We start from the raw sequence: 143,083 nt of genomic DNA on the forward strand, positions 1-143,083 counted from the left end.
GAGGGCGAAGCTGGGCTAACGTGAGAGTAGCATTGACATATATAAGCTAACAAATGTCAAATAGTTGGCTGGTGGGAAGCAGCCGCAGAGCACAGGGAGATCAGCTTGGCGCTCTGTGATGACCTAGAGGGGTGGGATAGGGAGGGTGGGAGGGAGGCTCAAGAGGGAGGGGATGTGGGGACACGTGTATGCACATGGCTGATTCGCTTTGTTGTGCAACATCAATTAACACAGTATTGTGAAGCAATTATACTCCAATAAAGATTAAAATTTTTTTAAAAAAAGAAATAGCAGATACTAATGTTGCTTCAAAGAGTCAACAGGAAGAAGGAAGCCTGTCTCTGCAGGAAGCATTTCTGAGTCCTGTCTTAAGTGATGGGTTCTTACTCATTACTCAGTTCTCAGAATGTGACCTGGGGAAAAACTCCACTGAGGTGTCACTTTAAAAGACTAAACCATCAAATGCTGGCTCACTGGGCACTGAAAAGGATAAAGATTCAAACTCAAACCAACCAAACCCACACAGCGGCGCCAGCACGAACATGGCACACGGTAGAAAAAGATGGTCCTGCTCGTGCTCCCTGCGGGGTTTTCCCCACCTTCATGAAACAGCCCTCGTCCATCCCACCTCTGTCTCCTCGAGTTCACAGGACTGTAGTGATGAACCGCGAGCAAGCGGGACATCCTCGTGTGAAACCCGAGAGTGGGTGCGGCGTCCACAGCTCCTGCGCTCAGTCCTCCCACAGATTCTTCCTCTGTTGCAGTCTCTATCCCCACCTGCCCTTCTGGCCTCACGAGCCCTTTACGCACACCAGCTTCAGGGGAACTGACTGACAGCTTTATCACATCCCTGTGCCTCTGCTCAGGCGGGTCTCTCCTCAGTACTTCATGGCTTCAAGGCTCAGCCTTTACAGGGCTTTGTCTCCTTCACAAAGGCCTCCTGGATCCCTCTCCTCCTCTAAAGTCCCAAAGGACAGGATCCGAGCTGTATGTTTCAGGGAGTTACAGCTGAGTGCACACCTTATCTGTCCTATAGGGCGATGAGGGCAGAAAAGGCTTCACCACTCTGCTCCACTGGGTCTATAATGAGATAAGTGGTCATCCAGAAGAGAAGGGGGGATGGGGGGAGGGAGGGAAGGAGGAAGGGGGGAAGGTTGATTCCTGATCATCCTGCCTCTACCCATTAGCCTGCATATTTGAAGTGTCAAGAGTAGAGTGACTAAGCCTTTATTTTTGAATGTGTATTTCTAGAAGATTTCAACAGAGATAACTCTACTAGAGCATTATGTTACATTTGTCTCCTGAAGCAACTTGTTAGTCATCAAGACTCCAAGTCTGTGCTGAGCGCTACCCACTGACAAAGCGTAATCACATGAACAAACCCTGATCTCATTAACTAGTATCTCACAGGGTGTGGGTCTTGACATCAAAGCTCACCCAGAGTGCTTGCCCCAAAAGCCAATTCCCAAGCCCAAGCCGGACTAGAGCATCAGGACCCTTAGTGGGTAGAGCCCAGGAACCTGATGAGCTGAGCTCCACCTGTGCCTCTTCCCCAGCAACACCTGTAAACCTCCACTGCCCCCTAGCTGCCGCTGCCCTACACCCTGCCCGCCTGTAATGAAGCTTCTGTGGAAAAACATTAGACCTGAAGATTCCTCCTTAAACTAGCTGATGGCCTTGGGCAAGTTGTTTCCTCCTCCACAGAACAGCTAATGGTGCCCGGAGTGACTGATAGATGGCTGCAAAAGTACAAAGCCTGGGGTAGAACAGATGCTTTTTCTTAAATGACCCAGCCTAAACAGAGTAGGTCTGTGAAGCTGGATGGAAAAATAGGTTACCTATTTATTTTTACTACACTTTAACTGAAATTTACCATTTCCTTCAATTATGAATGTAGGCAACAAACCATAAGAGTATTAGCAGTACCTGTATCTTAACACCAGTAGAAATTACAGATATTTCCCCATTTTTCTTTCTTAATAAAGCAGTATGTATCTCCATTTCATAAAAATTTTTTTAATATTCTGATCACTGTTTCAATATAACTGGTTCTTTATAAACTTATATATTTAAAAACAAGCTGATGGAAAAATACGATAAAGCAGGCATAGTAAAATGTTAATGGAAGAAGCCAAGTGTTCAGTGTAAAATTCAATTTTTCTGTATGTTTGAAGATGTTCACAATAAAATGCTGGGAATTTATCTGAGAAGCCGTCCCTAGGCTTCAGCAAATCGCCAAACGGGTCTATGGCAAACAAACAAGTTAGGAACCCCTGACCTAGAGGTACTAGTGTCCTTAACTTGCTACTCTACCCGTGAGTTCTTCACCTAGGAGGCAAAGGACCCCAAGCCCCAGTGTAGAATCCAGGAGTTAGGCTGGTAGCCTCTCCCAGACTAGGAAATCTAAAAGGTCTGCAGGACCACAGTGGGCCAGTGGTGTTTTCTCCCACCCCAGCAGTCCAACGTCAATCTCAGACCTCACAGCTCTACAGAGAGGAAAAAAATTCCTGACCACATTCATCTTTGCTCAAAATTACACCTGCTCCAATACACAAGTGGCAAAATACTATAAACAACTTAAATGTTCATCAATAATGGTGTAGTTAAATAAATTACGGTACCTCCCAAAACAGATACACAGGACAACAAACCATCCATTAAAAAGAATAAAATAGATTTCCAGTTCATATAAAATGATCTCCAAAATAGATTAGTAAATGAAAAAAAGCAAAATACAGAAGAGTGTATACATTATATACTACGATTTGCAATTTTAAAGGATGTTTTTATATGCATAAACTCTCTCTTGAAGAATGCACAGAAAAAAGAAACTGGTAATCCTGGTTTTCTCAGAGGAAAAAAAAAATGGACAACTGGGGGCCTGGGGCATGAGGGAGACTGATTTTTGCACTGTTTGAATTCTGTTATCATGAGTATGAACCATTACCACGTGAAGAGAATAAATAAATTCACTGTTCCTGAAAAAAATAAAAAGAAAGAAAAACTTACCCCAGGGTAGGACACTAGTCAAACCCAGGAAACAAGGCCAAGAGCTCGAGAGCATCTGCCAGCGCTCTGGGCAGGGCTAGCCCAGCCCCCTTCCCAGACCCTGCAGAGAAGACGCCTCCCCAGAGAGCACACCTGCAGTCCCCCGACCACTCAGGACTGCAGCTGGTTACAGGTCCTAGGAGTTGACCAACCAGACCCAGAATCCAATCCTGGGGCAGAGGGAGGGGGAGCAGAGCTGCCAGCTGCCTCTCCTGGAGGCTGGCACCCTGGTCCTGTCTTCCCTGTGATACTTAGGAAGAGTTCCTCGTTTAGACAAACCACCAGCAATACTACTGCTTCCTAATGCCCAGCAGCGAATCTGCAAGACTCAGTTCCCCCACTTCTGGAGAGCACATTGCTCTCTAATTCTAAGTCAAATCACTCTTACTTGCAGGATACAAAATTAATGCACAGAAATCTCTTGCATTCCTATATACTAATGATGAAAAATCTGAAAGAGAAATTAAGGAAACACTCCCATTTACCACTGCAATAAAAAGAATAAATAACTAGGAATAAACCTACCAAGGGAGACAAAAGACCTGTATGCAGAAAACTATAAGACACTGGTGAAAGAAATTAAAGATGATACCAACAGATGGAGAGATATACCATGTTCTTGGATTGGAAGAATCAATATTGTGAAAATGACTATACTACCCAAAGCAATCTACAGATTCAATGCAATCCCTATCAAATTACCAATGGCATTTTTTATAGAACTAGAACAAAAAATCTTAAAATTTGGATGAAGACGCAAAATTCCCCCAATAGCCAAAGCAGTCTTGAGGGAAAGAAACAGAGCTGGAGGAATCAGACTCCCTGACTTCAGACGATACTATAAAGCTACAGTAATCAAGACAATATGGTACTGGCACAAAAACAGAAACATAGATCAATGGAACAAGATAGAAAGCCCAGAGATAAACCCACGCACCTATGGTCAACTAATCTATGACAAAGGAGGCAAGGATATACAATGGAGAAAAGACAGTCTCTTCAATAAGTGGTGCTGGGAAAACTGGACAACTACATGTAAAAGAATGAAATTAGAACACTCCCTAACACCATACACAAAAAATAAACTCAAAATGGATTAGAGACCTAAATGTAAGACTGGACACTATAAAACTCTTAGAGGAAAACATAGGCAGAACACTCTTTGACATAAATCACAGCAAGATCTTTTTTGACCCACCTCCTAGAGTAATGGAAATAAAAACAATAAGAAACAAATGGGACCTAATGAAACTTAAAAGCTTTTGTAAAGCAAAGGAAACTACAAACAAGACGAAAAGACAACTCTCAGATGGGAGAAAATATTTGCAAACGAATCAACGGACAAAGGATTAATCTCCAAAATATATAAACAGCTCATGCAGCCCAATATTAAAAAAACAAACAACCCAATCCAAAAATGGGCAGAAGACCTAAACAGCCATTTCTCCAAAGAAGACATACAGATGGCCTAGAGGCACATGAAAAGCTGCTCAACACCACTAATATCACTGATCATTAGAGAAATGCAAATCAAAACTACAATGAGGTATCACCTCACACCAGTTAGAATGGGCATCATCAGAAAATCTACAAACAACAAATGCTGGAGAAGGTGTGGAGAAAAGGGAACACTCCTGCATTGTTGGTGGGAATGTAAATTGATACAGCCACTATGGAGAACAGCATGGCGGTTCCTTAAAAAACTAAAAATAGAATTACCATATGACCCAGCAATCCCACTCCTGGGCATATACCCAGAGAAAACCATCATTCAAAAAGACACATGCACCCCAATGTTCACTGCAGCACTATTTACAATAGTCAGGTCATGGAAGCAACATAAATGCCCATCGACAGACGAATGGATAAAGAAGATGTGGTACATATACACAATGGAATATTATTCAGCCATAAAAAGGAACAAAATTGGGTCATTTGTTGAGACGTGGATGGATCTAGAGACTGTCATACCGAGTGAAGTAAGTCAGAAAGAGAAAAACAAATATCGTATATTAACGCATGTATGTAGAACCTATAAAAATGGTACAGATAAACCGGTTTGCAGGGCAGAAATTGAGACACAGATGTAGAGAACAAATGTATGGACACCAACGCGGGAAAGTGGCGGGGGCTGGGGGTGGTGGTGTGATGAAATGGGAGATTGGGATTGACATATATACACTGATGTGTATAAAATGGATGACTAACAAGAACCTGGTGTATAAAAAAATAAATAAAATTAAATTTAAAAAATTTGAAGAAAATGTTTATAGATTCATGTAAGTGAATATATCTATAATAGATTTAAATGAAAAAAGAAAACTGCAATGCATGGAAATATTATTTTAGGAAAAATTTATGTAGCTATGACAGTAAGCCTTCCGATTCAGGAACTTGGTGTGGCCTGCCATATGTGCAGATCTTACTTTGTGTCCTTCAGTAAGATTTCACATTTCTTTTATTTAGGTTCTTTAACATTTTGTTAAATTTAAATGTATTAAGTGTGTATTATAAGTGGTATACTTCCCCTGTCCATTTCTAACTGGCTACTACTCATATTAAAAATAAAAACAATAAGAAAAACATAAACAAAACCCAACTTATCAGTTTGTGTCTTACGTAACTTTATAACTCCTTATAAATTCTTACCACTTTATAAATTCTTTTTAATTCTAGTAATCTTTTACTAGATTCTCATGGGTTTTTGAGACCTCTACAATTACAGCCAAATTATGCTTTTCTAATATTACAAAATTATTTCATACCCTTATCTATTTCATCAGACCAGATCTCTACAAATAATGAATCACATTATTAAGAGTAAGTATCTCCTGTGCCTGATTTTAAGGGAACAGCCTCAGAAATTTGCCATTTAGTATATTTGCTAAAAATTTTTGGTAAATGTCTTTATCATTATGCAATAACTTCCTTCCCTTCCTAACCTACTTAGAAGTTTTATTAGGAAAAGTTGCTAAGTGTTATCAAATGCCTTTGTAGCATTTTTCATATAACCTGATTGTTTTTCTCCTTTAATTTGCTGTTGTAAACAATTCAAGTTTTGTTTCAATTCAGGCTTCATCTTTAATACCAGACAATGAGACTGCCCTAAGACCAGAAAGTGCCAGATGCCATCCAGGAGCGACTGGAAGGACACTACATAATGCCTCTCTTTGTCCTGATTGTTTTGGACACTGAATTCTGCTTTTTCAAATATGAAAATTGCCACCCTCCTTCATTTTTGTTTGCATTTTCCCAATATCTTTGTTTATTTATTTTTCAAATTGCTTGTTATCTTGTTTTACAAGTGTTTCTTCAAATAATACACATTTGGGCTTCCCTGGTGGCGCAGTGGTTGAGAGTCCGCCTGCCGATGCAGGGGACATGGGTTCGTGCCCCGGTCCGGGAAGATCCCACGTGCCGCGGAGCAGCTGGGCCCGTGGGCCATGGCCGCTGAGCCTGTGCGTCCGGAGCCTGTGCTCCGCAACGGGAGAGGCCACAACAGTGAGAGGCCCGCGTACCACAAAAAAACAAAACAAAACAAAACAAAAACAAACAATACGCATTTGAATCTGACTTTTCAGCCCATCTGACAGTCTCGCTGTCTCCTGAGTGCATTCACGCTTAGGGAAGTAATTAATGTACTTGGTTTTATTCCTTCCATCTTAAATACAATCTCACTTTCCTTCTTCTTACTTTTGCTGAATTAGCCATTTTCGTCCCTGTCATTTTTTCCTGTTCCTTTTTCCTCCCTGTCATTCCTCTGTTTGCCTTTCTTTCCTGTCAGTTTTGAAGTCCTACTGTGCTTTAAAGATCAGCTCATGCCTATATATTCCTGAGTCATCTTCAAATATATATATTCTATCAAAAGAAAATAATAATGTTATACAACATGTGGGGGCTTCCCTGGTGGCGCAGTGGTTAAGAATCCGCCTGCAAATGCAGGGGATATGGGTTCGAGCCCTGGTCCGGGAAGATCCCTCATGCCGGGGAGCAACCAAGCCCATGTGCCACAACTACTGAGCCTGCGCTCTAGAGCCTGCGAGCCACAACTACTGAAGCCCACACTCCTAGAGCCCGTGCTCGACAACAAGAGAAGCCACCGCAATGAGAGGCCCACACACCACAACGAAGAGTAGCCCCCACTCGCCGCAACTAGAGAAAGTCCGTGCATAGCAACGAAGACCCAACGCAGCCAAAAATAAATTAATTTAAACAAATGTTATACAACATGTATTTTTTTATACAACATGTATTTTTATACTATATGTATTTTTAACACACATGCACCAAGCATCTATAGCTGCTCACACCTCCCTCAACCCCAAACAGGATAGAAGCTTTAGTGCTAGGTTACTGTTAAGTTTTTCTTTAAAGGATGACTCTTCTATTTCAAAAGTCCCTACTTAGCGTTTATATTACAAAGTCCTAGTCACATCATTATTATCTATTTAACTTAAATAATATATATATTGCAAGATTCACTGCTCCCATTATTCCTCTCCTTTTTGTCTTTCCCTATCTTGGGATTTCTGTTCTGAACCAACTGTCATTTGATAGAGTATTTCCCCACGTGCTGTCCTCAGGTAAGTACATGGACAGAATACTTCTTAAATGCCTGCACTTCTGACAATGTTTATTTTGCCCTGACGAATGAATGATGGCTTTTCCTGGTTAGTGATTTTGGGGCCTTAGTCTTCTTCCCTCAGGATTCTACAAATGTTGCTCCAGGAATTTAACTGTTAGTGTTGCTGATAAAAAAAAAAAGTCTGAAGCTAATGGATTCTCTTTCCATTGCAAATAAATAATCTGTTCTTTGGGTCTCAAAACTTTAAGATTCGTCCTTATCCTTGGACTTCAGGAATTTCATCAACGTGTGTCTACACATATATTCTTACGTTAATCCTGCCTGGGACTCAGAAAGACGATTACTTCTCTACTTATTTCTTTTCTACCTCCAGACTCCTTTATTTCATGTTATAACTTCTGGATCTGTCTTTTGAATTTATCTCTAGATAATTCTATTCTACATTGTCGGGTATATCTTGAGCTTCCAGATGTGACTCAAGAAGTATCATAATCATAATCTTTACCTATTCAATTTTTTAATCAAAAATTAAATTTGTTGTATATGAAAGCTGTTAAGAGTAAATCCTAAGCGTTCTCATCACAAGAAAAATTTTTTTTTTCTATTTCTTTAATTTTATATCTATAGGAGATGATGCATGTTCACTAAATTTATTGTGGTAATCACTTCACGATGTATGTAAATAGTCATTACGTTGCACACTTTAAACTTACACAGTGCTGTATGCCAGTTATAGCTCAGTAAAACAGGAAGAAAAAAATTAAATTTGTTCTGATTGCAAAAAAAAAAAAAAAATCTCATTTCATGGGAAAATACATGGTCTTGCCGATATTAAAAAAAAAATAAAAAGGAAAGTAAAGCTACAATTATATACCCATTAAGCAAACAAAGTAAAAACAGAGATCCCAGGCTCGTTCACGCTGCTGATAACCACGTAATGTGGTTCAATCTTTCTGGAAAGCTATTTGGCATTGAAGGGCAATTACCAAATGTGTTTAAGTCCACTTCTGGAGAAAGCTTTACAAAGTGTAATGACCTACACAAATTTAAGTTATTGATTTCCCCAAACACACATTAACCCAAGGTGTTGCCTCTCCCTCTCCCCCCAAACCTGCATTCCGCAGCAGCATTTTGTCTCTGACACTGGCTCCTTGAAAATGGTCATAAATTATCACAAATGGTAGAAGTTATGATCCTGTTTATGTAAAACACACACAAAACAAAACCCAAAAACCCATGTACTTGTATATGTACATATGTGAATATTTACAAAAGCACCGAATATGGTCTGGAAGGATACATGCTAAGCCAGCTGACCTCAGCTTCTAAGGAGGGGCACGGGATGGGGCAAGGTTGCGACTAAAGCATATTTTCACTTTTCACTCTGATCTCACTCTGAGAGTGTTATCTATGTATTACTTACATACTTTTCAAAACGTCCTTCCACTAATCAAAATAAAGTCAACTGGAGTTGGGAACTGTCTATTTAGGTGCATCCAGCTACCTCCTGAACTCTTGATATTTGAACAACTGCCCTTCCTGAAGTGATTAAGATTCCCTTGATTCCATTTACTAGAGCTGTTCTTAAAGTAATGGTAAAATTCTGGCACTATTGCAAGGTTATAATTACGGCTAGGAGACCCCAAAATACCTAAAGCCTGATCTTAACCAAATACCCCTCCTTGTACGGATATTAGAGAAGATGTGCACAGACTAATACACTAGCACAGATAATTTCAGACTGCTGGGCTTGGCTGAACGGAATGCTCCTTTCTCAATGTCTAATTAGGCCTAAATAGTTTGACCAATTTAGATGCTCACATCTGCTTATTTCATCCCTCCAACAATCAAATTCAAAGTTCAGATGTTATCCTGAGAGAGGTTATTTGAATCCACGCTCACTAGCCTGTAGCCGGGGAGATGAAAACAAGAGAAACCACAGGGGCACTTTCCCCCATGCTAGTGTCCAGCTGGCCCCATCTTAGTCCTTTTCTGGCCGGGACACTGGCCCTGTGACATGACCCACTGTCCTTGGATCTCTGCAAGCTTTGGCATGTCCTGTTCCCAGGCAGAGGAGGGTGAACAGGAAATGGGAAAGGTCTGGCACTAGATGGGCATCTTTTAGAAGAAAGACAAGGCTCTGGCCCAAGCCAACAGCACATGAATTTATAGAGTGTGACCATGGCTCCATTTAAGTCTCTTCCTCCTCACAGACTGGTCCCTTACGAAGTCTCCTGACTACAATGACACTGGTCTAACCCAGTCAGGTCAGCCCAGCTCAGTCAGTCAATAGCTTACAGATGGTCAATGTAAGTCTTGGCTGTTACAAACGAAGTGGGATCTTATTTGCTATAAAAAAAAAAGTATAAAAGCAGGGGCTACAAGTCACCTATAATAATGAAAACCTGGACACAACTCCTGAGCCCAACAACAGGGAAACACCTAAGCAAACTTACTTCTTTCTTTTCCTTCAAAGGCACACCTCAGAGATATTGCAAGTTCGGTTCCAGACCACCACAATGAAGCAAATACCATGATAAAGTGAGTCATACAAATTTTTGGTTTCCCAGTCCATATAAAAGTTATGTTTACACTGTACTGTAGTCTATTAAGTGTGTCATAGCATTATGTCTAACACAACAATGTACATACCTTAATTTTAAAATAAAAAAAAATTACAAGAGTAACATCAAAGATCACAGATCACCACAACAAATGTAATAAAAGTTTGAAATATTTCAGAAATTACCCAAAACGTGACAGAGACATGAAGTGAGCAAATGCTGTTGGAAAAATGGTGCTGACAGACTTGTTCAACACAGGGCTGCCACAAACCATCAGTCTGTAAAAAATGCAGTACCTGCAAAACCCAATAAAGGAAAGTGCAATAAAACAACATGTGTCTGTAAATAAGATACATTAATAAAGGTAGCTGCACTGAAAAACAGAGAATGGTATAATAAAGGGACCAACGTATAAAGGAATTCCTGAAACAAATAAAGCGGACGGATTCTGATCAACAGAAAAGCTGATCGTCCCAGACAGAAAAGATGAAGGGCTCCATGAGAAGCGGACGGGACCCCAACCAAGCCCCAGTGACCACCCAGAGGCAGAGTGGCAGGGAGTGGGACCGAGGGCAGGCTGTGAGGCAGGCAGAGGGCATGCAAAACTCCCATGAAGGTCAGGCCCAGAGGTAACTGCTCGGAGCCCCACAAGTTCCAGCCAAAGACGTAAGGATGAGAAAAAGCATATCAGAAAGACTCCAAATTACCATTCTGTGCAGACAGGATTTTGAAATCAACAGAAAAGCTATTAAAAAAGAGTCCAGTAAGATGGCAGATAAGATAAATATTCAAAACAACCAATTAAACACAAACTCTATATAATCAGTCAGGGGGAAAAAAGGTATTTTTCAGAGTAGCAGTAAAAAATATAAAAATGTAAATACAAAATATAATACAGCTGGAAATTAAAATCTTTGTAAATTGAGACCTCTCTGAAGAAAATTAGAAATCTCGTTGCAGGGTGTTTTAAAAAATCTCAGCACGTGGAGAAATGCCATACTTCTTTCTTTTTTTTCTTTTTCTTTTTTTGATAGGAAAGAAGTGGATTTATTTAGAGAGAAACACACTCCACAGAGTGTGGGCCATCTCAGAAGGCGAGAGGCCAGAAATGCCATATTTCTAAGTAAGAAGATAATACTATAAAGATAATGATTCTCCCCAAGTTAATCTGTACATTTAAATTAAAACCCCAAAAGGTTTCTTTTGGGATTCTGAAAAACTGATACTATGAATTACCTGAAAAAACACAATCAATAATTTAAAAAAAAATAAGAATGAAAATGCCCTATAATCAAAATTTACTGCAAGGTTAAAAAGAAGGCTGACATCAAAAGCAGAATACCATCTCCACACTGATCAGATTAGCAAAAGTTAAAATTTGATGATGCCCAGTGGTGGCAAGGGCACAGAGTGGCACTTACATGTATTCTAAGTGGGACTGAAAACTGGTAAACTTTTTTGCAGGTCAAGTCACATCATACGTTGAAACTTTTTATGTTTTAAAAAATTTTTAATTTAATTTAATTTCATTTTGTTTCTAGAAGCTGCACCACGTGGCATGTGCGATCTTAGTTCCCTGACCAGGGATCGAACCTAAGCTCCCTGCACTGGAAGCGCAGAGTCTTAACGACTGGACCACCAGGGATGTCTCATATATCGAAACTTTAAAGGCACATAACCTTTGAGTCAGTAATTGTGCTGAGAACTTACCCATCACTATACTTGAAAAGCATGCCAGGATACCTGTTTAAAGATGTTCGTCGCGCCTTTTCTTTGTAATAAAAAAAGAAATGGAAATAACCTAAATATCTACCTGTGGGGACTTCACAAGTAAACTCCAACACATCCGCATGTAACACAGTATACTATGGAGCTGTTAAAAAGAACGGGGTAGATCTGCAGGTGCTGCTAGTGGAAGACTTTTCTAAGGTCTATCAGATGAAACAGCAAGGGGTGGAACACTGCAAACAATTCAATCTCACTGAAAACGTTTACACTGGTATATGCGTAGGAATATTTTGAAGGAATATGTGAAAAACCATTAACAGTGGTTGCTTTTGGAAAGAGACATTAGAGGTGGGAGAGGAGAGGGAGACTGCCTTTTCATTTTTTAGATCCCTTTCTGCTGTTTTGAACTTTTTATTTGCATAATGCTAAAAATTGTGGTTCCTTCCACTGTGGTACTGGCACAGGAACAAACAGATCAATGAAACAAAACTAGATTTCCACTTGTGTGTGTGTGTGTGTGTGTGTGTGTGTGTGTGTGTGTGTGTGTGTGTGTGTGTCTGTGTGTGTATACACACTAGTATATATATTCTAATATATATTTGAATAAATGATAAACTGTTATTCATCTGGAAATAATAATATAGTTAGACTTTAGGTCATCAAGAAAACAGAAACTGGGACTTCCCTGGTGGCGCAGTGGTTAAGAATCCGCCTGCCAATGCAGGGAACACGAGTTCGAACCCTGGTCTGGGAAGATCCCACACGCCGCGGAGCAACTAAATCCGTGCACCACAACTACTGAGCCTGAGCTCTAGAGCCCACGAGCCAGAACTACTGAGCCTGCGTGCCACAACTGCTGAGGCCTGTGCGCCTAGAGCCCGGGCTCTGCAATAAGAGAGGCCACTGCAATGAGAGGCCCATGCACCACAACTAGGATTAGCCCCTGCTCGCCACAACTAGACAAAGCCTGCACACAGCAACGAAGACCCAATGCAGCCAAAAAAAATAAAGAAAGAAAATAAAATAAAAAAGAAAATCAGTTATGCATCCGGGAAAAAAAAAACTCAGGTTAAATTCCCTAATTCACACCTTATACCTACATAAATTTTAGAAAAAAATCAAAATTTAGAAGAAATAACAATGAAAGCACCTGAATTAGATAAAGAAGACCAAGGGATCAGAGAGATTACTTTCTACATTATATACTTCTGCACCGTTTAATTACTTGCAATGACTTTTATTACCCATGAAAACAAAGACTGTTCCACTGCAGGTTTGGGAGTAGGGAGATATGGCCAAGTTTTAACAGCATGGAGCATACAAATGAAATAAAATCAGATACTAAGAGCAAAGCCAGCCTGTAACTAGGCCCTACTCTTGGTTCCCCCTCCTCCTGCGGATGAGCGAGCGCTCTCTCACGGAGGCACGATGGTCCCCTGAGCAATTCACTCAGGAGGAAGCCAGGCGAGGACCAGCACAGGATGTTAAGTGGACACTACAAAACAAAGTCCTGGTCTTCTCCTCTCCCACCTTGTTCCTGTTTTGGTGACCTCCGTTTTTCCACTTTTTACATTTGTTCTGGGGTGCTTTTCTGTGGCCTCATTTGAAATAATAGGCCACATCTTAGGGTCTGAAAATGCCAAACTAGGAGCTGCTTTCGTACCACTTTCCCCAAGATATACTTGGTGGAACACTATTTTGGAAGATGTTAACAGAAACAGCAGGAAAAAAGCACTCTTAGGCAAATAAGGCTGGGAAATGCTGCATAACTGCATAACCTCCTCTTGGGGGGCGGGGGGGGGGGCGGGAATCACAAAGTATATTATATTTGCATATTAAAGGCACTTCTGTAAAGAAAACAGTTTTATTTAATACCAAATGTCTCCCAAGTTTCACTTTTGCACAATGCACAGACACTTTGGGGACAACGTATGGTTAAAAAACAACACTCCACAAAACGGTGTGCTAGGTTCTGCTCTCGATCATCCTAAGGAAAAGCAACCCACAGGACACCCAGTCTCTGGACGTCTCCAGGACTGGCTGGTACTCTCTCCCAATGGATGAGGAAGCTGGTCTAATTTTCTTCTTCCAGCAGACTCTCTGATTTCAGCTGGTCCTTCCTTATTCTCTCCAAGTTCAGTTGTTGGTATTTTCTTTTAAAAAAGCCACACTAAAACAAAGGGAGGGAAGCCCGATTACAGGCCTAACCTAACCATCTGCTTTAGAAAACCATCTACCTGCTTGTTGCCATAATAGCCCCCATGCTCCTCTGCTTCCTCTGAATCTCTCCTGATAACCCAATCCTTCAAGACCCGTCTTAAATACTGCCTTTCCTGTGCTCAGTCCCCAGTCAGAAGAGATTTTCCACCTTCCTCTGAACCCCCAGAGCACTTTAACCTTTTTAACTTAACTAATTCTGCAAAGTACTACAGTTTCAGCTGTATTGGGTCATATATCTATGTAAAAGTACTCAGCCTACTGGGCTGAGGGTAGAAAGAGATCAAGTACAGCCTCCTACACATCAAGAAACTCACAACCTAGTGAGAAGAGAAATAACTGGAATATAGTGTGACAACTGCCCCCTGGAAGGGTTTCTATAGGGGAGCTCAAAGGAAAAGCATAAAGCTCAGCTCAGAGGACTCAGGAATCTCTGGGCTGAGTTTTAAGGGAAGAGCGAGAGCAAGTCAAAAAGAAGGAAAGGGCTTACGGGTGTAGACAGCCTAACTGCAAACACAGGGACACGAACCTATTTAGTTCAGTGCGTTGAGAAAAAAGCAAGACTTAAAGGTGGAGAAACCAGAGGCCAGAGTGGAAGGTCTTGAATAGCAGTGAAAGAGTCTGAACATCAAAACAGGGGGAGGAAAGGAAAGGACTTAAATAGGGGAACGACAAGCAGGTTCGTTTTAGGAAAATATCTCTGTACTCCAATTCTTCAGTTAGATCTTTATCTTTTTCAGACAGAAACTGTCTTACTCATTTGCCCCAACAGGCCTGTGGCTGAAGGAAGAGGGAAAGGTGGTCACGAGGCCAGGGAAACTGCTCTAGGTCAGGGGCTGGCTGTCCTAAGGAGGACTGTGCCCAACACCAGAACCTTTACGAACATGAGTGGAACCGACCTTGACTAGGATGACTATAATCATGATCAAAACCAGAAGGCCACCAACACTGCTTTTAATAATGAGAGACAGAGAATACGCCTCCTCATCTTTCAGGAAGATGACAGTGATCTGGAACAAAACAAAGAGATCATCCAATAAGTCAGGTAAGGCAAAATGAGAAAAAAATTTCACGTTATTTTAAGGAGCAAAATGTGAGAACTTGGCAACATACAGTGTATTGATCAAAACTGATGACAGGGAACTTCGCTGGTGGCACAGTAGTTAAGAATCCACCTGCCAATGCAGGGGACACAGGTTCAAGCCCTGGTCCAGGAAGATCCCACATGCCGCGGAGCAACTAAGCCCGTGCACCACAACTACTGAACCCACATGCCACAACTACTGAAGCCTGCACGCCTAGAGCCCGTGCTCTGCAACAAGAGAAGCCACTGCAATGAGAAGCCCACGCAATGCAACGAAGAGTAGCCCCCACACGCAGCAACGAAGACCCAACACAGCCAAAAGTAAAATAAATAAATAAATAAAAATACCAATGGAATTTTTAAAAAAAAGTGTACACACCAATGGTTTTTAGTATACATATATTAAAAAAAAAACTGATGACAGTAAAGCAAAAAGCTAAACATTTCCTGATGCAGCATCTACAATTATCTGATGAGATTTGTGGTTTCTGCTTCCACATGTAAGGAGCTTGAGAGTCACCACTCCATGCCAGCAAGTAAAAAGCTGAACAAACTGAAAAATCAACAATTTTTGGATCCCTGAGAGAGCGGAGGCCACAAGGCAAATTGCTGCCCCCAAGAGCGGAGGGAGAGACAGAGAGACTGACACAGAGAGCAGAGGCTCACCAGCACCAGGGAAGCAAAACCTGAACTGCAACTGATGGGCTGCTGGAAGCGCAGTGCTGACAACCCTGGGGCTTACAAACTCCAGGAAACCCAGTCGCGGGGCTGAGGTTTTCTCCAGGAGCTTGACCAGGTTCCCACAGTAAACACTGGAGAAAAAACCCTTCATGCTTCCAGCAGGGGGAGGGGAAGAGGAATCATTTTGAAATAAGCCAGAGAACCCTCATCTTAACAAGGCCTGTTCTCAGGGGAAACTAGTTAACTAGCCTAACCTGCTGGGTAATATCAGAGCCTAACTGTCCTGGGGGAAGGGAAGTACCCAACTCAAGCCCACTCTAGCCATCCTGTCCCACCTAATGGGGTTGAAAAAGACTGAGCAACAGGGGTGAAGTTCGCAGTCCAGAGGCACAGGCTCATGAAAAGACTGAGGCCTATCACAGAACAACAGCACACTGCCCCTCCCCAACACCGCACCACATTCATGAAGGTCCGTCTACAGCATTTCCTTCTACCTGGTACAGCGTGTCCAGCTACCAAGAGAAAATTACCAGGCATACCAAAAAGCAAAAAAACACAACCTGAAGAGACAGAGCAAAGCATCAGAGCCAGACACGGCCAGAATGCTGGAATTATCAGACCAGGAATGTAAAACAACCATGATGAATATGCTAAGGGCTCTAACGGTGAGAGCAGTCAGCACACATGAACAAAGAAAACGAGCAGACGGGCAATGTAAGTGGACAGATGCAAATCCTAAGAAAGAAGCAAAACGAAACGTCAGAGATGAAAACCCGCTGTAACAGGAAATGAATGCCTATGATGCGCTCATTAGTAGACCGGACATGGCTGAGGAAAGAATCTCTGAGCTACAGACAGCAACAGAATCCTCGAAAAGCAAAGAAAACAAAAACAAAACGAAAGAAGAAAAAAACAGAGCACAGTAAAATTATCTGATGACCAAAATATTTTATACAAACTATTTTGGTCTCTTATCTAGAAGAGTTATGTCTGCCAGGAGACTGTGACCTTCTGTTTGTGTGTGTGTGAGAGACGAGAGCAAGAGAGCGAGAGAGAGAGAGAGAGAGGTTCTATTAAGGAGCCCCTGACAGTTTAATAGAGCGTCCCAACAAATTAAGATCTCTAGGGTTTAAAGAACACTGAAAGACGGAAAATCAAGATTCTACATCCAGGTATGCCCCAAGCTCACATCTTCAAAATGATTTCTAAGTCCCTTCCAACTCTGTTCTGACAACTCTTTTTGATCTTGCCTAATGACTGATAGGACATTTTCTGATGAAATACATGACAAAGATAAGGGTCTGCTCTTCACCAGACTAATGTCAGTGACACAGTAATAAATGCAAAATGGCGTCCATGTGTACTATGGAAAAGCCCTGCCATTAGAAGCCACCCCAGCATTGCTGTCCAGAGGCTCTCTCCATCCCAGGGCTCAAGTGGAAAACCCAGGGGACGTGCTTCCCAAGTGAGACCCAGACATGGCCCTCCCAAGTTGTGCCCAGCACACAGATCACGGCCAGAAGGCCATCAAGACACCTCTGCCTGCCCAAAACACTGAATTCCCTTCATCCAAGTGTTCAAGCACCAAGGTCAGGGATGCTTCGGACAGAATTTCTGTATGGGATGGAAGGCTGGACAAATTTACCTTGGAGGCCTCTTCCAATTAAGTCATAAACACTTCCAAGGGTTGACCCTCCAGGCACTGTTTAACTCATATAAGCTGAACTTAAGTTCTGGGCCTTGGGAATAGCGACGGAGCAACGCAACAGAGAAGAAGAACAGGAAGAGAGCTGTTCTTTTCCTTCATGGAAGAGTAAAGTGGGGGCAGCGGGGAGTATGGGGAGAAGACTTGAGAACCTGAGGTTTCAGAAAGTAATGAAAGGAAGTCCCAAGATGACAGTAATGTAACATGTCAGGTTTGAGTAGAAGTACTCCTATTTCTCAAAGCCTCCTCCTTTTTTCCTCTTCCAAAACCACAGGTTCCTAAAGTGCCCTAAAGGTGTCCTAGTAGAGATGAAGGGAGAAGCAGGACACAGAATACCCCGGCTTGTAGAAAACACTCTTGGTGGCCCACCCAACAGCCATTCTCTCCTTTCCTAGTTTGTTCAGAAGTCATGACTGGTCTAAGCTGATCATGACGAAGTCATCCCACTTTGCCAGTGACTGACACAAGATCTAGTTCTCACTAATAAGTTACAAGGAGATTATCTGCTAGGAGTTTTTAGGAAAATTGTCCTTGAAAAGGGAAGGCTGAAATTCCCTGGCAATGCAATGGCTAGGACGCTGTACTTCCACTGCAGTGGACATGGGTTCAATCCCTGGTTGGGAAACTCAGATCCCACAGGCCACACGTAGTACAGCCAAAAAAAAAAAAAAAAAAAAAAAAGGAAAGAAAAGGGAAGACAAATGAGGAAAAACTCCTTTTGCTACTGACCTCTTGGCTTCCTATTTTGTATACTGCCATGTGAAACTATATTACTGGGAGAAGTGGAAAGTGGCAACTTTGTGGCAGCCACAAGGGAAGGCGTCCCCAGCACACGGAGGGTAGAGCACAAGATTCAAAGGGGCCAGCCCGTTGACACTGGTCTGCCTCCCTCACTGGATAAACAACAGAGGCCTTTATGGTACATTAGTGCTAGTGTCTTGCAGCTGAAATGTAAATACTTTGCTTGGGGTCCTGAATTTTAAAAAAGGAAAATCACTGTGGGAACTCTATGCTATAGAAATAAAAGCATCAGTAAGTAAAAGGGGGAAATTTATACATAAATTATTTAAGAATGTGCATGTAAGAAACTGTTAACAGTAATTCCCTTTGGGAAGAGAGAATCAGGGGTGTGGAAAGGGGGAAGTAAAGGAACCATTATTTTTTGTTTGGGACCTTTGTGTAAGGCTTGGATTTTCTTGCTTTTCTATTTAAAAAAAAAAAGTCTGAGCAATGGGATAATGGGGCACTTTCTTCCATATCATTTTCTGTATTAGAAATACTTAAAAATAAAAGGAAATGTTTTTCCTGACATGTTTGGAGAACTGCACCTTTCCCCTTCTCCAGGGAGGAAATCAGAGGACCTAATGTTTAGCGATCCAGTCTCACCCTCTTGACATTCCCTCCGATACTGAATCATGCCTAACTACAGAGCTCACAGATGGACAATCTCTGACACCGGCAGCACATCTAGGTGAGTGTCAACAAGAATGACAACTCAGGGTGGCACACACAGTATTCGGCCCACAGATCACAAAGGTCAGTCTGACTTGCAGTCATTCTTCTGCAAAACCAATCCAAGAGTTCTAGTACTTAGTCTAAGACTTATAAAAAAAAATATGCATTCCTGAGTATTGTAACTGTGCAACATTGTAACTAAACACTGATACCACACACTAAGAAGAGAGTTGTTATACACCCCCTCCCCCAAAATTTCTCATCTAAGAAATTTTTAAAAATATACATTTTCAAATCAAAGTATATATAGCTGTTGATTCCAGCCTAGTTATTTCAACTGATACTTCCTCTGCTTAGGTCTCTTATTCAGTTGCCTCATTTCAGAGACAGAAAAACTGAGGCAGATGCTGAGTAACTCAAGGTCACGGAGGCAGTTGCTGGCAGAGTCAAGATCAGAGGTGATAAGACTAAAACAGGAAGAGGGCAACAGCCAAGTGTCTGTACAGGGGCGCTGAGGCCAGGCACAGTTTTCCCAGGACATCACCCAGAGAACGAGAAGACAGCCAGGGGATTACCTTAGTTCTATGGTTCTCTGCATTGAGACCCTCATATAGAGATTTGTTGAAAGATATTTCACCAAGGATGTGCAGCTCAGTCACATCTCTTCGTAACTATAAGATGGGGAAGAAAAAAAACGAAACACATTTTAGACATGGACTTACTGTTCTTTTTTTTTTTAAGTTAACTTTTACAAAAAATTTTATTGGAGTATAGTTGATTTAAAACAGACAGCACTCATCATCTGCCCCTTTAAACGTGCTCCTTCTCCAGTATTTCCTCAGCAATCACAAAGTTACCCAGGCAAGACACCTGCAGTTATACCTCAGCTTCTTTTCCCTTATCCTCTACTGCATGCTACACCCTCACTGACCTACCCACACGCCCCAAGTCAGTTGTTGGTGATTCTTTTTTTAGCTTCTCTTGCACCTGCCCCTTTTTCTCCATCCTCACTGCTATTTCTTCAGCTCAGATCTCATCATTCTCACCTGGATCATCACAAGACGTTAAACTAGACTTTAGTCCCTACTTTTTTTTTTTTGCGGTATGCGGGCCTCTCACTGTTGTGGCCTCTCGCATTGCAGAGCACAGGCTCCGGACGCGCAGTGTCAGCGGCCATGGCTCACGGGCCCAGCCGCTCCGTGGCACGTGGGATCTTCCTGGACTGGGGCACGAACCCGTGTCCCCTGCATCGGCAGGCGAACTCTCAACCACTGTGCCACCAGGGAAGCTCTAGTCCCTACTTTTGAATGAGTCATAAGGTAAGGCCTAAGAGGTAACATGTGAGTTAAATATAAGAAGAAACCACATACATGAAGATCTATGAGAAAAGCAATGTCATGCAGAAGGAACAGCAAGTACAAAGATCCTATGGCCAGAACAATATTGGCAAACTGGAGTATAAAAAGCAGGGAAGGGCTTTCCTGGTGGCACAGTGGTTGAGAGTCCGCCTGCTGATGCAGGGGACACGGGTTCGTGCCCCGGTCTGGGAAGATCCCACATGCTGCTCTGGCAGCTGAGCCTGCGTGTCCGGAGCCTGTGCTCCGCAACGGGAGAGGCCACAACAGTGAGAGGCCCGCATACCGCAAAAAAAAAAAAAAAAGTAGGGAAGAGGCGAGTACTAGGAGATTAAGTTGAAGAAGCAAGCAGAGACCAGATCATAGGGTGCCTTGCACACCACTGAGAGAGACAAATTTTAATCTAAGTGTATTCAAACTTTTATTAAAAGCTGATAAGTGGCACAGTGTTTTCTTTTAAAACATAGCTGTTATATGAAGAACGTTTGTAGAGGGTATGGCAAAAGCAGAGGCAAGAAGAGCAGAGAGAAGGATACTGCAATAAACCCAGTAAGAGGGGTGGCCTGAACTACAACAGTACCAGTGGAGATGGAGAGAAGTGAGCGGATTTAGAATATACTGGTGGGGGTAGAATCACAGAGCTTGCTGCTGGTACAGACACGGGGATGTAAGAAAAGGAGTCGCAAGTAATTCCTAGAATTCCTAGTAACTAACCCGAATAAGTTACCCTAGTTAGTAACCCTGAGTAAGTGGGTAAGCAACAGGTTGGGATAGGAGGTGGATCAAGAGACCCGTTTTGGACATGTTATATTTGGAGATGCTATTATCCTTCTTAGGGTAACAGTAGGATAATCAGATCTCAAGTACCTGTTCTGATTGACTCAAGGAGACCTCTGCAGCCACGGTTACATTTTCTTTATCCGAGGTGACGTTACAGCTCACTGAATGCCATTCTTCCACATGCTGGAAGAAGGTGTGTGTTAGTTGGCACAATTCCTCTTCGGGTGGAAAAGCCGGGAATTTTAACACTTGGCACACAGAGCACCTCAAGGTCCCGGAATAGAGGGTGTGAGCAGTTTCTGCGCTCATTTGGCTCGAGCAAAGCCGCAACCCTGGCAAACGTGACCCAGTGTAGAGGCTAAGGGGCGCCTTGGGACCGCCCCGCCTGTGCTTTCAGGGGAAACCTCGGAAAAGTAGAATTCGTGCGTCTCATGTCACCCGCTTCAGGCCCTCTCCCTCCCTGCCGCCCCGCCCCGGCCTCTCGGACGACCGCGCTCACCTCAACCAGGTCGCTCCCACAAACGCGCTCCGGACTCTGGGTGCACACAGTGTGAGCCTGAAACAAGACCCATTCCCGCGACGCCTTGAGAAAGGCAAACCGCCATAGTTATCCGCCCTCTCCCACTTCCCGCGAGACCCATCGTGATTTGCGGGTGCGAGGCAGGGCGCTAGGACCCGGCGGGCGGGTCTGCGTCTCTAACAAGTCTCGCGGTGTTTCCATTTGAACCGCCTGGCGGGTGTCGGCGATGGCGGCGTCACTCCGGCGACCCGAGAATCGGCTCTTCCGAACGTACGGGGTAGCTGGCGGCGGGGGGCCGCGGCGGCGTCCGGGCCAGGCAGCGGTGCAGTGGTTCCCGCCACAAGACCAGAAGCGTTTCTTCAGCAGCAGTAGCAGCGACGCCAGCGGCGGCGGCCCCTCGCCGTCTGTCGTCTCCGACGATCCTGACGACCCCGACTTCCCCGGCAGCCCGGTGGGTCAGCGGCGGAGGCGCGCTGGCGGCCGACTCTCCAAGGACCGGCCGAGTCTGATCGCGACCCCGAGACGCCTGAGGCTGCGACCGCGGTGCCCGCAGAAGTGCAGCACCCCCTGCGGGCCGCTCGGACCGCCGCCCTTCCCCAACGGCCACCCGGGCCTCCTGAGCCCGGACCTCAGTGTGTGCCGCCAGCCCAGGGACGGCGGCGAGCTGAGCACCAGTGCCTCCCTGTTGAGTTCTCCGGCCTCTCCCGGCCCCGGGTCCCCAGCGCCAGGAGACAGCATCTGTACCGACCCGTCCGCCTTTCTGGATGCAGCCTCTGAAGCTCCGAGCGGCCTCCACCTCCCAGAAGCCTCCCTGGACCAGGAGCCTCTCCCCTGTTCCCAGGAGGCAGAGACAGCAGGAGGCAGGCTCAGCAGGTTGGCCCACCAAGCCTGTGCCAGCCTCAGGTCAGCTCTCTGTAGCTTTTTGGACTCAGGAAATCCTGAGGATTCTGAGCTTTGGCCAGATGGGAAGAATATGCGGGAGTCCTGCCGTGACAGGGAACTGGTGAGGAGGAGGCTGGAGAGCCCAGGTTCACACAGCACGGGCAAGCAGAGGGCCACGGACCAGGACTCCGGTCGAGAGGCCGGGTCTCAGGAGGCTGTCCAGATAGAATACGGGGAGGTCCGTGGGTGCAAGCGCGGTATGGCACCTGGGAAAAGCAACAGGCCTGAGAGAACCGGGCCAAGCCGGAAAAGGAAGCATCAAGAGACAGCAGAACCCTCCCTCCACCATCACCACCACTTTAAAAAAGGCCAAAAGATGCAAAAAGATTCACTCGTCACCCAGGACCTGACGCGTTTACAGAATGCCTGCTCCTGGACCAAAGCCAGGGCCTCCTTCAGCTTGCACAAGAAGAAGACGGTGACCGCCGCGTCACAAGTGTGCAGCATCTACACCGTTGCCAGTTCTCTCTCTGAGTCCCTCATATCAGAATATTCAAACCTTCCTGTCACAAACAGAACAAACAGTGCCCTGTACCCTCGGCACTTCTCCTCCATGTATTTGCTCACCCCCTTAAAGACACTACATGCCACAGACAAAAAGGCGTCCGATGCAGAAAAGGTTTATGGGGAATGCAGTCAGGAGGGTCCTATCCCCTTCAGCGACTGCCTTTCCTCAGAAAAACTGGAATGCTGTGAGAAGATTGGGGAAGGGGTGTTTGGCGAAGTGTTTCAAACAGTTGCTAACCACACACCTGTAGCCCTAAAAATCATTGCTATTGAAGGACAGAAGTTAGTCAATGGAGCTCATCAGAAAACTTTTGAGGAAATCCTGCCAGAGATCATCATCTCCAAAGAGTTGAGCCTCTTGTCTGATGAGGTATGCAACCGTACAGAAGGCTTCATTGGGCTGAACTCGGTACACTGTGTTCAAGGATCTTATCCTCCCTTGCTCCTCCAGGCCTGGGATCGCTATAACTCAGCCAAAGGGTCTGCAAATGACCGGCCTGACTTTTTTGAGGAAGACCAGCTCTTCATCGTGCTGGAATTTGAGTTTGGAGGGATCGACTTAGAGCAAATGAGAACGAAGCTGTCCTCCATCGCCACTGCAAAGAGCATTCTGCACCAGATCACTGCGTCCCTTGCAGTGGCAGAGGCATCGCTGAACTTTGAGCACCGAGACTTGCACTGGGGGAACGTGCTCTTAAAGAAAACCAGCCTCAAAGAGCTCCACTACACCCTCAATGGGAAGACGAGCTCCATCCCCACCCGAGGGCTACAGGTCAACATCATCGACTACACCCTGTCACGCCTGGAGCGGGACGGGATCGTGGTTTTCTGTGACATTTCCATGGACCAAGACCTGTTTACAGGAGAAGGTGACTACCAGTTTGAGATCTACAGGCTGATGAGGAAGGAAAACAACAACTGCTGGGACGAATATCACCCTTATAACAACGTGCTCTGGCTACACTACCTCACAGATAAGATCCTGAAACAAATGACCTTCAAGAGCAAAGGTAACACCCCTGCCTTGAAGAAAATGAGGAGAAAGATCAAGCATTTCCATGAGACTATGTTGAACTTCAGCTCTGCCACAGACCTGCTCTGCCAGCACAGTCTGTTTAAGTAAGCTGGGGTTGCTGACCGCTCCCAAAGGAGAGGGCACAGGTCTGGAAGCCCCGATGCCGTTTTTAACCTCCATCCCCACAGCAGGGTGGGATTCCTGTTCTTACAGGTTTCCAGTCAGCTTTTCAAACAAGAATTTTGTTTCCAAGTGGAAGCTGAAATGTTTGTTGAAATGTTTAAACTTAACAAATATTCTTTAAAAATAAACTATACATGAGAACAAGTGTTTACAACTGAAAAGCCCTCTTTCTGTCAGCAGACTCCATTTTGTAAATTCCTTTCCCCATTTTCCTTTTTGAGCCTTGACACTTTATGTAGCCTGAGCAGGAAAAAAAGCCCAAGGCCTCAGCTGTCAAACCGATCAGAGCCTGTTGCTGTAGGTGTCATAAGGCTGGCTTTGACAGACGAGGAGCCAGCTGAGAGCAAAGAGGCCGTAGCAGAGCAGAGTCCCAGGCAGACAGACTGGAGGGCAAGCAGGAAGGAAGATGGTAGGCAGTTATAGGGAGAAGTGCGAGAAATGCCACATGTTTATCAAGCTCATTTGCCAGTCACAAAGAGAAGCAGAATTTATCGATGATTTTCAAATGGAAAATAAATTTCTCCATGGCTACTCAAAACGTTTGAATTTTGCTTATTTTTTCATCAAGGGAAGAAAAACTGGAATGTCGTTTTAAGGGCTGAGCGGTTAATATTCCTTGTGAACATGACTTTGGTAATTTACTCCTAAAATGTGTTCCCAGGTTAACTAATCTTTTTCTACTCCTTTTCTAGAGTTCTAGTTTTTCTACCTTTGAAAATCCACAGTCACTCTGGAAAGAGATGTGATGGTGATATAGAACCGCCTCTATGTACCTGAGTCTTGGTCAGGTTCTTCACTCTTATGACCTGGAAACCTTGTAATTTAACTGGAACACAAATTTGCAGCTGGAACTCGGCTCCAAAGAGGTTCTCCCCATGTATCTGCAAAATAAATCAGAGCGGGAAGTCACGGCTGGTGTTGCTTTGCCACCTGTGGCTTTGCAATGACAAGCACAGCACTTACATTGAAGAGGAACTCCTTGTGGTGGGAAAGCCCCTGGCTTGTGTTCATGTACGTCACTGATGGTCTGCATTTGAGAGGACATGGGTTAGGCCTCAAGGCCCCTTTCTCATTTTAAAAAACCTCAATGCTACCAATTGGATACACTAGGACAGAGGGCACCAGATCCTTAATAGGGATCAAAGCTGAATATCAAAATGTAAGGTGGTGGTAGGGCAGTTGGGATCAGGTTAGAATATTCGAATTCTGTATATTTGGGCTGGTTCTGTATCTAATTATAATGCCTTAGAGTGGCCTTACTTTTTTCCTTCCTTTCTTCCCAATCCCATAGCCCCTCTCTTCCCTCCTTAGCATCACATCAGTTCCCTTTTGTATCAAGACCAGTTGGCACTGCTCCTCCTTTGATTATGACCATGGGGTTTCTAGGACCCAACTGTTAGTGCCCTAGACGTCATTGGGCGCCTGGGTTCTAAGCAGCCTCCTCTCAGGGAAGGGCAATGCCCACATCTACCCTGACCACAAGTTCCACCCACAAGAGAAAATGCCTGAAGCTATCCCGCAGGTGTGGGCCCCTTGGAAGTACTTACTTGGGAAGAACTGCAACGAAGGCATGTTTGAAATGAAGGCTGTGGGTCTTACTGACCAAAGACCTTCTTTCATTGGAACTAGGAAATAAGAATGTCAGTTTACAGCACACCTGCTTTGTACACATGGCTTCTTACCTTGGCTTCCTGGGATCACTGGGGGTCAGACAGAAAAGACTCTGGGAGATAAGCAATTAGAGTGCAGAAGACGCTCTAGAAGACCATACTTAGAGAAACTGATTTTAAAAGGGTTTCTCAACCTAGATAACATTGACATTTGGGGCCAGATAAGTCTTTGAGAGAGGCTGTTCTGTATATTGTAGGATGTTCAGCAACGTTCCAGGCCTCTACCCACTAGATGCCAGTAGCACCCGCCCCAAGTGGTGCCAGTCAAGTGTCTCCGGGCGCTGCCCCTGGGGGCAGAACCACCCGTTTGAGAATTTTCCCAACACCGTACCCAACTGTACCCCAAACACAGAGGTTTTGCAGAAGACAGAGCTTCTCTGAAGTTAAATGAACCAGAATTAGAGCTCCAGTCCAAAGCTCATTCTTCCAGACCATACCATAGTTTTACTTTGTCAGTAAAAGAACATTTTAAATATCTTCGATAACAAGAAGGGAAAGCCAAGTCACAGCAGGGACACGCGTGCCTTCTCAGGGCCCACTGAGGTTCCCCTTCCTGGGCAGTGAGGGAGCCAGAGCTATTATGCACGCACATGGGAGGGAGGCTTCTTGCAGGGCTACAGGCTGGGCCTGCTGTAACACAGGCATTACTTACTTGGTGACTGTCACAGCGATGTCGGCTGTCCTGTTTGGAAAGGCACTCTCCTCCAGCTGCCAAACTAATGAAAAGTTTGCCTGTTTAAACAAACAGAAAAGGTCACTTGATTCCCCTTTATACCACTCACAACTCAAACTGCTTCCTACTAACTAAACAGACCTGGGAAACATAATTCATACTCCTCATGTTTTTGTAGCACAGCATGCTTCAAGGTCCGTTACTCCACGTTAAGCCTCACAATGTCAAGATGGAGTAAGTGCGGCAGACAGGATTATTCCCCTTTACAGTTGAGGAAGCTGCTTCAGAGATTTCCCACAGCACAGAGCTCATCAGTGGCAGATCAGGGACTCATAACTTTGGGTCTGATGCTCCTTCCATACTGCACCCAGCTTCACTCTGCTGTACTGGGGTGTGTCAACCATTTATCTGTGGCTGTATCCCTCACCCCCACCACTCCCCACTCTCAGAGCACGCTTGGCCGCTCTGAGCACTCTAAGAGAAGTGTGGAGACTGCAACTGAGATTCTAATGAGACTGGGAAGTAGAAGACACCAATCCTAGGGTAGTGAGAAGAGTCAGCCAATCAAAACAGACTCACAGACGACCTCTTGAGTACGGGGTGACCGATCTTGCAGTTCATGACCAGGACAGAAGCAGTTGGCTTAGGGTCATCGCACTGAATGTCTGGAGAAGGAGGCTGTTAACATAAAAGACGTTGTTTTTGTTTTGTTTTGTTTTTGACATTGATTTTAAACGGCAAAAAAAGGAGCCGTTTCCTCACACCAATTCAACATGCCAGACGCCCTGCGAGGAGCAAGGGACACAAATAAATCAGACTCTGTCCTTGTCTCCCTCACAAGCTGGGCAGTAAGGGCTCAATGCTAGATGGTTGAGGAATTTAAATACAAGGCCTAAGGAGTGGTTCTGTGAGAGCAGTTCAGAGAAAAGCAGTAGAGAAAGATGAGGTCCAACCAGGAGGATTCAAAGTCTTCATGGGGAAGGAGACATCTGAACTGGGCCTTGGACCAATGCAGATTTCATGTACTGAGCCAGGCTGGAAGGCCAGCATGAGCCCAAGCACTGCCATGCAGCCTTTTTCAGCCACGGTTCCTCATCCAGACCACTGAATACAGAAAGTGACTTGCGTAACTACTATTTTCTTAATTCTCCCAAGGATGTTGCATCTAGTTCCATTCTAGATGCTTAGGAGATCATGGCATTCTTCTCATGTAATGGATGCTGTCTTAGCCCAGATAGCCTCAGACCACTAGGGACACAGTCGTAGTATGACAAAGCCAGGTTTGTTGACTCATTACAATGAGGAAAACTGCACTGTGGTGTATCTCACCGAACAAAGGAAAAGACAGTTATTAAAGGATTCTGGGGAAAGGTGGAGTTCAGGGGAAACGTAAACAAAGCAGTGTTTTGATAGGCCCAAAACAAAGCAGGGCTGCGTGTAAAAGGCCACTCAGCATCAGGGCTGGACTGCAAAGTGGACTCAGGGACCCATGTCCTTGGAAACTATTAAGGTGAATGTGAAAAGTTATGTCCAGAAACATTTTATCTGAAGCTCCAAGCCTCAGATGGAAAATGAGAGTGCTTCTCTTTGTCAAAGTGGCTTAGACTCCCCAGGCAAGAGTAAGATGGTTTCATAATTACAGATAAAACTTCAAACAGCAAAGTTTCTGACTGCCCATGATGTTAGGGAACAAAATTTCTCAGTGTTACAATATTTTACAGCTGCAGGGTGTTCTTGGGAGAAATACTGTTTCCTAGTATCTTGCAGCTGGCTTTGAGTCTGTGCTCCCAGGCTGATGAAAGGCCAAGCAGACTCTTACTTTCCAGTCCAAGCTACTTTATTAGAGATTATTTCTCTCTCAGAACTCTAGTTAAGAAAGGCTGCAAGGGGACTTCCCTGGTGGCGCAGTGGTTAAGAATCCGCCTGCCAATCAATGCAGGGGACACGGGTTCGAGCCCTGGTCCAGGAAGATCCCACATGCCGCGGAGCGGCTGGGCCCGTGAGCCATGGCCACTGAGCCTGCGCGTCCGGAGCCTGTGCTCCGCAACGGGAGAGGCCACAACAGTGAGAGACCCATGTACCGCAAAAAAAAAAAAAAAAAAGTTATTTAAAAAAAAAAAGGCTGCAAGCAAAAGGAGCGATTAGGCAGCAAAATAGCACCATTGAAGATTTTTAAAGCAGAGAATGACGTGATTGGATCCATGGCATATAGTTGGATTAGAGGGGGGGGGATCCATCTAGTTAATAATCATTTACTGGATGGACCAGGGTGAGGCCGGAGGCAGAGTTAGGAGGTTGCCGTAACAAAGCAAGTATGCCAGAAGGGAAAGCCACGAGCAGTGTGGTTCCCAAACGCTGTCATAGTTACCTTTTGTATCCTCTTAAACTGCAAGTTTCTGGGGTAATTCAAAGCCATGCTTGTCATGTAGGAATCTTCCCCAGAGTTAGTTAGGCTAATGTTCATGCTCAGCTCCTTTGTGAGACCCACCACCAATTCCTGCCTGCACAGGGTAGGCAAATAGATAAATGTTACCAGTTTATTTAATCTGTACAAACCTCAGTGCAATACAACAGCACCTTTTAAACTAACTCCTTAGATAAATTGCTTAAAGGATACATTTAGCCTAGATTTTCTTCCCCTCAACGTAAGCAAACATCTGGACTGCCACACCTCAGCTGCTGTGTGACATGACCATTCATGTAATGTTTAGCATGTGTCAAGGACTGTGTTAAATGCTTCACACGCTCAGTTAATCCTCGTAATAACCCTATGAATAGTACGGTTGCTATCTGTTCTATAGAGAAGGGATCAGAAGCCAAGGGAGGCTAACCGACTTGCCTGAAGTCCAGCAGCCTCAAAAGGGAGTTGGGAGAATTGGATCTAAACCCTCTTTCTACCACCAACGCACTGTGACCCCAGGCAACGTACTTCGTGACACAAATTCATCCATCTCACGTACATTTACAGAAGACTTTCTCTGTGCCAGACACCCTGCTCGACATGGGAGAAACAGCACACGGGGGACAGATGCTGCCCCTGCCCCTGTCTTGGCCTCAGCCTTCCCACCCACAAAATCATCCCGGCCCTTCCAATTTAAAGGCTGTGGGTTAAAACATGAATCTGTTCAGCCTGGAGAAGACTTGGGGACGTGTAAGTGCTTCTTTCCATCCGCTGAGGCACCATGGGGCCCCTCAGTAATTGAGACCTACAGGGAAACATATTAACAACAAAGAAAACTTTCTAACCCTCTGAAAGGTTCAAAGATGGAATGTGCAGCTCTCGAGAGTAATGTGACCTGTGTCTTGTTGTGTTGTTTTTGTTATCACAGCTGAGAAAAGGATAGATTGGAGGGCTAGAGGGGGCAGAGGCAGAGCTTGTGTGGGGATCCATCTGGGAGATGATACAGGCCTGAAATCAGACAGTAGTAGTGGGGATGGGCAGGGGGTAGAAACCAGAGGTGATAAGGCCGTGCTTGCAAGCAGCACAAAAACGAGAGAGGAGTCGAGGATGCCTCCTGAATTTCCAGCTTGGATGACCGAGTGGGGCTAGTCATGAGGGAGAAAACACAGGGGGAAGACCAGAGGGCAGAAGTTGATCAGATGGGTTCAGTCCAGGGCATGATGAGAGGTGCCCAGAGGACAGGAAGGCAGAGATGTTGAAATGTCAGTAAGGTATCCTGTTCTAGAGCCCAGGAGAGAGATCTGAGAGTCACTGGAATATTTACCAGGGGTTCTCAACCTGAGGGCCGGGGCAGTTTCAGAGGGCCCCAAATGCAAACACCAGTGGATGCAAGTGTGATCTTCTAGGGAGAAAGCTCTGTAGCCTCCCTTAGATTCTTTAGGAGATCCATGTCCACAAAAAAGGTCAAAGCCATTGAGACATTTGGTTGCTAAGGATTAGGTTCAATACTTTTGAAAAAAGAAGAGACTGCTGGCTGTGAACACTAGGGGGTGATGTAGGGCCAGCTGTTTCACTGTCTACTTCACAAGGACGTGGCTGGGAGGGCTTTCTCCGCTGTAATTAATTCCCTGTTAGAAACAACTGCGTCTCCTTGTTAGGCTGGCTTCCAAAGCACTCAAAAGCCTTGACTTGGATCCTTAGTGACTGAGAGGGGCAGCGCTAAGCCATCCACATCTGAAACACAAGTCCTGCAAATGTCTATGAGAAGGCTTACCAGGACTCAGAGAACAGTGCTCTTCCCCAGAGATGCCAACTCCGGCCAGCTGGCCATCAGTGCCATGTTACACACACAGCACTAGGAGTCAGGGAAGGCATTTTAAAACCACCACATGTCCAAAACCAAACTCATGATCTCTTCCTCCCCACCCTGCCTTCCAAAACAATTCTTCCAAAAGCTTCCCTAATTCAGTTCTTGACATCACCATCATTCTAGAATGCGGTATGGTCCAACAGAACTCTGGCAGTAGTGAAAATGACCTAGTCTGTGCTGTTTAATACCACTAGCCATATGCGGATCCTGAGCACATGAAATGGGCCCAGTGCAACTGAGGAACTAAAATTTAATTTTAATTAATTTCAACTTAAATAACCAAGTGTGACCAGAGCCTACTGTATTGGACAGCACAGTCCTAGATGCTCAGGCTGAAGCGTTGAAAGACTTCTTAGACCCCTCTCTTTCTCCCACTCCCCACACCCAATCTGTCATCCAATCCTGTGGGCTCTACCTTCAAAATATAACCACTTTCATTGCTACCACCCTGGCCTAAGTCACATCACTTCTCACCCGAGTTACTACAGTAGCTCCCTACTATTGCCCCGCCTCCACCTTTGCTCCTACAGTCTACTCTCAACGCAGCAGCAAGAATGATCCTGTTAAAGTGCACGGTCATGTCACTCCTCTGACTTCTCAGCGCGCGGTAGAAGTCCTCATGGAGATGCAGCCACGTATGACCTTTCCTCCCCTCACGTGACCTCTCCCTCCCTCATCTACTGCAACCATGCTGGTGTCCTGGCTCTTCCTCCCATCTCCAGGGCATTTACAGGTGTTCTTCCTTCAGACACCCGCAGAGTTCATTCCTCCACCTCCCCTTGCATGCACCCAAATGTCACCTTCTCCGTGAACATTCTCCTGACCACCCCACCTCCCCCCGGCATTCCATCCCACCTTCCCTGCCTTCTTTCTCTTCATAGTATTGATACATCTCATCAACACAAAGTTGACTTATTATTATCTTCTCCCCCTAAAAGCACCAGGAGGGCCGGGATTTTTGTGTGTTGCTTACTGATGTACCTCTAGCACCTAGAGTGCTGGGCACAGAGGAGATGCTCCATAAACATGCAATGAATTAAGCAATTTGGTTAAGAGGTGAGCCAGGGAAGAGGTTACCTCTAACTGAGGTGGTCCTAGCAGTGAGAGACACTGAGTTAACGAAAATAGCGTTGTCCGGGATGTCCAGAGACCTGGGTGTAAGTCCACCCAATGATCATGCGACCCCACACAGGCCCTCAACTACTGAGTCTGTTGCCTTATCTATAAAATAGGAATACAAATTTCTGTCTTGCCTCCCTCACTGGGTGGGTGGGGAGGCAAGAGGTAATAAGTGCAGAAGCCCTTTGTGGGCCATGAGGGGAAGGGGGAGGAAGTGAGCGGCCCATCCTGGTGAGGGGTTTGCCCAGGTAAGCCTTCAGGAGGAAGTTAACTGCAGAAACTGTGACGACTGGATTCAACTCACTGAGAGAGGGTGGAGGCCAGCTGCAGCTCAGCGACACAGAACAGCTTATTCTTGCAGGCCTTCTCGTGGGGCAGCTGCAACCAGACAGAGAGGGGCAGGATCAGCCCAGGGACCCCGCCATCCCCGCCTTGCTTCATGATCTCCTTAGCACATTCCTGCCCCTCCTGCTGACTCTGAGAAGTGCAGGTGAAGGCTGACAGGCTGGGGTTGTGTCCACAAGGCCGTGAGAGCTGTGACTGTGACATTCCTTGGCTTGTCAGGGATGGGGATGTGCTTGGTCCTACAACACAGGTACCATGCGTCAGGCCACTGGCCAAGGTCAAAAATGGGGTGACCTTCGTGAAACGGTGGGAATGCCTGTCGCTTTCATATTATGCTAATTAAGCAGCAACACTCACAACTCACTATTTTGAACATTTGGGGGAGGAAAACCCAGGTGAAGAAAAGCTTCCTTAGTCCTCTTAAGTAGAGCAGCAACAGCAGGGGACAAAAGGGGGTAAATAAGCAAATATTGTCAAGGTCCAGTCCCGTGAGGTCCTCTACCCCCGTGGCTAGTCTTCTCTGTAGGTTAAATATTCCACCTTGCGATCTTGCCTACACCAAACAAATTCAGAAAGTCGCACTGGGTCCAAAAGGCCCAGTCAAGGTTGAAAAGCTCCAGCTCAGGCTGAAAAATCAAGTTTTCTAAAGGAGCGGGTCTATTTTTTATTCTGAAGGAACCACAGCCAGCTCTCTAACTGGGGAACCTCTGCATTTATCTTCCCAGCAGCCAGTGACCATCGCAGCAGCTTTATTGAACAGCAGCAAGGACTGTTTCCATGACCTGGAGCTAGAATGGGAGCCCAGAGCTAGAAAGAAAACCTTCTGCTTCCCAGAGAAGGGAGATGCAGTTCACAGGAGTCAGAGCTTGGAGCTCTATCTGACTGGGTCAACAATTGGGGGCAGGTTTTTTTAGTTTTGTTTTTAATACAGCCAAGCAGCCTGCTCTCTTTCAGCACGATTATAACACCCTAAGCTCCCAGCTAGAACTCATTCTCTGGAAACATCTATGTGCCTAACCTAACACCAAATCATTTCTCCTCATCCATTTTATCAGCGGGATAATTTCTTTAAAACCTCTTTGCCAAACCATCAAACTAATAGTTGATTAAGGTAAGAATCCTGAATGGATGTTAAACAGGATATATGCATAGTCTCAGAGCATCTCCCCATAAGACATTTATTAATTACAAAGGGAAATAGCACCAGGAATGGGACAAATTTAACATGATGTGCCTCGGATACGATGCACTTAGAGGGGTGAGACTTCATTTCTGGGATATTCCTGCCCCAAATGCATAACCTGAATCTAACCATGAGGAAACATCAGACAAAGACAGGTTGAGGAACATGCTACAGTATAACTGGCCTGTACCCTTCAAGAATGTAAGGTCATTAAAGACAAAGAAAGATTGAGAAATTATTCGAGATTAAAGGAGACTAAACAAAAGTACTGAATTATCCTGGTCCAGAAAAAATTTTTTTTCTTTTGCTAAAAAGGACATTAATAGGACAACTGGTGGTATTTGAATAAAGTTTGTAGTTTATAGTATTTCATCATTGTAAATTTCCTGGTTTGGATCATTGTACTGTGGTTATGTAAGAGAGTGTCCTTGTTTTTTAGGAAATACATATTGAAGTATCGGGAGTAAAGACGCATCATATCTGTAACTAACTCTCAAGTGGTTCAGAAATATAAATTTCTGAGACTACATATGTATATGTGTAAGATATACATGAGATTTTGTATATACATGGAGAGAGACAGAGAATAAAGCAAATGTGATAAAAGGTTAAAATGTTAACATTTGGGGAATCTGGATAAAGGATGGGAATTCTTTGGACAATTCTAACTTTTTAGTAAGCAAAATATTTCAAACTAAAGTTTTCTTAAAACAGAATATATATAATTAGTGATAATCTGCTTTGTTGACAAAACTTTATTATTAGTTCTCCCAGTCTTTTCTGAACCATCTAAGTGTCAATGCCAAATTTTAAAAATTTAGAAAATTAATATACTATTATAAATTTAGAATAAATTTGCCTAAAAAATTAAAATGAGTATCTTTGCTCATCGGGAACCTGATCCTCCCTCTTCCTGGGCAGACGAGCGATAGGAACAGTCACTCTGATTATGTTGTTCTCTTATTTCTATTTACCTTTCGTGATTGATGCATTGGGTGTTAACCAAAACTGGAGCTAAAGGCTTATATAACTGAATTAATATAGAGCATTCTTGTACAAATATTGGACAGTTGTGAGTGTCCTATGATTACCTAGAAATATACTTCTGCTACCTGAAGCTTTTCTGTGCCAGCATGAACTACTTTTGGCTTATTTTTACTTTTGGAGGTTCAATGCATTCCAGCTAACTGTAATTATTACTTTTCAATGCTCATGTTATCACTTCTTTGATCCTGCTGATTTTTCTGTACCCCATAAGACTGTCTAAATGAATACTGACAGAATACCCCAGGGGCCCAGGGCCTGAGTGGGAACAAAATCTCCTTAGATATCATAGAATCAAGAAATTTTACTGTTTTTTTTTCCCTCTCTGATTTCCTGTAGTTATGAGAAAAGTTTTTTGTGACACTATCCATCTGCTAGGGTATAGGTCTGGTGGGCCATTCAGCCTGAAGGCCTGGGCAGGACCTGGGCAGGCAGGTATGCCAAAGGGCATCCTCTCTGCAGCGCGGGGCAGGGGGGCTCCAGTCCAGTCCCCACACAGGACCCTCACCACACCGTTATCAGAGACTCTTGCCAAGGTGGGCAATGTATTCACATGCTTCATTAAATATGTAGCAGGCACTTTCTGTGAACATAAAAGAACGAGCCTTGGGGGTGGTTTGGAGACGTGTATTACCCACCAGTGAGGTCCTGGGCAAATTAACACCATCTCAGGAAGTCTATATCCTCGTTTGTACAGTGAGGGGCCTAAATGCTGTCTGAAGACCCTCCCAACTTTAACATTCTTTGAAGATAGGGGAGCAGGTACTCTTAGGGGGATGGCTCCCAGGAGAGTCTGGTCCGAGCTGAGTCACCTGGAAGATGGCAGAGGGCTCAGCATAGAAGTCCAGGATAGGCTGGGGATGGTCCCTCCGGCCCTCGGGGGTCTGGAGTTGGTAGCTGACCTTGACACTGATGTTGGAGAAGCAGTCCTCCTGACAGAGCTGCAGAGTCACCAAGGAAGGCAGGGTTGGAGTTGGATGTGGGGGAGAAGATGACAAGGAGAATGCTTTTAACTTTGATGCAGTCACAATAAGAAATAAACAATGAAAGTGGTAAGCCAGGACTCCGAAGCCTCTTCCAAATAGGCCCGGCTGCCAAGAGCACTGGGAAAATCTCCCTTGATCTGCCATGGCCTCGGGCACCGTAACTCCTTATGGTTCCTGCCCCAATCACAACGGGATTCTGGCCGTTAGGAGTTAAAAACTGGCCCGGGTTTTATTCAGAGTACAAAGGGGAGCCACGAAAGGGAAGAGTCATGGCCACGTCTGTGTTTACAAAGATCTTTCTCCAAGCAACATGGAGGATATACTAGAGAAATAAAAACTGAAGACCAGGAGATGGGCTGGGATGCTGTTTGCCATTCTCTTTGTTTATTGAGGCTTTTTGCCAGGTGGGAGCTTTGAACACCTGAGAGTAGGTGAGCACGATTCCCAGGTGGAAAAGGTAGTTATGCTTGTATTTAAGGAAGCCATAGATTTGCTAGAAACTCGTTCTTAATCCATTTAACAATCAACAGACATGGGAACAGATGTGTAGTCAGAAGAATAATTTACGAGTTTATTGGAATAAATGATCCTTTTAGGTCCACAACTCTGGGTCCTGTCAGGCTCTGGGTCCTGACAAATACATCTTTCATGTCTCTAGGCACATTTGTCAGGAGTAAACTTTTGTAAATCACAACTTTTGTCTTTCTATTTCTACTTTCTCTCGTTCAGGTTTTCTGATGTCGACTCATGCAAGGGCCCTCTGCCCCACTTTTATTATCAGGTGAGGGAAGGAGCCCTGTTATTCCCAATTTATTACCAAGAAAAATGTCAGCAATTAGAGAATTTCCCTCTTTGTCCAGTTTCTAGGAAGCTCAGAGATCTACTTAGTGTTCAATTTCGGTAGGTTTCTTTTCTTTCTGGCCACTTTGCACAGCATGCGGGATCTTAGTTCCCAACCAGGGATCGAACCCACGCCCCCTGCAGTGGAAGTGAGGAGTCTTAACCACTGGACCGCCAGGGAAGTCCCTCGGTAGGTTTCTTTAATTTGGATTTATGGTACCGTAACTCCCACCTCCCACCTCCCATGCCATCATGTGGTTCTTTTTTTTTTTTTTTTTTTTTGCCCGCATCGTGCTGCTTGTGGGATCTTAGTTCCCTGACCAGGGATTGAATCCGGGCCCTCAGCAGTGAAAGCACAGAGTACTAACCACTGGTCCGCCAGGGAATTCCCCCATCATCTGGTTCTTAATCTATTACGATTATTTCAGTTGCCTCATTTGTGTGTATGGGTACATGTGCTTCATTGCGTGCACCTCAGTTCTTTTCTCAACAATACAGACCCCTCTAGACTTTTTTGGAAACTCCTCCACTTACCTCTCCCTCTGTGGGAACCAGCAGGAAGGGCTCACAGAGACGGGGGCCCGTGCCCCACTCCCTAAGGGAGCTCTGACACAGCCTCTCATCTGAACACTGCAGCCTTTTCCTCTGCTTCACCACATCCACGTCCAAAGTGAAGTTCAGAGAGGTCTCTTTGAGGCCTGGGAATGAAGACCAGGTCTTCCTGATGAGACTGGGATGGGCAAGCCCCAGACAGAGGGCCCTCCCATGAGTCCCTCCTGAGTGGCGCCCCCACGTAGGCGCTTCCCCAAGCTGCTTCTTCATTTCAAAGGTACTTTTCTCATGTCTTCCGGCACCCAGCTGGGGTCCCTCAGTGCACCAGCCCCAAACCCGGAGCAGCACATCCCAGGGGCTGAGTCAGGCTTCCCTAGCGGAAGAAGCGCTTAGAGACGAGGCTGGGATTGAGGGGGGAAATGAGGAGGAGCAAAAAGTCAAGGAATAGAGAGAGAAGCCACAGAGTAAAACCTGAGGACAGCAGAGCTGGAAGCACCTTGTAGGCTACCTGGGCCAGCTCCCTCACTGTGGAGAAAAGAAACCAGGGCCCAGGGAGTGAAAGACGCCCTCCCAGTGTCACACAGCCACCCAGCAGCTGCCATGCGGGCTCTGTGGCCTGAACCTTTCAGCCTATACAGCTGGAACGGATAGGCCTGCCCTTTCCTACTTAACAGATTTGATCATGGGCTCTTGCAGGAAAGCCAGCCCCCCTGGGAGAGCACATGCTGACCTGCAGGAAGACATCCCCAGGATTGTTACCGAGAGCTTAAGCCCTGGGGACGGTTGCTGGGGGGTTGTTCTGGCGGGGATCTCTTGGGTTGGTGGTGAGCACCTGGGCTGTGAAAGCCGTGCCTTCTGGAAATTCTCCCAACCAGTGCCAACTAAGCGGATGGGAAGGGAGGCCAGGCCTCTGGCAGGTTATCCAGTCCCCCTGGGCCAGGGAGACACGGTGAGCAGGGAAGGGGAGAAGATGTAAATCAGGGAGAGAGAGGACAGGTACTTCTCGGGAGCCCTGCGCACACACAGGTGTGGGCACAGTAGGTGGAGATGCACAAGTGCCGGCCTTCTTCTGAGTCTCCTTTCAGAAACTCAACCCTTCAACCCAAGGAAGGGATCCAGTGCCCCTTTTCCCAACAGGGTCAGAGAGACCCCTTCAGAGTGTGGACGTGACAGCAGATCACCCTTTTCTGGGGCGGTTCCCATTAAATTGAACCTAAGGTCAAAGGAGCTAAAGTCTAACAGAGGGATTTCGTAACACCCCACCCCCACCCAGCCCTCTTTTCCTGCCCCCCATTGAAGCCAACAGGGACTGGCCACAGCACTGGACGGGTCAGCTAGGCTGCCTGTTACCTGACTCAGCAGCTGGGGACACATAGCTGATTTCAAAACACAAAGTCACATTCACGCTGCTGTAGAAGCCAATGGGCAGTGCCTTGGGGGTGAAGGTCATGGACAGCTTCAGACGAACCACAGGTCTTGAGCTAAACAAGACAGCAAAGAGGACCATGAGAAGGGACCACAGGACTTCTGGATGGGTGCCTGGGCTCTTCCTTCATTCACTGAATATACATTGAACACCTCGCTTATGCCAAGTGCTATTCTGAGTCTTCAGGATACTACAGGGAAAGAGATAAGCCCTGCTCTAGTGGGAAAACAGACAACAAGCAGATAAACAAGAAGAAACAGGAAAATCCTATGTACAGGAAATGCTATGATAAAAATAAAATAGGATTGGGACTTCCCTGTCAGTCCAGTGGTTAAGACTCTGTGCTTCCATTGCAGGGGGCCCGGGTTCGATCCCTGCTTAGGGAACTGAGATCCTGCAAGCAGCGCAGTGTGGCCAAAAAATAACTAACTAACTAAATAAATAAATAAAATAGGATAAGGTAATAGAGACTGGGGGCTACTTAGCTGGTGGTCAGGGATGGCCTCACAAATGAGGAGACATTTAAGTTGAGCTCTGTTACCGAGAAAGAGCCCGTTCTGTGAAGATCTAGGGGAACTGCATTACAGGCAGAAAGCACAGCTGATACAAAGGGCCTGTGGTAGGAATGAGTCTGCTTTGTTTGAGGAACACAAAAGTCAGCATAACTGGGGCACAATTAGTGAGACAGAGAATAGTAACTAGTGGCGGGGCGGGAGGGAGGGGTCTGCAGAGCCAGGCATGGTAAGGAATTTCGATTTTACTCTAAGTGGGAACCACTGAGGGGTTTTGAGCAGCAGAATGAAAGGGTCTCTCTGGCTGCTGTGTGGAGAACGGAGCACAGGGAGTGAAAGCAGGGAAGGATGCCATGGCAGTGGTCCAGGCGAGAGGTGACAATGTCATGAACTACTAGGAAGTACTTTGGAGGCAGAGCCAACCAAAACTCGTTGGTGGGATGGCAGGGAAAGGAAAAAGAGGAATCAAGGATGACTCTTGGGTTTTTATCCTGAACAAATGGCACCCTTTGCTGAGATGGGAAGCCCAGGGAGGGGCAGGTGGGGAGAAGGAAGGGCGGGTGGGCATGAGTCCTTTTTTTTTTTTTTTGGCTGCCCCATGGGGTTTGCAGGATCTTAGTTCCCTGACCAGGGACTGAACCCACGCCCTCTGCAGTGAAAGCACCGAGTCCTAACCACTGGACCGCCAGAGAAGTCCCCTTTTCTGTTTTGTTTTTGTTTGGTTGGTTTTGACTTTTTTGTTTGTTTGTTTTGGTGAGTCCATTTTTAGACGTGGCAACTTTGCGATGCCTGTGTTGAATAAACAGCCGAGTCTGGAGCTTCGCGGAGAGCACAGGGCAGATGGGTGCCCCGCCAGATTATTTATAGCCATGGGACTAGATCACTCACTTAGGGATGGAGCACAGAAGCTCTGAAATTAATAATAGTAATAATAGCAGCCACCACCGAGCACCGTGCTAAATACTTTGCATAGATCCTCTCAGTCCTCATAACTCTCTGAGGTAGGTGCACTGTTATTCCCATTTATAGATAAGAAAATTGGGACTTAGAAATTCTGTCCAAGGGCACACCGTTAAGTGCAAGTGGAGGTTCAAACCCAGCTGGGCAGAGCCGGCGCCCTTAACCATGCGCTTACTCCCTCCCCTCAGTGCCTGGTGTCTTCACGAGGTCACTTAGGGCAGGACAACTGGGTGAAGCTGCCAGAGCAGACCCCTACCGGAGCACAGCCGCCCGGCCCAGGGCGCCCACAGCGATGTCAGCAAGGCCGTCGCCACTGAAATCTAAGCCACCTGCCACCGACGTGCCGAAGTACTGCAGTCCTGGGGCCACCACTGAGGCTCTGATCCTCTGTGGATCGAGAAACACAAGGTGTCAGGGAGGGAAAGGGGTTTCCTTTTGGTTTAATTCAATCAGCAGATTAGCCTTTGCCCCCACCCCAGGGAGCCATCAGCTGAGGAACTGGGAAGAAAACGTCAAGGTTCTCCCAGGGAGGCTTGAAGGGGGGTGGGGCTTGACAGGGAGAGTAAGGACAGCAGGGGGTGGGGAAGAGTAGGGTCGTCCCAGGAAACAGTCAGCGGTCAGTGAAGTGGGCACAGGGAGTACTGGGCACAAGCAGTCCTCATGTGGGGCTGAGGCGAGGGTGGCTCTGAACTACATTTCAGAAACACCACCGAAGCACAGGGTGGAAGACGGGGAAGAGGAAGGAGCCAGGACAGGGGTGGTGGGGATGGAGAGGAGGGGCTGGATTTGGGAGACAGCAGGATCTTTAGGAGGCAGAGGCTGATGCGTTGAGCTGAGGTCCGGGATTAGCCCGGGTTTCTGCTGTGAGCCGTGGAGGGGTAGGGCTCAGAGGAGCAGCAGGTCTAGGGGGAAGAGGATGCTTTCAGTTGGGCATCCTGAGAGTGAGATGCTGGAGGCCATCCAGGTGAGGGGCTCAGGAGCAGCTGGACACACAGGACTGAAGCTTGGAGAGAAACTGCAGCTGGATGTGAGTGAAAGTGCCCATAAAAGATGTAGCGTGGAAGCTGGCAATGGATTCCTGGGGGGTGAGAGCTAGGCTTGGGGTGGGGGAGGGGTTGGGTGGGAGACAGGAGCCAGAGAAGGGACAGAGAGAGGAAAGAGGATCTGAGGCAGGTCCATGGTCAGGAATGCCAAAGAAGGAGGGAGTCACAGGTCAGGAAAGTACATGGATGTTGCCACAACCTCTAGCCCCACTGGAAGGGTCTGAGGTGAGAACCTCCAAGGGACTTCTGTCCTTCAACCCTCTGGGACCTGCCTGGCACTTAGGACTGGAGCTGGCTTGGGTCTCAGGCCATCATATCTGGGGAAGGTCAGAGTCCCAGAGTAGAGGCAAGAGCGAGCCCTGCGGATCACCTGTGGCTGGTTGGTAGCGAGGTCAACCAGCTGGTTGGTAGAGCGTCCATTGTAGATGTACACGCTGCCGAAGCCTACACCATCATCTGCCCCAAAGTCTTCCAGGGGGGCCCCGATGGCCACATCTGTGAGCTCATCCTGACTGATATCCCCCACTGTCGCCATGGCAAAGCCAAATCGCGCATAAGTTAACCTGGGGTGGCCACTCAGCGTGCGTACCAAGGAGAAGGAACCATCCTGTGAGGCAGAGAGGCAGCTCAGCCCTCAAGACAGGGAGGCGGGGTGCCCACCCCACTGCCACCCCAGGGAGCATGCTCAAGGACTTGTTGATTCTGATTCTCCAGCAGGGAGGGAGCCTGTGGCTCAGAAGAGGCAAGAGACCTTCCCAAGTCTGCACAGTGAGTGAGAGGTGAAGCTGGAGTCCTCCTGCCTTGCAGTCCAGGACCAAGAGCTGCAACCCTCTGCTCCCATGATTGGGGTACTGGGCTGGCGATCAGGAGGCCTGGCTTCTCGCCTTGGCTCCACCACACACTTGCTCTGTCAACTGAAGCAAGTCTCCACATCACTGAGCCTCAGTTTTCTCATCTGTAAAATGGGAGTAACAGCTGCCTCCCACAGTTACTGTGAGAAACAAGTGAGATCACAGACAGGATGTGCTTTGTCACCGTGCAGCCATTTGCGATGCCATCATCCTCCACATGAGATGACGGGGTGGGGAAAGTAAGAAAGGGGGGGAGGGGACGGAGGGAGCAGCCGCCCCACCAGGCTGCCGTCCCCCCTGAGCTCCCCATCTCCGCCCTCTGCTGCAAGGCGGGGCCGGGGCGCTCCCAGCCTCTGCCCCCTCGGCCCCAGGCCGAGCAGCCACAGCCTCGGCCAGCTCGCGAAGATGGCGACTGTCCCACCTGCTCGTTCACACGGTACACGTAGACTCTGCCCTCCTCGCCTTGCACGTGGTAAAACGGGGCGGCCACCAGCAACAAGTCTGTGGTCCCATCCATGTCGACGTCCACAGGGCACAGCTCAGAGCCAAAATAGGACCCCATCTACAGGCCAGAGGGAACGCGGCTCACAGGGAGTGCCGGGGAGGCAGCCGCCACCACCAGAGCCCTCAGCAACGCTAGGCCTCTGCTCCTGCCCTTCCTGGGCCACCAGCTTCGGGTCAGACCAGATCAATGTGTTCCCCAGAATAACACAGGAGACTGGGTGAACAGCCTGACCCCCCACGACGGGGGAAACCAGCTGGCGCTCAGACACGCAGAGCCGGGGCAGAGGCTGAGTTCTGAGACCTGAGTTCTGCCCAGGCTGGGTCCCCAACCCACTATGTGCCCTGGAGCCCACCCCTTTCCCTCTGGGACCTCCAGACCCCTATCTGTAATAACGGGGGCGGGGGTCCTTCTCCAGCAGTACCTGCTCGCCCTCCAGCACTGGTACAAAGTTGGCCTCTTTGCTCTCCTTCCGGAGCTCAAACACAGCCCCTTGCTGCTTGTGCTGTGGAGCCCCTGCCACATAGGAGAGGCCACAGGCCTTGTGCAGCACCGCCACCGAGTAACCTGGGGGGGGGGATGTGGAACTGTGATCAGGATCTCCCACCGGGCCGCTCCTGTGCCCCGCCCCCCTTCCCAGCCAGGACTTGGAAGTAGCTTGGGCAGGGAGGCAAACATGGAGAGACTATCTTCCTCGTCCTTTAAAATCATCAGCGGTGGCTCCACTTACCCATGCGGCTGCTCACACACGTGTGTCCCACTATACAGATGGGACAGACACACACGATCACACACACAGCTTCACTCAAAACACACTCCACACGCGTTCATCACGAACGCAGTGCATGAAGACTGAGGAGGGGTGAAGGGTCCCCCACCGCCATTCCTAATGGAGAGGCCCTACCTCCCTAGGCAGCTGCCAGGACCTGGCGCTTTGGTACCAAGCAGGCCTAATTCTCAGCCTCAGGCTCCCTAAGTGGGGCCCCTCCCTCAGTCCATGTGACCGACCTGGGCCCTCCCCAGCTAGGAAGTGCACTGCAGCCTGTGTCCCTGTACAGGCCCCGCCCACACCCAGGTAGCCTCCAGGCCCCGCCCTCACCCAGGTAGCTGTACTGCACAGCCTTGGCATCCACTGCCGTCTGGTTCAGGAAGCGGCCCTTGCGGCTGCTCATGTTGTAGAACAGCGTGCCCCCCGACCAGTCGAAGGCCCCTACAGCACCGAGCAGCACCTGCCCCTGCAGGGGACAAGGGTGGGCGGCCATCTGAGCGGGAGGGACCCAGGGCCAGCCAGGGTGGCGTCGGGTCTACCTGCCAGCACAGCAAACCTTGCAGGGGGGATGAGGGGCATTCAGTGCACCCGGCCAGAGACGTAGGAGGAAGGCGAGAGGCAAACACTGGGTTCCTGCCTTGTACCCATGACCCTGTCAGGGCAGCTGTCCCTCCAGTACCAGCAACCCCTGGGGCAGAAATCCAACCCGGGGCCCAGATGTTGAGCATTTAAAAAAGTATGGCTGAGGGACTTCCCTGGTGGCACAGTGGTTAAGAATCCGCTTGCCAACGCAGGGGACACAGGTTCAGGCCCTGGTCCGGGAAGATCCCACATCCCGCAGAGCAACTAAGCCCGTGCGCCACAACTACTGAGCCTGCACTCTAGAGCCTGTGAGCCACAACTAGTGAGCCCTCGTGCCACAATTACTGAAGCCTGCATGCCTAGAGCCCGTGCTCCGCAAGAGAATCCCCCACTTGCTGCAACTAGAGAAAGCCCACGTGCAGCAACGAAGACCCAACACAGCCAAAAATAAATAAATTAAAATAAATTTTTTTAAAAAAAGTACGACTGAGCAAAATGGGGCTCATGTCCTCCAAGTCTGCACAGCCTGAGTCTGGCACCCAAGGCCCACCTGTGTCAAGTGATGTGCTAACCGTGCTTCCACCACATGCAAGGACGGTGTCCTCACTGCCCGTCTGTGGGGAACAGGGCCTCTGGTGGGGAGAAGTACCCGGCTTGGTAGGCAAGCCCACCCAGGGCTGGGTGTTACCAGTCTGTGTTAAGGAAGCTGCTTAATCCTTGAGCGCAGGACGAAATGACCTCCTGTTTTAAACAGGGCCACTCTCTCCTCGACCTCAAAGGTCCAGGTTAGGGCGAGCACACAGAAGTGTTTTCCTTTGTCCTAAACTGGCTCTTTCATGGGACTTCCCTGGTGGTCCAGTGGTTAAGACTTTGCCTTCCAATGCAGGGCACGCAGGTTTGATCCCGGGTTGGGGAGCTAAGATCCCACATGCTTCGGGGCCAAAAAACCAAAATATATAAAACAGAAGCAATATTGTAACAAATTCAATAAAGACTTTAAAAATGGTTCACATCAAAAAATCTCTATGAAAACAAAAACCTTAAACTGGCTCCTTCAGAGGCCTCACCACAGGGCACTGAGAGCCAGGGGACCCTGAGTCCCTGGGAGTCGCCGGGGCCCCTCCTCTGTGGAGAGCCTGCCTGGTGCTGAGCCGGCCACGTACCTCGTCCAGGATCTGGGCGCTGAACCCGACCTGTGCCAGCTGGTAGTGGAGGGCATCTCCGACCGTGCCTGGAAGCCAAGAAGCCCAGTGAGACTGCTGTGGGCCACGGTGAAGGGAGAAACCAAGTCGGGGAAGGGTCCGGCTTGGCCTCTTCCCAGAGGGAAGGAGGTTCTGGTAGGATGGGACGAGCATCAGGTTGGAGTAGAGATCCGGGTCCTGCTTTAGCAGCTACTGGCAGCATAGCTGGGAAGAGGGCCATCCCCTCCCTCTTCCTGGGCCTCAGTTTCCTCACCTGGGATCTCCTGGGAGCAGGAATCATGCCCCAGTCACCCTTCTTCCTCCAGCACCAGAAAGAGCTTCTCATCAGAGTTTCATGGAATTTGGGGGAAGTGAGGAAGGCTGGGGATATTGTTGCCTTTTTAGAGATGGAACAGCTGAGGCTCAGAGAGGTGACAGGAGTTGCCAGAGTGCCACATGGAGGGAGGACAGGAGTAGGGCTGGAGCGTGGGCCTCGGGCCTCCTGCTGAATGCCGAGGGGGCTGCCACACAGGGGTGGCCAGGGACCTGGAGCCTCACCTTCCACGCTAATGATGCTCTGCTGCAGTTTGCTCAGCAGCCCATCCAGCGCTGCGTAGTTGGTCACCTTGAAGGCATGGTCCTCATCGGGGTCCGAGGCGATCAGCTTCAGCTCGTTGTACGCCCTAGTTTTATTAAATGCATCTCCCACCTGCACAGAGGCCCTGGGTCAGTGGGCCAGCACCGCGAGGGCTCTCCAGGCCTCCTTCTTTCCCTGCTCCCTGTTCTCCCACACACTCTACGTGTGTTTTCCTGAACACACCAGCTCCTCACCCCTGCCCACGCTATTCCCTCTGCCTGCAGAGCCCTTCCCGCCTCCCCTGTGCCCCACGTCAGCTACTCCTCTTTGTCCTCCGAGACTCAGCTCAGCACCCGCTCCTCCTGGAACCTTCCCTGACATCCCTCCTGTGGGCTCCCAGGGCGTCCACTGCTCTCCCCATCACTGCTGGGCGAGTGAGCTGTGACCACCACTGGGAAATGAGCCGTCTGCGGGGAAGACCCTGAGTGGGGTGGGGAGTGCGGGGTGCATGGGACACGGGGGCTGAAAGAAGAGAAGTTGGTGAGTGTTTGTGAGCGCAGCAGGGTTTGGGTAAGCTGCTTACTGAAGCCCTTCTAGGAGCCCTGGCTTCTCCCCACCCCAGGCTGCACAGGGTCACGAGGTACCCCCAGCACCTAGTTCTTACCCCAATGGCAAAGCGCTCAACACCTTGCATCTTTGTGGAGTCGATGACAGTTGTGAGGTTGAGGGGGTCCCCGAATATGTCCCCATCAGTGAGCACCACCATGACCTTGGATGCCTTCTCTCTGGAGCCATGGCTTGGTGTGAAGATGTTGTCTCTAAATCGGGGAGAGTAAAGGGAAAGAACTTTGCCAAAGGGATGACTGAGCCCTGGGGAGATTTTATTCACTGACCTGTTTTAGAATTGAAGAGGATTAAGGAGCCCTCCTGGGAGAACAAAGGCCCAAAGAGGGGTGGTGACGTCCCTGGGTACACAGCTGCGCGGGTGGAGGTGAGGCTGCAACACAGATGTTCTTACCCCTCACCTGCTCCCAATAGAAAGGTGCTGGACAACTAGAGAAAGCCAGTGCACAGCAACAAAGACCCAATGCAGCCAAAAATAAGTAAATAAATAAATTTATTTTAAAAAAAAGAAAAAGAAAGGTGCTGGACAGCACTGGAGTCTATTCCTCCATGTGTGGGAATAATAATGATATTAAAAACAGTGGCTAAGATTTATATAGAACTTAGATGCCAGGCACTCTGGTATGCACCGTACATATTTTAAGGTAAGTACTATTATTATTATTATTAATCATTATTACTGGCCACGCCTTGCGGCTTGCAGGATCTTAGTTCCCCGACCAGGGACTGAACCCTGGCCTCAGCAGTGAAAGCGCCAAGTCCTAACCACTGGACTACCAGGGAATTCCCTATTATTCTCATTTTAAAAGTGAGAAAATTGAGGCTTCCCTGGTGGCGCAGTGGTTGAGAGTCCGCCTGCCGATGCAGGGGACGCGGGTTTGTGCCCCGGTCCGGGAAGATCCCACATGCCGCGGAGCGGCTGGGCCCGTGAGCCATGGCCGCTGAGCCTGCGTGTCCGGAGCCTGTGCTCCGCAACGGGAGAGGCCACAGCAGTGAGAGGCCTGCGTACCGCAAAAAAAAAAAAAAAAAAAAAAAAAGTGAGAAAATTGAAGCATAGAGCGGTTAGGCAACTCGCCCAAGGTCTCACAAGTACAAACTGTAGCGGGATTGAACCCAGGGAGCCTGCCCACTAAGCCGCTCTGATAAGCACCGTGCCCTCCTGCTGCTCGCAGGAGGAGTCTTTGAAGAATTTTTGGAGGACTGTCTTGGGGCGTCATCTATCAGCCAAGGCTGGGTTGGAAGACCTCACAGTGTCCCCTTTCAGCCAAGGAAGAGCCTGAGCCCTGACCCTCTCCTCTACACAGTCTGTCCAGCCACCTTCTCCAGGTAGGACGCCTCAGAGCCTCTGGGCGGGGCCGTGGACTGGCACTCAGCAGGTGGACAGGTAATTCTGTTGCCCTCACACTCACAGGACATGCTGCATGGCAGAGGCAGTCTTGGTGACACTCCCCACTTGAGTGATGTTCTGGACTCTGGCGAGGGACGCTGTAACGTCTTGGCTGTCCTGAAGGTCAAGCTCTGTCTGGATGACTTCCCCATACTGCACCAGGGCAAAGTTGCACTGCAGGGGAGGGGCCGAGAGGGAAGGAGTTTGGCAGAGTTGCCCAAGGCCACCCCTGCCCCTTAGATGGCTCCGCCTGGAAGCAGTGGAAGAATCCACTCATTCCTCCTAGCTTCTGGGCAGGAGGAAATACTCAGGCAGAGGGAAATCTCTAAGCCAGTGGGGGTGGAGGAAGGTATGGTAGTAATGGCTCCCAGTGAATCACAGACTTCTCCTTGAATCCATGTCCCTGTGTAGTCCCCCTCTTCCACACTGACTCCGGGATAGGCCAGGTGACTTGCTTTGGCCAATGGGACATCAGCAAATGTGATATAATCAGAGGTTTGGAAAGTGCTTGCCATGAAAGAGTTGGGCTGGGCTGCTGGAGACACATGGTCCAGACAAGCAAGGGCATCTTAGGGTCTAGTCAAACAACCAGATGTCTGCAGCTACAGGAATAACTCTAGGCAAGACCAGCAAAAGAACCACCCAGCTGAGCCCAGACCGAACAGCTGACCCATAGAAGGAGAGCAGATCGCTGGTGGATGTTTTGAGGTGGTTTGTTCCCAGCGGTAGATAACACACAAGCTGTGTGAGTCCAGCCCTTAGCGAAGCCCACCTCAAAGCACTTCTCATAGATGTTCTTCATCATGTTGGAGATGAAGTCTTTAGCTCTCTGGAAGTCTGGGGGATCGATGCTTCCTGAGCCATCCAGGATGATGGCGATCTCGGTGCCTGGGCCAAGACAGGGAACAGGTCAGGTGTGGGCTTGGCATCTGGGGCAGGAGTGAGGGCAACTCGTCCTGCCCTGAAGGGCACCCACCCAGTTCAAGCCCTGAGGGCTCAGTTCAGGGAGGGCATCGGTGCCACTCCCAAGAGTGAAGCCTTGTCTCAGAGGCAGAGAGAGAGCCAGAACCTGCTCAGGCTCTGACTTGCTGCGTGAGTCACTCCCAGCACCCCCACTCTCTGGGCCTCAGTTTTCCCAGCTGTAAGATGGAGAGAGACAGGGCTGGGACTGGCCAGGCCTGTAGAATCCAGCCACTGCTCTCCATCTCTTGGACCTAGGCACACCTCAGCCCTGGAGGTCTCCAGCCTAGGGAGTCAGCTCTGACAGCCCTGGGAGCGACCAGATTTGCCTCTTCTCACCAGCTGCCTCCTCGTCCTCGTCCTCTGTCTCCTTCTCCTCCACCTTCAATTCCCGGCGCAGCCTGGCTGTGTTCTCCGTGCTGCCTTTTTTGTTCCTGGAGCAGTCTCCAGCATCCACAGGGGCATCAGGGTCCAGTAATTTTTCTTTAAAAAGTACACGTGGAAGAGCTCCGAGTCAGATGGCCTCCTCGTTCACCTCCAGGTAAGCCTGCTCTTAGCTCTGCCCTGGTTCCTTCACATGGGGCCTAAGCCTGCCTTGCCCTCTCCGGGCCTCTGTGTCCCTCTGCATCTACCACGGGCTGGCGCCTCTTCTTGCAGACCCCAGGATATCCCTTCAGAGCTGTCCAACGAGGGTCCAGTCCTTACCAAGGTCGGAGAAGTAGACCTGAGCACGGGGACGGAGGTCAGGGGCCAGCAGGATGCAGTTGCCTGTGAGCTCTGAGCTGAGGCTCTGGGGCCACCGGGTCGTCACTTGAATGCAGATCTAGAGGAGGGGGAGAAAGGAGGGGAAAGCCCGGGTCACCCCCAGCCCAGGCCCCCTCGTCACAGCCACACCCACACCCCCACGTCAGAATCCAGTGGCTCAACCAGGCAGGGGACGCGGGAACAGCGTGCTCACCCCTCACCAGGGGTAGGAGTCGCTGCCAGGGTCAGTGTGCTGGGTCACATGGAGTACCCAGCTCAGAGCCGCTGTCAGCCCTGGGGCTGCTGGGGATACAGCTGGGCTCAGCCCTGAGAATAACACGCCAGTCAGGACTGGTATCCACCACGGTCAACCACAGGGGTAGCACCAGCTCCCCAAGGCCCTCCACCCTCCCTCGCCACGCATACTCACCAAAACACCATGGTGGTTCCGGACAACTGTCACTCCACGGTACCTCCCCTTTGGGATGGGGACATTCTCTGAAACAGTGAGGCCCAGGTAAGGAGGGAGGAATGCTGGGAGGCAACCCAGGAGCCAAGGTCAGAGGGCACAGGGCCATCTTGGTCAAAGCCCCATGAGGAAGAGCTAGCCACTCAGAGCAACCTCTAGAAGCTAGATGCGGGGGGCCTTCAAGGACAGGCCTCTCTCCCAGGCTCATTCGGTGTCTCATTCAACATATGCCCCGTGATGTCTGCTCTGTGCCCAGCCTGCGACAGATGGTGATAGGGATCCAGAAACATTGAGACCTGGTGCTGGTCGTCCAGGGGCCCCTGGGCTGCTGGGCGGGCAGGCAGAGAAGCACCAGCTGGCAGGTGTGTGCAGCACCAGGGAGGAATGGCAAGAGGCTGGGGGACTGGCCCTAGAATCCAATGAACTCTCCCCTCTCCAAGTCCTGTCTCTGGGGAATCTTACTGCCCCACATCCCCAGGGGCAGAAGTGTAGCTCCTTCCCCTCCCGCCCCACTGTGGGCCTCAGGACACTTGCATTTCTGAGTCCCAGGATCACTCAGTCACCCTGCCGGACTGTGTGCCCTTCTGATGCAGAGATGGAGGCTGTTCAACACAGCACCTCCCACAGAGACCAGCACTCCACCTGACATGGCCCAACGGTCGGTCGTCAGCAAAGTGGGCCTTCAGTTGGGCTGGGCAGGATGGGAGGAGTTTGGTCAACGAGCGAATTAGGTCCATTCCTTTGTTCATTCAAACAGCATTACTGAGCACCTAATATATGGCAGAACCCATGCTAGGCGCTAGGATGGCCACAGTTAGATTGCAGGGGCGCGGGGCAGGGGTGGGTTCCATTGAGGCGTGGTGAGTTGCGGTAGGTTGGGTTTTGGAATTGGGTGGAGTTGGGTTTGCATCTGTGGTGCTGCTCAGATGCGTGACCTTAGTCATAGTGGAAACCAAAGGACTTCTCTGAACTGTAGCTTTCTCTTCTGTAAAATGGTGTGGTTTTAAGGATTAAAAGTCCGCGAACCACTTAGCAGAGCGTCAGGTGACTCTGTAAGCACTCCATCCATTTTAGGTTTCATTTTTATTGTTAGGATTGGGTCCGGAAAGGTGGGCTGGGGTTAGGGTTGGGTGGGGATGGGATTGGGCACCAGGATGGAAGGCTTGCTGTGGCTGGTGGTGGAGGCTAGGGTGGAGAGACTGGAATGGTTGGGCTGGATGAGTGGGATTCCTAGAAAGGAGGTCCTGGGAGCATTCCCGGGAGCAGGGGCTGACTTACCTACTGGCTGGCAATGGAGCTCATCCTGAATGAGGGAACACTGATACAGGGGCCCTGCCGTCCTGCTGGTCCTGGGGCTGGTTACCAGGAGCCTGAGCGAAAGAGTCGGCAGCAAAGTTGAGCTGGTCAGCGATTCCCTTTTCCTCCCTACCTGCCCAGACACAGTCCTTCCATTCCAGGCCCACAGACCCACAGGTTCCCTGTGGGGAAAACTATGGAGAAGACCAGACCTGGAAAGGCGGGCAGGCTCCCAGCCCAGGATGGTGGATCTGCATTACGAGGGAGGCATGGGCTCAACCTTTGCACAGCTCCAGGCAGGAAATGGCTAAATGCATCCCCTCTGCCTGCTGGCCCACCCTGACAGAAATGGGGTGATATTGGTGGTGAATAAACACTCGCTGCTCTTTGATGGCAGTGGGGGGAACCAGGAAGCCACCAGCAGCACAGTTGCTTCTGCTGGGGACAGAAGCCTTCCTTCTGTTGCCTTCCTAGTGGCTGCAAGGGCGCCTGCCCCACCTGGCCCCAGTGACAGCACTTCCTGAGAAGAGCACACTTGTGGCCCTCTCCTAGGGGCAGGTCAGAACTGGAGGTTCTGGGCCCCTCAGCCTGGTTAAGGCAGCCTCAGGAGACGTGATTCCCAATGGCAAACTCTGCCCCCTGCCCAGGGAGACAGCAGAGAGCCAGCGTCAGCCTAAACATTCCGTGTGCATGCTGCCCAGGGAGGATCAGGGCTGCCCCGAGACAGGGAGAGAGCTCCCCATCCTAGGAGCTGTGAGTAGGGGGTGTTGGGGAAGGGGCCCGAGGCTGAGCTTGATAACACTGAACCAAGTCCAAGGTTTTATGCTGAGGGCAGTAGGAAGCCACGGAGGACTCTATAAAGGGGAAGCTTTATAAAGGGGAAGCTTTATAAAGGGGATTAGACAGGTCATGATGAGTTACAGTGGTTTGGGGGCCAGGAACGAGGTCATGTTTCCACTTCCTCACCTCCCGTTACTTGACATTTAAAAAAAATATGAAATGTATCATTCGCTTATCTCCATGGGTGACAGGATAATAATAAAATCTACACCTGTGTGTGTGCCCTACCCAGCTTACCCCAGCCCAAGCTGACTTCCACCCCTGACGGGTCCTGTCAAGGTCAGCGGTGGTCCACACATCGTCAGATCCAAGGGACACCTTTCTGCCCTCATCTTCCTCAACCTCTCAACAGCCCGGGGCAGAAGTAACCGTCTCTCCCTTGAACCACTTTCTTTTTGGTTCCCCTGACCTCTCTCACTTCTCAAACTCCTTTGCTTGCTCATTCACTGTCTGACTTCTAAATGTCACTGGTGTCCCGGGGCTGGGTCCCTGTTTTCCTCGCCCACACACTCTCCCTGGTGATTGATCCCCCCTCCAATCCCTGGCTTCCGCACACCTGTCAAGGCTGACATTCCCACCTTTATATCTGCAATGCTAGCATCCCTCCACCAGAAGCCAGACCAGCGCAGCTCTAGAAAGCAGAATAATGACCTGCTCCGCCCAGAGAAGTCCGTGTCCTAACCCCCAGAGCCCAGGAATACGCTACTTTTTATGGCAAAAGGGACTTCGTAGATTAAGCTAAAGATCTTGTGTTGGGGAATTTATACTGGATTATCTGGGTAGGTCCAATGTAATCACGAGGGTCCTTATCAGACCCTTTAAAAATGGAGGAAGGGGCCACAAGCCAAGGAATGCAGGCAGCGCCTAGAACCCAAAGGAAGTGAGGAAACAGATCCTCCCCTTGAGGCTCTAGAAGGAACACAGCCCTGCTAATGCCTTGATTTCAGCTCAGTAAGACCCTCTTTGGACATCTGACCTCCAAAACTGTAAGATAGTCATCTGTGCTGTTTTAAGCCACTAAGTTTGTGATGAATTGTTACAGCAGCCCTAGGAAACTAATAAATAAACAACTGCCCATTGTCTAATAGGCATCTCAAACTTAGAGCGTTCGAAACAGAACTATGGTCTTGCTCTCCATCGCCTGAACTGAACCGTTCCATCTTCCCTGACACGATACATGGCACCACCAACCACTACGTTCTGAAGTCCAAAGCCTGGGGGCACCCTTGCTTCATCTTTTCGCTCATCCCCTTCATCAAATCCATCAGTAAACCCTGTTGGTTCTTCCTCCAAACTATATCTAGAGAACATCTCTTCTCTCTGTTTCTCCTGCCACCATCATCTTGCCTGGTGTGTAGTAATAGCCCCCTGTTATTTTTTTCTGTTGTTTGTTTTTTAAATTTGCTCTTGGGACTTCCCTGGTGGTCCAGTGGGTAAGACTCCGAGCTCCCAATGCAGCGGGTCCGGGTTCGATCCCTGGTCGGGGAACTAGATCTCACATGCATGCCGCAACAAAGATCCTACGTGCCTCAGCTAAGACCGGCGCAGGCAAATAAGTAAATAATAAATAAATATTTGTTTAAATAAAATAAAATAAAATAAATGTACCCTTGTAGATGACACCACGTCACTGCCCTGTTTCAGCTGCCTCCCGTGCACTTAGGTGAAGAGTCCATAGCCCTTGCTGCAGCCCACGGGGCCCTGCACCATCTAGCACCTCCCCACCGCTGAGACTCCCCTCCTGCTCCTTTGCTCTCCAAGCTCTAGCCCCGCACTGGCTGGCTTCCGTTCCTAGGCTGCCCCCAGCTCTTTCCCGGCTTGGGCCCTCTGCCTTGCTGCGCCCCCTCTCTCCCCAACCTGGCTCATTCTCATTCCTTGGCCTCGCTTAACTGTCACCTCCTCACAAATGCTTTCTCCAACCAGCCTCACCTCACAACCCAGTTACTCCGCTCTGCATCGTCCCATTTATTTCCTTCCCAGAACTTGTCCCCGTTTGATAGCATCCTGTTTACTTCTTTACTGTTTATTATCAGTCTCTCCCCCTAGACTCTAAGTTCCCCAAGGAAACCTACAGTCTACGGGGAGAGGAGCTTGGTAACAGTGAACCAAGTCCAAGACCTCACAAGTTCCCCAAGTTCCCCTTGCCTCTCGTTTGCCATGTTATTTCCAGCACCTGGAACAGTGGCTGGCACAGAGCAGGGGTTTGGTAGACATCTGTTAAATGACGACTGAACAACAGCCGAGGCAGCACATGAGGGGGCTAATCTGGGGCAAGGCTGAGGGGCAGAGAACCACGTGCAGCTGAGCTCTGTGGGCTTGCAGCTGAGCCCCTAAATTAGGTCGCCTGCTCAACAACTTTGCCTCTTTCCGCAGACCCCTCCCAGCCTGAGCCTCAGCCCTGGGCCCAGCACCTTATTCTCTGCTCCCCCGTAAAGGTGGGCTCAGAACTGGGATCCAACCCAGCCACGTCTTGGTGGGGTAGGTGCAGGCCTGGAATAGCCTCAGCTCTCCTTCCTCCTTTAGGCCTTGGCCCAAGCTGTTTCTTCCGCTTGCAATGCCTTTCAGCTCCTTTTCCTGCAGAACAATCTTCCCAAGTACCAGCTCCTCAGGAAGCCTTCCCAAAAGAGGGAGCACCTTGACCCCCTCCAAGCCCTCCAGGAAGCCCTCACTACTGGACACCTACACTTATCCCTGGCTTTTGTTCCCACCTAGACTGTGAGTTCTTGAGAGACCACCACGTACAGCTGCGCAGGCTGTTCACTGCAGAACCCACGGTTGCCACCCATATCACAGTCGCGCAATGCCGGGGGCCGGGGCCCCGCCTGAGCTGCCTCTGCCGCCCGCCCCTTCAACCACCTCCACCATGGTGGGTGGTCTCTTGATCTCCAGGTTTACCGACTGAGTGGCTGGCAAACTAAACTATAACTGAGCTCACCATCAGCTGACAGCCCCAGGGACCCTATCACACCTGGGCTGAGTGCAGCCCAGCTCCTGGCTTCACCCAGCTGTAACTCATCTCTGTCCTCAGAGTCCATTCCCATACCGCCCAGGGGGAAGGCCTTCGTTATATTCCACTCCACCCCGCTGCAGCGGCCAAGTCCATGATGCTGCCAGCCCTGGCTGTTACAACTGACGTAGAAACAACATGAGGGAGAGAGAGGCACGTGTGGTCCTTGCACGAGGAGCCCAGCCTGTTCCTCTGCGGCCGGGGTGGCCAGAAGCGCGTTTCCTGCCCTGAGCGGCAGCCCGTGGTCTCAGGCTCCAAGGTTTGAGGCAGGAACCCACAGGTGCCTCCCACCACATCCTTCCCCGCTGCACGTTCAAGCCCGTGAGACCCTCTCTGCTTCAGCAGGTGTCCGGGGAGGTTTCCTTGGGCCCAGGTGGGCTCTTCCCCCCACCCCTGGGGGGCTCGGAGCCTTCTGCTCTGGGTACTTCAAAGTCCCCTCTTCCACTGTGGCATTTCAGCTCGGCTTTTTTTTAAAATATATAAATTTATTAATTTTATTTATTAATTTTTGGCTGTGTTGGGTCTTCGTTGCTGCACGTGGGCTTTCTCTAGTTGCGGCGAGTGGGGGCCACTCCTCGCTGAGGTGCCCGGGCTTCTCATTGCAGTGGCTTGTCTTGTTGCGGAGCACAGGCTCTAGGCACGTGGGCTTCAGTAGTTGTGGCACGTGGGCTCCACAGTTGTGGCTCACAGGCTCCAGAGCGCAGGCTCAGTAGTTGTGGCGCACGGGCTTAGTTGCTCCACCGCATGCGGGATCTTCCCAGACCAGGGCTCGAACCCGTGTCCCCCGCGTCGGCAGGCAGATTCCCAACCACTGCGCCACCAGGGAAGCCCTTGGCTTGGCTTCTGAGGGAGGGGGGTTAAAGTCTGTTGGGTCTGAAGCTGGAGTGGTGAGGGCCCTGCTGGGGTACTGGAGGGAGGGGGCTCGCCAGGAGATGGTCACAGCATGGCCGAAACCCGGCCTCGACCTTGATGAGTGTGGGGAGTGCGGGACGCTCACACACTGCAAACTTTGTGAAAACTGAATGCTGACCCAGCGTAGAAGCCACGATCCAGCAATTCCCCTGCTGGGCACCCTGTGCCTAATAAAAAGAAGTGCATTCACCCAGTGAAAGAAAGTGCAGAGCTGGGCCGGGGGTGGGAGCGGGGGTTAACTCTCGCCTGGGATGTGCGCGGAAGGGAGCACATGGCTGCAGGGGGCTTATGCGAGGCTGGTCCTGTTCTGCCTCGATCTGGACGCTGCTTACGTGGGTGGCTCACTCTGTGAACATTCACTGAGCGGCACTCTGATGACGTGCAGTCTTCTGTGTAATAGTGCAGCAATAGAACTTTATCAAGACAAAACACAGCAATGCTTACCTTTAATTCTTCCTGGAACCAGAACATTCCTAACAACCTTCTCACCGCGCTTCAAGCCTTTCAGGCTCCCCAAACCTCTGTGCCGGCTGACAAAGCACGGCCCACCTCCCCCATCCAATGTCTCATCAGGCTCAGTTTCAGCCACCGACACCTTCCCAGCCCCCGCACCTGGCTCAGGCTGGCTTCCAGACTTCTGACCAAGCAGCTCTCAGCCCCGATTCCCCCTCCCATGCCTTCTCACACTAATTCCTACTCAGCCCCTAAGTCCCAGTGTCAAGGTACATCCTTTGGCTGAAGGACACACGTGCCTCTTTGTCCCCAACGCACCCTGGACGTCCCCACAGAGCAGTCTTCACTCCTCCTGTCATCGACCAACTTGTCTGTTTCCCACAAGAGCCTGGGAGCTCCATGAGGGCATGGACTGTCTCCTTTAGTATCTTATCCCCCTAGCTTTGCCTGGCACTGAGTAGATGCTCCAAAAATACTGATGAATGAATGAATGAGTGAATGGGCCCTGCCCTCACCACTTAAATCTAATGGTCACCAGCCTCTTCACTGGACAGTGAGGAAATCAAGCATAGGGTCCGAGCCCGCTTGGCTGGCGTGGCCATGGCCCAAGTCCAGGGCTATGAGGCTGCCTCGGGAGCCACCACTGCCCACCCATCTGCTACCAAACAGAGCTCCACTCAGCCAGGCGCCCTGAGTGCCTCACCTGACTCTGCCCCAAAGCTATCTGGACCCTGGGCTCATGGCTCAGGGTTGCCGGGTCTGAAGGAAACCCCTCACCGTGGACCAGAAGCAAAGCAAAGCAGCGGCAGGTGAGGGGTGGGGTAGGGAACCAGCCAGGGGCAGCTGGGCAGTGGAGCAAGCAGAGAAAGAGCCCTGCCACGAACAGGACAGGGAGAGGAAGGGCTGCTCTAGAGTAAGGGAGACGAAAGAGATACAGCCACGATACGCAACACAGGAACTCTGACTGAACCCTGGCTTCAAAATGAGCAGCTCTAAACGTCATCTTGGTGACAACAGGGGACGTTGGAGTGTGTGTCGTGACCCTTCACTGCAGAACTTCTCCTAAAACCAAAGACGTGTCCCTAAACAGCACACCACCACTACCTCCATGTGATAGAATCTACATTTGATTTACTTGCTTATTGTCTATTTCCCCCGAGCATAAGGATTTGTGTCTGCTTTGCTCACCACTGTTCCCTCAGGGCCTGGCACAGAGAAGCTGTTATTGTATAAATGCTTGCGGAGTGAATGGCCATGGTATAAATAATTCTACAACTTGCCTTTTTCATTTTACAATGTGTTTCGAGACTGATCCGGTTCATAACCACTGCACTCAATTCGTTCATTTTACCTGCTTTCAGTGTCGCATTGTATGACTCACACCTTATGTCTTCCATTTTTCCGACGATGCTTGTTTCAAAACAATGTCCCAGTCAATATCTCTAGGTGTGCCCCAAAAGTTCCCTAGGGTTGGTATCTGGGGGTGGAATCACTGAATCAAGGGCCGCCTGCATCCTCAGCTCTACCTGATACGGCAAAATGATTCTCCCAGGTGGTTATACCAACTCACATTCCTACAAGTTCCTGTTTCACCACATCCTTACCAGCAGGATGCTGTCAGACTTAAAATGTTTTACTTATCTAATGGGTGGGTGCAGACGAGAAGTTTAAAATACAAAGTAATGCGTGTTGATCTTAAATTTGGCCAGAAATTGTGCCAAACACTTTACGTGCATGAACTCAAATACTCTTTGCAACAACCCTGTGAGGCAGGAAAATAATCACCCCCACTGCAGAGATGAGAAACTGAGGCCGGGGGTTGCGTGCCTTGCTATAAATACGTGCCTTGCTATAAATACGTGCCTTGCTATAAATACAGAGCGAACCACGGCGACCAGAGGCACAGCCTCCTCGTAACCACCACGCCCACCTGCCTCATATTTTCCATTTAAAGGAAATATTTTCCGTCACTGTCCAAAATTTCTATGTTGAGCACGTTACTTTTGTAACAGACAAAAGAGCCTTGATAAACTTTAGAAGTTTTTTAGCCTCCCCTCCCCCACCCCCGGAGAGGCCAGGGTGAGGAGAGGGGCCAGGGCTGGGAGAACGGGCCCTGAGCTAACGGCCTCTCCCCTGCACGCCCTTCTGAAAGGGGGTTCTCCCCAGGCTGGGGTGTGAGGTGCCGAGGGCTTGTCTGGGGGCCTTCTCAGGCTCCCCGAGGACTCATCAGTCCTCACACACCCCGCCCCGCGCGCCAGGCCCCACTCACCAGGTCTGGTTGGTGCTGGAGTCCTCATGCAGAAGTGAGCTGAGCACGTAGGGGACTCCCTTGGGAGTCACCCAGGTCTGGACCATGTCCACATTGAAGGTGGCCAGGGGAGCCAGGCCTGAAGAGAAAAAAAGAACATTTAACAAAAGAGGCACCGTTATTCCATCACATCCTGCATTGCCACTATCCCCATTTTACAGATGAGGAAAGCAAGACTCCCAAGAATTTTTTTTGGATGAACCACATGGCATGTGGGATCTTAGTTCCCTGACCAGGGATCAAACCCATGCCCCATGCAGTGGAAGTGCGGAATCTTAACCACTGGACCACCAGGGAAGTCCCCCTGCTACCAAGAACCTTTTTTCCATGGGAATAAGACTGGAATGCAGGCGTGTCTGACCCAGAGCCCCTGGTCCTCCCACTAAACCAAGCTGTGTTGGCACCAAGACCCCCTCCTCCAGGAGGCCTTCCTTGGTTCTGTCCCAGAGCACTTGCTACCTTCTCACACCTCCCACTGTGCACTTTCTATACCTGCCACGGAGCACATGCTCATCACCGTGTCATGTACCAAAGTTAAAATAGACTACGGGCCCCAGGGTGAGGGTCTGCATACATTCTGTCTACGTACCTGCCCATCAAGTGACCCAAGAGAAAACACATGTCCTCAAAAATACCTCAGAAAAAGAATGTTTATAGCAGTTTTATTTGTAACAGTCCCAAACTGGAAACAACCCAAATGTCCATCAACTGGGGAATCGATAAACTGACATATTCAGACAATGGAATACTACGCAGGAGTAAAAAGGAACGAACAATTGACACACACAGCAAGATGGGTGTGAATCATGAATATCATTATGCTCAGTGAAAGAAGTCTTACATAAAAGTGTATCTACTGTATGATTCCATTTATATGCTGTTCTAGAACCAGCAAAACTAATCTATAGCAAAAGAAAATATTGCCTGGGCTAATGTGGGATGGGGATTAACTGGGAAGGAGCAGAAAGGAGCTTCCTGGGGTGATGGAAATATCCTATATCCCTATAGGAGTTTGGATTACAAAGGTGTGCATTGTCAAAAATACATCAAATGGTCCACTTAAAATTTGTGTGTTTCACTGTAGGTAAATTTTACCTCAAAAAAAACACAAAAGAACTATAAGGAAACATTGAACTCTAGTTGATATGTATGATGAAATGCTTAGGAGATGAAGTGTGCTGATGTCTGCAATTTACATTGAAATGCTTCAACATATAAGACGGCTTGATGGACGAATAGATGAATATATATGGATGGATGTTTATATATAGATGGATATAAATAAACATATTTTTATATATGTCAATTACAATTGTCAACATTTTGTTATATTTGCACTATCACACATATTTTACATATACGTAATATACAAAAATATATATATTGTAAAATCTATACATTGTAAAATCTAAGTGTTGTATGTGGTTGTCCACTGCACAAGTTTTTCAAATTTTCTGTACGTTTGAAATTCTTCACTAAAAATTTTGGGGGGAAGATTGATACAGACAGATTGTCCCCCAAAGAGGCTGCGCCAATTCATATTCCAACAACAGAATGGAAGGCCTATTTCCTCACAGCATCTCTTGAGCAGACTGTGCGGACCTCCTCATCCTTGTTTTAAAAGAGTATCTCAACATTTTGTTCCCAAACTATTTTTTAGGGCTTCCCTGGTGGCACGGTGGTTAAGAATCCGCCTGCCAATGCAGGGGACACGGGTTTGAGTCCTGGTCCAGGAAGATCCCACATGCCGCGAAGCAACTAAGCCCATGCACCACAGCTACTGAGCCTGTGCTCTAGAGCCCGTGAGCCACAACTACTGAAGCCCACGTGCCACAACTACTGATCCCGTGTGCCACAACTACTGAAGCCCGCGTGCCCCAATTACTGAACCCGCGTGCCACAACTACTGAACCCACGTGCCACAACTACTGAAGCCCACGCGTGCCAAGAGCCCATGTTCCGCAACAAGAGGAGCCACTGCAATGAGAAGCCCGCGCACCTCAAGGAAGAACAGCCCCCGCTCGCCGCAACTAGAGAAAGCCTGCGTGCAGCAACGAAGCCTCAACACACAGCCAAAAAAAATTAATTAAATAAAATTTTTTAAAAGCCCAGCTCTTTAAAAAAAAAGAAAATTTGAAAAAAAAATCTATTTTTTAAATTATGAGTAAAGTCAAGCCTCTTATTATAAGTTTGTTTCCTGCTTATTCATACACATTATCCGTTTTTATGAGGTCTTTATTGTTTTCTTACTAACTTATAAGAGCTTTTTGTCCAAAAGAAATTGTCAATGTGTTAAGAGACTGTTTCTCACTTCGCTCTTTGTTTGACTGGCTTATATTTTTCCCCACATCTACATTCATTATGCAGTCAAATTATGTTTCTCGTATGACTCGAGTTTTGTGTCACGCTTCCCCACTCCGAGATTATATAATTCACTCATGTTTTCTTCGATATTTTCTTTGTTTCATTTCCTATGCTTGAGTCTTTGATTCATCTAGACTTTATTTTTGCATATATCCAGCTTTACTTTTTCTCCCCCCAAAATGAAACTGTCTCAACATTACTTCTCAAATAGCTCATATTATCCCTGCAGATTTGAAATACCACCTTTATCATTCTCAGAATTCTCATGTGCGTTTTGGCGTCTCCAGGGACTCAGTTCTGCCCCATTGACCTTACTGTCTCCTGCTTGGACACATTCATCAGTCTCCTGACCTTTCTCTTCCAAGACTTCTCCCTCTGGGTACATCCTTTCCGTACCAGTTGCCAGAAAGAATTTTTAAAAGCATGCTACTCCACTGCTTAAAATTCTAACTTTTTGGAAATTAAGCAATGTACTTCTAAATAACCTAGGGCCAAAGATAAAATCATAATGGAAACTTTAAAATATTTTGAACTGAATGAGAATTAACATAGGACAAATCAAACCTTGTGTGATACAGTTAAAGCAGTGTTTAGAGGAAACGCAGAGCCTTAAATGCGCATGCTAAAAAACATTAAAAAAAAGAAAGGCTGAAAACCGGTTGTCTAATATTCCATCTCAAAAAGCTAAACGAATAGCAAATCAAGCCCAGAGAGAGTACAGGAAGAAATAAAGACATGAGCATATATCAGTGAAATAGAAAACTAACCTACAGTAGGGAAAATCAACAAAGCTAAAGTTTGGTTTTTAGAACGAGTAATATAACTGATAAAAACCCCTAGCAACACTGATCAAGAAAAAAAAAAAGGCAAACACATAACTTACCAATATGAATGAAAAGAGGACATCAGAACAGAGCCTAAGACATCTATGAAACAATAAGAGGACAGTATATACAACTTTATGCCAGTAAGCTTGACAATTTAGGTGAAAAGGACAGATTCTTTGAAAAGTAAATTTACCAAAACTGACAAAAGAAGTGAAATCTGAATAATCCCAAATTTTAAAAACTGAATCCATTAACTCCAGGCCCAGATGGCTTCACTAGTGAGCTCTCCCAAACACGTAAAGAAGCAATACCAATCTTACATGAACTGTTCCAGAGAAGAGAAAGTGAGAGAACACTTTCCAATCATTTTGTGGGGCCAGCATGACACTGATATTAGCACCTGACAAGAGCGACACATGAAAGGAAAATTAGCCATCTCTGTCTTTAACGTAGATGCAATACTGCTAAACAAAACATCAGCAAATCAAACCCAGGGGTATATAAAAAGCATAATACCTTACAACCAAGTGGAGTTTATTTCAGGAATGCAAGAGAGGTGTGACATTCGAAAAGAATCAATTTATTTATCACATTAACAGAAAAAAGAGGAGAAAAAAAATCATATGATCATTATGATAGATGCTGAAAAAGGTATTTGATAAAATACAATACTGATTTGTAATTTAAAAAATTCATAGCAAACTAGGAATAGAAGGGAATGTCTTTAATCAAGAATATCCACAAAAATCCTTCAGCAAACATCATTCTTTTTTTTTAATTTTTTTTTTTTTTTAAATTTTTGGCCATACCACGCAGCACGCGGGATCTTAGTTCCGCAACCAGGGATAGAACCCGCACCCTCTGAGGTGCAAGTGCAGAGTCTTAACCACTGGACTGCCAGAGTTATTTTATTTTATTTTAATTTTTTTAAATTTTTTTATTTTATGCCACGCAGCTTGTAGGATCTCATTACCCCGAACAGGGACTGAACCCATGCCCTCGGCAGTGAAAGCATGGAGTCCTAACCAACCACTGGACCACCAGGGAATTCCCAACATCATTCTTATTGGTGAGTTATTGAAAGCTTTCCCCCTAAAATCAGAAATGAAACAGGGATGCTCACTCATACCACCTCTATTCAACATTTTACTGGAGGTTTTACAGAAGTAAGAAAAAAGAAAAAATACAGAGCACAGAGATTAAAAAGGAAAAAAATAAAACTGTCATTATTTGCAGATGACATGATTAAGTAGATTGAAAAATCCAACAGATCCACAAACATTGAGGATTAATAAGTGCCCTGAGCAAGGTCATGGGATACAGAGGCAAAATACAAAGAACCACTGTATTTCTATGAACCATCAATGATCAGATGAAGAATGAAAAATTTTAAAAGACGCCGTTAACAAAAGCCATAAAAAAATCAAATGTCTAAGAGTAACTCTAACTAGACATATGCAAAACCTCTACACTAAGAACTATTAAAAGATTGGGAGAGATTAAAGATCTAAAATGAAGGAACAGATGATGTTCATGAATTAGAAGACTCCGTGTTGTTGTCAGTTATCACTATATTGATCTATAGCTTCAATACAACCACAATCGACCTCCTAGCAAATTATTGGGGGAAGGGTGATGTTCACAAGCCAATTTTAAAAATTTATATGAAAATGCAAAGGGCAAGAATATTCAGGCACTCTTGAAGAAGAATAACAAAATTTGGGGACTTCTCATTTATCAAGATTATTATAAATTTATAGTTATTAAAACAGAATTATATTGGCACAAGGATAGAAAACAGATCAATGGGACAGAGAGTCCAGAAACATATGGGCACCTGATTTATGACAAAGGTGACAGTGAGGAACAGTGGTGAAAGAATGCTCTTTTAAATAAATGGTGCTGGGTCACTTGGATATCAATATTGAAAAAAAAAATTAATCTTGACTCTTCTCTCACATCATACACAAAAAGTCAGTTCCTGATGAACTGAAGATTTAAATGTGGACTTAGATAGACCAAATTATCTAAATATGAAAAATGAAACAATGAAGCTTTTAAGAGAAAACAAAGGACCTTGGGGTAGACAGATATTTTTTAAACAGGACACAAAAAACACTAGCTATAAAGGAAAGAATTGATAAGCTGAACTTCATTAAACTTAAGAACTTCTGTTTATCAAAAGACATCATTAAGAATGAAGAGGCAAGCCACGGAGAGAGAGAAGATGTTTGCAATACAAGTATCTGACAAAAGATTCCTATCAGAATCTGTAGAGTTCCTACAGATCAATAAGAAAAAGTCATGTAAGCCAACAGAAAAAGGACATTTCACAGAAGAGATTATCCAAATAGCCAGCAATCATATGAGAAGGCACCATTAGACTTCACAGAAAGGCAAACTGAGATCACCATGTGATACCACTACACAACCACCAGAAAGGCTAAAATGAAAAAGAAAATACCAAGTGCTGACAATGAACCCTCAAATACTGCTGGTGGGAATGTCAATCGGTACAATCACTTTAGAAGACCGTTTGGTAGTTATCAACTAAAGCTGAGCACATGCATAGCTCATAACCCAGCAATCCTACCCTAAGGCAAAAACCCAACAGAAATGTGTTCATATATTCACAAAAGGACACGTACAAGAAGTTTCATAGCCTCACTATTCATAACAACCCCAAACTGGAACAACCCAGATATCCATCAACAGGAGAAAAAATATGCTGTGGTATATTCCCCAATGGAATACTCTACAGCAATGAAAATAATCAACAACAAGGTGGGTTGGATCTCATAAATACAGGAGCAAAACAGAACATACTGTATAATTCCATTTATACAGAGTTCAAAACAGGCAAACTAATCCATGGTATCAGACGTCAGGAGAGTGGTTACTCTTGGGGGTAAGGTAATAACTGGAGGGGGCCATGGGAGGTACTTCTGGGATGTTGGTAATGTCCTCTGTTTCTTGAAATTGGTATCAGCATGTGGATTTGATTTAATCTGAAAATTCACTGATCTGAATTTGCCCATTTTTGCATGTGTTGTCTTCAAAAAGGTTTACATTAAAAAATAATAATTGTGGGGAGCGGGGAGGGATAAATTAGGAGTTTGGGATTAACAGATACACACCACTATGTATAAAATAGGCAAACAACAAGGATTTACTGTGTAGCACAGGGAGCTACGTTCAATATCTTGTCATAACCTATAATTAAAAGAATATGAAAAGAATATATATGTATATGCATGTATGTATAACGGGATCACTTTGCTGTATGCCTGAAGCTAGCACAGTATTGTAAATCAACTACAGTTCAATAAAAAAATAATAATTGCAAGTGTCTGAAGCACACTGAATACACAAAACTTCCAGGGGTTCATAATGATACTTAAAAGACAGAGAGAAAACAAAGACAAATCTAAACACTGCATTTTTCACCATTGGAAGGAATGACGGCATTATGCCCTTACTCTGAAAACTGACTATTAAAGGGAAAGCATTAAGCAATTTTCTTGCCTTTCCTGTATGCGCTGCATTTCAGGGTCACCAAATGGTCCTAGTTGACGAGAAAAAGCTCTTTACAGAAGAATCGTTACTAATGAATGCGGAAGGAATAATAGAACCATAAAAACACAATTTTGCAAGTCATAACGAAATACAATTAATTCAGGCCACGATCATCAATGGATAAAACTACTTAGATGAAATTTTGATAGAGCACTTCACAATTAGGCTGACCACCCCCCCCCCCGACCCCAGCCCACTAGTTCATCTCAGTGCCGCTAAGAGTGGGCCCCCCAGGCATGTGTGCCTCCTAGTGTGACCCCCTAGGAAGAATACTGGGGCCCAAGACGCTGCATTTCTAACAGCTCCCATGTGATGCCCAGGCTGCCAGTCATCAGACCACACTGAGAAGCAACTCGCTAAAATACGTCGGCAAAGGAAACAGAAAAAAGGGAGTGAGATAAATGCAGGACGTATGGCAAAATCCTCCTGATTGTTTAGAGGATGCTCGCCAAAAAAGTTAAACCTGAATTTAATGAAGGCATTAGCCCTAACTTCCAAGTTTCGGGTAAGGTAGGGGATTGAAGGACAAATCACATCGAGAGGAAGCAAACGCACAAACCCTGCAAGATGTTCTGCAAGACAAGCAACTGCGCTCTGCAGTAAAGGGAAGATTTGAAACAGACACACAAACCTCAAAAATGAGCAAGGGGGTCACTCTCGACTAAGAAAGGCATAGCAACCACACGTGGTGTGTGGGTCTTGTTTGGCTCTTGATCTGAACTGTTAGACATTTTGAGACAGTCAGGAAGATGTGAGTTAAGAACTGGGTATTAGATGATACCAAAGAATTACTATTAATTTTGTTGGGTGATGAGAACATTATGGCTGTGTAAGAAAACATCCCCAAGTACTTCAGAAATACGTATTGAAGTACTGAAGGGTGAAATGCCTGATGCTGGGCATTTTTTTTCAAACAATGCTTCCGAAACATTAATGTGCAAATGAATCATCCAAGTATATTCTTAAAAATGCAGGGCTTCCCTGGTGGCGCAGTGGTTGAGAGTCCGCCTGCCGATGCAGGGGACACGGGTTCGTGCCCCGGTCCGGGAGGATCCCACGTACCGCGGAGCGGCTGGGCCCGTGAGCCATGGCCGCTGAGCCTGCGCGTCCGGAGCCTGTGCTCCGCAACGGGAGAGGCCACAACAGCGAGAGGCCCGCGTACCGCAAAAAAACAAAAACAAAACAACAAAAAAAATGCAGATTCTGATTCAGTAGGTCAGGGAGTGGTGCTAAGATCCTAGTCTGACCGCCACTAAGTGATGCCAGGCTGCTGTTGGTCCCCAGACCAAACTGTGAGCAGCAAGGCTTCAAAATACTTTGGCAAAGGAAACAAAAAGGGATAGTGAAACACATAAATGCAGCAAGCGCGGCAAGATCTTGATAGCTGTGTCATCTGGGTGATGGGTATATTGGGTTTATTAATGTTATTTGCTTTAGTTTTGTACATGCTTAAAACTTTGTTAAAAACCAGCCTTCCAGGGACTTCCCTGGTGATCCAGGGTGTAAGACTCTGCGCTCCCAATGCAGGTGGCCTGGGCTCAATCCCTGGTCGGGAACTACAACCCACATACATGCCACAACTAAGAGCCCACATGCTGCAACTAAAAGATCCTGCGTGCCGCAACTAAGACCCTGTGCAACTGAAATAAATAAAACATTAAAAAAAAAAAAAAACCCAACCTTCCAAAGGCTGAAGGAGCAGGCACCCTGTGAGAGGGTAGTGTCCACTCTCTCCTCTCAATTCCCAGTCTCCTTCCCCAAGCCTGGCACAAAATAGACATCTGTACTTTATTCCTTTCCCTTTATACCTCTGCCTTGCCCGGAATGATTGGTGGTGACTCATAAAAATACACCATGTGCTAAAATAAAACTTGTTTTAAAATAATGGGGCAGGTCAAAAAAACTAAAAAGGGACAACTATCCACTTCTTACAAGGGGCGACTGGAAGGCATTCTTTCCCCTTTTTACCATCTGTGTGACTTAAGAGACATGAATTGAAACCCCTGTGATAAGTCCAGCCTCCTCCCCCCGGCATCCATGGTACCTCCCTGCCCAGCCCAGTGTCCCCTCTGCCAGCTCTGCTCTCTGGCTCGATACCCCACTTCCTGAACACCATCTGCATACCACCTGCCGCAGGGCCTTTGCACAAGCGGTTCCCTCTGCCCAATGTGCCTTCCTCATCACTCTCCCACCTCTACCCCATCCTTTGGGGCCCTGCCCCAGGAGCAAATCCAGATTCTCAGCCAGAGTACCCCAGTGGTCCCTGAGCTCCCTCGGCATCCTGTGGGGTCTCTGTCTGGCTCTGACTAAATCGTGTCTGGGTCAGAGTGATCTGTGATAAAGTCTGCCTCCCCAAAACTGTAATCTGATTTGAGTCATCTATGACACACCCCCAACCACTGAGTCCCGCTCAGCACAGTGCCAGGCCCAGATGAAGTGTCCTGGAAACATCAAAGAGGGACAGATTCCTGATCCCCTACCCCACCCCCCACATCCCCATTTTGCTTTGTTCAACGGAGGGATCTTGGTGCAAGATTCCTGAGGGGTGGGAAAGGGGAGGAGATAAGCAGGGAGACCATTACAGCCACCCTCCTTGACCACCTGCTGTCTTCCAGGTACCATACTCAGGTGCTGTGGCTCAGAGAGGTCAGGTGATTGCTCGTGGCCCATCAGCACATTGTAATTTGTGTCTGGGGCCCAGGTCTGCCTATTTCTAAAGCCTTTAATAAAAGCTGGAGGCACTGCGGGGGCGGGGGGGGGGGATGGTGTAAACAGAGACCTGGCTCCCTGTTGTGCCAGCAGCTCAGAGCTGGGGCAGAGCTCTGGGTTATTGAGCTGGTAATTAGGTCAGTGAGAACATATTTATGTGTGTGTGTGTTCAGGAGTGTCACCGGGGCCGCTGAGCTTTCCCATAAGGCCAGCCAGTGCCTGGGGTCCACCAGGCATGGGCCGCCGTGCTGGGGCAGGCTTCCCCCAGGCCCCTGCCGTGGCCCCTCTGCTCGGGCTGTACCTCCATCAGGGGACCCCTCTCTTCCCACTTCCCACTTCGACTCAGAGAAGAGAGCATGAGCCCAGGAGGGAGACAGTCCTGAGTTCAAATCCTCGCTCTGCCACGGAGTCCCTGAAGGACCTTGGGCTTGTCACTTCACCCCAGTCTCCCCATCTGTGACGTGGGACCGTGCAGACTAGTGGGGCAAGGCCGGGCGCAGCATCTGCCATCTTGCAGGCTCAGTATGTGGGTGCTAATGTCAGTGTTATAACCACAAGGGAGGCCTGCCACGTTCTCTGACAGCCTTGCCCGCCAGCTCAAGGCCCCTTCTTGGGCTGCCAGTGGTGAGAGCCCGGCTGAACCGGAGTCTGTCACCACAGCGCCCACAGGGCCGCCTCTCCAAGCTGTCCCGGCCACACAGGTCTGCTGAGTCAGAGTCCCCTCCATCCTGTCAGCCACCACTGCCTGCACCCACCCCCTATCTCCCCCATCACAGCAGGCAGTTTAAATACACATTCTCACAGTACTGTTCTCGGTTTAGCAAACTGAACCCGGAGGGGTGGATGCAGGGCAGGGAATGGTTTGCCCACACGTATACGAGGAGCCGGGCCATAGAGCTAGGACTAGATTCAGCCTTCCTGACGCCCAGTCCAGAGCACCCAGAAAGGTCTGCAGGCCGCCTGTCCCGTGGGGCAGCTCACCCTCCACCCACCCGCCTGGGTCTTCCATGTTGAGCCTCATCGTCCCAGCCCCAAACCTCATCCCTCGGTCCCCCACCCTGGCCCCCTTCACAGGCTACCTAATAACCATGGCCGACAGGTCTAGAGCAGACAGTGTTGTGCTCTGTGCTAAAGTGCTTCTTCCTCCTAAACATTTCTCGTAAGTGTCTCTCCCTCCCCATGCCCTCCTGCCCCAACCCCCACGATGGGACCTCAGCAGCGGCTCCTCACGGGCCTGCCTGCCTCCCCTTTCTCCAGGACTCCGCCTTCTACACCACAGGCACGTCCCATTGTCACCTCCGGGCTAGGGGCCTGCTGGCCTTCCCACTGCCCCCAGGGTGTGGCCCGAGCTCCCTCAGCCTGGCACTCTGGGCCCCCCCACACTCTCCACCAGCACCCTGACCACCCGCATGGCCCCCAGCTACTCCCCAAGCCAGCCTCCCAGAGAAGGTCGGAGGCGTCTGGCTCCTGCGTGGACCGCTCTCCACACCTGGCTGGCCCACGAACACTGTGCTTGTCTTACCTCTGCCTGGGATGCCCTTTCCCCATCCCCTGTGTGTCACCTGAAGGCATTCTCAGTGGGCCCTCTGGCTGGGGACAGAGGGTCAGGGTTATTGTGTGCGTGTGGCCTGCTCCCCACTAGGGCCCAGCGTGTCCTGGTTGTGGGGCACAGGCAGCATCAGAGCAGACAGCCTTCTGTTCCCATTCAAACCTCACCCTGCGTCTCCTTAAACACACTCCTCACACCCGGGTCTCTGTCCATACTGTTTCTCCTGCACAGAAAGCCTCCCTCTCACCCCGCACCACCTGTCTGCACTTGCTAAGCACCTCCCCCATCCTCAGGGCCACCGCGGACACTACAGTCCCCCATCCTCAACGGCCAAGGTTTCCCATCACACACTTGCACTCAGGTCTGGGGTTGTGCCCCGGGCGGAGGCAGGTCTGACACCTCCCCACTCCCCCAGCAGGACCCAGCAGGGCCCCAGGCCCCAGCCTGAAGCTGGTGCAACAGCAGAGCCGGCCCTGGACTGCTGGCTCGTGTACCACTGTAAGGTTTTACAGGCCACTAGCACAGTTCCCTTCCTCACACGGGCGATGTAGACGCAATCTCTGAGACCCTGGGGGGAGAAGTGAGTGGCTGTGGTCACAGAAGGAGTCAGGGTGAAGACTGACCTCGGAACAGCAGGCTGCATGGTAGCAGGACGAGATGGGCAGCCCCAGGGCTTCAGTGTGTTTGTATCTACATCTGACTGTCTCAGAAAACTGATGTTATCTCATCTGCTCCCACTGATGAGAAGTGGGCATCACCACAGTGGGTGCTTGGGAAGGGTGGAAGGTCAGGCCAGGAACAGTTTGGATTCTCTCCAGCCTAGGGAGGTGCAGCCAGGCACAGGATGCAGGGCCCTGGGCGTGGGGTCACTGTCTGAGGGGTTCCTCCACCCTCCCTGGCATCTCCTTGTCACTTTCTCAGACTCTCTCCAGCCCTTAAGACTCAGCGCCAATCTCACTTCCTCCAGGAAGCTCTTCATGATTGGTCCATCCCTGAATCTCAGGACCTCACAGCTTGGAGAGGAACTGTCACAGTTCCATTTCTCCCACTCAGACTGGCGCTGCTGGGGCCCTGATCTTACCCCCAGCCCATAGCATAGCCAAGCGGGGTAAGTGATTTCATTGCAAGTCTGCTCCATCTTGCTCTCTGCTGTCCGTCAGCCTGGGGAGTGCCTTAGCCTCAGAAGGGGTTTGATACATGTCATCTGGATTGACATTGCTGAAAAAGGTGCTGGGGTGATAGATGGTCTTTCCAGAGGCCACAGGAGACAGAGACAAGCAGGAGACCAGAGTGACACCAGGGTTAGCGTCCCAGGCCATGGGGTATCCTAGAGCTGGGAGGCAGGCAGAGGCTTGGCCTTGAGCCCCGCTTCTACTAGTACGTGCTTGTAACTATGGCCAGTCATTACCCCTCTCTGGGCCTCAGTCACCTCCTCTCTACTGGGATGGGGTGGACCAGGGTATGGACACACTTGGTGATGGGGGATCAAAGCCATAAACCGTAAAAAGCATTGAGACCTTCCCCACACACCATATGTAACTGAAAGTAAAGGGAAGTCTAAACTGTAAAATAAGGAAAAGGAAGTTCAACAAGGTTTTGATCTTTCCACGATGACTATTTTGATGTTTTTTAAATATCAAATATTAAAAGGTGTCCAAAAATGTATGCTTTGCTCGTGCCCCATGCACATTTGGCCTGCCTCTTGGGTCATCTGGCCCCATGGTAGGTGCTAATTCTGAGCCCCCTCCCAGCCTGGCCTCAGCTCTCAGCCACTGTCTGGCGTTCACTAGCTAGCCCCCACCCATCCTTGGGGAGAACTCAGGCTCCCAGCAGCCCTAAAGCTACACCTGCCTGATGTCCAGTCTCATTCTTCTGACCAGCTCCTGGCCAGCGCAGGAGGCCCCCAGGAAGCCTGCCGGATCACTACACAGGACCACCCTCGCCTCAGGCTGGATCTGAGCAGTGCCCAGGGGCTCGCTGACCATGCTTATTCTCATCCCTGGGGCCTAGTGGCGGGGTGCAGGCTCCTGGCTTGGCTTGCCCCAAGGGGCTTCCAGAGTTTTAAAGGCCATATGGGACCCCAGGCAGTGGAGAGGGAGTGTCCCCTCCCCCCATACAGGTTCTCTCAGGGGACCTAACGTCAGGAACAGGAAGCAGGCTCCCCCCACGCGTTCGCCGCACGGTCTCTCATCAGTGCTCACCTGCGCACGGGGTCCTCACCCTCCTCAGCTAAACCGGGGGGCTCCGCTGGGCGGGTGGGCCGCACCAGCCTCCACACTCTGGGGACAAGCTTGGCACAGACCTGAGGGGCTGCCTGGAGTGGGTTCCAGGGGAGAGGGCCTGCGTGGGGAGGGGAGCTGGCGGGAGGAACAGGAGGCAGAGCCCTGGAGTCCAAAGCCACACGCTGTCAGCAGCCAACAGAGCCTCAGAGGTCCTTCCTACCTGGGGGTCTGACCCACGGAGCAAGACGGGCTTCCAGGGGGAGTCCCCAGACTTTCTCTGCCCTCAGGCTCTGAGCCCCACCAGAGACACGCAGATGGACAGGCTGTGCAGCCCCTCGGGGCAGGGGGTGAGGCTGACTTACTGGTCATGCAGAGCAGAGTGTGGAAGAGCCACATCCTGGCTGGAGCAGAGGCAGCGGCGTGGGCCTCGACTCGCTCAGCTTCCCTCCGCAGCTCCAGGGCTCGGGCAGCCAGGAGGCGGGGACAGAGGCGCACACACAGGCAAGGACCACAGGCAGGCAGGCACTTTCAAGTAGACACAGACGCTTCACTTGTAAACGGCTGGCTGCGTGGCTTCCTCAGCAGTTGTGGGCTGGGTCCTGGGAGCTCAGAGACACCAGCCAGCCCTGCCCCATCACCCACGCTTTGGTGGAACAGTGAGCCGAGGTGTGGCCTGGGAACAGGGCTGGATGATCTCAGCAGCAGATGTGTGAGGTGCAGGAGCAGTATTAATCCAGCCGTTGTTTAGCATCCACGTGGGTGGGTCCCAGCCCCATGCCCTGCCCCGGAACCCGCCACTGCACACCTCACCCCAGCGCCTGGCCCAGGGTCCTTCCTACCGAAAGCACCCTCACAGCTCGGGGCTCCGGCACTCCGCCTGCGCACGCGAGGCCCTGAGACTGCGGAAGGTCAGGCGAGTGGAAAGACCCACGTGCGGCCTGAATCGCTGCCTCAGTGCAGCTTTGGCTGCATTCGCTTTAACACCTGACTACAGCCCGTGATATGGAACTAACCTCACGAGCTCTGGGCTACCAGAACAACGGAAGAAGTGACACTCCATGCACCTTTTAGCACACCTTTGATCCAACCCAGCAGCCCAGAGGACACACTGCCAACAGCCTGCAGTCATATTTAAATGCCAACTTCACCATCTGTCCAATTTTCCCTGTGTGACCACATCTGTCGCAGAAGGAAGTCCCTCCCGCACCTCTACTTCCCAGACTGTTGGCCGTGCAGAGCAGTGCTGTCCAACAGAACTCGGCGATGAGGGTCTAGAGCCGCACGGTCCAACACGGGAGCCCCTAGCCACACGAGGCTACTGAGCCCTTGAAATGTCACCAGTCACCGAGGAACTGAATTTTCAATTTTATTTAATTTTAATTAATTTACAATCAAAAAGGCAGGGGACTCTATGTCACTCTCACATGAATGCCTGCATCTCCAGGGAGAGCACTCTGAAGTGTTAATATAAGTGTTAAAACACAGCAGACAATGGGGATGACTTAATGACTAGATGAAAACCAATTTTATCTTGTTTCTCACAGTGAAAGCCTGCTTGGCCAAAGTTCTGTAAAGACTGATGTCACTTATAACATTCTTGCATTGTTTGCTTTGGTCTGACAAAATACCTCCGACTAGCACGATAGTTCCCTGATGTTACACGGTTGTTTGAATAGAGATTACGATTCACTGTTTTTCACAGTATACACCATCCAACAGAGCAGTTAAACAGATGAAAAAGCAAAGCTCCAGGTCTGATGAGTCGTCCACCAGATCACGACGAAGATCACCCCAAGTTGGCTTCACCTCGTCACAGGCCAGGGTGCCGGCTGTCTTCCCACACTCAGGGCTCAGTGACTCTTTCCCTCCCTGCTCCCAGTGCCAGGGGCACTTGGCAGAGCAAGGAGGGGCTCCCCTCCCACCACTGGCCCAGAGCGGGAGAGAACAGACCCAGGCCGCAGAGCAGAGCAGCAGTAAGGACAGGCTGGAACCCACGACTGCAGCCTGCTGGAGGTTTCTGAGAGACAACAGGACTTTGGTTTGGAGTGTGAACTTTAGGACATCTCTGGAGGCCAGGCAAAGTTGATGAGTGGATGCTGGAACAGGTGCAGGGCCATTTTCTGCATCTTTGGAGACTTCCAGAATGCTGACTCATCCTGCATCCGTCCGAGATGTATTTTCCAAGCTTGTTGGTGCCGGCACAGCAGACCCCTAATCACGAGCACGCAGGGGCCCTTCAAGCCCTTCTGACAGTAACTGCTGTCCCCACAAACCCAGACTTAAGGTCCTAAGTCAGAGCCAGGCTATATAATGCTACATCCAAAAGCAATGTGAAAATGGCTTCTTAACTCATTTTACTTTAAACAAATGGTAAGGGACCAACTTGAGGGAATTCTACAACATGACCGGACTGAACACTTCAAAAACGTCAACATCATAAAAGGCAAAGAAAGGCAAAGGAATCGCTCCACATTATAAGAGACTAAAGACAGGATATTAACTGTAGTGTGTGATCCTGGATTGTATCCTAGACCAGAAAAGAACATTATTGGGACAGCTGGCAAAATTGAAGCATGAACCACGGATTAGGTACTATTGTACTGATTAAAATTATACATTTCCTGAATTTGATAACAATGCTCTGGTCATCTGAGAGAATGTCCTTGTTCTTAGAAAATGTACACTAAAGTATTACACTTAGGGAGTAAAGGGACGCGATGTAGGCAAGTAACTCTCAAACAGTTCGTGGCTGGTGGGGGACAAGGGGGTGAGGGGGGAGGGAGGGGAGGAAGAAAAGAATGAATAATGAAATGTGGCAAAATGTTCCTTGGTCTACCCTCGAAACGATTCTGTAATTGTTAAATTAATTCACAATAAACAGTTTTAAAAGTTAGGGGACGGAGGACACATATTCAGCCTGAGCTGAAAGGACTGACTGCTTTGTCTGGAGAGTGAGCGGACAGCACAACTCACCAGGGGATGGGGGCTGTCCCCACAGGCCTGCCTCATCGCCCCCAGACACAGGAAATACTTCTAATTACCCACTTGCCTTCTGAGTCCTAGGAGGCTGGGAGGAGGGCATTTGGAAGAGTGAGGATGTTACTGAGTCTAGACACGGGACTGCAGCAGAGGACAGAGCTGGCAAAGGGGCTCCGGGAAGACTGAAAAGCAGTCGTAATCACTCCCATTGACTGAGCGTCAGGAGGGGACGCAGACTCAGTGCCAAGGGCCTTCCACGCAAGCCCTCATCTGATCCTCACAGCCACCATACTCGGTTATCCCGATTTTGCAGATGAGGATGCTGGCTCAGAGACAGAGGTTAAGTAATCTGCCCAAGGCCATATGGCTAGTAAGTGGCCGAGTGGACTCAATCAAATGGGTCTGTTTCCTCCAGAACCAGGACTCTGAACTACAAACCCTACTGCCTTCAGACCCATGGATCAAAATCCCTCCCAGTCTGTGAGCTTTTAAAAAGCAGTGACCTCATTCCACAAACACACACTGGGACCCTTGCATTACTGGGTGCCATGGACTGAACTGTGTCCCCCTCCTCAAATTCATATGTTGACGCCATAACCCCCAATGTGACTACATTTGGAGATAGAGCCTTTAGGAGATAATTAAGATCAAAAAGGTAGGGCCCAGGACTTCCCTGGTGGCGCACTGATTAAGGATCTGTCTGCCAGTGCAGGGGACACGGGTTCGAGCCCTGGTCGGGGAAGAACCCACGTGCCGTGGAGCAACTAAGCCCATGCACCACAACTACGGAGCCTGCACTCTAGAGCCCACAAGCCATGACTACTGAGCCTGCGTGCCACAACTACTGAAGCCGTGCGCCTAGAGCCCGTGCTCCGCAACAAGAGAAGCCACCGCAATGAGAAGCCCGCGCACCGCAACGAAGAGTAGCCCCCGCTCACCGCAGCTAGAGAAAGCTCGTGCACAGCAATGAAGACCCAATGCAGACAAAAATAAATAAAATTAAAAAAAAAAAAAAAAGGTAGGGCCCTAATCCAATAGGCTTGGTGGCTTGAGAAGAGGAAGAGACATCTCTCTCTCCAAGTGCACGCACCAAGGAAAGGCCACGTGAGCACACAGTGAGATGCTGTCTGCAAGCCAGGAAGAGAGGCCTCGTGCGAACCCAACTACTAGCACCCTGATCCTGGACTTCTACTTTTAGACTGTTGAGAAAATAAGTTTCTGTTATTTAAGCCACCCAGTCCATGGTATTTTGTTATAGCAGCCTGAGCTGATTAAGACACTGGGCTACCTCCTAAAAAATCTCCCAAGTAAAACACAGAATGGTGTGTGTGCGCACTGGGGAAGGGGGGCCGAGCGGGGAAGGCAGCAAGGGAGAGGATCTCCTTCTCCTGTCGTAACGGAGGGCTGGGGCGGGGGTGTTGCACTGGCTCATGGAACCAAGGGTGCAAGGGCTTAGGCCTCTTGCTTGCCCCCAACTCCTTCCCGTCCAACTTACGCTCCTGATGCTCCTTGGGAAACCTCAGCAAAGATCCTAGAACTGACATTAGCACTAGAAGGAAACCTGGAGGTCATCCCACTTGAGCCCTTCATCTGACAGGCAGGAACACTGAGGTCCCAAGAAGCGAAGGGACTCGTTTGGGTTTTTTTTCAAGTCTGCAGATGAGCTAGAACGAGACCCCAAGGCTGCGGGCCCAGCCCCAGCCATCACCCCATTTGACCCCCCCCCCAAAAGACATTCTACCTGAGCAAAACAGTGCCGTCTCCTGCTCAAGGACCCTCTGACGAACTCTTGCCACTAAGAGGTGACGCATTAAACACACGACAGCCCCAGGAAGGGACAGGAAGGCCTCATCACCTCTCCTGTCGATGGTGTGGTCCCTTGCTCTAACCAACACTGGTCCCGAGGCAGGGGTGACACAGTCTGAGGTAACACAAAATCTCAACTACTGAAGACTCTGTCATCCAGAGGCGGTCTCTGGAATTGCTCCAACAAAACCAGGTAAGAACCCCGGGTGCCGGGTGCTGACTTTGGTGGGTTAAAGACCACCCATACCCTAGAGTTGTATTTATAGCAGAGCAAAAGCCCACTGCAATGCCTCACAACTATTTGAAATAAGCTTCTGAGCCAGCATTTCCCTGACCGCTCCCAGGAACATCCAAGTTCTGTGAAACGTTCATAGAATTTCATTGTTTTAAAAAAGGCTACAGTATTATTTTTCTTCTAAGATTTATTTTATAAACATGTAAGAAAAGTTCTACATTATTATTGGTCAGACTACACAACAACAGTCTGCCTTGAAGCCAGTATGCTGTTCTCAAGTTCATCAAAGACATTCTGTCCTTTTAGTTCTTCAAAGAAAAAAATGGTTTGACTTCTAGTTTACTTCTTATTGTGTAAGATTTAAAAGCAAATACTTGTACATCAACTTATTTGTGCAGCAATTAATTAATCTGTGAAGCCATCATTTGCTGTTAACTTTAATCCAAATTGCCTGTTAGCATTTCACCGTAACTTTAAAACTGCTCCGCGTGACAGTGGGAAGCCTACTTTAGGCAAAAGAGTTGTTGCCAGGAACGAGTTGTTTCTTTGTGTCTTCTCTGGGCTGCTGTCACTTCCTCACCAATTGGATCAGATGCTAAGAATCGGCCCAGCAGTCTCTCTTTGGGGCCTCTGATCCACCCGCCGGCTTCCTTTCTTGGTCTCCTGGGTGCAGATGAATGCTTTCTAAAAAATATTCTGGATTATCTACATGACTCTCTAGCAAATTCTTTACAAAGCCAGGTAAGCTTCAGCTCAGATACAGCCAGATCATCAAAATTTGAACTTCACGGAGGTCTACTTAATGAGATTCTTTCTTATGCAAGTGCGATTTATGCACTTGTGAACAACCTTCCTCTTTTTTGAATCTGGTAGTCTCCGCTAGAAGCAGACTAGCCTGCAGACAAAGGTGCCAGAGCTGGGTTGGGTTCCCACAATTCATTCATTTGCCAAACACTTTTTAGGCACCATTTACTCTGGACTGGCCTGGTAGGAAGAACAGAGATAACAACATGAAGAAGCCTGCTCACAGGGGCTGCTAGCAGGGAAAACAAAACATGAAAATAAAGTGTTGTGTGTACAAGGCAGAACCACGAGGACTAGCCTGTAAGAGGGGCTTCAGAGCATGGAGCTGCTCCAGCAGCTGGGGAATTCACACATCCAGCTATGTGTACAGGGGATCTGCCAGGTGCCAGGCACGGCACTCGGACTGGGGAAGCCCATGACCAAGCCAGATGTGGCCCTGCTCTCACGGAGCTCACAGTCTAACAAGAAGACAAAGTAGGAAGACGGAACTGCGATCCAGTGTACCGGTGTGCTGGCTTGAGGGGGTACAGAGGTTTGGCATTACATACGTATTTCACTTAGGCGAACATTATGGTATTTGTCTGAAAAAGTTAGGGAAAAAAAAAAGTCAAGGAAAACAGTTTTAGGTCATTTGGGCCATTCCATCTGCCACTCACTCCCCGAGCAGACAGGCGGGAGGGCCAGGGGCGAGCTTGTGCCCCTGCCGCTCCCATGGCCTGCCTCAGTTCCCAAGAGCCTCTTCAAAGCGAACTGCTGGCCTGAGTGTGAGTCTAACACCTACAATAAGTGTTGCTTGCATAACATGGCCCTATCTGCAGGCTAACCACTTCTCCTGGTGCTCAGCGAAAGAAACTGTGACCTATTCCTGCACAGGCAGGAACCAGCCGCACTGCACCCTGCGAGAATGGTCTTCAACATGGCGCCTTCCTCAAGGTGTCTGAAAGGAGTTTTGATTACACTCAATTTTTATCCTAGGCATGACTTTATAACCTAAACCTGGAATGTAACAAGACTCCTTCGTGGCAGTACCACGGGACACATAACAGGGCCGATAACCTTACTCTGGAAGTTGCAGGTAGATTCCTGGAGAGGTTTGTAAGTCCTTGAGGATGAGGGAGAGGAGAAGGCAAAGCTGAAGTGGGATGAGGAGAGGACCAGGGGGTCACTGGGGGGAGGAACAGCACTGAGCAAAGTCTGGGAGGCTGGTGAGATCAAGGTGCCTCCAGGAAACCAGCAGGCAGAAGGTCGGGGAGGATGGGGAGAAGAGGCTAGAGATACTGCCAGGGGCTAGATCTTGACCAGCCTCGTGAGCTGTCAAACGAGTTCAGAATTTATCCCATCGGCAATGGTGATGCTTTTAGGCAGAGGAGTAATAGGAATAACCTTCGTAAGAATGTTCACCCTGAAGCACATGAAAAGATGCCCAACATCATTAGTCATCAAGGAAATGCAAATCAAAACCATAATGAGATACCAATTCACATCGAAACATAACAAGTCTTGACAAAGATGTGGAAAAATTGGAACCCTCATACGTTGCTGGGGGGAATGGAAAATGGTGCAGCCACTTGGAAAAACAGTCTGGCAGCTCTTCAAAGGTTAAAGATAGAGATACCAGAGGACCCAGCAATTCCACTCCTAGGTATATAACCCAAGAGTAATGAAAACATATGTCCATGTAAAAACTTGTACATGAATTTTCACAGCAGCCTTATTCGTAACAGCCAAAAAGTAGAAACAACCCACGGGTCCATCAACTGATGAATGGCTAAACAAAATATGGTATATCCATACGATGGAACGTTACTCAGCAATAAAAAGAAACGAAGTACTGGTACATATTACAACATGGATGAACCTCGAAAATATGTTTAGTTAAAGAAACCAGTCACAAACAGCCACAAAGTGTATGATTTCCATTTATATGAAATGTTCAAAACAGATAAATCCATAGACACAAAAAGTAGTTAGTGGTTGCCAGTGGGGAACAGGGAATGGGGTACTGCGAATGGGTACAGGGTTTCTTTTTGATGATGAAAATATTCTCGCATTGATTATGGCAATGGATGCACCACTCTGTGAATCTACTAAAAGCCACTGAAATGTACACTTTAAATGGGTGAACCGTATGCTACGTAAATCGTATCTCAATGAAGCTGCTAACAACACCGAAAGTTCATCCCAGCGGCAGTGTGCAGAATGGAGAAGGAGAGACAGGGGAGAGGAACCAGTAAAGAGGCTGCTGCAGGGATGGAGTGGGAGAAGACAGTTTCTGACCTAAGGCGAGGGACTCATGGGGTCAGGCTAGAGGAGGCCAGGGGAGGAGAGGTTCCATTGTGTGCTGGGCTCCACAAGCTCTCCTGGGTAGTTGGCACCTCTCCCAAGGTGGAGAGTGGAAAACAGAAATGAGGTATCTGTAATTATTATCAAGCAGCAAAACGTATCTAAAATCTCGTATGTGTAAAGACTAAACCGACTGTCCATCTTTGCTCCCCAGCTCCCAAGAAAGGGCCTGGGCTTCCAGAACACTCGTAAGACGCTGCAAGATCTGAGTGTTGAGTGGGCTGGAGAGTGAGAGGCTAAGGCCAATAACTTTGGGAAATAAAACTTAACGTCTTTAAAGGTAATTTTCTGGGCTGTGCGTGTTTGTGAGAACTGCAAGGCTGCTGAAGTAGGCATTTTTCTTGGTCACAACAGTTTTAACTACACACCACCGCCCTTCCTGAAAGCCTTCCTTGATCCCTAGCAAAAGACTGGTGAGGGCTGAAAGGCCATGGGACAAGTGGGCCTGAACTACTGGTGGGAAAGGGTCATGACTGGGAAACACAAGGGCAAGTCTGAGAAGGGGAGTTTTCTGAACACTGCAGAGAGCACGTCAGTGGGGACCCTGACCACGGGGACCTCTTTGTCTCACTAGTGGCCCAGAGACTGGAGTGGGGTGGGGGTAGTCCCATCCACAACCTCACGCACACCCTCAGTTGTCTCCTTGACCCTCCCCGCACCTGCCACAGACACTGGTGCTGGCCAGCCCGCTGCAGCCACCACTCTGAGACAGCAAAACACCATTAAGACGCACCAACGAAGCCAGCGGCTCAGGTACCAGCCCATTCATTTGCTAGAAGGGGAAACTGAGGTCCAGGCCCACGGAGCAGAGCCAGGGGTCGGCGTCTCTGACTCTACAGCCCCTGCACTTCTCACTTGACCAACCGCCCAGACCCTGGCCCCTCCTCAAGAACCTGGTTCCCAGCTGTGTGCTTCATGGGCAAAGAGCTGAGAAACCTCAGAAACCTTAGGTCTCAACTGGCAGGGAAACCAGAACCAGCTCTTTCCTAGAATCCCACTAGGAAGCTGAAACATATCATGGTTACATGCTCTCATCTTTCTACAGGGAGCGAAAAAGCAGGTTAACCAACAAAATATGGACAACACAGTTCATGTTGCAACTCTCAAGTCTCCCCGCCTTTCTTTATTAAACAAAGCGTTCGTTCCACCCTCCACCGCACCGCACTGCAATCAACTAATCATGTGACCATTAGCTCAGGCAGAGCAAAGAGCTCTAGAACCCTGAGCTGCACTGGGTGCTGAACATTCCAGACAGGTGAGGGGCTGTGACATCACACAAGCAACACAGGCTTTATTCTCTTTAACTCCTAAGCTCTACTGAATTGAAGTAAGACACTATTTTTAAGCCTGCAGAGGAATACACCACTAAATACTTCAAAATATAAATCAGACAGGAAGACAAAATAACCTACCACCTTCTCATGGTAAAATAATCTGAAAGGAGTTTAGAAATAAATGAACTAAAATTTCTGTAACTATTATCTTATTTGCCAGTTTTGCAGAAGTCTTCAAGTGCCAGAACTTGGAGACAGAAAGAATAAATATCAGTGTTATCACTTCTGAAGTGATAATAAATGACAGGTTCCCATCTCAGGTGGATGGGTTTTTTCCCCTACAGCGGCCAAAAAGCAAGGTAAACTCTATGTACAACAGACAGACTATACAGTTGGGATCCTTTAAAAATAATGCGGCTCCCCTCTTTGCCTTCTTCCAAAGTATATAATATATATTTAACAGCACATAAGAAGACACCACTTGAGCTTCCCTCGTAGCCAAAAGGAAATATTTTCACATATAAAAATTAAAAATTTAAACTTTTAAATCATTAATATTTTTTAAACATAATACAGACTTAAAAATTGTTCAACATTAACCCATGACCCCACCCCTAGCACAAAAATCCACCCCAAAGTCACAGTTTTTTGTTCCTAAAAATCCCACAGCACTGAACTTGATCTTCACTGCAAGCTGATTGCTAACAAGGCCCCCTAACAGAAATCCCCAGGGAGGAACGAAGGGCGATCGACGCTGCGGCTCTTATCTACCTGGGCGGCACGGGTGCACCTCTGAGGTCAGGTCCATGAGATTCGGCCCCCACACTAGGATCCTGGAAGGGTGAGCTGGCAGCTTCCCTCATCTTCCCCCTCGAAGGCTGTCCAATAAGCACCTGGGAATTGACTTTTCTTGGGAAAAGGGTGCTGGTAACAGCTGTCAGGGCCAAGGCAATAGTGAGAAGTTCAGTTCTCTGCTCTTTGGATGAACTGTGTAAAACATTTCTTTTAAAAGACACAATGTTAAAAATATTAAGAAAAATGTCTACAAAATCTGGAGGGCTGCCTTTTCCTCAAAGGGTAAAGCTTGTGGGGTGGTGGGAAAAGAAATGAGGGCCCAGAACTATAACTCTGCAGCAAAAGATTAGATAGATGCCCTTCAAAACATGTCACATTCTTAAGATGTCTTGCTGAAGTAGCAAGAGCGGAGGGTGACTGCGTGAGCCAGAACGGGAGGGGCGCCAACTCCCGCATGGGGGGTTCCTACTGTGCACCCCACCCTGCAAAAGAATGTCAGGCTTCAGGGCAGCTGCCTTGGGCCCCAAGGGCATCAGGACTCTGCCTCTGAACCAGAGCTGCTTTCCCGACTAACTTCAATCTGGAGAGATGGTAAGTTATCTAACCGGCTCTTCTTTTGGCGAGACTGTTCTTTCTCCTTAATCAGAGCCCCCCATGCCCTCTGCAGCTCGGAGTCATCTTCTTCTGTGCTGGGCGCCCTGTGATCCGCTTTCTTCGTGTTCTTTTCTTTGGTCTTGGGTGCAGATCCTAAGCGATTCCATAAACTACCTGTTTGGGTGAGAAGGCATTTCAGCTCTGGCAGTCGATGCTGAGAAACAGGGGCACTGGCAACACCTGACGTGCAGGAAGCACGGGGCGGGGGGGCGGGGATGGAGCCAGTGGGGCGGCTGGGGGGTTGTCCGTGGCACCTGCAACCGTGGTGCAGCCTTGGGCAGATCCTCTCCTTTCCCCGGCTGCAGTCCCCTGCCTGCAGACTGAGAGAACTGGACCCAACGGGAGATTCTCTCAGCTCGGGGATATGTGCCCCCACGACCCCACCCTACCCCATGCTAGGCACATCAGAATCACCTGGGAGGCTGCTTATACTACACCTGCCCCTGCCTGGTGAGACTCACCATCCCGTCCGTGGACAACTTCATTCTGCCAGGACTGGGCCATTCCCAAATCTTCCCAGCTACAACATTCTGCAAACTGATGGGCCTGCTACACTGTCAACTTTCAGATTCTGCCCACTCTCCATTAATTTTTCAAATATTAATATTTAACAATAGAGAAATACACAGAATTTCATAAGATAGACACTCTGTAAGGCAATTAAAAGTTTTATTTATAAGGGCTTCCCTGGTGGCGCAGTGGTTGAGAGTCCGCCTGCCGATGCAGGGGACACAGGTTCGTGCCCCGGTCCGGGAAGATCCCACATGCCGCGGAGCGGCTGGGCCCGTGAGCCATGGCCACTGAGCCTGAGCATCCGGAGCCTGTGCTCCGCAATGGGAGAGGCCACAACAGTGAGAGGCCCACGTACCGCAAAAAAAAAAAAAAAAAAAAGTTTTATTTATAAAAGCTGTAACAATGTGGAAAAATGCCTATGATAAGATGATACATGAAAATAATAGTATATTTATATGGGCAAAGACTGGAATAGCATGAAACTAAAAAGTATTTGTGTTAAACAGAAAGAATCAGAGGTGGGTCTTTTTTCCCATTTTCTAAATTTTCCACACTGTTACCATTATGATGATGATGATGACAATGACTATAATGAAAGAGGAAAAATAATTTATTTTTGTCATATACTATTTCCTGCCTTCTGCTAACAAAGTATTTCTGTGCTACACCCATCGTCTCTGCTCTTACCCAATTCCCTTCCCCATCAGTTTTCAGTGTTACCAACCTGATTTCTTCTCCCGAGTATCAGAGTAGAGGCCTTTAACATCTTGCCTGGGAACACCTAGCCTACTATGTACATCAGAAAAGGGCTCTCTCCGAACGACTGGGTTACTACTAAAAGCCTTTTCCGGAGAATGTGGTCTTTTTCCTAATCGCTGGCGTATATCTAGAAAAAGAAAAAAAGTACTACCATGACCACGTGCATATGCTTTGCTATCTGTACTGTCAACCTGAGATCTCTGCAGGACCTGGTACCAAATCTCCCCAAGGTTTAGACACGCGCTGGACATGGGGTCCAGCACAACCAGGCTTTTAAGAGCCTTCCCTCTACAGAGTCTGGATTCTCTGGGAAAATTCAAATGAGAATCCCCAGGGGCTCGCAGGGGGAAAAAACCTTAGCTGACTGCTCCAGAAAGGAACTTCTCAGGCAGAATTGTTTGCTTTGTGTTTTCTGTAGTAGGATCAAGCAGAGCAAATAATTTACGAACATTTCGGCTAACAAGAAATACTGCAAGCTCCCTGAGGACAGAAGCCGCAATCTCTGAACATGTAAGAAGTTCTCAATAAACTATTACATTGAACAATAGTTGTAATGAGACTGACAAAAAGCAAAGGATCAAGGGAAGATGTCCCAAATCATATTTGTTTTTCCTCCAAGCCCCGCCCCCCCAGAAACCTGCCTGTCCTCCTGAGCTCCCTCTCACAATAACAGCAACCACAAAAACACATTTATTAGCAAGTCCCTGTGCTGGGCTTTCACCCACCTTGCCTATGCTCTCTGAGGACAGCACCCCCATCTTTCAGCCCCTCAGGGCTGGGCCCCTTGGCTTCTCTCCCTTTCCTCCCGCAATTCCCAGCGCTGAGTCTTCTTCCTCTCCAAGGCTGACACTCATCAGTTCTGCCTCCACTGTCCCTGATCTAGTTCAGGCCCTTGTTACTTACTTAACTCTCTGTCACACGCTACGCCGCCACCAAGTTACCTTTCTAAAATAGATATAAGATCAGGTTACTTCCCACCTCAAAAAAATTAGGTTTGCCAACTGAGATCCTATTTCCTCTCCGAGGCCTCACTCCACAGCCACGTGCTCTGAGAAGCATCCCACAACAGATCTTCCCCCAACAGATCCACCTCCCCTCTCTGCTCCCACAGCCCATTGCTCACAGTGCCCTATCACAGCACTTACTCCATTCTGCTTCAGGTGGAATGACCTGAATGTGTGCCCTTATGTTTTTCCATCTGAGTTCCATGATTACTTTGCATCCCCTGCAAAGACTTCTAACACTCCCAGCATCTAGCCCTGGCACATAGCAGGCATGGCCAAGTACCCACTATATGCGTGTTTGCACATATAAACTAACCAGTTCAAACTCTTAACCATTTATACAACAACCCGAATTAATTTCTATTATCCTTATGTATGAAGTATACCAATGACATACAGAGTAAAATAATTGTTTGGGACAAAAATATTGAAAATGAGTATTGCAAAAGTCTGATTAAATTTCATGTCCAAAAGTGCCAATGCCTAACCCAAAATTTAGAAGTGATGAATCAGGACTACTAAATTGGTCCGTAAATGACAGTGTTTTATCCAAGAACCTATCCCTGTCTGCATTTGCTTTCTGGAACTCAGAATGAAGCCCAGATACACAACTCAACAATACCTGTTTTAGTACTGCTGCCAGGTGGCCGTGGACGTGTGTGTTGACGTTTTTCATCTAACAAATGTCGGACATCTGCAAATTTCTCAGGTGTTAATTTGTTACCAATTCGGTTTTTTATATTGCTTGTAGATAGAGTATCTGCCTTCATGGAGTTCCTTTAAAAAGGGGGGTGGGGGAACAGTAAACCAACTTGAACTGTGGGATAACACTCATACAACAATCTCATACACTCTGGAAAAACAATTTAAGAAACCCAATCTAACACGGCCAACCAACATTCACTTACAACACCATAAACCAGTAATTATTTGCTTACAAAAGCCAGGACCAGCCTGCTGTAAAGAGGCTGCTTGGGGTTGAGCAGGCCCGAGTCTTCCGGGGTGGTTTCCGCACACGGCATCTGCAAGCCATCGCAGAGCACGTACCTGCGAGCCCCCTCCTCCTGGGACAAACGCTAAGTAGAAGCCTGCAGAGGGCTGGAGGCCTCTGCTCACCCAGGCTGTGATCTGGCTATAGTCTAGACACAACGGAGTCTACAACCCCTTTCGTTAAAGGACAGACGTCTCTGCCAAAGACCTCTCCCACCATGTCAGGGGACGAGTTCCATTATTCTGGCAGCATTTGCCACTGGAGAGTTCTCTGAAAACTAAAAATAAGGATGTGAACAAGGCCATACAAACCAACCAGCTTAAAAGTTTTTTCTTCCCTTTTCCCAAACACACCATCAAGAACTCTTAGAGAGCACCCCAGCCTCGAGCCCTCTCTGAGCCATGCATATGCGATCTGCCCTCAGGAATCTGCTCAGCTCCACTGGTCATCAAAGAACGCATATTAAAATAATTGTATTTTTTCGTCCATGAATAGCAAAAATCAGAGTGATAATACCTAAGGTTGGTGAATTATGTAGGCAACAGGTGGTAATTTGAGTAAAACCTTTTTGGAAGGAAATTTAGCAACATCACATTTTAAAACATGTGCCTTGACTTATGCAGTAACTAGAATTTATCTAGTTGTTGCACCAGTAAGAAAACAGAAATCCAGGGAATCCCCTGGCATCCCAGTGGTTAGGGCACTGCTCTTTCACTGCCGAGGGCCCAGGTTTGATCGCTGGTTGGGGAACTAAGATCCTGTGAGCCGCATGGCGCAGCCAAGGGAAAAAAAAACAAAACAGAAATCTCCATCAATAAGGGATTGGTTAAATAAACAACGACACTTTCACACAATGGACTACATACACTTGAAAAATTAGCAGACGTCTACACTACATTAAATGGAAAAAGCGTATGTCAAAACAATGTAAACAGTATAACTTAATTTTTGTACAAAGATATCTATAATTTCTTTATGTGTTATGTATACACATAAAACTAGCAGGAAAGTAATTCACCCAATTGCTAACAGTCGTTCTCTTAGAAGAGGAGATTACAGGTGACTTCACTTTCTATATCGTTGCAGCTTTTATAACAAGGATCACCTCTTGTACATTAAGAGGAAAAATCAGATGCTTTTATTCAAATTCTACAAAGGACTGAAATTAGAAAAGATAAAAGTGGATATAAAATTAAGAGGCATTAAGAAGAAGTTAGTAACTGGTATTAAGAAGAACTTAGTAATTTTTTAAATCAAATTAAAAGCTAGCACTGATAAAAACAAAAAAATATTTTTACCTGATATTTTTCAGCTGAGATTCCACTTCGTCCGCATACATCGTCATTTTCATGCTCTTCTTTGGCGAAGGGGTGGAAATCATTTTCAGTTCGAGATCATAGTCCATTTCATCCGAGTCTGAGCCGCTGGCACTGGACCGCCTAGACGTGCTCCGCTCCCGGGTCTGCTTGAGGGCTGGGAGCTCCTCGTGGTACTCCACCACCACCCTGTCATCAGCATCCATGTCCTGGTCCGCCTCTTCCTCCTCCTCCTCTTCCTCCTCCTCGATGGGTTCCTCAGGAACATTCACTAGTCCTAAGGAATTTAACCAAAAAACGTTAGGAAAAGCCCTAAAACTAACAAATCCAATTTTCTATTCTACGTCAGTGACCTTTTTAAAAGATGGGATTCCCATCCTTAGAGTTTATTGGGGCATTATGTATAATAGTGCTAATCTGGTTACGACAACAAAGAATGTCTAGGTAAAGTATGAACGAGCAGCCTGATGCCATATTACAAAGTTATCTAAAATACAGACCCTCATCATTATTCACAGATTCTGTATTTGTGAATTTGCCAATTTTATTTGTAACTCCAGAATCAAAACCCATGGCGCTTTCGTGATCATTTGTGGACATGCACAGGAGCAGCAAAAAATTTGAGGCACCAGCCATGCATGTTCCCAGCCGCGGGCAAGCAAAGCCACATCTTTTTTGTTTTCTCTCTCACACTGTAAACAAGTGTCCTTTTTGCAGTCCAGCGAGTGCTAATTTTTAACACTTTTGTGGCTTTTATTGGTGATTCCCTTGTTTAAAATAGCCTCTGAGCATAGTTCCAAAGCTGCCTAGTGTTCCTAAACGCAATGAGGCTGTGATGCGCCATATGGAGAAAATACGTGTGTTAGATAAGCTTTGTTCGGGCATGAGTTACACTGCTGCTGGCCTCGAGTCCAATGTTAGTGCATCAACGGTATGTAGTAAATGAGGTGTCTTTAAGCAGAAACCCACATCAAACAAAGTTATATACTGATCAGTTGACAAAAATGGTGTGATTAGGGCTTCCCTGGTGGCGCAGCGGTTGAGAGTACGCCTGCAGATGCAGGGGACGTGGGTTCGTGCCCCGGTCCGGGAAGATCCCACATGCTGTGGAGAGGCTTGGCCCGTGAGCCATGGGCGCTGAGCCATGGGCGCTGAGCCTGCGCATCCAGAGCCTGTGCTCCACAACGGGAGAGGCCACAACAGTGAGAGGCCCACTTACCGCAAAAAAAAAAAAAAAAGGTGTGATTAGAGTCTCTGAATCGTTTTCAATGATCACGGTGACTTTATAGAACATAACCGCCATGAATAATGAAATGTACCTTTAAAAGTCATGGAAAAATGCTTGTAAGTAGAATGCTTGAAGAAGAATATAAAATATATGTCCACAACAGTTATTATAGTATTTATTGTGAAAAGAGACAAAGGAAAAATGTAAAATGAAATCAGTTGTGAATCTTGGAGTGCTAGAATTAGAGGCAATTTGTTTTTTAATTTCTTTAATATGAATATAAAGATTATATAATGAAGATAAAAGTAACTGAAATTGGAAAAGCCTAACTGTGTATCAGAAAAGTATGTGCGTTAAGATGCAGATTTCAAATATACAAGTTTGGATATTCACATGAAATTAAAATGTAGAGATTTCATCTCTCCCTGTCCCTATTACAATGATAAATGTGTATGCGTGTTATTCTGTGTTTGTATGCTGACTTGGCTGGTTCTACAAAGCATATAGAAGATTTTCACAGATCAGATTCAAAATAAACAAATCTTTATAAAACATAATGAAAATGGTTCTTTCACAATAAGCACCAAAAGGAAGGATGGAAGGAAGGGAGGAAGGGAGGAAGGGAGGAGGGGGGGTAGGGAGGGTGGGGGGAGGGAGGGGAGAGAGAGGAAGAAAAAAAGAAAGAAAAAGAAAAAAGAAGAAAGAAACAAAATGAAACCCAAGTCATGATATCCCACTTTACTGAGGCATTCACGTGCGCAAGCCAGTAAGCACAGAACGCTAAACATAGCAGCTTATTTTCATCAGACAAAGGAACGATCAAATCAACTCATCCAACAAAATAATTAAAAATTTTTTTCATGCAGCTTTTGATATTAATAGGAAAATTAGATTCCTAAGAAAAGTTTTAATTTTTCCTACATCTTGCCTTTATTGTTAGAACGGCTTTTATAAAATCATTTGACCTCTTTGTACGGGGCAATTTCAAATTAATTGTGACTTGACTTACTTTCCTATATGTTGGCAGAGGGTGAGGGCAAGGAAGAGAGGATGATAAAGTTTGGAACCTTAAGAGACTGTATTAAGAATAAAAATATGATTTCAGGAGCCAAACATGTGTCTACCCAAGAGCTGAGCAGGCAACTACCGGAATGTCGGTGTTCATAGGATGTCAAGCCAACGTCGTCCCCAATCAGGGCTCTCTTCTTGATCACATCCCGCTGAATGCGACGGGAATGGTATCTTCGCTTCCTGCAACATTGCCAAAACAAGCACATAATCAAAAACCAGCAGGAAGGGCCTTGAAATCCACTAGTTAATTTCAACTACACCCTGACACAATGTTAGGTGCTGAAACCGAGATATTTCACATGAAACTGAAAGTCAGCATTCTCACACCATTTACCACAGTTAAAAATCTTGAATTCTTTCTTCTTGTTTTCCTTCACGTCCACATACGGTGTTGACATTCCACTGCAGAATACCAACTGAAGGATTATGAAAAGCTTACGTACTATTTAAACTATCGTATTTTAAGGTTTTGGACTCACCAAGAATTACTAAGAATTCCTTTCATGCCTCCGTAATTTGGATTCCCATATTTCATGTAATACTGACTTCTTCTCGCTGCTCCAAGTTCCTTTTTGTCATCTAAAAATTAATTACAAGTTACCAAGGATTTCCTGTGAGTGTGAAGACAATGTTGAATGGGTTTAAAAAAAAAAAAGAATGTTTTTCATGGCTGGGATCAGATCAGCACAATCAGCCAACAAAAGGGGAGGACGCACTAGAAACACTCACTCTCTGAGCGCCTCCTAACGCACTGCCTTGTGGAGGGGGTGGAGCAAAATTCAGAGACGAGGGAGGTTAAGCTGCTGTTAGGGAGATGACTTCATAGAGAAAATACTATTAACAACAATACAATATACTAGGTTCCAAGAAGCACAGGGGAGCATCAGTTATCACCAGCGTTCAGGAATCAAAAAGGCTTTTAGAAGAGGTGGCATTTTCACTGCCCCCTGAAAGATGATATTCATCTCTGAATGACAACACTCCAATAACACAGAATCAGGGTCAAAGAAACAGATTATACACAGGTCCATGTATTTGGCAAACCATTTTTTTTCCAGTTTACCGTGATGTTCCTCAAAATGGCTTAAGGAAAACAGCACAGCACCATATATCCAGAATGCACACAAATGGTCCCTCGAATAAGTAAATGAAGAAAAGACCCCATTTATCAAGTTAAAATGCCAGTTAACAGGAAGAAAAGGTGGTCAGTGAGCACACATATTTTCATAATATAAAGGTCTCTTGACAGCTCCCTGGGCACTCACTGAACGCAACGGATGAACACCAATGAGAATGTACCCAGTGCTAGAGATAAACTTGGTGTCACAAACCAGAATGTGCACCCTACAAAAAACATGCCCACCAGCTCCTTGGAGAAATGGCTGATTCCAGATCTGGGGCAGGGAAAGTACAAGTTGAGTCTGGCAAAACAAGATGTTTTATTGTGCCATAAAGAAAGAACTCAAAGAATCATGAAGGCGTGTCACAAGAACACAGTTTGAAGAGGCTCTACTGGCCAAATCCAAAATAATTTGTGAATCAAAATAATGATAGAATGGATGATAACCCACTGAATAAAACTCCATGAATCTAAACTGATATAAGTAAAAAAGATAAGTAAATACATAAACAAATGGGTAAAAAGGGAAAGCTCTTCCTTACGGCAGACTGCCAACTAATAAATGAGAGAGCTAAAAAGTCATCAATGGATCTAAAGCTACGGCATGGAAGTTGGATGAGGAACAGGCTATTTACATAACCTCAAAGCATCTCCCCACAAACCTTTAAATTATAAATGGAAAAAGAGTAACTTTATAGTGGAGAAACCTGGCGATCATTACCTTAACCAAGTGATAAAAGCTAACATCCTCAGGAAGGGGATAAATAAATACAATGTGCCTCCTGACATGATGCACTGAAAATGACACAAGGTCACGTCTGTGGTATAAACGCACAACCCGAATTTAATTAGGAGACATCAGACAAACTAAGGGGCAGCCTATAAAATAATGAGCCTATCCTCTTTAAAAATGTCCCAGTCAAGGAAAACAAAGGAGTAGTTCCATATTCAGGGAGACTAAGGCGACATGGCAGACTTAAATACCCAGTCCTGGAGTGGATCCTAGTTCAGTGCGGGAGTAGTATAAAGAATAATCCAAATGTATTTGATAATCATCATCGTCAGCAGCAGCAGCAGCATGAACTCTTAACACTGACACAGCACTCACTGTGTGCCAGGTAGTTTTTTTTCCCCCCAGGTAGTTTAAATACACAAAGTGGGGAGCTGGTACAATCTGAATGTGGGCTCCGAATTAGGTAACAGTACTGTATTAATGCTAAGTTCCCTGATTTTGATAACTGTGTGTAAAACCAAGTCCTTGTTCTTCAGAAATACTTACTGAAGTGTTCAGGGGTGAAGAGTTGTCATTTCCAATTAACTCTCAACTGACTCAACCCCCACCACCACACACACATTATTAATGTGTACCCAAATCATTATGTGTAAAAAGCCTTATGAATTGTTAAGAGGCTTTTAATTTAATTCTTTACAGAATTAGAGTTGAATGGCACTACTAGCAATGTCCAGGAAGGTATTGCTATGATACCTAAAATACAATTTTAAAGTTTTCATAGTTCAGATGATAAACTGGCTGAAAAGCACATGGGACAAACCAGCTTTGACAGAAAGTAACTTACTTTAGCTAGAAACCACAAAAGTATACAAATAACTAATATTCACTTTCAATGTGTGAAATTCCAACTCAGGCAGCAAGTCATTGATTTTATAAGCACAGAATATTATAGTTTGAAGGATCTTTGAGATTACTTGACCTAAGTTCTGATTCAAGAGAGGTATCACTCAATAAAAATCACTTTGATTAAAAATAAAAATAAATAAAAAATAAAAATCAATACCAATTATCATTTACCTTTTGTAGCAAATCTCATGAATAACCTATTTCCTTTAGCAAGTTTGTTCGCTGGACGAAGATCATTTCTTAGCAGAGATTCTTCTTCTACCTGAGACAACGTGTCCAACTTAAGGAAAAAGAGCATTTTCGACATAAAAATTAAAGCCTTTTTCATATTCATTCAGCAGCAAAGTTACCACTGATTAAGAAAGCAATCTACCTTTACTAATACCCATCAGCATTACAGCACCAGTTCCTCTGCAGGATGTCTAAGTCAGAGGTCTTCCCTGACCACCTCGTCTAAAAGAATCGTCTCCATCATTCTCTATCTGCTTACCCTTCTTTACTTTTCTTCACAGCACTCATCACTTCCTGACATTATATTACATATCTGTGTATCAGTGTATTGTCTGTCTACCCCACTAGAATGTAGGCTCCGACAGGGTAAGGACTTTGTTTTGCTTGACGCTATAACCCCAGCACCTAGAATTTGGTATATGGTAGGCATTTAATAAATAATTTTAAAATGAATACACTTTAATATTTCCAACAATAGTACATATGCCATTAGGAAATATGCCATTACTTGCTATTCCTTAATTTTACTGATTTGATAGCATTTCAAAGGATTTCTCAATAAAACCATTTCCTTTCATACAGAAGAGTGAGTACTAAGATCTCAAGATGAATCATTCATTATAGCCACACGAACTTAAAGGCCAAGAGCCTGGTGCCCCCTCAGGAGGTATAATGGTGAAAGCCAGAGGAGGAACACAACGTACTGTATTAAGTCTTTAAGGCTTAAATACCAAGACAGTAAGCAGTTGTTTACAGTGAAACCTTACAGACACCTTTGCCCTCTCACTGACCTCTACATCACTTGCGTTCTCATCTTCAACTTCTCCTTCTTCAGCCTCATCGTCGTCGGAACTGTCTGCCTGCTTGTCTAAAATGGAACGTGAGGGACAAGATGAATCTTAACTCCATCTCATACATGCTAAGTCTTATATTTTCTCCTCCTCTTTACTAATGATCCAAAGCATCATAGCTTATTTCAGAAATAACTGGCGATGAGATGCTATAGAACACTGCACAGAAACTCAAGTTGTAAAGGACAGGACTTTTAGCCCCAAAGTCCCTCCTTTGTGGTCAGTTACCTTTTTTACTTTTCTCAGACGACTTGTCCTCATTGGCATCCCTGCTTCTTATCTTATCCAGGGCTGGCAGGGAACTCATATTGATAAGGGCTCGTGTGGCTGTCATTTCATCCAACCAAACCACATTACCTAAAATAAGATAACACGTTACATCACATCCAAATGGTTAAGTTTCTTGAGAACAGAGACTACATCATATTCACTGCTAAAGTCTCATTCAGCTATGGACTGGCATCAGTAAATGTACACACCAACTAATGAAAGGAACTACAGAACCTGGTAGTAAAACTTCTTTGATAAAATCAACCTAGAGCTACATTCCCAAACTGGGTCCACAAAATAATGGTCAAGTACTCCATGAAAAAGGGTTCTGTATATTAAAACTGCCTGGCATACAGTGGCTGTTATACATAAGTGTTAGCAGTTCTTGATGATGATGATGGTGAAAATTCTCAAATAAATTTAGATTATCCTTTATTCTACTGCCCCCTACATGGAAGCCCTCTGCTGTTCCTTGTTATCCAGACATGCTAAATGATGTTTCCCTACTGTGAGGTGTGGGTGACGATGGCATCCATGGGATATATAGAATGGAGGCGTGACAGCCACCCGGCTTTGCAGTAATCAATTTAATTTGCTTCTTTAAGAGAATTTAGCAAGAAAAGGGTTTTGAGAAGTTTAACTTTAAAGCAGCGTTTCTCAAACTTATGTTACTCCTGTATCTCAGTTTGGGAAACGAAGGTCTAAAGATTCTCATCTTTGTTAATAATATGCCACATGGTCTTGAGCAAATAACCTCCCGCTTCTGTTTCTCAGTTTCTGATGTACAATACGAGATAGGTGAACTGGATGATTCTAAGGGTTCCTCTGACTCTAACATCCCTTAGCTACAGTTTTAATTAGATAAATCAGGCGTTAGCAAATCCAGTCCACCACCTGCTATCATTGATTCATTCATCCATCCATCCATCACCCATCCATTTATCTATTTATACTTGAACCGGCTTTATTTAGTTATAACTAACGTATAATGAACTACACACCTGCCACCTGTTTTTGTAAACAAAGTTCTACAGAGAACAGCCAGGCTCATTCAGTTGTATTGTCTATAGCTGCTTTCACGCTACAACGGCAAAGCTGGGTAGATTCCACAGAGACTGTATGGCCTGCAAAGCCTATAATATTTATCATCCAGCCCTTTATAAAAAAGGCTTGCCATCCCCTGATTTGGATGGTCTAAGTTAAGAAAAAAGAGAAAAACTTTTACTCAGTCATGCTTCTTCTTCTTTCAATGAATTAACATCTAAGAAAGCAGCCGGGAAAAGCAGGTCAGCACACTGGCAGAAAGTAAAGCCAGACTAGAAGTGAGACAAGACAAGAAGCCAGCAGAGTGGGTACCAAAGGTCAGGCCAGACTTGGAGAGGGGACGCAAGTTAAAAATTACAGTTAGCTCACAAGTGGAACAGTCCCCAGATTAGGGCCAGCAGATGAAGCTCCAGAAAACACAGTCCAAAGCAAGCAGAGATGAGAGGTCTGGCACTGTGTCAGAGGGTTCTGGTCTAGTTCTAGGTCAGAGATGGCCCTCTGAAAAGCTGTATGGCAAGTTGCAATGACAAAGTCTAAAGCCCTGAAAATGCAGCCCCAAGTCTATGCAGTTGGACCCACCCCTTTGTTGGGAAACTGTGGGTGTTAAGAGAGGCCTCACTCATGTACCCTGGACTCAGCTGCCAACAACCATCCTCCTAGAGGCCGGATAACCACCTCTGAGCTGACTTAGAATACGCATGGAGTACGATCTGGCAGACTGGTTAGGGCACTCTGGTTCTCAGCAGTGAGCAATTTTCCCTCTCCTAGGCTAAAGGCAGAGGTTACACATAGTCTGGCCAAAATCACTCACCATTTGAGATGGCAAAAATTCTTTTAATATCATAAACAAAAGCATATTCAAGTGACCTGGGTTACTTACAGGAGGTATCATCCAACCACTCGATGTGGGCCGGAGGATATTCTTTAAAATAGGAAAAGACATCCTGGGTACTCATCTCATCTACGCCGCAAATGTAGATTGTCTCCAGTCTCACTTTGGGGATTGCTAGAAAAACAAGACACCTGCTGTTGCACAATCCACCAGTAGCCCGTTGTAACAGTTCAGATAATAGGTATTTTAAAAAGAAATATGCTGAAAGAGATAATAATTATTTCAAAAGAAAATGAGACTTGACAGTAAGGTAAACTATTTTAATTTTTATCACACAGCAATAGCATTAAATAAATGACTATTCAGAATGGGCTTATTAGCCTGAGGAAGATTAAACAAATGGTGTTGATTATATACATGATACCTCGTCTCAAAATGACCTGTAATAATAAAAGCAATACCGAATTCAGCAGGGTTATTCATTGAACTTGATACACTGATTCTAAAATTTTTTAAAGATATGTCAATGAGAAATGTGCGATAGTCAAGACAGTTCTGAGAAGAAGAGACACTGTCCCTGGATGTAAAGCAAAGTATGAAAGTAGAGCAAAGAAATCCTACAAATCAATAGAAAATGACAGCCCCAAATAAAAATGGGCAGAGGACATGAGCAGAGGCCATGAGCAGAGGCCATGAGCAGGCAATTCACACAAAAAGAAACAGAAAAGGCCAATAAACATGAAGAGATGGTTGACCTCACTACTATCAGGATAATCCACCTTAAAACAAGGTATCACTTTTCACTGACCAGGTTTTATTGTTTGTTTGTTTTTTAAATTTATTTATTTTTGGCTGCGTTGGGTCTTCGTTGCTGCACACGGGCTTTCTCTAGTTGCAGCGAGCGGGGGCTACTCTTCGTTGCGGTGCGTGGGCTTCTCATTGCGGTGGCTTCTCTTGTTGCGGAGCACAGGCTCTAGGCACGCAGGCTTCAGTAGTTGTGGCTCACGGGCTCTAGAACACAGACTCAGTAGTTGTGGCACACGGGCTTAGTTGCTCTGCAGCATGTGGGATCTTCCCGGACCAGGGCTTGAACCCGTGTTCCCTACATTGGCAGGCGGATTCTTAACCACTGTGCCATCAGGGAAGCCCACTGACTATGTTTTTAATTCATGTCTTTAGTATCAATTGGTGGCAGTGTGGAGGAAAGAGCCCCTCCCTCTGCTGGTGGGAGTGTGAACTGCCACAGCCACTCTGAAGGGCAACTAGGAGTGTCTATTACAAATGTAACTTAGCACATGCCCTATACGCAAAGGAATTCTCTTCAGTATCTATCCTAAACACACATGGGTTCACAGAGTGGTCCACACAAAGATGTTTGTTGCAGCACTATTTTAATAACCCAGTAGCTATCAGAGTAATAACTTATGGTTTATCCATATTAAATGAATCATGGTTTATCCATATTATAGAATATTAAGCAGTTAAAAACAATGAGATAATTTATTATATACCATGGAAAGATTCTATGACACATTACTGAGTGAAAAAAAGCTGCAGAAAAATACGTACATTAAAAATATTAAAACATAAATATCACCATATATTTTCTAAGGGTATATATTTGTGTACACAAATACATAGAAGAAAGTCTGGAATAATTCACTCCACACTGATAAGAGCTGTTACCTCTGGGAAGGAAGAAACGTTGAAGGCTGTGGTCTAAAGGAACCTCAGCCTTACCAGAATTGTGTTAATTTTTTACTAAATACTTTAAGCATTGTCTCATTTAATCTTTTTAATTGTGAAATACACAAATATATCAACAAAGAAAAAATATTTTTAAAATACCTGTATATCCACCACCTAGCTTTACGCTTAAATTCTTAAAAAGATTTGAGGCAAATAAGGCTTCCCTGGTGGTGCAGTGGTTGAGAGTCCGCCTGCCGATGCAGGGGACACGGGTTCGTGACCCGGTCCGGGAAGATCCCACATGCCGTGGAGCGGCTGGGCCCGTGAGCCATGGCCGCTGAGCCTGTGCGTCCAGAGCCTGTGCTCTGCAATGGGAGAGGCCACAACAGTGAGAGGCCCGCGTACCACAAAAAAAAAAAAAAAAAAAGATTTGAGGCAAATAAAACACTACATATGAAACTAGGGCCCGGGCTTCCCTGGTGGTGCAGTGGTTAAGAATCCGCCTGCCAGTGCAGGGGACACGGGTTTGAGCCCTGGTCTGGGAAGATGCCACATGCCGCAGAGCAACTAAGCCCATGCGCCACAACTACTGAGCCTGTGCTCTAGAGCCCGCGAGCCACAACTCCTGAGCCTGTGAGCCACAACTCCTGAAGCCTGGGTGCCTAGAGCGCATGCCCTGCAACAAGAGAAGCCACTGCAATGAGAAGCCCACGCACCGCAACGAAGAGTAGCCCCCACTCGCCACAACTAGAGAAAGCCCGTGCGCAGCAACGAAGACCCAACGCAGCCAAAAATAAATAAATAAAATAAATAAGTTTAAAAACAAACAAAAAAAACCCCTAGGGCCTGTGTAAACTCTCCACGTCCCTTCTCTCCCCGAGCTTCTCCAAAGTAGTTCTGTCAAGAAGTCAGCATCTGGGACTTCCCTGGTGGCGCAGTGGTTAAGAATCCACCTGCCAATGCAGGGGACACAGGTTCAAGCCCTGGTCCGGGAAGATCCCACATGCCACGGAGCAACTAAGCCCATGCACCACAACTACTGAGCTCGCGTGCCACAATTACTGAAGCCCGTGCGCCTAGAGCCCGTGCTCCGCAACAAGACAAGCCACTGCAATGAGAAGCCTGTGCAACAAAGAGTAGCCCCTGCTCTCCGCAACTAGAGAAAGCCCACATGCAGCAATGAAGACACAACACAGTCAAAAAAAAAATTAATTAAAAAAAAAAAAGAATTCAGCATCCATTACTCCTAAGTATGTTTTTATATGTCATATATTTTATTTAAAACAAATGAACTTGAAATACATGTGAATACTTTCAGATAAAAGTTTTTAATTTTTTTTTTTTTTTGTCATTTTGAAGAGTAAAAGATAGGTTTAATGGGAGCCCATTAGGTGTGGGCAGAATAAATCAGGTAAGTATCTTCCTGCCAACTCAGATTCATGAAGACAGAGATACCATCAAGACTTATGAATCCTGGGACTTCCCTGGTGGTCCAGTGGTTAAGAATCTGTGCTTCCACTGCTGAGGGGATGAGTTCAATCCCTGCTCAGGGAACTAAGATCCCACATGCTGCATGGTGCGGCCAAAAAAAAAAAAAAAAAGACTTATGAATCCTTAGCAAGTCCTTATTAGTGACCAGCAGTGCAACAATGAACAGAACCCCAAATGAGATGGATGTCCACACTGGACATGCAGAGTAACTCTACCACGCAGGATGGGAAACTGAAGAGGTAGCCCAGGGGACCTTCTCAGTTCTTCAAGCTAAAAGCCATGATTTTGGAGGAAAAAATCCTTTGGGAAGTAAAGAGATGGTTTTGAAGAGGGTAAACAACAAGGAGAGCTCCTGGTGAGGGTAGAGGAATCAGACTGAGGAGCAGGCAGAAGAAAATCTTGTAGGAGATGCTGATATGAAGGATTTAATCATATATGAGACAAGCTTAAGATCTGATGGAAGCCTGCCAATGTCACTGCTTAAAATAAAACAAAGCAACAAAGAAGGCGCCTAGATTTATGCCCAGATGATGAGAAAGGACTAATTGCTGAGGTGGCAGTGAACAAATGAACTGGGGAATGAGAACTGGGCATTTACTGAGTGTTGACTACAAGCAAGGTGGTGAGGGAATCATCTTGGATTTTCCAACAGGAAAGAAGACAATGAATGACAGGTCGTAGGACACAAAACTCAAGTCTTTAAGAAAGCAGATTTCTGAAAATCCAGAGAAAAAGTAGCCAATTTCAAAGCCTCAGATTAGGATGATCAAAAAGTTTGGAAGACACTAAATACAGTAACTCAGAGTATGAGAGGTGATCCCAAGAAAAGAGAAAGCAACAAAGCTTAGGTGAGCACAACTCACCAAAGAACACATATGGGACACAGATAAAGGGTAAATTACCAGTATAAGAGAAGAAATGTAAGAAATGCACGAATCTGAAAGACTACATCAGGCTCTGTAATAACATGGAAAATGCTGATGACAGACTGTCAAGTGAAAAGGAAGAAAGCAGTAGGACTGCAAAGGGAAAAGCAAAAGTAAAGTCCATACCCAGAAAAGATTAGAAGGAAATGCACAAAATGTTGACAATGACTGCATTTGGGTGGTGCACTGTGGGCAACTTTTCTTCTTACTTTACTTTCCAAATTTTCTTTGGTGGACACGAATTGTTTGTCTAACATCTAATGAAGAAAAGGTTACAGTCCAGAGCAAATAGGCTCATCAAAAATGCCAATGGTGGGGGCTTCCCTGGTGGCGCAGTGGTTGAGAGTCCACCTGCCGATGCAGGGGACACGGGTTCGTGCCCCGGTCTGGGAAGATCCCACATGCCGCGGAGCGGCTGGGCCCGTGAGCCATGGCTGCTGAGCCTGCACGTCCGGAGCCTGTGCTCCGCAACGGGAGAGGCCACAGCAGTGAGAGGCCCGCGTACCGGAAAAAAAAAAAAAAAAAAGCCAATGGGGGACTTCCCTGGTGGTCCAGTGGTTAGGACTCGGCGCTTTCACTGCCATGGCCCCGGGTTAAATCCCAGGTCAGGGAACTAAGATCCTACAAGCCAAGCGGCATGGCAGGTCGGGGGTGGGGGGGCAATGGTGGGTTTTTTCCCAAGTGTTTGGAGCAACGTTGCTTTGGGGAAAAGGGCAGAACTGTTGATCTATTTTGCTGTACTGCTAAAGGGCAGTAGAATAGCTATCATTAAGTAAGAACTAAAACCCAAGATAGGTGACAAGAAGGGCTTTAGAAATAGTTTTAATAGATTTAAGTCTTCTAATCTAGAATTACGCCCCACTGTACTAACCAAAACACAAAGCAGTGATTTCAGAATTAGGCAGTAATCTCTAAAAAGTTGCAGGGGAGGAACGAGGTACCTAAAGCCTTGAGAAGGACTAATTCTGTACTGATTTTCAGAAAAGAGGAAAAGAGAAATTCCCAAACAATGCAAAAGATTGTCATTCTCTGAAATTTTTAAAAAATAGCTTATCAGACAGAATCTCTGATCCCTTAAGAAACTAAGTCTTTCCCATAGGAAATGACATGAGTTCACTAAGAAGCAAGCCAGCTAACCTCTTTTCTTTTTTGATTGGATTAGCAGGCCAAGATATTCAAAGAATACCACAGACATGTTCTATCTCAAGTTTATTAAGGCACGTAATCTAGTTCCCCATGACAATAAAATGATAGGTGGGCCTGATAATAGAATAAGACTATAATTCATGGATCTGTGTGTCATGGCATGATACGGGATTATCCTGTTTGACATTTACCAACAACTGGATAAAGATGCAGAAGCCATGCATAACAAAGTGAGGAGTGCAGCTAAAATGCTGAAAGGCAGAGTCAAGATGAAAATTAACTCCGTAAGCTGAAATGGAGTCTTGAAATCAAGATATAATTTAATAGGGATAAATAAAAAGGCAACTTTTTAAAATGTCTCAAGTACAAGATGAGAAAGACTGTTTTGATAGGTACAATTCCTGAGGGAAACAACTGGTGCTTTGGTTGACTACAAGATGACTATTATGAAATGGCTGGGACAGAAACCGTGGTCAGAGTCCTGCCATGCATTGCACGAATCCAACCAAATCTGGAATCTGTACCTCATCTGATGAAGGACATTTAGAAACTGGGAAGGCTCTATAGGAGGGAGACCAGAAAGTCATGCCACATAAGAAAGTTTAGGGAATGGGCTGTCCATTCCTTCACCCAAAGAGTTACTGTGTGAATGAGGAAAGGACTTAATGTTGTTCTAAGAGTTACACAATAACTAAAAGACAGAAATTACTAGAAAGCAATTTTTGTTCAACATGAAGAAGTATCCAAAAACAAGACCGTGGGGACTTCCCTGGAGGTCCAGTGGTTAAGACTACGCGTGCTTCCATTGCAGGGGGCACAGATCCGATTCCTGGTTGGGGAACTAAAATCTCACATGCCACAGGGTGCGGCCAAAAAAAAAAAAAAAAAAAAGAAAGAAAGAAAGATAAATAAATAAACAGTGTGCATGCCTTAATTAAAACAAAAACAAAAAGACTGACTGCTTCATAAATAGTTCTCATGCCACCTCTAGGAAATGTTCAGGCAGAGGCCAAAGGACCACGGGGAACTTTGCCGAAAGGCCTGCAGCACTGGGCAGGAGGTGGGATCCAGATGACCTCTAAGGTCCTTTCCAACCATGAGAGCTTTGATCTTGGAGATAAAGAGAAGCTGCTTGACACTGTCACTCAAAAGTAGCGAGTTACTCTTGATGAGGACTGGTCTAGTGCAGCACATCCCAAACCACATCCCTGAAGCTGGCAGAGAGATTAGGAACACAGGCTTCAGTCAGACCAGCCTTCGAATCCCAGCCTTGCTACTTACTACCTGTGGGACCTTGAGCAAGTTTCTCAACCTCTCAGCACCTTACTTTCCTCACCAGTAAAACAGAAATGATAAATACGTTCCCTGCAACAGGGTTGTTGGAAGATAAGCTAACCACATAGCAGAGTGATTGGCACATAGTAAGCATTTATCAAATGGTGTATTTTATTACTGTTGATATTAATAAGAAGAAATAACTTGACACCTACTGTGGCTGCAGGAATCAAGATGCTTATTCCAATGTCCCCATTCTCCCAAGAGGCTGGACCACTTAGATGACTGTTTGGAAGATGGAGAATGCCAGATAATAATAATAACTAACATTTACTATATGCCAGACACCACTCTAAGAATCATAACATTTTGTCAGAGCCTCCCAACCACCCTATAAGAACTAACGTTAACCTGCCTTTCCAGATGAGGAAACTGAGGTTCTTAGAGGCTAAACAACTTACCTAAGGTCAAAGAGCTAGAAAGTGACAAGTCAGGATTTGAATACAGGCAGTCAGACTTCAGAACCCACGCTCTTAACCACAACACCAGTGGTTCTCAATCCTGACTGCACATTAGAATTACCTGAGGAGATACAAAAATAATAACTATCTTTGAGATCTATCCAAACCCATTCCCCCACTCTAATTTAAATTGAGCTGGGAAAGGCAGCAGGGTTCTCTGGAGTTCAAGAACACACTCCAAAACCATGCTGCTTCCTGGATCAAAAAACAGGTTGTAATGAGCAACTGACATTCCAGGCAGATCTATTGTTTTTAAGAGAATCTTTAAAACCATGAGATCGGTATTACTTTTCAAAAAAACATTTTTTTTTAAATTAAAATTTAACCCCGAAAGTGATCATTTTCAGGAAGGTATCCTATTCCCATTTTACAACAAGGAAAGTGAGACCTAAAAGGGTTCACTAACTCGCCCGCATTCACTAAGGAACTGAGACTAGATCCCAGGAGGGCTCGGCACTCTGAAGAGCCCCAACACAGGTGGGAAGAGAGGCTGAAGTGAGTAATTAGGGACGCTTCACAGAGGCAGTGACATCTGAACCAGAAAAAGCGTGGGACAGGGAGGGGCAAATCAACAGAGTGACCGGCATGAGCAAGGTCAGAAGCAAGATGTCACAAGGACTGCTTACGGGACTAGAAGGAAACAGGGGGGCTTTCAAGGTGGAGCTGTAAGAAAGGCCTCCGACACCTGCCTGGGTCTAGACCGTGCAGGCACATGAATGCCTATGCCTTCACAGGACTTTTCCTGAAACAGAAAAATCCACTCAAGCAGATGCCTGGACGTCTGGCCTGCAAGGGAAGCAAGGTCGTATTTCCAAACTGAACTCACTATGCAGAAAAAAGGAGTAAAGCAGCTCCAAAGTTGAGCTCTGCATCCGAGCTACTCTGCCCACTGGCGTGGAAGGAGGTTTGGGTCTCTGGTATCATATCACATATTGTAAGGCAACAGAGCAAAGTAGTTAAGAGCAAGGCTTTAGAGTCAGGGTTTATCTGGTTTATCAGGTTCTAACCCTGACTCTACTTTTACTAGCTGTGTAAACCTGGGCATTTATTTAACTTCTTTGGGCCTGTTTCCTTTGTAAATTGGGATAAAAATACATTCCTCATCGGGTTGTTGTGAGAAATGAGTACGAAACAAATATGTAACCCGCTAATTAACACAGTGCCTGGTAAGAGAGCAAGTTCCCAACAAATAGTCGCTATTCTTTCATTCATTCAACATGTTTTTATCAAACAAGCAAGCCTAGAGAACTCACACAGCAGCGCACAGACCTTTAACATGCATTCAGAAGGCTGCCTATTAAGCCCTTCACAAATCCCAAATTTGCAAATACAACAGAGGGCGGTCATTTGCATTTATGGAATAATAAATATGACTGTGAACTCACTAAAAGGGTAATAATAATTTTCCCCTCTATTTATAAATTGCTTTCAAAAATTGGGGTAGATTACTAGATATGATAATTCAGGGTGAATTTCAGGAAGCATGATACTTACCCTAACAAAACACAAAAATAAAATAAAATCACAAGCCTGTATCAGCCGAAGTATTAATGGTATCCCCCCGACCAATCTGACTCCCCTAAAAGACAGTCTCACTGTGATACACTCCCACTATATTTAAAGGCAAAGAAAAGTTAACACTTCTATGTTAAAAGCAGAAAATGAGTAAGAGTCCACAGAAGCACAGTTCTAATCTCAGCTCTGCCTCCAACTAGATGACGTTCTCTGGGGCTTCTCAGAGAAGACAATCTCCTTCTTCCCAACTCTGACATCTGAGAGACAGCTAATGCAGCTCAACTTTAACAGGTCACCTCAGAAATGGGGAATTCACCAGTTCCTTCCTTTGGCAGTATCTGGATGAGGACTGGACACACAAGGCAAGGCCAGAAGCATGAGGCCCTGGCAGGGAAAAGCCATTCTCTGGGAAAATGTGGAAAAATTCCCCCCGAACACCCTGTACCTTTCTTCATCATGTCTCGGTCCAAGGCTACATTTCTTTGGGCAAGATTTACTTCTGAGCGAAAATGGAAGCGCTTAGCTCGCTGTTCTTTCTTTTCAATTGCTTCCTAGAAGGTATAGAAAAAGCCAAAGAAGTGAAACACGGAAGAGGAAAGTTAAATCACAAACACAAAATGATGCATCAGTGACAAGTAACTTAGAAGAAATAAGCAACATTGTGCCTTTAATAATTTTTGCAAAGAACTAGATATTCACAGTCAATGACTGGGAGGGTATACACTAGTAGTGCTATAATTTGTAATAATCTCTACAATGATTCATTGCCTATCACCGTATCTGGGACACAGCAGGAATTCAATGAATATTTGTTGATTCAGTGAGTAATGAATAACGGTTTGACATTTATTATTAGGACACATGTAAACAAATTGTAACTAAACAATCTTAACATTCCAATTTTTCAGGTGCAGAAACTGAGGCACAAAGAAAGTTAAAAGGTTTGCTAGAGGCACTTCAGCTAATAAGGGGCAGATCTTCTGATCTCAGTGCTATTTCTAGAAGCCCCACCACCACCCCCATTTCACAAAGTCTGTGTGCATGGTAATCACACCTATCACATTATGTCTGCCTGAGCAGTCCACTCCCTAAAACTTTTTCTGCATTTGAAAATAACATTGGAGCAAAGAAACTCTCTCCTCTATTCTAAACTTGTGCCCACGGAATTGCCAGTTTTCATCTATAAGTGACAAGAAACATTGATGCTCTCTAAAAAACAAAACAATCAGTTTCCTAAATTTTTTTTCCAGGAGGTAAAATAAATCCAGGTCCAACTATGGGTTTCTGATAGCTTTCAGGAAGCTTCACTAATTGTATATTGACTTTGCCACACTAATTGAAGGTCTGACTATAGAAAGCTTGTGGGGATTGGTAAAGCAGCAACAATTCTGTTATTTCCCAATAGTTATGCTAATTTTCTTCACTTAAGTTTTCCCAGTGGAAACAACTAATCTACCTTCCTTTAGTAAGACTGAAGTACCAATTCTTGGCTACCACCCTTTCCCCCATATATTTGTTTCATATAATGGTAAACGGTGTGGGCTTAAAAAGAGTACTGTATACTTCTTTTTCAATTACAAAAAGAAAACATCTTCACTTTATTCTATTTTCTTGTCAAAAAAGATGATCAGTTCTTTCTTTTGGCCTTTAAGCAATCAGAGATTGAGACCCAGATAAAACACAAAAAAGTTAGCATGACATACTTATTTTTATTTTTGCTTTCACACATCCAATATAGTAACACAGTATTATTTATTCAGAATTGTAACTTAAACTCTGTTCGAAACTTAATTGCACACATTAAAATCAGAAACAATGTTTAAGCTGAATATCATGAGCAATTAAAGCAACAAATAAGTATCAACTGTTTATTGTAAAGAAAATAATATGTTTCGTTCTGTGAAGAGTTACAGTGAAGCTGGTAATCTAGTAACAGCAATCACTAGATAAAAGGCAATACTCCCAGGTACTGGGAATAATTCAGTCCACTTGGCCTTCAAAGTCTAGCCACACACACACATTCAGGAAATCGTATTTTTCTCGGCCTCAACCAGTGAGGAATAAAGACATTTACTAAGGGCTTACTATGTGCAAGGCACTTTCACGTTTTGCTTCATTTAAAGTAGAAACAGTTTACACGTTTTTAAAGAATGGACAGCATAAAAAAAGCACTCCAGTGCAGAACTTTTTCTTGAACATGGTTAATTACAGGCATCTAGGTACAGTGATTATATCTTCTCATGGATTCAACAACACACAAATGCTGTCTGAATGTTCTCAGGATGCATGAAGGCATCACCGTATAACACAAAATTTAAACCTAAAAAGAAGTTTCAATCCAACAACAAAAGAAAAAAGGAGGTAAAGAATAATTGCTGTTCTCCTAGAGATCTGTTCATTAAGTTCACCTGCTTCTCAAAATGAATAAATTAATCATGGTCTGTCTTACCTTGGAGGTGACATCGATTCCAGTGATGAAGCTGCCAGCCTTGTTTTCATATCTTCTGCTTGTGTCCTAACAAGAAGGGGATGGGTGAGAATTGCTAACGAGCAACCGACGACAAGCACATGATAAACAACAGCCTGACAACCCATTCCTTCTGGAGAGTCGTTCTTTTCAGCAATCCTTCCCCCGCCCTGACAACCTCATATTATGGGGAAGCCTGTCCCAGTGACTCCATGTAGCAATCAACTACTATACCAAGAAGGCTTTTCTAGGCCTATCCACAACCTAAAGTAATTCCATCTACTGAAGGTATCCGTGTAAAAGAAAATCTAAAGGCGTTCATGAAAAATATCCAAGATGATGCACAGTCACTTATCTCCCCAACCCAGACTGGACAAATTCATTGTGCCAGGCCACCAGATGGAGCACAAGTCTTCACCAAAATGCAGAAAGTCAGGACTCACCTCGACCTTCTGGGGAAAACACAGCACAGTGCAATGAAAATAGGATGGGATTTGGAAGCCTGGGGACTCAAATCACAGCTCTGACGTTCACTGATTACATGACACTGTACAATTCCTTTGGCCTCTCTGGGCCTAGGTTTCCTCTGTGGTATCCACCTACCTTTCTGACCTCTTTTAACTGCTCTCCCACTTGTGCTACAGAACTTTACCTTTCTCCAACAAAACAATCTTGTGCCCATCTCAGAGCCTCTGCACTTACTGTTGCCCCTGCTGGGAACGCTCTCTTCCACATCTTCACATGGATGGCTCCTTTTTGTCACTTAGGGTTCAGCTTAAATTTCACCATCTCAGAGGACTTTCCTGACCATCCTATGCCATTCTGCTTCCTGCTCTGCACACCCTCCCTGCCCTCTGCACACTTCCATCCCATTAACATGCTTTATTCTCTCCACAGCACTCACCACTACCATAAATTATTAGTTTACTTGTGTCCCCCCAACTGGAACATAAACTCCAGGACACAGTCTGGTCTTGATCTTGGTCAAGTGCCTAGGACTGTGGCTGGCACTAAGTGGGGGACGCAATAAGTACATGTTGAACTGAAGGAATGAAGGGATGATAACACCTACTTCACAACCTCAGTGATATTTTAAATGATGTAATGTAGTAAATGGTAAAATGCCACTATGTTAGTTGTTGTTGCCAGAGTCACTATAATTTACTGTCTTTAGTGCTCTTACCTTTTTTTTTTAAAATCTTTTTCCATAATCTTAATTTAAAAGCAAGACTAGCAGACGTGCTAAAAAGTAGTCCATGTTAGGTGAGAAATTAAGTACATGAGAGAAGCTATGCAGGCCTGAGACCAGCCCTAAGAACCGGACACAAGACCACCAAACCAAAAGCAAAAACACCTCTCAGCAACCCCATTGTGATAAAAGAGGGACCAAGGACCACTGCTGGTTCACTGATGTTTTGTTTTCATTAAGGGTGAGATGCTGGAGCCACGGTGTAACAGCGGAGCCGCGCGGGGACAAGATGACCCTCAAGTCACAACAGAAACACAGAGTTTCTGCAGCTGACAAGCCCAGCTCTCCCAAGGGAAACCGCGAGTGCTATGTTTAACAGACACCAGCTCCACCGGAGTAGGACCCACAAAGAGACCGGGATGCCCGCGCCACTCGACAGTTCCTTCTGGGCCGCTCCTGGTTCTGTTCCCGCCCGGGGCTCGCCCTTTATCTCAAGTCCCCAGATAAGCCCAACCCCTCCTCATTCACACTCTTGCACAGACTGACTCCGAGGGGCAGCGAAGGGGGTGTCCTCAACTCCCCCCCAGCTCTTCCCCAACTCCTCCAGCCCCCGCAACACCCATTTCCGGGCGCCCCAGCGTCCTTTCTCTTGCTGCCCGTTTCTGCTCAAGCCTGGCGCCCCCGCCCCCTGGGCGCTCGCCCCCCTCATCCCTTCCCCAGACTTCCCCCAGCCCCGGCCACCTCCCCTTCCGGCCCCCACCGGCGCGGGACACTCGCTCAGCGACCTCCTCCTCGCCCTCGCCCCCGCCCCCCGCCCGTACCGGGATCAGTTCCTTTAGCGAGCGCCGAACCGGCACGACCTCCAGCTCGCCCTCCTCCACCTCCATGGGCTCCGGCTCGCCGCGGTCCAAACCTGACTCTGCTTCGGGCGACGGGGGCCCCAAGGCCGGCCCCGCCGGGACCTCCGCCTTCACCGACACTCGCAGGCCCCGTACGGCCGCCATCGCCGCCCGCCGGCCGCACCACTGAGAACTCGCCCCGCACACCGCGGGCTAGAGCGCCACTGCCACAGGCCACAGAGCAGCCGCTACCTAGAGCGTCGCCTGCTGCGGCTAGAAGGCTCTCTTCAGCGCCTACGGCCTCTGGTGGTGGGAGGAACCCCGGACGGCTGGAGCGGGATTTGGTGAAGAGGAGGCGGGACCGAGTGGGAACGGAGGCAGGGCCTGCTGGAAGGCCACCCCCCTGCGGGGCCTGGAGCAGTTCGCTACAGTCTGGGCTTAGAAAATAGCTACACCTTGAGCAGTAAACTTGTAATCAAAGCTCATTTTACTGAATTATCATTACCTGCCAGTGACTGTTCCAAGTGCTTGAATCCTTACAACAACCCTATGAAGTTTCTACTTTTACTATCCCCATTTCACATTTGAGGAAACGGAGGCATTGAAATTTACCCAAGGTGACAGGCTATTTAAAGGACAAAATCCGGATGTGAGCCTTGGCAACCAGAATGAGCCTTGGTCTGTCACTTCTGGGCAAGTCTACAGGTTTACAATGCACTTGCCTTGACAACCTTTGTCTCAAGTCTCCCAATAGTTGGCCCATTTTACATACGGCAAAATTGAGACTCCAAGAGGGTAGTGAGCTTGAACGCTAATTTCGTGTCTCCCAAGGGCTCGGTCTACTGGAGACTTCTGAGCATGGTTTCTTGCGGACATTTCTAACAAGAACCTGGTTGGGAGAGAGGGAGTGTCCTCTAGGCTTCCAGAGGGCGCCACTGGTCAGTTTTTGCTTTGAGTCCTGATTTTGCACCTTCCTCCCTGTGTTACCTTGGGCTAGTTCTGACCCCTTTCTGGTCCTGTCTTCCCATCTGAGGAGGGTGGAGGTGGGATCCTAGGGTCTCCAAGGCCTTACCCGCTCTGACAATGGAGAAGCAAATAATTATAAACCAAGGGAGGACATGATCAATATCAGACACACCTGGGTCTCAAGCTGGCTGGCTCCGCCCCTTACACCACATGTGACCTTGGGCAAGCTACTTAACCCTTTGGAAGTTCAATTTCTTCATCAGTAAAATGGGTCATTACCCACCATGGGAGGTTGTGAGGCTTAAATGAGATAATTATCTGTAGATACAGGATCAAACAGAAGGGGTACAGTACATCATAGTTTTTTGTTTGGTTGGTTTTGCTTCTTTTAAAATATGGTCTAAAACAGAGCAAACACGAGATGGAGCTCTTTAGGGGGCTAGTTTTCCTTGATGAAAGGGACACATAGTAGTTACAAGATTGGGTTAAATGCATGGAATGCACTTGCATGAATTTTAAAGAACATTTTAAAGAAAGTTTGTGCTTAGCTGGCCAGCTTTGGGCCACAGTCACAGACCGTGCCATTACATGTATTCCATAGGCCTGAGGGGGTGGGGCATGGGGAGAGGAGGAAGCAATCCCTCCTCAGCTATGGACATCAGGAGGCCAGCAGAGAAGGTTGCGCAGGCCCCTCTCCCTGCAGGGTAAGAGCCTCGAGGACTCAGGCATTGCAATTCAGCACAGTTTAGAGGAGAACCAGCTCCCTGGGGGACCTCTGGCTGGCATGAGAATCAGGAATCCAGGGCAAGCCAGGGCATCCAGCAAACACCAGGGGTCCTAGACTCCTGTCAGAAAAGCCCTTGATGCCTGTACCTTTCTGTTCACCTAACTCACCCCCACCGCCCCTTCCTTTCCTCAGTACAGCCTGCTGAGGTGAGGTCACACTAGTAGCGGCAAAGAACAATTTTCAAAAAAGTTAAAAAACATGACTCCCAAATATTAAATGAACACGTCAAAGCTTTTAATCCTCATTAATGAATGAGGACATCGGTAAGATTTTATAAATTTATTTATTTATGTATTTATTTTTGGCTGCATTGGGTCTTTTTTTAAAATAAATTTATTTTATTTTTTGGCTGTGTTGTGTCTTCCTTGCTGCACGCGGGCTTTTCTCTGGATGCAGCGAGCAGGGGCTACTCTTCATTGTGGTACACAGGCTTCTCATTGTGGTGGCTTCTCTTGTTGCAGAGCACGGGCTCTAGCCGTGCGGGCTTCAGTAGTTGTGGCACACAGGCTCAGTAGTCGTGGTTCGCGGGCTCTAGAGCACAGGCTCAGTAGTTGTGGCGCACGGGTTTAGTTGCTCCGCAGCATGTGGGATCTTCCCAGACCAGGGCTCGAACCCGTGTCTCCTGCATTGGCGGGCGGATTCTTAACCACTGCGCCACCAGGGAGGCCCTGCATTGGGTCTTCATTGCTGTGCGCGGGCTTTCTCTAGTTGTGGCGAGCAGGGGCTACTCTTCGTTGCGGCATGCGGGCGGGCTTCTCATTGCGGTGGCTTCTCTTATTGTGGAGCACGGGCTCTAGGCGTGCGGGCTCAGTAGTTGTGGCTCACAGGCTCTAGAGCGCAGGCTCAGCAGTTGTGGCACGCGGACTTAGCCGCTCCGCGGCATGTGGGATCTTCCCGCACCAGGGCTCGAACCCATGTCTCCTGTATTGGCAGGCGGATTCCCAACCACTGCATCACCAGGGAAGTCCCCAGGAAGATATTAAGACTAGCTCAAAAGAGAATTTGAGCATGAATACCAAGTTGGTCAATCAAAGGAATATTGAAATGAATTTAACCACAGAGGTTAATGCTCTGCAAGGCAAGAAACTGTAACCTTTGGGGTTCCCTTTTCTACCAGACAGAAAAAACTTGCATTACTATTGGACAAGAATTATTTACTCAAAAGAAATAAATTTAAAAAAAAGAATTATTTGCTCATTGTGAATTTTCTATAAATTAACCTCTGCCCTTACAGAGTTGTAAAATACCCTAATCAATAGTAAATCGGAAGTCAAACCAGGGTACCCTTCCCTAGAGAATGAGATGATCCCAGGTGGAACAGGCATGTTAGAGAGCAGCCGGCACTATACTGAAACAACATCAGTGTGGCTATTTTTCCTATTCCTTTTTCTTATTTCCAATGTCTGGATAATTTTCTATTCATAGAAGAAACCAGGAGAGTGGGATACTGAGACAGACTGGAGAGTTTCATAAAAGAAGTGATCAAGTGTCACAGACAGGACTTCCCTGGTGGCACAGTGGTTAAGAATCCGCCTGCCAATGCAGGGGACACGGGTTCGAGCCCTGGTCCGGGAAGGTCCCACATGCTGCAGAGCAACTAATCCCATGCACCACAACTACTGAGCCTGCACTCTGGAGCCCGCGTGCCCCAACTACCGAAGCCCGCACGCCTAGAGCCCATGCTCCGCAACAAGAGAAGCCCCCACTTACTGCAACTGGAGAAAGCCCACGCACAGCAACAAAGACCCAATGCAGCCCAAAATTAAAAAATAAATAACATTTTTTAAAAATACATTATGTCATATATCCACCTTTAAAAAAAAAAAGTACCACACTAAGGCAAATGTTACTAACAGGGGAAACTGGGGGGCGGGAGAGGCAGGTGAGAGGGTGTATGGGACTCTACTTTCTACTCATTTTTTCTGTCAACCTAAAACTGTTCCAAAAAATAAAGTCTGTTTGTTAAAACAACAACAACAACAAAACCTTGACACCCAGACTACATTCCAGACCAAAATAAATCAGAATCTCTAAGGGTGGATGATTTTTTAAAAGCTCCCTGGGAGATTTTAGCATGTAGCCAGGTTGATAACTGATGTTTACGCTGAACTGGGAATGGGAGAGGGCAGACTACAGCTGGGAGCTCTCTCAGCTTTGGGGTGCATTTCCCAGGGAGGTGGGTGGATGTTGGCAAGATTACCTGAAAGAAGATGAGAGCACCTGAGGGCATGTGGATCCTCTCCTGTGAAAGCTCTGTGCCTCAAGGCTGATCCCCTGCGCTTGGGGGAGACCGAGGGCGAAGAAGTTTAACTAGCCCCTTCCCATGTTGCGGTTCCCCATTGTTGTGGTTCCATTCCTTCGGTGTGGACCTGTGCCTAGGCCATGGGGAAGGGAAGGTCTTGGGGAGACCAAAGGACTGGGGGGGAGGGGTTGTCAAAGGGCTCTCAGTGCAGAGAGCATCAGCCACTGTGACCAGAGCAAGCAGGGACCAGCGCTGCTGGGGACGGGACACACTGAGCCAGGAAGTAACAGGGAGGAAGGAGTCTGCGCAGACGGCATCTGAGAGAGAAGCCAGGAGGGGCTCTTCCTGTATGCCTGGGAGTGTGGGACAGCAGCCTTCAGAAAGCCAAAGCGGTGGAAATTGGGAAATAGTTAAGGGAAGACCTGAGCTAGTTTGCAGGCTGAGGAGCAGGGAGGGAAGAACAGAGAAGGCCAGAGATATACAGGCTAGCGAAGAGGCTTACTAGGGATCAGGTGGAGAGAATTGGGTTCCCAGAGGGAAAGTCCCACTCTTGCGATTCAGTTGAGAGATGCTTTTCCAATGGTCTTCATCATGGCGGATCAGTGAGTAGACAGATAACAAGTTGTGAAAGTGACTCAGCCGGTAGGTAAGGCTGCAATCCCTGGGCCTTGTTTCCAGTCTTATAGGAGATGAACCAGACACCAGACTACATGCCAAGGGTGCCTCTGGGGCTGTGGACCAGGGAAGGCTTCCTGGAGGAGGTGACCTGGAGATGGTGGGGGCCTAGGCAGTGGGGAGAGCATGGAAGTTGACCACAGAGCTGGCATGGGCTAATGATAAACTGTCAGCCCAACCTGGGTGGGAACTGGCAGCTGCCCTGGAGAGTGAGAGGTCCCAGACTTTGTTCCCTGGGTCATGCTAGCTGGAGAAGTGGATGTATCTGAGACCTCAGAGGGCAGATCCAGGTCAGAGAGTGTGTGTGTGTGTGTGTGTGTGTGTGTGTGTGCGCGCGCGCGTGCGCAGGAAGGGACCGGGGACAGGAGGTGGTCATTTAAGCCATGGACACCCAGTCCGTCAGGAGGCTGAAGCAGTGCAGGGAGCGGCCAGGGCTTTATTCTGCAGGTGAGACAGAGGACAGTCTCCTCCCAGCCCCTCCTGGTCTCCTTCTGGGCCTCAGTTGACCCCCAGGGCCCAGTACCATCCACCGCATGGCTCCCCAGCCTCCCTCAGTGGATCCCCAGTGGCCCAGGAGGCAGCCCCATAGATAGGCCTGCTTGTTTGCCCAAGGGGAGGTTGCGTAGGTGTGCCAGCCTGTGGGCAGGGGAGGGAATCTATAACCTGTGACGTATATATATGAGTCCCAGTGCATCTGGGTGTTCCCCTGGGAAAACTGGAACCCTCAGTGGCCCTGACCACCCATCCCTCCTCTCCTTCAGGCTGAGACCATATAGGATGATAGAGGTTGGGGGGAGCAGAGACCGGGCAAAGTTCCTGTGGGATCCGGAGCCCAGAGACATTCTCCGTGAGGAACCAGAACCTCCCAGGGCAAACCTCAGACTGCCCCGAGCCTTCAGCTGGACACCCTGGCCTGGGCTCAGCTCCCCCGTGTAGTCAGGCCTGGGAGCGCAACCTCCATCTCCCATCTTCCCAGGTGTCCTTCCCCGTACGCTGGGCTCTCGGGTTTTCCCAGCCGCTGACGTGGGAACCCGGGTGGGGGTGTGGGCAGGAGGCCTGGGCTCTGGCCTGGCTCTTCCCTAACTCGCTGTGTGACTCCGAGCCTCAGTTTCCCTACCTTAGCGTGCCACGTAGAGTGGCTGTCCTCGTGGCGAAATGACATCGTGGTCCTATTCGAAGCTCCTGTGCGTGACAATCTGTACTGTCAAACCCAGGCACGAGGTTTGGTGACCAACACCTGGGATGAACCAACCTGAGGATCTTTCCCGACTGCAGAATAGGCCTTGGAGGGTGGGGCCGACACTGATGAACGGAGGCAGGGGTGGGGGATAGCCGTGTCTGGGAGGAGTGGGTGAGTGAGTCTGAAGAGCCGTGGGGAGCAAGAAGTGGCTGGAGGGAGGGTGGGCGGGGCATGGGTCAGGAGAGTGTCCGGGGAGGCCTGGGAGGCTAATGGCAATGGCCTCAAACCCCAGGCTGAGCACTGAGAGGGGTGGGCGTGGTCCGGTGGGTGCCCCAAGACCACTCTGGCAGCTTGTAAGAGGATGGATTGGAGCACTGAGGACCAAGCCAGAGACCAGTAAGGAAGCGAGAGGTGGTGGGTCCAAAATTGAGGGACAGCGAGGGTCGGGAGGGAGTGGCGTTTGGGGAACTTCTGCCTGGCGGCCAGGACGCCCTCCCGCAGAGGGCTTGGTGTAGCCCTCATGGGACCTTTGCAGGACGACCAGGAAACAGGCAGCAGCAGCTTTGGTCTCCATTTCTCAGATAGAAAAACTGATCACCATGATGGGCAGCCTCTGGCTTGATCTCCTTCCGGCTGGTCTCCAGCAGCACCTGGTGAGGAGCTCTGCAGGTGAGCAAATACCAGTCACGCAGGACGTGTTGAGCTTCGGGTCTCTAAGGCTGGCTTCAGGCAGCCCCAGAGGCAGAAAGGTCTTTGGGGTGCTTTTTAAGGGTCTCACTCGCTGAGTACTTACTCTGTACCAAGCACTATGTCAGATGCTTGGCACAAATGCCTCATTTAACCTCACAAGAGCCCCATGAGGAGGTGCCGATATTGTCTGCATTGTACCAACAAGGAAGCTGAGACTCCTCTGATGACCTGCAAAGGGCACACAGCTATTACATGGCAAAGCTTGGATTCAAGATGAAGGCTATCTGACTTCAAAGATGACTTTTCTCATCATGGCCGTGGAGAGGCCTCCTACGAGCAGGGAGCTGCCGGGTCCAAGCAGTTAGTACCAGTGCCCAAGGCTAAGGGGGCACTGGGAGGACACTGGCCTGTATCACAGGGACTCCTGTGAGGCTTCACTTGGGACTTCTGCCCCATGAGGAGTAGCAGTGGCTCCCAAGGACCAGACCCTGGCCTCCCTGGGCCCCTGCAAAACAGGGAGAATGCCCTGATGGGCCACGCACTGGCTCCCAAACACCCTGTTCTTCCCAAGGAGGGGCCACAAGACCTACCCAGGAGACTGAGCCACATCCTGGACTGTAGCCCCTCCCCCTCCAAATCAACCCTCCCTCCCTCCCTCTCCCACCCCCAGAGCTCCTCCACTATTGCCCTGCTCAGACCCCTGCAGAAGAGTTAGCAAAGCCACACCCAGATGCAGAAAAGGTGCGTATACCAAGCTTTGGGGGTGGTTTTGTTTTAACTCAACTCACTTCCTAGGAAGTTAATTTTTAAAACACTCTTATGGAGTCTGTCCATCCCTTGTGCTACATTCAGAAACAATGATGCCAGTCCAAACCCTCAGTGATGGGGTGAGCGTGGGCAATGAGGCCGGGCCCACCTTGGAGCTCTGCGAGGGGGGAGCGTGTCCCTGAAACCCCTACCCTCCAAGGCCCCAGCACAGAGATGCTCAGGGAAAACCTGCTGATCCGTGAATGGCCTCCCATGAACTCTATAAAAAGTGTTCTTAAGAACAGTACCGAATTATTGTTTAAGCCCTGGGTTACAATGCCTTAGTGCAGAGGAGCAGGGAGAAATGTGGACCCGGTGACAACTGGCCGCATTCTGCTCAGAGCCTTAAATAAACATAGACACTATATTACAGATGCACGTGCTGGTGCAAGACATGCTGTGTGCAGCAGATGGGCACGCACGGGCGTGCGTGCATGGAGAGGCGATGTACACCCACAGGCACAGACACACGCGGGATGTAGCCTTCCTCCAGCCCCACCTCCTTCCCTTCCGAACAGAGTTCTCCTGCAACAGGAGCCCTGTGAGGGTGACTGAAATCCCTTGTCTGGCCCATGTCTTCAGGGCAGGTATTTGAGTCCTGCTTTATTTTCCTTTGGGGGTCAGTCTCTTCAGCATTTGGTCAGTCAAGGCCAAGCCAGCAAGCCAGGCACTGATCCCAGAGAGAAGTCGGCTCCAGCTCTGAGCAGGTGGGATGACAACTGTTCTGGGGTGAGCCAGCGACAGAAGGCCCACCTCTCCGTGGCCACCTGCCAGCGCGCACACCCCACCAGGGTTCCAGCTCTAGCGAGGCTTCCAACCTGGGCACTTGGTCCTTCATCATTGGAACGCGAGGGCAGCTTCCAGGACCAGATGGGGAGGCCGGTGCTGGAGCGCAGACTAGATTTCAGTTACTCCAGCATCTGCAAAGTCACAGCCCTGTGAGTCCAGGGCCCTCGGTCCATGTCAGCCCTGGTATCTCTGGCAGCCAGGGCTCTGGGGAGCCACGGGGGGAGGGAGGGAGGCGGGCAGGGAAGGCCGGTGTTCCTGGTTCGGGCCTCTGCTCAAAGCCTCACTTAGCCCATCCTCCAGAGTGTGAAACACAATCCGGGAAGGCCAGTCCAATCCACTTGGCTGCCAAGTGATGGTGGGTACGCTGGGAACCACCCAAAGCTGGAGGAAAGCTCGATACGTGTTCCCAGGCAGAGCTTTGCACCTACCTCCCCCATCAAGTTACCAAAAAAAAGATAACGAGAGAGGAACCTGGATTCTCCAATACTGGCCCCCGCCCCCGTGAGGCCCAGGAACACCCACCAAGGGCTCAGAGCCTCCACGTCAGTGTTCTCAGTAGACAAGAGCTCTGGCAGCGCCCCCCTGAGGAGGGCAGGGTACACCCCTCCTTGTGCAGGTGGCAGCTGAGCCACGCCCACCCGGCCTCTGCAGTGGTAGCAAACGAGGCTTCCTCCTGTCATCTTGGTTTCCTGCCTCCTGCCCCTGGGCCTTGCCAACCAGCCGGTGAGGTTTCTAAGGCACCACGGGCACCCAGCTTCCCCAAAGAATGGGTCCCGCCAGGGAGAGTCAGGACGAAACAAAAGGCTTTGTGGGAGCCCTACCCCCCCCAAACCCCAGGTGACACACATTCTGATCCTGTCCCTGGACACGCACTTGTGGAGGTCATGCAGCACGACAGGGGAGGAGGGCCGGGAGAGGGGCCACAGTCCCCAGCCCCCTGCCCGCAGGGGCGGCTGTTGGCGTGAGGGCCGTGGGCCTTTGGAGGCGCAGGATGAGCGTGCTGCCGGGCGGCCCTGGGCGCATGCAGGGGCTCAGGACGCAGCCTCATCTTCTTGGACGCCGGGGAGCTCCGGGCTTTTGCCTCCTTCACCACACCTATCCTTCCTGTTCAGGGGACACCAGAGGCAGAGGGACCTCAGGGGTCAGAACATTGCATGCACGAGGACACTCACACACACTCACAGGCATTTATATCCATACCTCTCAAATCCCCCCTCACCTCCTTTCTAAGCTCGTCTCAGTCTCACTCTCCTGCATTGTGGTCCCTTGCTGGTTTCCTCACCCCAGTCTCAGCCCACAACCCTCCGTGGCTCCCTACTGCCTGGAGACCAAGTCTAGATTTCCCAGCCAGGCTTCCGGAGCCTCTCCAGATCTGACCTTCCTGAGCTGACTTCCCTGCACCCTCAAGGACCAGCCGGGTCACAGGCCTTCTAGGTTGGCCTAGATCAGCCCCCATGGTCCTGGGTCGAAGGGCTTTGGTTTTGCATTTTCGTTTCTTTGTTCACAGGACAGATTCTACCTATCGGTCTCAGGATTCTGTCACATATTCAGTAGATTCCTGTATCTGCTTTTTTCCCCTAAGACCTTTTTTTTTAAAACATGATCAATGAGTGGATTTTGATACCTTTAAAAAGGATCAATCTCATTTAAATCTACTGTAGAGTTTCAACAATTATCCCGAAGCATAAAAAACAGAGACAATCAAGGACAAATGTTGGGACTCTGACGAGGTAAAACCTGCTTTTCAAAATTAAACTTGAGTCACAGAACTATAGAATGTTACAGCTGGGAAGTGTTAAGCCCAATCCCTTCACAGTCCAGATGAAGGAACTGACCTGTCTCCCCATTAACATGTCCACGAAAGGACGATTGCCTCGCTCAGGTGTACTCTTCATGCCCAGCCCTGTGCCCTGCGTGGATGCGTCCCTGGCCTGTGACTGGCCCGAACCACCACTAGGGGGCGCCTAGTCACAAACACTGAGCTGGAGACCAGACGTCCAGGTTTGCGCCTCATGGTCCTAGTTCTGCCTGTTGTCCCCGGCATAGTTAGTAATAGCTTCCTCTTTCGCTCTCAAGAGTGGCTCCATTTGGACGCAGAATATGTGGTCCCCTACACTATGCCCAATTCCAGCATCGCAGCCTGCAGATCTAAAAGAGCCCAGGGAACCCCTTCCCTAGGACTGGCCACCTCACAGAAGAGACAGGGAACAGGAAGTAAGCTTTGGACAGTCGAGGCCTCTCCCAGGCCCCAGAGCTCACCCCACTGAGGCCAGGGAGTCTGTCAAGAGGAGGGCAAGAGGTTGGTACGTGGACCTCCCTGGGTGCAAGCAACCTCTGGCAGGGAGCAGACACCAGCTTGTCCACTATGATGGGACCCCGTACGTCTGAAGAGGGTGGTCTCACACAGACGAAACCCACATCTGGGCCCCCGGACAGCACAAGTGAAACTGCTCCTTCCCCAGAGGCCGACGTACCTGGACGGCAGCCGCCGCTCACCTCCCAGGGGAGCACATCTCCTCCGCAGAGCGGGCTGGCTGGCACAGCCCCTCTGTCCCGCAGCTCCCTTCGCAGGCTAGAGGAAGGCGACCCAAGTCCCAGGACCACATTCTGGCCCAGGACCCCCTTACTGTTTTCTCTCTGCAGGTCTGTGCACAAACTCCAGCAGGCCTTGTCAGCATCCCAGACTTTTATTTCAGTGGAAGGAGGCGGAAACGCTGAGGGCAAGGCTCACGGAGGTCTGGGGAACTGCTTTTCTGCCCTCCCCCAGGAGGTGGCGACTGTACCTGCCGGGCTCTGAGGCGGGAGCCGGCAGCCCTGGGGGTTCCTCTTCCCTGGCCCAGCATCGTCGTCACCAGTCTGCCTGTCCTTACTCGCTGAACAAGCATTTACGAAGTGCTGACTGGGTGCACGGCCTTGGCAATGGCCGGATGTATAGCACAGGCCACTCAGGAAGGCAGCTGACCCACCCCGCCCCCGGACCAGGAAGAGTCAGCAGAAGTGTCCCTCCCTCCACACACAAACCAACCTTCTACAAAGAGGTCTGCCTGTAAACCTCGACTAGGCTGCCGTGGGCTGAGAACAGAGGTGCAGACAGGGCCCTGCTCTGAGGCCTGGCCGACTCCCCAGGCTCCGGGCTCAGCCTGCACAGCCTGGTGACGCTGAGAGTGAGGGGAGGGGTGCCAGTCCTCACCCCACCGCAGGGAGCACCCTGCAGGCCTCAGCCCACCAGTACTTACGACAATAAGCTTCCCGGGGCAGACATGGATCGCTCTTCCCTCCGCGCCTGGGGCTCAAACGGGTTCCCAAAGGAACGCTTTCTCAGCATGGACTTAACCAGGATCTGGGGAAGACACATCAGCGTGAGGAACACAGGCCCCCGGGTTCCCAGACGCACTGGCAGCCTCCACCCTGACTCCCGGACGGGGAGGCTGCTGGGTGGGCCCTGCTGAAGCTCCCTTTCTTTGGGCAGAGCAAGGAAGCGCATCCCAAGCAGAAGAAATGGCAAGAGCACGGAGGGGAGCTGGTTGAGGGTGAATTCTGGGAATGGCGAGGAGCCCGGTGCATCTGGTGCGTGGCGGGCACAGAGGCCAGGAGCAGACCAGGAAGGGTCTGGAATGCGAGGCTGAGGGCACGGGGAGTGCAATTAGGAAATGCCTTCTGGCTACACAGGAAGGATGGAGTCGAGAAGAGGCTGTCCCAGGGGCCAGAGAGGAGCTGAGCAGTGGCCTGGGGGGATGCCAGGAGGGGACAGGCTGCTGTGCCCTAGCTCTCTGACTGTCCCTCCTCCCGCTACAAGGACAGCTCCATCCTCCTGCCCACACGCACGCAAATTCTCACACACCAGCATAGCATCGGGGCGCCTTTACTTCTTCCCTCCTTCCTTCTTCCTTCCAACAGAAAGTATTTATTGAGCACCTACATATGCCAGACACTATTCGAGGCACAGGGACCACAACGAGACAAAAATTCTTGCCCTATAGAGTTTATATTCTAGTTGCAGGGACAGGCAATAAATAAGACAGATCAGTAGAATGTATGTTAGTTAGTGGTAAGGGCTCAGGAGGAAAAAATAAAACAAGGAAGGGGGATAAGGTATGACAAAGAGGAGGTTGGAATTTTCAATAAGGGGCTGGGAAGGTTCACTCACTTCTCACTGAGAAGGTGACTGTGGAGTGAAGACCTGGAGGGATGAGGAAGCGGCCCTGTGGACATCTGGGCCAGAGGACCCCAGGCGGAGGGAAGGGATTTCAAAGGCACTGGGGCGGCAGCTTCCGTGGCATGTGGTTGGAGTGAATGCAGGGAGGAGAGGAGGTGGGCAGGGGAAATGGGGGCAGGCAGGCCGTGCAGGGTCTGCCAGGCAGTCAGGTGTGTGGCTCTTACTCTGAGCAACACGGAGGCCTGAGTGAGCAGGGTCTGAGCTGAGAAGGGACATGACCGGGTCCCTGGACCACCCTGGCTGCTGAGTTGAGTGTTAACTGTAGTGGGGGCAAGGGTGGAGGAAGGGCAGGGGGACAACCTGGGAGGCGAGTCCAGTGGTTTAGAAAAGAGAGTATGGTGGTTAAGACCAGGGAAGTGGCAGTAGGGACCCTATGGGAGCTGACAATTCCAGGGACCCCATACAGCCCTGGAGCTCTGTAGAGCACAGGATTTTAGCCCGCTGGCCCTACTGGACCCAGTAGGGAGGCATGAAGTGCACAGGCCAGACCCCATGCCAGGCACGGGCCCCAGCTCGCTCTCCCGGCCTTGTGCTCACCCCGACTCACTGTGAAACCTCAGCGCAGGGCAAGCCATGGCTCTCAGTGTCCCCCCACAAAAAAAACCAGATGGCCATGAGGGGCTACGTTAATAACTCCCAACTGTTAACGTGGGAGCTGTCCAGAGGAGGATGCGAAAAGCTGAAACATGAGAGGAAAGCGGAGGGAGCACACGGGCAGTGTCTGCCTGACACGCGGGGGCCCCGGGACCATGTCTCCAAATCAAAGGCATGCTAGGCCTTTTCCCTCTCACGTCCTTGGCACCTAGTCCAGTGCCTGGAAGATAGCAGAAGCTCAATAAACGTTAGGAAGGAAGAAAGGGAGGGAGGGAAGGAGGGAGGAAGGAAGGAAGGAAATGCTTCTCCGGTCGTGGTGAATGTGGACACTCAGTGAGGGCAGTATATTTAAACCATGCGCTCTCCTCACCACACCTCCTGGTCTCCCCACCACGAGGCTGAATAATGTGACCTTGTTCCTGTGGGCCTCTAGCGGAACAGTGGCCTCAAGGGCCCAGCATCGGGGCTGGCCAACCAGGAAGCCCTCTGCCCCCCACAGGGCCCAGCACAGAGCTAGTCTCAGGTGGCAGCCACGCCCACCCCCCAGGCCCTCCCAGGAGTCGGTGCCTCCCCCCCCATCCTCTTACCACTGTGGTCCAGCTGGGGATGAGCCTGACTGAGTTCTTCACCTCCTCCTCCGTCACCTCTACCACGGTGCAATGCTCCTCCTCCGAGGGAAGGGGCTCCTCCCCATTCTTGGTCACCCAGGGATGCGACTGCAGAGCAGAGGGCAGGGAGGGTCAGGGCCACAGGCGACAGACATCGGCAAGCGAGGGACCCAGGCATCCCACCAGCAGTCGCCTTGAGGGTCCAAAGCCCAAAACCCCAAACCCCAACCCAATACACAGATGTCCCCAGTGTAAGGCTCCCCAGAAGGGGAAACTGAGGCCTGTTTTCTGTGGCCCAGCCCAGCCCAGCACCTCTGGTTTCCCAACCTTGATGTCTGGCACCCCAATTCTTGTTTCAGGGTTCTTGTCTAGCATCTTCAGGATTAAGTCCTTGAGCTCTTCGCTGACCTTTGGCCTAAAGAAGGGGAAGGAAGGAGACGAGGGAGAGACAGCTGATGGTCCTTTGCTTCCCACCTCTGCATTCCACCCTGCTCCAGGCTTCCCTGATCAGTGCACGCCAGGGCAGAGACACCGCCGACCCCCCTTCTCAGAGAGCGGGAGGGACACCCCCAAAGGCACCAGGGTGGAAGGAGAGATCTCCAGAACAAGCGTATGGATATCCTTCTCCCCTGAGTACGAAGTAAAGCATTCTCCCTCAGGGGGCAGAGGTCACAGACATAAACGGGGTCCCATGGGTGCTGGACACCCCCTGGGAGGCAGAGGTGGCAAGGATAATGCGAGAAGAGTCATTTTATGGGACCTCCAAGAGGCCTTCGCCCCCACTCACTATCTTATCTTCTCCTCCGCCTGGGAGGCGGCCAGGGAAGATACCATTTGACAGAGGAGGAAACCGAGGCTCACCGCCACCCAGAAGAGGGAGGGCAGGGGTGAGACTCAGGGGGAGGAGAGCAGGACTCAGCCCTGCATCAGCTTCGACTGTCTCTGCTTAAACTTCAGGCTTTGTTGCTACTTAAATTCTTGGGAGAAGGAACCTACTCTCAGGGCTATGACCTTGGCTCCCTCTGCTGTCCTAGATACTTAATCCCTTTTCAAATTCCTGGGCTGGGGAGAAGGATATACCGCGGGGGGTTGGAGGTGGGGGGGTGGGAAGGCTGGGAGACAAGCAGTCACGGGAAAGGGGAGGAAGCCACTGCCGTAGGGATGGCGGCAGGGAGCGGGGAGCTGGCGGCAGGTGAACAGGTGGGGGGACCCAGGGGTCCTTGAATGCCCGGGCCAGGGCGTGCCTCTTCCTGTGGGCTTTGGGAAGGAAGCCTTGGAAAAACTTTCAGCAGGCGGCGTGGTGAGATCTGTCGCGCTTCATCAGGGTCACTCTGGCCTGACTGCAGTAGCTGGACAAGGCAGAGGCCTGAACTAGGCAGGGGGTGCCGTTGGCAACGGAACCGAGAGAAATGTAAGAGGTGGACTGAGGGCTTCCCTGGTGGCGCAGTGGTTGAGAGTCCGCCTGCCGATGCAGGGGACGCGGGTTCGTGCCCCGGTCCGGGAAGATCCCACATGCCGTGGAGCGGCTGGGCCCGTGAGCCATAGCCGCTGAGCCTGCGCATCCGGAGCCTGTGCTCCGCAACGGGAGAGGCCACAACAGTGAGAGGCCCGCGTACCACCAAAAAAAAAAAAAAAAGAGGTGGACTGAGCACGGCTTGGGGCCAAACAGGAAGTTGGTGCGAGGGGCAGGGACCCCGAGGACAACTCCCAGGGTGGTTTCTGACCTGGGCACTCTGTGCAGATGGTAAAAGGGCCCTGAAAAGTGAGGCGCTAGGGGACTCAGGCTGGCTGCCATGGTAGCTGACATCATAATTGGGAGAACCGTGGATGGGTGGGGAGGCCTCTCCAAACAGTCCTTCTGGGCTCAGAGACCTCAGTCACAAAGGAAGGGGCAAGGGGGAGGGAGTGACTTCAAATCCCAGACCCACTGAGCCTCCACTTTTCCATCTGTGAAACGGGGTAGTGCACTGGCATCGTGAAGCCCCCCCACCCCGTGTGGAGAAGGTGGAGGTTCCCCGCGGGTGCAGGGTCTGCATGGGGTTGATGTCACTGACCTCCTGGAGGCCTTCAGTGAAGAAGCAGGATGAATGTGTGACCTGGGGTCATCCCTGCCCCACTCCCAGCCTCAGAGTTCCCATCTGTTCAATGAGATGCAACCCAGATGTCTGAGACCCCGCTCATATGTCCCTCCATTTGCTCCCAGGGAGCAGCACCCCAACCTCCAGATCTGCAGGCTGGGGTGGGGCCCGGAAAGGACAAAAGCTCTGCTAAAACCCAGACACGCCTCCCTGGGGGTGGGCGGGGCCCGTGGTGGACAACTCACTCCTCCGGGAACACGATGGCCTCATTCTTGATCTTGCGGTGCAGGGCCAGGATGAAATCATCGATGAAAGGGCACTGCGGTGGGGAGAGACAAAGGATGCGGTGCCCAGCACCTCAGCTCGCTGGGGGCAGCTCCGGGCTCCTCGTGAGCTGGGGGGGACCTCGTCTAACTTGTGCAGGTCCTAGCCCACAGGAGATGCTCAACAAATGTGGACTGAACGAATGAGTGCATGACAACCACTCGCAGCAAGGCCTGCACTGCCAGGGCCTGAAGTTTGGGAGCATGTTCCCTGAGATTCCCCCCTGTGCCTCAGCACGGTCCCTGGAGTGGGAGCGCGTGCAGACGGGGATCTCGGCACATCAAGGTTGGGTGTCCGGCCTGACCCAGAGCAGAGGTCAAGGACAATTTGTTGAATGAATGAATGAGTGAGTGAATATGTGAATGAATGAATGGCACCATCTACACCTCCCTTGGGATGTCTGCTGTCCCAGGACTCCTGCACATGAATCCATCCCCCCAAGGGGACAAGAGGAGAACAGAAAAGTCCCTTTTCCTTCCGTCTTCTCTGAGCTGGGTGGGCTCTTTCAAAAGTCACTTTACTTAAGGACACAAAGGCAGGGCCTGCATCTGTCATGCATCCTGACCCATGGTGCCCAGCCCATGGTGCCAGGGCTGCCCCACCTCTGCCAGCCCACCCAGCACTCACCTTCCCGTAGACAAAGCAGTACAGCGTGATCCCTGTGGCCCACACGTCCAAGGCCTAGAAAGAAACAGCTCATATCAGTCCCCCAAAAGGAACTGACACCCCTTGGTCACCCAGCTTCAGTGGGCCATGGGAGAGGGCAAGTGGGGAACCTCCTTCTTCAGTCATGTATTCACTCAACAAACACTCCCAGGCCCCTGTTCCATGCTGGACCCTGTGCTGAGCACTGCGGACACAGGGACAGCCAGACCAGGGCCCTTGCTGTCAAGGGTTTCCAAGTCTCCTTGGAATGGGCCCAAACCAGACATGTTTCCAACTCAACAGGTACAAAACCCCCTTTATCTACAGGGTCGCATTTGCTGTACGCACGACACAGATGCACCCCAGAAACGACAGTATATGTTGAACTTGTACTCGCTAAACCAGCTCTGGCTTCGAGAAGTCATCCCTCTTCCTGATGATCCACTGGAAAAGCCACCATCCACCTTCTTTCTGACACCAGAACAGCCCCTGGCCCTCAGCTACCTCCACAGCCCCTTGGGGCTTCCCTGCACCCTTGAATGTGCCCTCTCTCTACAAGGTCCTCCTCTGGAACCCCACCTCCTCTCCTGGTATCCACTTTCTCTCTTATGTGAATGATTCTCAAATCTCTGCCTACGTATTCCTGCCACAGATGCCTCATCTGAATCCGATCAGGGAACACCAGACAAATGCAAACTGACATCATTCTACAAAATAACAGGCCTGTTCTCTTCAAAAATGTCAAGGTCAAGCCACTTTTCCAGATTAAAGGACCCCAAAGAGATGTGACAAGTGAATGCAGTGACTGACCCTGAATCAGATCCCGGACCAGAAAAAGAAAAGGCATTAAAGGACTGTATGGGGACAACCCATGAAATCTGAACAAGGTCGATTAGATAACAGTCTTTTATCGATGATAAATGTCCTAACTTTGATAACTGTACTGAGGTTATGTAAGAGAATGTCCTTGTTCTCAGAAAATACCTCCAGAAGCATTTAGTGATAAAGGGGCATAATGTCTCCAACTTCTATAAATATATGGAGAGACAGTGAAAAGGTAAATGGGACAAAATGTCAATAATTGGTGAATCTGAATAAAAGATATAGGGGAGTTTTTTGTATTATTCTTGCAATTTTTCTGTAAATTTGGAATTATATCAAAATTAAAAGTTAAAAAAAATCTCTGTCTACAGCCGTCTCCCGAGCTCCACACTCACACACGTGTCCAAGTGCCTCTCGACCATTTCCTCCATGGCAGAACCACAGTGGGGCAGCCAGTACTTCACAGGGTAGAGCAGTATGTGCCGGGGGACACACAGAACCACAGTCCCTGCTCAGAAACCTTTGCCACTGCCTCTGTCACTTAGGACAAAGCCCAGACCCTTAGGACTTCCAGACCCTTTAAACTCTGTCCAAGCCCCGCTGTGCCCCTCAGTTCCCTTGTATGTTCTCTGGGCTCAAATTCTCCCCATTCTTCAAGGCCTAGTTCAAAGGCTGGCATATCCAAGAAGTCAGGGGAAGCTCTGATGTCCCCCCAGACACGAGCTCTCCTGCCCTTGCACCATGACCAGAAGGGCAGGGAGCTGGGCCATCCAGGCTCCGTGTGTTCCACAGCCCAGCCCAGAACTCAGCACAGAGCAGCTGGCGGGAAGTATCTGCAGGGAAGACTTGGGGCCGTTTTGCTGGAGGACGAGAGGAGGCCCAAGTTCGGCGAGTTTGTCGGACTCCAGAAGGAGGCAAACATGACGGAGGGGACCATGTTCGGTCCCTCCTGAGACATGAGGACCCTGGCACCCTCAGGTTGGAAATGGGACCCCGTGGCACGTACCCCCACCCCTCCACCTGAACCCCAACCCAGCCCGGGTCCTGGGAGCCACCTTCCCACTGAAGCTCTGGCCGGACTCAGAGATGGCCTCGGGGGCCATGAACGCTGGGGTCCCGGCCGTGCTGGACAGCCGAGCGTCGTTCCCCTCAAACTGGTTGCTGACGCCGAAGTCGGCGATCTTCACGTGCCCGTCGTCCCCCAGGAGCAGGTTGGATGGCTTGATGTCCCTGTGGATGATCTTCTGGTAGTGCACTGCAGAGAGAGGCAGCTCGAGCGCTGGCCTGGGGCCCTGCCGCCCAGACCCCCCCACCTGCTCTTGCCTGGCCGTGGAGGCTGCCTCAGACTCCAGGAGAGAAGGAGCGGGGACTTCCTGTCCCCTGCACACATTCATCTCTTGAGGATCTAGGGCCCCCTGCTCAGCTATGCAGTGAAGACACTAACCTAGGCTGTTAGTAACAGAGCCGGGACTGGACTCTTAGGAATCTTTGGACCCCAAGACCAGTGCTCTCTCCATGGCAATCAAGGCATCTGCCACTGAGGGTGGACGTCAGAGGAAACTGGGGGAAGGGGTCCTCCGTAGGCCATCCCTGGCCCTCCCATGTGAGTGTTGTCTACAGGCTTGAAGCCCATCAAAATCTTTCCCCAGTTCCATCCCCCGCACCCAGCCTGTCACAGCTGTCCCTGTTCCTCGGACTGAGGGTGGGATTGTGGCGTATCCTGCAGAGGTATCACCTCAGCCCTAGGGACTCTGGGCTGATGAGGTTTTGGAGAGGGAGGGCACCCCAGGCCTTGGGACTGCCGGGAAGAGACGGGCAGCTCAGGCTGAGATGACCAGCAATGTCCCAGCAGAGAAAAGGCACTGACCTCATCCCACAGCCATCCACTTATGGGCTCCCTGCTCAACAAATACGTTCCCCTGGACCAACAGACCCCAGGGTGTTGGAGAGGAGGGAATGGAATGGGAAGGAGGGAAGGGGAGGGGGAAGGAGAAGGAGAGGAAGGCTGGGGGCAGAGGGAGTGAACATCATATATTAATAACAACAGGACCCATGGCCCCATAGCGACTGCCTCCTATGTGCCAGGTACACACAAAGCATTTGACACACACCCATCAGAACACAGACGCTCAGGAGGCTGTGTATTGGACCATGGAAAGTGGGCTCAGATTCTTATCACAAACCCTGGCATCGCCCTTGAACTCCCAGCTCTTTATCCACATGGATATCCCACAGACATCTCAACATACACCTCAGTATTTGTCAATCACATATTTAATTGAGAACTTGACTTCTCTTGTCTGCAACCCCCGCCCCGCCTAAACACACACACACACAGCACCACCAAACAAACAGAACAGAAAAGCTCTGCTCCTCTTCTAGTCTTTCCCATTTAGTTAATGGCCATATTATCAGCTGCTCAGGCCAAAAGCCTCAACTCCTCTCTCCTTCAGACCCCACATCCAATGCATCAGCAAGTTCTATGGACTGGACCTCTGAGATATATTCTAGATGCGACTGCTTCTCCTACCTGCGTGGCTTCACTTGCCCCGTCTGTAAGAATCAGGCCTGAGCCTCCCCGACCACAGGGCCTTCCCCGGGCAGCCTCAGCTCTCCCTTCTGGGGGCCAGAGTCAGAAGGCGGGTCTTCAGCACCGGGTGCCACCATTTGTCTGCCTGTCCAGTCCCTGCTGCTGACCAGTTCACTCCAGAAAGCCCTTCATCATGGTTAGCTGGGTCCTGATGAGGCTTTACCCAAGAGCCAGATGGGATTAGCTTGTTTTTTTCTGTTTTTTTTTTTTTTTTTTTTTTTTGCAAGGAGAGAGGATGGGAGACAACAGGCCCGGGACAAGAAGTGGGCGGAAGCCAAGTTGGTACAGGGTTGTGTCTGCTGCCGACCACACCAGGGTGAAGTGCCCCCCTTCTCACACCTCTAGGCCCTTGTTAGGGACTTTCTGCAAAGCCCTTCCCTCTCTGTGCCTCAGTTTCCCCATAGGTACAAAGACATCATTAAAATGAAGGCACTGGAGTGGCTCAGATGAGATAAAGACATTCACTGCAGGTCAAACCTCAGCTGGTCCTCACCTGTTCCCCTAGGGAGAGAATATGCTTCTGATAAACCAAGCTGAGATTTCAGAGGGATGGCCTGTGCCCCACTCCCCAAACCAGGCCAGAACCCTAGGTGCCTGCGGGCCCTCTTCTCCCCATGACCAGTTAGTCACCCACTGCTGCGCACCTCACCTCGTTCACATTTGCTCCCCGCTGCCGCTGCCCTAATCCAGGCCTCACCATCTGTCAGTTGGGCTGTAGAACCAGCCTCCTCCCTGACCAGCTGGTGGCCTCTTGTCCTCCATCCAGCCACCATACGCTGCCAGACAGAGCTTTCCAAGACACAAATCCTGTCACTCCCCTCCCCCGCTCAAAGCCCTCAGGGGCTCACAAGGCTGACAGGATAAAGTCATGAAAGTCCTCTATGGAGGCATTCCCAGCCCTCGCAGTGCAGCCTGGACAGTGTTTACAGCATCATCTTTCCCTATTCCTGGCTCCCAGGTTGGACTTAACCAAATTGAACTTCTCCCCAGTCTCAAATAGTACTCCCCTCCGTGCCGCTGTCATGCAGTTCTCTCCGCCTGGTGTACTCCCTCCCACCATGCCTCAAACTAGCCAACGAACTCCTACTCATCTTTCAGGACCCTACTCATAAGTGGCCTCCTCCAGGAAGCCACCCCTGGTCCCTTAGTGCTCGGACAGCCCCTGTGCCTCCCCAGTCTTGGCAGGCACTGCTTAGGTTCCCGTCCCTCCCACTAGGCTGCGAGATCCTTGAGATCACTTCTGGGTCTTTGGCATCTACACGCCCCCAGCTGGCACTTAGTAGGTACTCGTAAATGGATAAATGAATGAATAAATGAGTTCCACAGATAGAGGCTAAACGAACATTCTCCCTTCTGAGCTCTCATCACCTTAGGGCCCCTCACAGTAAACGCACTCTGCTACCACCCACTGGCCCCATACCAGGACAGACTCCTCCTCGAGCCGCTGGACATAAATTCCTTCCCACAGCTCTTGAGGCCCAGTGGAGAGGCTAAGCTTGGCTAAGAATTCAGCGGAGGTGAGATACACGCTGAACGTCCGAGGCGCTGGCCGACGCGGTGACGACCGGGCGCCGAGAAGGACCCGGCGCATGCCCAGTGAGGTCTGCCGCCACCCTACCTGTTCAGGAAGTTTCGGCCCCGCCCACAGGCCCATTTCCCCACCCCCAACTAAAGATGATTGGTAGATCAGCACTGACTGACAGGAACTGCTCAGAGTCTGCTCAGCCTGGGCTCCGTCTCCTCTTGTGTCCCCTCCACTCCCCCCGGGTCTCCAGCCTCAGGGGGGCAGGCAGCCCCTTACTCACAGTACTCAAGACCCAGGATGATGTCCCTCAGGTAGAGACGAGCTTGCTCCTCGGGGAAGGGCTTGTCGCAGGGCACTTCCATGACCGGCCTATGGGGGGGGCGGGGAGGAGGGATGTTTCGCCGGAATCAGGATGAGTAAAGGCAGATGTCAGGTGGAGGCGAACAGGGACTGGGCCGTACAGACCCCTCAGGACCTTTTGGGAGCCCTCTATGCTCGAACGTGTCCCTAAAACCCCAGATAGTAGCTTCTTCTCCCATATAATGAAAATTTGAAAACACGCATAGACGCAAATATCCCTTTTCAATCACTACAATTTCAAATTAGCTTTATCTTAATTTCTGATTGGCTTGGTATTCCTTCTTCTAAGTACTTAATTATCTATAATCAAACAGTTGTGAAGATGCCATTTACAGCAGTGTTTTCAAACTGTAGGTCCAGGACCAAGAAGTTCATGAAATCAATTTAGTGGATGCCTACTGCTTTTTTTTTTTTTTTTTCCTAATGAAGTAGAATATATCAGAGTATATCACATGTAATACACTGTTTTATAAAACTTTGGTTTCAATTACAGATATGGATGGCAATGTAAAACTTGTATTTTTTACTTTGAATGGAGGTCAAAAATGCTGAAAGCCCCTGAGTCTTAAAAGGACATCACTCCCTGCCCCTTCCCCAAATTGGTCTTTAGGTAGCCTCCCAGGCAGAGAGACAAGTCACAGCCTGTATTCAGGCCTTGGCAGTGAGGGCCCCCAGTCCACCCAGCCCCGTGCCCTTTACTGCATGTCTGCTGTTCTTCACATACCCTGAGAAGGTCAGACAAGGCAAACATGAGTTACAACCCTAGATTTCATCAGTGACTTGCTGTGTGACTTTGGGCAAGCCACTTACCCTCTCTGAACCTCAGCTTCCCTTCTTGTAAATGGGAGTGAATGGCATCCCAGCCACCCAACTCACAAACTTGTAAAACTGAAAGAACTCTTTGTGATTTGAATACAGATGAGAGTTGAGTTCCATCTCTATACTTTGGCTGGAGAAATATTCCTTTCTTCTCTCTCTTCTCCATCAAAATCTTCTTTCCAGTTCTTCAAGTCCTGGCTCAAAACCCACCCCCTCTTCCTGAGGCCTCCCTGGCTATTCCAGTCTCACTGACCCCACCGGCCTTCAAAGAATCATCCTCTTGGTCTCTCGTTCTGCCCCCACTCCCCAACCCAGACCACAGCTCCCTAAGGACAGAGGCTGGACCTCTTTTTTTTGCTAGAGTAGCTGACCCCAGGACTAGGGATACAGGGAAGGAAAGGAAGACTTGACCTGCCTGATCGGGATGGGGAACTCACCCCTTTCTCAGGAGGTCAAACACTGAAAGAAAAGAGAAGAAAAGAAGAGTAGGTAAGGTGCAGCCAGGCTGAAAAAACAGCCGATGCCAAGGTTCCTCCCTGTTCTGGAGGGTGGGAGAGGGGGCAGGCATCCAGGCATACTTGAGGGAGGGATAGGACAGGGGTCCCAGGGTATCAGAGGAAGTAAATGAGCGTGGGTCGACTATGGACCTGCCTCACTAGATTCCCAGGTGCCGAGTGAGGACCATCAACATGGACCCCTTTTATAGGGGGGAAATTGAACCTCAGAGAAGGGGCAGGAATTTTCCTACAGGTCATAGCAGATAGGCAGGTAGGAGAGGGAGTGGAGGCTAAAGACTTGGCCTCTGATTCCTAAGCCAGTGTTCCTTCTGGCCATTCCCTGAGAGCTGCTAAGCCCAGCCCTGAATCGAGCACCAAGGCCTTAAGTAATAACAACAGCATACTATTACTAATAATAGCTAATGTGTCTTGTATATAATCAACACTATGAGGTAGATACCATTATTATCCCCATTTTACAGGTGAGGAAACTGAGGCACAGAGTTATCAGATAGGGTCTGGGAACCCACATCACATAGCCTACTTCCTGTATCTATCTGATCCACCATCTCTCCAATCAGTGGAGTGGGGGGACTTGGGAATATTTGTTGAATCTAACTGGATATTCTGAGCCTGGCTCAGCAGGGCTGGGCAAGAGAATCTGGGCCTTGAGAACATGTGTTTCCTCCCTGCCCCCAGGAGGTCAGTGCGTTGCACACAGCCCATCTAAACGTCAAGTGTGTCTCCGGGGAGCACTCAGACCCACCGGGGTAAGCTGCTTTGGGGATGAGCTGGGTCACTCACCCAAATAGAGATTGTCCTCAGCTGGGTCATCCAGGACCTGGTGAGAGGGAGCACACATGAGGGTGAGTCTTGGGGAGTTATGGGGTGGGCATCCCAGGCTGTCTCATCCTCACCAGCCCTAGGACCCCTAGTATGCTCCACAGCCACCCTGGACGATGCAGCAGGAACTCTGCAGGCACCAGGCGGATGAGGCCTCAGAAATCGCTGGCCCCGACCTGGGTTCACCACATGGCACCCAGCCCCTCTTCCCCTCCTGCCATGATGGGGGCTCACTTCTTGCCTCTGGGGCAGCTCGTCCCCCTCCATGAGAACTTGAGAACATCCCAGACCAGCCTGAGCTGACCCCAGAAGCCTCCCGGCAGTCCCCACCCCAATTCTGGCCCTGCCCTTGGCATATGTCCCTCAGCGGGATCGCTGGGTCCGTGCCAAGTGCCCCCTGCACCAGAGGCTACTCCACAGGCCTCACTGGCTCACCACCTACCTCGATCAGCTTGACCACATTCACATGGTCCAGCTTCTTCAGGATGGCGATCTCCTGGTACACCCGCTCCAGGGGCAGCAGCTGCTTGGCTGGTCCTGCCTGGGCAGCCTGGGACCCTCTAGGGGGAGGGCGACCTGTGACCAGGAAGGGGAGTCCAGCCAGTTGCAGAAGGCTGGGCCTCACCACGGCCCTGCGACCAGCCTCAAGCAAGAATCTTGCAAGACCATGGCCTTGGCCTCAAACCCCCAAGCACAGTCCCACCACCAGGCCTTTGCTCATTTTCTCCCTGTCTACCCCCAGTCCTAACAAAAACTAGCCTCCGAGGTCTCCTCCTCCTCTGCCCCCAGGCCAGGAGCTCCCAAGCCCAGGAACAGACAGATACGTACGGGGAAAGCCATACTGCTTCAGTAACTTCTTCTTGGAAAGAACTTTCATTGCCTGAGGAGGGAGGGGCAGACATGTCACTTGTGTGAAGCCACCAGGGGTTAGAACAGGCTGGTTACATGTGGACTGAGGTCCAGAAAGGCACATGAGCATCTGTCACTGGCACTGAGGATATGGACTGGCTGCAGTTATGCTGGGTTAGGAGGGAGCCATATCTGAACCTAGGCTCACCCCTCTTCCCCCCAACAAGCCTTTCTAGAGCTCTCCCCTTAGAGGCATCCAGCCACTGTTTGCATATCCCCAGGGTCAAGAAGCTCATTCCCGAGAATTCCCTGGTGGTCCAGTGGTTAAGAATCTGCCTTCCGATGCAGGGGACGTGGGTTCGATCCCTGGTCAGAGAACTAAGATCCCACATGCCGCGGGGCAATGAAGCCCACGCGCCACAACTAAAAAGCCTGCATGCAGCAACTAGAGGGAGCTCACTCTGTTCATAGGCAGCCTTGTCCTCTGTCTTAGCACAGCCTCTGCCCACCCTCCCAGCCTCCTAGGGCCCAGCTTGGAGGGGCCCTAGACTCACATAGTGAGTCTATCCCCGGACTCACATAGTGCCTGTCTTCACTTTCGTTGTAGGCCAGCCTCACCACGCCGTAGGCACCCTGCAGATAGGCACAGGTCAGCCCCCGCTGGACAGGACAGCCTCCCCCAGGACTAGCCCAGGAGAAGGGGAGCCTGAACAGCTCCAGCCCCCTCCCCCCGCTTCCCATCTCCACCCCTGCCACCAGTGGGCATAAATTTCAGGCGGGCAGGGAGAGGGCTCCTATGCCCTGGTCACTGCCCCTGCCGGGCTCAACACAGCTCTATGCCTTCCCCAGTCCCTTCCATCAAAAACTCTGGGGAGGGGACTTCCCTGGTGGCGCAGTGCTTAAGAATCCGCCTGCCAATGCAGGGGACACAGGTTCGAGCGCTGGTCTGGGAAGATCCCACGTGCCATGGAGCAACTAAGCCCGTGCGCCACAACTACTTAGCCTGTGCTCTAGAGCCCGTGTTCCACATTAAGAGAAACCACCGCAATGAGAAGCCCGTGCACCACGACGAAGAGTAGCCCCCGCTCACCGCAACTAGAGAAAGCCCGCGCACAGCAACGAAGACCCAACACAGCCAAAAACAAATAAATAAATAAATTTATATTAAAAAAAAACCTCTGGGGAGTCAGGAATCAGGAGTCATCGCCCACCCCCCACCCCAGGTGTTTCCTATAGAGGACAAAACTTTCCTTACTTCCAGGCTAGGACCTTCTTGGCCCAGCCTCACATTCCCAGAGGAGGAGAGGGGATTTTGCCAAGCAGAGGATCTGGACAGGCTGCCTCCGCAAATCCCCCAGACAAGTTCCCACTGCTCCTGGCCTGCCCCCAGGCCTACCTTGCCAATCTCACTCTGCAGCTTGTACTGGTTCAGCTGCACACAGTCCTGGTGGGGGAAAGAGAGAGGACATCAGGTAAAGCTTGATCCAGAAGCAGCACTGCTCCCACTCCAGGAGCACGTCCAGGGCCCCATCCTGGCCCCAGGCCCCTTGCTCCCAGACCCTGGGTCTCACCAACCTTTCAAGCTTACATAGGCAAGTGAGGTAGTGCCAATGCCAAAAGTGAAGCCAAAAGTGACAAGACTTGGAGAATGTTTGAAAACATGAATGGTGAAGCATGCCTATGCTTTGCTCCCTAGGAAGTGGTGGAAAAATGCACTGATTCCTACCTGGATGCTGGGGGCTGGGAGACCCTGATGGGAGAAACCTATGAGCGAGTATTTCCAGAAGCAGCTGAATGAGGAGACTGCATGGACAAGAAAGATGAGGAGAGCCTTGGGGACAGGAGACCAGAGCCCTGGCTCAGGCGTGAAACGCTCAGCTTCTGAAGCCTGGAGATTGCTCAGTACTTGGGTTCCCTTTCAGATCTAAGTGGCAAGGACGGAGCCCAGAGGCTGGAAGCCTGCTGGCAGCTCCTGAGTCAGAGCAGACTCTAAGAGGCAGGATTAGAGGTGGAAGGTTCAAGCTGGGGAAGACTTGGGGGACAGGAGGACGCACTGTCTATCTTCAAATCTCTAAGAGGACTTCTTGGGGGAATAAGGGAGGGACCTATTTCCTAGGCCTGGACTGGGGGTGGGAATGGTGAGACTTACAGGAGGCAGCAACTGGCTCAGATGAAGCTCCCCTGGGTGGGAAGAGACCATGTGGTGAGGTAGTGAGCTCCTCAGCTCTGGGGGTATGCAAACCAAAGGCTAGACAGCTGTGTGGCAGGGATAGGAACAGCAAAGGGTCTTCACTGAGGACTACTGAAAAGCTCGTGGGCACCCCCTAGCTCTGCCCCACCAACCTCTGCGTCCGAGATGGCCACATGGTGGGACTCGATGGTGGGCCTGCGCCATGCCCGTGGGGAGATGTGGCTGGCAGGCCCTGTGGCGTAAGGTGCAGCCTGGGCCTCCAGGCAGCTCCCCGCTGGCCGCTCCTGCAGGGAGAACTTCCTAGCCGAGAGGCTGGGCCGGGCAGTGGGGCATCTTGAAGTACCGCCGGGGATCACGGAGGCAGCTCTGGCCCGTGGTGAAGGGTCCACACAGTTCCTGGTGGGCTCTGGGCTGCCATCCGTCTCCTCCAAGTGGGCCACATCCATGGCTGCCACTCGCTCCACCAACTCTGCCCGAGGGTCCTGGCAGCAGACCGCCGGGCCCCCGTCCATTGCCACAGTCAGCGGGTTCCTCTGTGCAGCCTTATTGGGAACCTGAGAAAAGAGGGCAGAGAAGCCTTCAATCCCGGCCACAGAGCAAGGAGGTCAGATTTCCAGGCCCTTCTCCCATCGTAGCCACAAACTGTGAGTCCCACCTCCGTGTCTTTACCTGGCCTGTTCCCTCTGCCTGGGTTGCCAGCATCCAAACTCAAGTCTCCCTACTAACTAAAGGAATTCCAGGAACTCATCTGGCTCTGCTGCACACCAGCCCTCTAGACCTCAGTGTCCGCATCTGTGAAACAGGCACAGTCACATCAGCCTTCCTGGCTTCACAGGGAAGCAGGGAGAATCTGATACTCTGGAGTCAGGACAGACAGACATGGGCAGAACACTGGAGGCCCAGCAGTACTGGGAGAAACAGAGCCCCAGGTCAGCTCAGGCCCCCATCCAGCAGACAGCGCAGTGACTCAGCCCCACCCCCTGACAACAGAGCATTCCAATGCTGCTGCTGTGGCCGCCTGGAAGCTGATCCAGGCCCCCCTCCACCCCTCACTGCCTCCAGGAAGACTTCCCTGGGTCTCCAGCCTCTCCCACCCATCTCACTTCCTCCAGGAGGACTTCCCTGGGTCTCCAGCCTCTCCCACCCATCTCACTTCCTCCAGGAGACCCTCCAGGGCCACAGGGCAAGTTTCCCATTCCTCTCTTCCCTGCCCTAGCAGAGCCGGCAACCCAGGACAGGGTCCATTAGAGGAGGAGGCTGCTACTTTGGTGACTGTGAAGAGAGACTTCACTGCACTTATTTCTCCTGGTTTTTCCTTCCAGTTTATTCATGTGGCTAAAATGTTCCCCACATCTGTTCAGGCTGAGATGCTCCCCCTGGCCTGGCCTTATATCCACACTGGCCCTATTGCAGTCTGAGCCTCCAGGCCAAGGACTAACTCCAGCTTGAACCCCGAACCAACCTCCAACCCCCAGCCCCAGACCTCACACTCAACTACAGCTCTGGGCTGAACCCTGACCCAGGGCTGAACCCTGATACTCAGGCTGGGACTCCATTTCTGCCCCAGGCTGAGCACTGGCCCCACCCCACTCGATGCCCCTCCCCTTTCCTGGACCAGACTCAGCATCTTCTCAGGAAAAGGAAGTAAATGGACTCCTGACCCTCTGCCCTTCCTGTTTGGCGGTAACTTGTGCTGTCACCACACAACAATTTTGAGAACGTGGTCTCCGTTACACCCCTTATTCCCCCATCACCTTGCTTTGACAGATGTCAAGGAGGCGGGGTTCACTGGAGTCCACTGGCCACAGAGGAGCCTGGGCTGGGTTCCAGTCCTGCCGGCCAACCTGCTGTGGGCCCTGGGCAGCTCCTTCCTGACTCTGAGCCTCAGTCTCCCCATCTGTACCACAGATGCAGGACCTTCCCAGATTCCTAAGGCCACAGCAAAACTTGGAGATGGATTGTGGGTAAGGGTGGGGTCCAGACCCCCTGTGCCTGGCACACAGTGTATTGTATGAGTAGAAGCCTGGTGGAGCTGATGTTGGCATGCAGAAAGGAAGGGAGAAGGGAATTTAGACTGGCAACAGGAAAAGACATGGACACTGGACCCAAAGGAGTGAGGGGAGTGGGGGTTGGTGAGGCTAGAGCATCAGGGAGGCCTCCCTGGAGAAGGTGAGAGTGGCAAGTAGGAGTAGAACATTGGGGAGGACTCTCTGAAGTAGGTGAGGAAGGGAGTAGGGCTGGAGCATCATGGAGGCCTCCTTGGAGGAGGTGGAATGGAATTAGAACATCAGGGAGGCTTTGGGAACCAGATGGTTGCAGGAAGGAAGAAGCCAAGGCTAAAGGGAGCCCTACAAGCCTGGCCCACCCTGCAGGTGGCTCACCCTGCCGCCCCTCCCCCTCACTCTGTAGGCCCTTTTTCTCCCACCAGAATATAAACTCCACAGGTTAGGGCTCTTGTCTGCCTCGTCTCCATAAGATTACTGGTGTCAGCAGCAGTGCCTGGCACAGAGAAACAGTAAATATTTTTTGAATGAACGAGTAGTTGCCATAGTGATCATTACAGTCCTGGCCCCATTAGACAGATGGAAAAGCAGAGAGGGGGAAGGAGACCGCAGGGAGCCTAAGGCAAGCCCATGGCAGGGAACAAATGGCAGTGTGCGGACCTCCTGTCCTCTTGTCCACAGCAGTAACCGAGGGGACTGAGAGTCACCACAGGCAGAGGCCACAGGCTGCCCTAGCCCATCAAGTTTGCATAGGATTTCCCTGAGGCTGTTACCCCAGCCACAGGCCATCCTCCTTCAACTCTCTTTCCCTCTTTTCTCAGATTGGGAAAGTAGGGCCCAGCAAGGGGCAGGGATGGGTCTGAGGTCACACAGCAGGTCAGGGCAGAGCCTTCCTGCTCCAGTTTGGGGCCCTGTTACCTGGTTGAGGACCCAGGCTCTGAAGCCAGGCTGCCAGGCTACGCTCCTTCCTGGCCATGTGCCCATGGGCAGGTGACTGCACTCCGTGCCTGGGTTTTCCCCATCTGCAGAATGAGGTTAACAGCAGTATCACCCGCCCGCGGGGCTGTGAAAAGGAGTGAACACCCTTCCCGGGCTCAGAACCAGGCCTGCCACTGACGAAGCCCCGTAAAACGGAGTTGTGCTGCCGTTGTTGTGATTGCCTGGGACACGTGGTGGCCCAGATGGATGTGCGCGGGCGGCACAAGGCAGCTGTGAGGGCTGACGTCAGGCCCTCCGCCCTCCCTCCCGCCTGGATCAAATTCAGGTGACTAAGCACGTCTGTGCAGGAGGCGCCCTGGGGAGGCCCCAGGTTCCTGCCTCGTGTCCAGGAGACAGGGCCGTGTGTCCGCGTGAGAGAGTACGTGTAAGCAGGGCTGTAGGCTCGGGGTGACAGTGTGTGTGTGTGTGGGGCCGGGGGCAGTGGAACGCACACAGGAGGGCATCTGCACGGAAACAAGACTCTATGGGTGTGGTCTATACTTGTGGATAAGTGTGTTCATGTGCGTTGTGTGCCTTTAGGTCTTTGCGTATGTGTGTCCCAGAATGGGGGGCCACAGCAATGTGATCCCACAGCATCAAGTTTGAACTTCCCACATGGTCAACAGTCTACCAGCCTGGGGCTGCCTGCTGGGCTGGGCTGTGTGTCTTGGGCAGGACCCACCCCTCTCTGGAGGCTCACCCAGGGGGTCTCTCAAGGCCCTCTCTAAGCTGAGGCCTCCGTGCACACTACCTATAAACTGACTCAGCAGGTGGCTAGGAGCCACATGGGCAAATAGAAGGGCAGACAGGCTGGCACCCAGGCCCAGGACAGAGCAAGGACTCCTATGGGCGTGGGGAGCCTCCCAGGGACCAGCCTGGTCCTGCAGCCGAGAATGGCCAGGCTCAGGCCCTCGCTCACTGAAAAACGCTACCGAGTCTGTCCTCCCAGCCTGTGGCTGTGCTGTCTGGACGGGTCACTGAACTCCTCGGGGCCTCAGCTTGCTCATCTGTGAACTGCACAGAGAGCCACCATCATGCCGCCTCCCAGGGCTACGGGAGGAAATGGATGAGACTGTGAACGTTGAAGAGGATGGTGCCTGAGCGACGTGGAGCTGGGATGAGCCTGCGGCACGGCCACGGAGAGCGAGCCCTGATGTGCGTGCCAAGCGCAGCCCCATATCTGCCCCCCGCTCCCAGGTGGCCTGGCACGCTACCCCCTCAGGCTTCTCCTCCCAGGCTACGTCCCTCATGCACAGGTGTCTGGCTATTCCCAAGGGATGCAGACCCTGGCTCCAGACCCTGCTTGGCCAGGCCTCCCCCTCAGGATGTGCCTCATCACCTGGGTCCCTCGGAGGAGGCCCAGCGCAGGACAGAGCAGGGGCATCCTGCTCTCATCCATGCTGGTTCAAGCAGCCTCTCCTGGGATGACTTCAGGTACCAGTCAGGCCTCACCCTGAGTTCTGCTGGGAACCTCAGGGCAAGGTTGAGCAGGGGTCCCGCTATCATCTAGGCAAGACAAGCTGTGGCCCTGGCTGGCAGAGGGCAGGCCAGAAGGGAAAGCTGTAAGGAGGTGGTCCAGTCACCCGGGCCAGACACAGAAAGTGGCCTTGACATCACTGGGCTGCCTCACAGGAGCCATGTTTATGCTCCTGACAAGTGTCTGGATGGCCCTGGCAACGGTGGCCTCTGTGGCTCCCGCCCCCGCCCAGGATGACTCAGTCCCCTCGAGGGAGGCCCAGGCGTCTGTCATGCTCGAGGACGCGCCCCCGCCCCCCCCATTCCCAGGGAGGCCCCAGGCGCCGAGATGGGCTCTGTGCCTGATTCCGCACAGCAGCCCTCAGCACATCCTGAGCGCCCTTGGCTGAGAGTCTCCAGGCCTCCCCCCTCCCTCTGCCCCCGCATCCTCCATAGCAGGTCTGCGCCTCCTCCCCTCCGTGTTCCCTGGCAGCTCGGTTCCAAGAGGCTCCAGTTCAACTCAGCATTTCCCTGAGTCTGCTCTTCCTCCTCTGTCCCCATTGCTGAGACGAGTGCCCCCCCCCGCCGCAGTTCTCCCAGCCCAGAAACCCAGGAGCCCTCCTTATCAGCCATCTTTTCCCTTTTGCCCATCCTTATCCCCCCTAACCTCACACTTACTCTCCACTCTGGCTGCAAGTCCCAAACTGCAGACTCTGTTCTGCTGCCAGGCCTTTGTCCAAGCTGTGCCTTCTGCCAGAACACACCTCCCTCTCCTTTGCTGCTGGAGGGCAGTTCAGACATCTCCTTCCTGATCTCCCCACTGCTGTGCTGGATGAGGTCACTGAGCCCAACTCCTTAAAAAGTCCAGACGCAGACCTCCACTTTCCTTCCCCCCTGTTTCTGCCACACAGGTCACCCGCCTCCAGGCTCACACCCCAACCCCACCACACCCCATCCTCCAGACCAGTTGCTAGAGGGAATATTCCTAACATGCAAATTTGGTCTCAGTTCTTCCAGACCTGGCCTTCCGGGACCTTGGAATCTGGAGGACAGAAGAGCAGGAGACCTAGACTCAGACTGGGGCTCACAGGCTAGGGAGCAGCCAGGGACACAGACTTCTGGGACGCAAACCCAGGGTCATTCATTCATGCAAGAAAAACTCATTGAGCACCTGCTGTATATGCCCAGGCACTGTGCTAGTTCCCAGGAAATAAAGCAGCGAACCAAAAAGACAAAGTCCCTGCTCTGATGAAGTTTAATTTCTAGTGGGGCAAGAAGCAACAAACAAGAAAGCCAGGAATTAATAGATGGTATGTCAAACAGTACACGCTATGGAGAAGAAGTACAATCGTGTCAAGCAGAATCAAGAGTGAGGCACTGGGGTGTGCTATTTATACAGGGCGATCAGGAAAGGCCTTTCTGATGCAGGATTTGAGCAGAATCTGAAGGAAGTGAGGGAGCGAACTGTGCGGATATCTGGGGAGGGCATTTTAGGCACAGCAACCGCAAAGGCTGTGAGGTGAGACGGTGCTTGCACTGTCTGAGGAACAGCAAGGAGGCCGATGTCACCAGAATGTGAGAGGTACCTGATGGCAAGCAGAGTTACACCTGGATGACAAGGCCCAGTCATTCACTGTGCCTGGCCTCACGGATGGCTTCCTGGAGGAGGTGGCATTTAAGCGCTTTCATGATTGCTGAGTACGGGTTTCAGAGGAGAGGATAGAAGTTCACACTGTGCATGACAGAGAGCCACTTCCTGGCTGGGGCTCAGGGCTTGGCTTTGGGGGTCTTTTTGGACAGAGACCAGGAGGCCTCGAAAGCCAGAGGAAGGTTTTGAGTAGGGGAGTGACTCGATTTGGATGAGGTTTTAAAAAATCATCCTTCTGCCTTCTGTGGGGACTGAGGGTAAGAGGCCAAGGAAGGGGCAGGAGTCCCCAGAGTCTGTGGGCCTAAGACACGGTCTGGCACACGGTGGGTGCTCAGTCTGTATGCACTGAAGGAAGGAGTGGGGGCTGTGAGGGCAGTCGGTGCACCCTCAAGGACACAAGCTGTGTGCTCCTCCCACTTCCCGGCCCACTTGACAGATATACAGCCCCATACGAGCCCACCGAGGCACAGTCCTGTGACCTGGGACACAGCCTTCTCTACACACCCCTGCACCCTCAAGATACACACACACACACACACACACGCACACCCCACTCCCGGAGCAGGCACACGCCGATATCCGCGTGACCCGCCCGCACACACCACTCCATCCTGTAATGCACACAGGCACACTCCTGTGTCCACGTGACACACTCACACCCGCCTCCAAACACCACACACAGGTCCCTGTGCACGTGTGCACCCTCCGAGCCACCAGTTCTGTGCCTGTCGGGCCGCCGAAACCGCAGCATCCACCTCCGCCGCCCTCCTCCATCCCCGCCCCAACCAGGGAGGACTGCGCAGCTAAAACCACTCGAGTCGCATCTGTCCCATTCATCCCCCCGCCCCAGCTCCAGCACGAAGACTCGGAGGTGGGCAGTGTGGCAGGAGCGCTCCGCGCAGATCCACACGTGGGTTCACCTGTCTGGGCCCACTCCGCGTAGACACGGCCTCCCACCAAGAGCTGGGGCTGGGGTAGTACGCCAGGTATGGACGCGGTCCCGCAGACCAGAGCTGGGAGAGGGACGCAGACGGCGGGGCGCCCTCATAGATGCGGTCCCGGATGCCGGCGCAGACAGAAGCAGGCTCCGGGAGGCACCTAATAGACTGGGCCCTGCAGACCGAAGGGGGAGGATCCCCTCATGGACTAGTTCTCGGCTGTCCTCGCAGACCATCCTTCTCGCCTGCAGGCTCCGAGCAGACGTTCAGGCGTTCGTCCCCTCCCGCTCCCCGGCCCCCTCCCAGCCGACCCCTACCTCGGTGCCCAGCGAGATTCTCCGCGGCCCTGAGGACGGCCAGGCTCGCTCCCGCGGCGCGCATCCCGCCCCGCCCGCCTATCCAGGGCCGAGATCACGGAGCTCAGACCGCCGGCCCCTCGGCTCCA

The 143,083-nt window shown here is 49.1% G+C and overlaps 4 protein-coding genes across 6 annotated transcripts; 1 reads left to right on the forward strand and 3 right to left on the reverse strand.

Annotated features, from left to right (window-relative positions):
- Positions 1-13,879: 13,879 nt before the first annotated feature.
- Positions 13,880-72,098, reverse strand: ITGAE (integrin subunit alpha E; the record flags this gene model as incomplete). Of its 2 annotated transcripts, XM_082861077.1 has the most annotated exons (31): positions 13,880-14,095; positions 15,042-15,152; positions 19,643-19,738; positions 21,290-21,385; positions 21,702-21,758; positions 25,143-25,250; positions 25,333-25,396; positions 25,917-25,994; positions 26,692-26,771; positions 27,292-27,390; positions 29,081-29,213; positions 32,407-32,480; positions 35,487-35,615; positions 37,035-37,198; positions 38,403-38,533; positions 40,207-40,337; positions 41,364-41,600; positions 42,266-42,406; positions 42,771-42,913; positions 43,446-43,581; positions 44,861-44,928; positions 45,437-45,587; positions 46,120-46,273; positions 47,489-47,640; positions 48,239-48,354; positions 48,766-48,909; positions 49,132-49,249; positions 49,601-49,668; positions 50,918-51,009; positions 58,417-58,534; positions 72,065-72,098. In XM_082861077.1, 31 exons carry the CDS (start codon positions 72,096-72,098, stop codon positions 14,000-14,002), a joined length of 3,519 nt encoding a protein of 1,172 aa, XP_082717203.1. In that variant the 3' UTR covers positions 13,880-13,999. The 2 variants fall into 2 exon arrangements, with proteins under 2 accessions (XP_082717203.1, XP_082717204.1); XM_082861078.1 differs by lacking the exons at positions 21,290-21,385; positions 21,702-21,758.
- On the forward strand, positions 21,949-24,294 carry HASPIN (histone H3 associated protein kinase; the record flags this gene model as incomplete). Its single annotated transcript, XM_082860059.1, has 1 exon — positions 21,949-24,294. The coding sequence occupies one exon, from the start codon at positions 21,949-21,951 to the stop codon at positions 24,292-24,294; it is 2,346 nt and encodes a 781-aa protein (XP_082716185.1).
- A 7,627-nt stretch (positions 72,099-79,725) lies between the features above and the next one.
- NCBP3 (nuclear cap binding subunit 3) lies at positions 79,726-108,684 on the reverse strand (the record flags this gene model as incomplete). Its single annotated transcript, XM_082861079.1, has 14 exons — positions 79,726-82,077; positions 82,544-82,706; positions 83,830-83,991; positions 85,491-85,645; positions 87,158-87,452; positions 89,551-89,654; positions 89,954-90,053; positions 92,405-92,513; positions 93,256-93,332; positions 93,544-93,672; positions 95,510-95,635; positions 104,470-104,575; positions 106,474-106,539; positions 108,502-108,684. The coding sequence occupies 14 exons, from the start codon at positions 108,682-108,684 to the stop codon at positions 81,969-81,971; spliced, it is 1,884 nt and encodes a 627-aa protein (XP_082717205.1). The 3' UTR covers positions 79,726-81,968.
- Positions 108,685-117,686: 9,002 nt separating this feature from the next.
- CAMKK1 (calcium/calmodulin dependent protein kinase kinase 1) lies at positions 117,687-136,143 on the reverse strand (the record flags this gene model as incomplete). Of its 2 annotated transcripts, none has more annotated exons than XM_082861559.1 (15): positions 135,769-136,143; positions 134,822-134,869; positions 134,005-134,058; positions 133,405-133,456; positions 133,019-133,152; positions 132,538-132,574; positions 131,674-131,695; positions 130,338-130,426; positions 126,998-127,197; positions 125,103-125,156; positions 124,397-124,470; positions 122,401-122,488; positions 122,053-122,181; positions 119,892-119,995; positions 117,687-117,759 (listed from the first exon to the last, which is right to left on the reverse strand). In XM_082861559.1, exons 1-15 carry the CDS (start codon positions 136,126-136,128, stop codon positions 117,687-117,689), a joined length of 1,518 nt encoding a protein of 505 aa, XP_082717685.1. In that variant the 5' UTR covers positions 136,129-136,143. The 2 variants fall into 2 exon arrangements, with proteins under 2 accessions (XP_082717685.1, XP_082717686.1); XM_082861560.1 differs by having other exon boundaries at positions 117,687-117,789.
- Positions 136,144-143,083: the final 6,940 nt, after the last annotated feature.

This window comes from Leucopleurus acutus, assembly GCF_964270905.1.
Source record: "Leucopleurus acutus genome assembly, chromosome: 19".
NCBI lineage: Eukaryota > Metazoa > Chordata > Mammalia > Artiodactyla > Delphinidae > Leucopleurus > Leucopleurus acutus.